The following is a 144179-nucleotide window of genomic DNA, read 5'->3' on the forward strand; positions in this document are numbered from 1 at the left end:
TATCTTTAGCACTTCTGCATTATAACCAAAAATTGCCATACCCACAAACTTTATGGGAATATAGAACTGTGCTGTGACAGTAGTACCTGTTATTGTATAACAATGTGCAGTTTACAGACCTCTATTTTATTCATTATTTTATTCCATTCTTACAATCGCATTGTGAGGTAAGTAGGGTGGGCATTGCTGTCTTTTTTTTTTTTTAACTTTTTATTTCATATTGGAGTATAGCTGATTAACAATGTTGTGTTAGTTTCAGTTGTACAACAAAGTGATTCAGTTATACATATACATGTATCTATTCTTTTTCAAATTCTTTCCCCAATTAGGTTGTTATATAATATTGAGCAGAGTTCCCTGTGCTGTACAGTAGGTCCTTGTTGGTTATCCATTCACACCAGTCAGAATGGCCATCATCAAAAAATCCACAAACAATAAATGCTGGAGAGGGTGTGGAGAGAAGGGAACCCTCTTGCACTGTTGGTGGGAATGTAAATTGGTGCAGCCACTATGGAGAACAGTATGGAGGTTCCTTAAGAAACTAAAAATAGTGTTGTCCTTACTTAAGGCACGAAGAAACCGAACCTCAGGCAGTTTTCCTCCCCTGTAAGTGGTGAACAAAGACTCACTTCCAGGGCCTGTGCTGTTCCATGTCACCAGACTACCTAATGGTTAGAAAGGCCTTCTACCAGGGTTTTCCTGTTTACTTCCAGAAACTTGGTTTTACCTTTTAATCCAATTAATTTACAGTTGGGTCATTTTCTCTTTCTTCCCAATCAGTTCCACCAAGCCCCTGGCACAAAGTTCAAACCAGGGGCCTGGAAACCGTCTGAAACTCCACTCTGCTCAGGGTGGATTTCCCGCCCCGCCCCCAAACATATGTTACCAGTGTCAGTGTCATTTTCTGACCCTACACCAATGTGTGGCACGATGCCTCCACATAAAGGGCCCTCAGCACAGCCTTTGCTGGGAGTTCATGCCAGTTTTCTATCACAAAGTGAACGGGGAGACCATCTACTATCAGAAGGCCCTGTAGAAATATCAGCAAAAAGGGACGTCTGTGACTGAATGACCATCAGAAGGCTCTTGGTGGCTGAATTTCCACTGATCAGTATACACGTTGCCTTTGCAATCCTGTTACTTGTCTGTGTCATGTTACTACGCGTGGACATAGGTGTTACTGAAATACAATGTCTCATGGTTACTTTTTGGTTTCACTTCAATGAACAAGGCTGGGGAGCTGCTGAGGACTGTCATGGTTTGTGAGTATTTAAGTTATTATCGCATCCTCCTTAAGAAATCGCTTTGATAGTCAATTGCTGCTTTACCTGAGCTTGGCTTGGTTAGGACTGACAAATGACTCCAACCCCTTTTGCCTCTACTGAAGGTTCTCCAGGTGCCCTCCTCACTCCCCATGATGATTTTTTACAACCTGTAGCTTCTATGTCCTTTAAATATAGTAGGAGCCCGTGGCAACACAGGATTCATATACAAAGTTCGTCTCTTTCCTGTTGCTTCGTATTCCTATTATGCAGCATATCTGCAATACGTCTTGTTTGCAAAGTAGCTTCTATTGCCTTTTGAAATTAAGGGACTTGGATTGGTCTATAATTTTCTAGCAATTATAGTACAAATTAAACTGGATAAAATAGTTTTAATAACCATTAACATGTTGATTACATTTAATGTATCGTACACATTTATACATTAGAACTCAGAGAGTTAAATGAAACCTGTTCCCTCTCAGTTTTTCATTTGAATATTCACTAATGAAGAATAATCAAAGAAAATGATTTGGCTCCTGAAATGATTGGATATGAAAAGCCAAGTGTGAAGGGAACCAACTTACACTACCTCTGTACTACCTTTGAAAGACCATTATTACTTCTCATGGGCAGTAGAGAAATAAATCAGTGGCTTTATCAGTGCAATGGGGCAGTCACTTTAGTCTTAGTCTTCCCTCTCTTCCATTCTGGGGAAGTACAAATCAACCAAATGATGTGTATTTTTTAGCGGATATCAAAGGAATACTTCTTTGATAATGAACCTCGTGTTTTTCTTGCTTTCACAGTAATAAACGACTGGTGGCCTTAGTGCCCATGCCCAGTGACCCTCCATTTAATACCCGAAGAGCCTACACCAGTGAGGATGAAGCCTGGAAGTCGTATTTGGAGAACCCCCTGACGGCGGCCACCAAGGCCATGATGAGCATCAACGGTGATGAGGACAGCGCTGCCGCCCTTGGCCTGCTGTATGACTACTACAAGGTAGAACCTGAAGCCCCGCCTCCCTCCACTTTCTGCCTCCAGGGCCTCCCCGCTCTAGGGGGCAGAGGGGACAGATTCTTCATCCCAGGCCAGAGAATGAATGGCGTTGCCACACTCGCTCTGGAATTCAGCCTCTTCCTGTTCTCATTATGTCTCTGCTTTCCCATCTATAAAGCACGACTTTACCAGCCCCCCCAGGGAGTTTCCATTTTAGGATAATTATTTCTGTGCCCTCTGTTTACAAGCATACATATTGTCTACCTTTAATTTCGACTTCATATCCTATTGCAAATCCTTCTTTGCTGCCATTTTTACTTTATGATTTTTGGTGAATAAAGAATATTACATTGTGTGGCTGTACCATAATTTAGTCATTGCTCAGTTTTACGGCATTTAGGTTGCTTTTATCTTTTCTTATTTTATTTTTTAATTAAGTAATGAGAACCTTTAAAAAAATTTTTTTTTAATTTAATTTTTTTGGCTGTGCCACACAGCTTGCAGGATCTTAGTTCCCTGACCAGGGATTGAACCGGGCCCATGGCAGTGAAAGCAGAAGTGAAAACACCAAGTCCTAACCACTGGACCACCAGGGAACTCCCTAGGTTGCTTTTAGATTTTCTATTTTATAAGAAACATCAGGGTTTCTAGATTTTTCAGTTTTGTAAGGAATACGCCAATGAATACTTTAGTGGTAGGCTTTTGTAGCAATTCCAAAATCTAACTGTCTCCATTTGTTTCAATGAGTACTCAATATTTATTTTGAAAAACCCTTAAAACAAAGTGAATGTAATTCGCTTGCATTACAAAAATACCTGCCATAGTTACTTTCAAAATAGGAGTATTTCAGGAAATCGAACAACAAACAATGGTCGGCCTCAACTATAAAGGACTATATCTGGTATGACCTGCTTCCTTAGAACCAATGAAGTGTAAAAAATCAACAGGTATTTACTGAATGAGGATATTTATTGCCTGACTTGATTGTAAACACTGTGGGCTTATGCTGGTGTTGGCACAAAGGTGAGAATGGCCGTGTTTATTGTGCTGGTTGGGCACAGTGAACTCTAGTTTTAGAATAAGAACTAAATCCCCCTCTTCCCCGCTCCCTCCATCATGAGAAAATCACCCAAGAGGAATCATTTTTCCTTTGGTAAGCACCAGTCTCAGCTTCCTGTTTCCTTCCTGCTTCCCAGTTCCTGTTTCCTCCCAGTGGTCTCACTTCTGCAAGTTGTGTTGTCCCCTGGGTCTCTCCTAAACCAGGGTTTTTGTGCTTTACAACGATCTCCCACCACCATTGACTCTGGCACGGCCCCCGGGCCTATTTCTTTCACCAAAGTTCTCTAAAATTACTCATTCCTTTTCCGGCTTCTTCCCATTTTCTCTATTAAAACACTCAGGAGGGCTCCCTCCATGGGGAGAAGAGTGAAAGCCAAGCCAAGTTGTGCTTATTTAAGATGAAACACAAGGTATGAGTAACTGATAGGCTGGCCCATCCAGGCTACTTTAAATGAGGATATTATTAACTCAAATAAATGCATTTTTTTTTGGTTGGAAAGTGCTGGAGAAATATAGGAAAGGCATTCCACTGGTACCCTTGCCAGTCTAGGCTGATTTTTTTCCCCTTTACCAACGGAGCTGGAGTTGTCTGATTTCGACAGCTCTCCTGTGAAGCTGTACAACTCCCAACACGGCTCCTGACATAGCAAGAAGGGCCTTTAACTTTGGGAACTGGGGTCCAGATGAAAGGATATTTTAGGGTCTAACCTCCATTTCATGTAAGCAGGGCAGTTTCCTACAATGAACAGGAATCGCCTGAAAAAAAATGAGCCTAAAAACAAAGATGGTTTCTTGGCAGGCTTTCCTTTCTTCTTTTCTTTGTTTGTGGTTGTTTTATATATTTTAATCCTTTTTGACTAAGGAGCTTATTTGAAAAACACAAGGATGAATTCTAAACATTTTGGAGTCAAAATTTTCAGAATGTATTGAGGATGGTATAGAAACAGAACTTATCATGTTAGACTGCTTCCTGTTATAGGCTATTTCTTGAGGGTTCAGCGTTATTGGACTTTTGTGTTAATATGTAATGTTCAGAAATGGTCTCATCCCTAGAAAGGAATCACAAAGCAATTTTCCTTTATTATAAAAAATAGTTAAAACTTGACACCTTTTTAAAAAATATCTTTATTGGAGTATAATTGCTTTACAATGTTGTGTTAGTTTCTGCTGTACAACAAAGTGAAGCAGCTATATGTATACTTATATCCCCATGTCCCCTCCCTCTTGAGCCTCCCTCCCACCCTCCCTATCCCACCCCTCAAGGTCGTCACAAAGCATCGAGCTGATCTCCCTGTGCTGTGCAGCAGCTTCCCACTACCCATCCATTTTACATTTGGTAGTGTGTATGTGTCAATGCTACTCTCTCACTTCATCCCCTCTTCTCCTTCCCCTGCTGTGAAAAATCGATACCTTTATCAATCTTTAAAATTTAGTAACATATTAAAGTGACCCTGATTTAATCACTTGGGTCATTACAACATTTTTTGGTAACTTTTATAACTATGTTAAACAAATACAGTAGTTAATGCTTTTATAAGACTTTGAAGAAATACATTAAGATACACTTTGAAAAAATATATTTTTCTTATTTTTTAAAAGTAGATTTTACTCCTGTGAAATGGATATAATTTCAGGTATCTGTATTAGATGGCAATTCTTTTGTATTAATGAAAAAGAGAAACACACCTTGAAACAAAAATCATTAGTAACTTAGGAAAGCAACATATTTTATTTCCCACAGGTTCAGAGGATAAAGTATTAGTAAATATGGTACCTGGATTACCTCTCCTCTTGCACATTTTTAATATTTAGAGGAAAGTTGAAATACTGCTTTCTGTAAATATTTTGAAATGCAGAGTAGAGAGTTTACATAAAACTCAATTTGAGGATGTGGAGAAAAAGGAACCCTTGTATACTGTTGACGGGAATGCAAATTGGTGCATCCACTATGGAAGACAGTATGGCAGTTTCTCAAAAAACTAAAAATAGAACCACCAAATGACCCAGAGGTTCCACTCCTGGATATATATCTGGAAAAAATGAAAACACTAATTTGAAAAGATACATCCACCCCAGTGTACATAGCAGCACTATTTACAATAGCCAAGATATGGAAGCAACCCAAGTGTCCATCAGCTGACAAATGGATAAAGATGAGGTATATAAATACAATAGAGTACTACTCAGCCATAAAAAAGAATGAAATTTTGTCACCTGCAACATCATGGATGGACTTGGAGGGTATTATGCTAAGTGAAATGTCAGAGAAAGACAAACACTGTATGATATCACTTATATGTGCAATCTAAAAAATGAAAACAAACTAGTCAATATAACAAAACAGAAACAGACTTAAATATGTAGAGAACAGGGCTTCCCTGGTGGCGCAGTGGTTGAGAGTCCGCCTGCCGATGCAGGGGACATGGGTTCGTGCCCCAGTCCGGGAAGATTCCACATGCCGCGGAGCGGCTGGGCCCGTGAGCCATGGCCGCTGAGCCTGCGCGTCCGGAGCCTGTGCTCCGCAACGGGAGAGGCCACAACAGTGAGAGGCCCGCGTACCGCAAAAAAAAAAAAAAAAAAAAAAAAAAAAGTAGAGAACAAACTAGTGGTTACCAGTGGGGAGAGGGGAGGGGAGGGGGGAGGGGGGAGGGGGAGGGGGGAGGGGGGAGGGGGGCAAGATAGGGGGAGGGGGGAGGGGAGGGGGGAGGGGGGAGGGGGGAGGGGGGAGGGGAGGGGAGGGGGGAGGGGCAAGATAGGGGGAGGGGATTAAGAGGTACAAGCTGCTCGGTATAAAATAAATAAGTTACAAGGATATATTGTACAATGCAGGGAATATAGCCAATATTTTATAATAACTATAAATGGAATATAACCTTTTAAAATTGGGAATGTCTATGTTGGACACCTGAAATTTATATAACATTGTACATCAACCATACCTCAATTTATTTATTTATTCATTTATTTATTTTTTGGCTGCGTTGGGTCTTCGTTGCTGCGCAAAGGCTTTCTCTAGTTGCGGTGAGCGGGGGCTACTCTTCGTTGCAGTGTGTGGGCTTCTCATTGCTGTGGCTTCTCTTGTTGTGGAGCACGGGCTCTAGGAGCATGGGCTTCAGTAGTTGTGGCATGCAGGCTCAGCAGTTGTGGTTCACGGGCTCTAGAGCGCAGGCTCAGTAGTTGTGGTGCACGGGCTTAGTTGCTCTGAGGCATGCAGGATCTTCCTGGACCAGGGCTTGAACTCATGTCCCCTGCACTGGCAGATGGATTCCTAACCACTGCACCACCAGGGAAGTCCTGGTTTTTAAGTATTTTAATGATTTAAATTCACATTATCTAGATGAATGAGTGAATAAGTGATTTAATAAATATTCATAAGCTGTTGAAATATTCATAAGCTGTTGAAATCGGCTTTTTATTTTTGGCTTATACATATAAATGCAGGGAAGCTTAAAGAAGAAAGTGAAATTTCCTGTAATTTTTCTATCATATTATTTGGCATCATTTTCTCCATCGCTGAAGGATTTTGAACATAAGCCTGGTAGATTGGAGAAATGATTTATACATATTACAGCAACAGCAGCAGCAGCAGGGAGGTGGGTTATGAGCAGAGAATCCAGTGAACAGTTCGTTGCAATAGTCCAGATAAAAAATGATGAAGCCCTAAAGTAAGACATGATGGTAGCTGTTCCCTGGGTCAGCATTTGTGAGGTTCTCCCTAAATCAGCCACTCTGTTTAGTCAGCCATACTGCATAGAGACAAAGCAGTATGTTCAAGAAATCACTGAGTATTTGTTTGAATAAAAGCTGGCAACTGGGGCTTCCCTGGTGGCGCAGTGGTTGAGAGTCCACCTGCCGATGCAGGGGACATGGGTTCGTGCCCTGGTCCGGGAAGATCCCACATGCCGCGGAACAGCTGGGCCCGTGAGCCATGGCCGCTGAGCCTGCACGTCCGGAGCCTGTGCTCCACAACGGGAGAGGCCACAGCAGTGAGAGGCCCACATACCGCAAAAAAAAAAAAGCTGGCAACTGATTGTGTGTGTGTGTGTGTGTGTGTTTGTGTGTGTGTGTGTATGTGTGTGAGATTTGGCGGGAGAACCCTATAATTAGGATCATAGAATCTAAGCTGATTCTCAGATTAACGAAGGCGGAGTACAGAAGAAGGGCTTTGGGGAAAAGGATAATTGTATGTTGAGTTTGATGTGCTTGTAGGATGTCTAGGTAGGGATGTCTGATAGACAGTATTGTGGGTCTAGACTTGAGAAAGGGGCCTGAGTTCAGAGGTCCCAGTTTCTCTAAGAAGGACAGTCTTTGGGAAGCCAAAGGTAAAAATGGTTCACGGTGGCCCAGATGGGAGCAAACCCAAAGTTTTCCCTTTGTCACATTGTGACGAATACTATAGACGGAGCAAGGGGCTCAGAGCTGGCATCAGTGCATCTTAGCAACACTAATGTTCCCTTCCAGGAGTCTTTGGGAGTTACTAATATGTTTTAGTGTTTGGAATCCCTATTTCTTCTATTTCTTTGATTCTGCTTTTTGCAGGCCATTTTGATTGATTCAGTCATTCTTTCAACAAGAATTTAGTGAGGGCCTGCTACATTCCAGGCGCTTGGGACATAACCATGCACAAGGTGGACACTCATGGAGACTGTAGTCTAATCTTGGATATGGACATTTAGATGGTTCTCGAAGTAAGCTCACAAGTTAGCTTAGAGAAGGCATGGGTAGGGTGGGGCAGGGGACTGGGGTACGTTGCAGGCAGAGAGGACTGTGTGATGGCTCTGCTGCAAGAAGGAGCATTGCATGGTCAGAGATGCAGTGTGGCTGTACACACAGCAGTGATGGGGGTGGCCCAAGTTGAGGCAGAAGAGTTTTTGGAGGCCATGTTCCTGAGAATAACGGGAAGCATTGAAGAGTTTTAAGTAAGAGCGTAGTGGGGTCAGACTTAAAGATCACTCTGGATCTTCTTAATGGATCCCAAATGGATTTGCAGGGGTTAAGTGAAGGAGAGGAGAGACCAGTTAGGCTGATGCCGTAGCTCAGGTAAGAGATGTCGGGGGCTGAACCAGGAGGCAGGCATCCACAGGGAAGTTGATGGATTTGAGTCACATGGGATTTAGTGTAATGTCTTCAAGCTTCATCCATATTATAGCATGTATCAAAATTTCATCTTTAAGGCTGAATAATATCCCATTGTATGTATATATCACATTTTGTTTATCCATTCATCTGTAGATGGATGGACATTTGGGTCATTTCCACTTTTTGGCTATTGTGAATAATGCTGCTATGAACATGGGTGTGCTGGGTATTAAAATTTTATGTTTATCTGTCATTTTCAGTAGATGATAGGAGCTATGTTTTATTCATTTCATTTCTTTCTAGCACTTAGTAATGCCTGCTACATTGTAGACCCTCATCATTGACATGTGAGTGAAGGACAATTGATTTACTTTATTTTTATTAAACAAATGCTTATAAATTCCCAGACACTCCAAGTGGCTTTAAAAAAATTAACTCATTTAATTTTACTAAACACCCTGTGAGGTATAGGACTACCATTATGCCTGTTTTACAGCTGAGGAAACTGAGGCAGAATTAGTAAGTGGTAGAGCTGAGATTTGAACCCAAACAGTCAGGTCTAGGCCTGGACTCTTAGCCACCCTGCTATGTTGCCTCCCTTGCCCAGCTAGCTGGGCTTGCATACATATTCAGGTGAGTGGAAACTATCCATGAGGATTGCTAGTCCGGAATCCAGAAGAGAGATGCTTCTCATAAACGCTCTCTTATGTCAAAATAGTGAAGGCTGTGTTTTGAGTGCAAAGGTGTTTGGCTAGAAGAAAGATCTGGAGATTTAGGAAAAAACAAAATCAAAAACAAAAACAAAAAAACCCAAAACATCCAACCAGCCAAACAAATCTAAACCCACTATTTGTGTGTTTGAGAACTATGGTAGAGATAGATAAATGATCCTTAATGCGGTAGGGCAGTCAGATGATGTTCAGAAACACAGCTGGTAGGGGTATCCCTTCTCTCAAGTAGCACTTTTTTTTTTTTTTTTTTTTTTTTTTTTGCGGTACGCACGCCTCTCACTGTTGTGGCCTCTCCTGTCGCGGAGCACAGGCTCCGCGACGTGCAGGCTCAGTGGCCATGGCTCATGGGCCCAGCCGCTCCGTGGCACGTGGGATCTTCCCGGACTGGGGCACGAACCCATGTCCCCTGCATCGGCAGGCGGACTTTCAACCACTGTGCCACCAGGGAAGCCCTCAAGTAGCACTTTTTCAATAATCTTTCAGGTAATATGTTGGCATTGTGGTTGTGAAGTCAATAATAAAAGTGCATTAGAAGAAGAAGGGTGGAAGCCAGTTCGAGAGCTAGGGAGGGTAGGTAAAGGCTGGCCCAGGTATTAGATGTTGCTCCCTCACTGGACAGTGCAGCCCCCTACCCAGTTTGCCCCCCTGCATGTCAGCACCTGGAGTCTCTCATCAGAGTGGAGGGTCAGTCCCTGTTCCTTAACGGGATACCTGTTGTAGCTCCAAGATGTTTTCTGTCTGCTGCAGAGCACAGATCCTCTTACCCTTTCCCTTCATCCACTCCCAACCAAGGCGGGAAGGGCTCAGAAGGTGCTCAGGTCCAGCGAGAGAGAGTTGCCAGTGTCAGCAGAATCAGGATTGCTGTGGCCCTACATTGATCATCATCTTTTGTGTCTGGTCTACTGTCATTGCCAATCAGCCTACTTACCTTTAATCATCTCCTGGCCATTGCAAATTTGCCACCATTCTCTGGAGAATGTTCCATTTCCTTTTCTTTGCTTATGCTGGTGTCAAGCTCTGCACAAGGTCACAGTTGCATCTATGTAAGTCTGACTGATGGTTGGTGATGTTTTCAGGTTCCTCGAGACAAGAGGCTGCTGTCTGTAAGCAAAGCAAGTGACAGCCAAGAAGACCAGGATAAAAGGTATGATAATATATACAGGAATATGCCTGACTCCCCAAATAACTCTTTTTCTATGTTTTTTTAAAACAATAGTATTAAACTATAACTTTTGTTCTTGAGAGGATATGGGAGTCAAGAAGCTTAATATCTGCTACCTGTTTTTGGAGTCTGGATCAAAACTGGATCTCTCAGGCAGGAGAGAAAATTGTATTTTTTGGTTTTGCAATTCTGCAAAGGGCCATCAGTATCTTCCGAGGAGGCTGCAAATCCCAAGAGTTAGAGGTGATATACAGGCAAGATAGCCTACTGCTGGCGTGAACTTTTCTGTCCGTCCAATGGCTGTATGACTGCGATGAGGCCCTTGAGGGAGTGAGACATTTGAGGATCATCTTTGGTAAGGAGGAGAGAAAGGAGGCCAGGCTGATCTCAGTCCAGGGAGGAGCTGGTAGGGAGCCATGGGTGGCAGAGGACACTGTTGGGGTGCAGGGTCAGGAAAGATGTTAGCAGACCATAGGTCATACTCCTTTCCTTCAATCCTGAATTAAGAACCAGTTGAAAAACAAGAAACAGACAGATTGAAATTAAAAAGGAAAAAAAATCAATCTTACTTCTGATGAAGCAAATTAGAGAAGTGATTTTGAACCAGCAATTTGTAACATTTCAGTCCTGACTTAGATATGGCTATTCATCCAGTCCCAAGCAGGACTTCAGGCCTCCCTGGAGGGACAGGCCACTGATGGCATGGCCGCGGTGCCTGGAGTGTCCCCTTTCTTTGGCCAAGATGATCCAGGCATAAAGAGGGAACCACAAGGGTCTGAACCACCGTGCTCTGCTACTTCTCCCAAACTCACCAATCAAATACATCTCTTCCCCTGCAGAGGGACGGAGAAGCCACAGTGCTTTTCTGTTGGGGGTTTTTCCACTTGGAAACATGAAGCCAGGAGAAATGAAGTCTCCTGCTAAAACACATGTCAGAATCTTTCCTGGCCTTGATAGGAGCTGCTTGTGACACTGTGATCTTGTCATACGACTAACAGTGAGGGTCACCCCGCCAATCAGTGGCCCTGTGCTGTGTATCACCTCTAAGGCACATCCCCAGCAGAAGATCAAGGCTGTCTGCATCTGATTTGTGGTTCCACAGGGATCTTCTGATGCTCTATGCTGCTTTGGGGCCCTGGGCACTAGTGAGTAGCAGTGATGACAGGGAGAAAGAGGCTGATGCTCTTCAGGTCCTATAACTTTTCCTCCATTCAGCCAGCATTTATTAGGCTAAGCGAGTGCTGTCTCCTAAGTCCTATACCAGTAATCACAGAAAAGTTGTCTATCATAATAGACAAAAGAGCCCATGTTTTGGTAAAGTATCTTTTAGAACAACATTAAAGACTGACAGTCACTCATTGTATTTTAAAGGCCATTTTTGAGATATCAGTGGAGTGCCTTAAAAAAAAAAACTGGCAGTGAGGTATAGACAAACCACCTTGTATGGACTGATTATGACTTAGTAGACTTCCGGTTGAATGTAATTTGGAAGGATATCATTTGGTCTGCAATGTACTCATTAAGGTGCCATGTGCTGACATGATATCATTACAAATGTTCGTATACAGAAGTCGCCACTTTGAAAAGTAATCTCAATGTCATGACCCCAATTTTTTAAAAAGTATATTTCAATGAACCATTCTTAGCCTTGCATTTTTTCTCACATTATAATGTTTGGTTCAATTTTAAATTCTATTGCAGGTGAGTCAGTATATCTCACAATAATTCTTACTTTGTTCTGATCACCCATTTTTTGGATGACTTCCAGAGTTCTCCGACATCAGCTTTTAAAGTCGGTGCTATTCTATAGAGGCACAGTTACACATTATAGGATGGTGCCGAGTCTGTTGTTCCCTCGTCTCATGGTAGTGACGATTCAACTAGATTTGCACAACTCTATTAGTTTGTTTATAAGCACACCAAAAATATTTTGACGTGTGTTTCTTGTTTAGAATCCAAGTGTTTTGCATGAAGTAAAGACTTAAGAAATTTGGACTGAAGTGGACTCTAACTGTAGAGGAGTTGATTAATTTTGAATATTTTGGCAAAGCCAGTAAGACCGTGCTTGTGCAAAGCCCAGAATTGCCGAAAGTGGATAATTGCTTTGGTAGCTAATGAACGTAGACCAACCGTCCTACACCCAACTAGCAGGACGTTACCCACAAGTATTAGTAGTTACTCCTCCACAGAAGGGTCCCGGATAAAATGAGTTTGAGAAATTCTGGGTTACAATTAAACAAGTGGAGGAACCCTTGGGGGCCTTTACTGTGTTCATGACTGTGACCCACCAGGGTGGTCTTGTTTAGGCAATTTTTTTTTTAATACTGATTTTATCATGGTCTCCTTTCTTTGAGGAACATGTATTAACATTCTATGCAATGTTCTCAACAACAAGGTTTAGGAAATACTGATATAAATGGGTGGTCTGGGTTTTGGCATCATCAGCTTACTGGATTCAGATTGAACATAATTTCTGAATTTTCACTGTGTCTTAGATACAGATTCATTGTATTGATATAGCCATGAAAGCAGGTTATTACTTAAAGCCAGAATGTTTATAGACTCATGATTTTATTCTTTAAAGGGTTTGTTTCTAGAATGATTTCTACAGGTCTGTGACTGACTCAGAGAGGTCCAGGTATTTTTCTGTTGGCTTTGTTCATGTGGAGCCATTCTTTCCTCAAGCTTCACTTTGAAGTTTTATCTGAAAAATCAAAGCTGAAAATACCGAGTCCTGTTAGAGAGGCAAGCTCAGAGGCGAGTGGATTTCCTTTACAGAGAGGAGCCACGAGAGCTCAATTCTTGGAAGAACCAATTTTATTCAAATATTTCTCTCGATGAGAGATGGCTGTAAGCCCCAGAAAGCACATGCTAGTTTTAAAAAAAAAACAGACACTGGGGACGGGGCTCCATGCAAAACATGCATTTTGTCTCTGTGTCATTTAGAATAATCTATAAATAAGTAAGAGGTGGCCTCAAATCTTACTGACCACAAGGACTTTTCTATCCATAATGCTCTTTTCATAAGAAGTTTCTCTTTGCTTCTGCTCTCTCCCAGAATCCTATAGTATAGATGAAAGTATTTCATCTTATCCTGGCAAGAATTAATCTTCTAAATCCTTTCCTTTCTCTTTGTAGCACGGGAGGTCTGAGATCTGAGAGATCTTGTCTTACGTAAGCCCAGTTACACCACTTCCTTAAGCCCTGAAAGTAATTCCGTGCTAAGGACATCAATGAGCTGATGTTATTTCTCAATTTAGTGAAAATATTCTAATGATAAATTCTCATTATATTATTTTTGCTGCAAGGAGTTTAGCCTGCAGAAGAGTGAAAAATATTCTTCCCACTCTCTTCCTTTAACTTATTGTCCTGCTCTCACCTTTTTTAAAAAAAGCTACCTAAAATGTTTTCTTTTGAAAGCTTTCAAACATACCCATAAATAAAAACGATGGTATAATGAACCCCCAGATACCCGTCCCATCCCCCAGGTTCAGCACTGATAACTTTGTGTTACACCTACTTAAACTTGACCTTTTCTTTCTTTCTTTCTTTTTTTAAAATTTTTATTGCAATAGTACTCAAAATAAGTTCCTGGCTTACTTTATGTCATTTCACCTCTAACAACTTTTGATTTATATCTCTAAATAAACAAAGACATTTTATTACCTAATCTCAAAATCATTATCACATCTAGGTGAGTTAACAGTACTTCCTTAACATCAGCTACCTCTCAGTTCATATTCAGTTGTCTCAAAAATCCCACTGCCTCATAAGTGCCTTTTTGGTTTTTTAGATCAGGATCCAGACAAGATCTGCTAATCCTATTTGATTATGTCTTTTAAGTTTCTTAACCTAGAACAAGTCTCCCACTTTTCTTTCTTTTTTCATGCCTCTGACTTATTGAAGAAACCAGGTCAGTAAGATGTGTGACATTCTGATTTGTATGATTGTTTCTTTTCAGTGTTATTTAAATGATTCTTCCAGCTCCCATATATCCTAAGAACGGGAAGCTAGATGTAAAGGTTTGCTTGATTTAGAGTCAGCTGTTTCGGGGGGGGTGGGCAATAGCACTTTCTAGGTGGGGCTCATTGCACGATACCAGGAGGCACATATGGGTAGTTGTCCTCCTTCTAGTGATACAAAGATTCGTTGCATTCCATTGTAAAGTTTGCCATCAGCTTTCCCCCTAATGCATTAGCATCCACTGATTCTTGCTTACCTCAGTTATTAGGAGTTGCAGAAGGGTGATGTTTCTAATTGTGTTCTGTTGCGGGGTGTGGGTTTAAACACACAGAAACTGTCTTGGCACCAGTGGAGCCCAGAGTAGTTTGAGTGGAGGAGAAAACCGAGTGCAGGTCCTAAAGACTGTTCCAGTGAACCTTTCCCTAAATCAAGACCACCTGGAGAATTCAAAACGGGAACAGTATAGCACGAACGTCTCTGACAGCCCAGCCGTCATCCCCATGGCGGGAATCACAGTGGTGAAGGCCGAAGATTTCACACCGGTTTTCACGGCCCCACCTGTGCACTATCCCCGGGGAGATGGTGACGAGCAACGCGTGGTTATCTTTGAACAGACTCAGTATGGCGTGCCATCCGTGGCCAGCCATAGCACCTACCTCAAGGATGATCAGCGCAGCACCCCGGACAGTACTTACAGCGAGAGCTTCAAAGACGGAAACACAGAGGTGAGTCCCTGGCTCTTACATCAGCAGCTGGAACTGAAACCCCAAACCACCTAACTTGTTTTCTCTGTTTGCTTTTTAAGTGGGATGAGTGAATTCAACTGTGAGTTTAAGGTTTTGTTTGTTTTTTTTTAAACATGTCTGCATCTTTCTTCATAAACGGGTTTTATTAGACCATTGGCCTAGGTGTGTGGAGGAATATTTCCTGCCTCTTAGATGACAGATTCCTTGACTGGTTTTAGTTTTAGTCTTAAAATTAAATAGTTTTGAAGAACAAAGGGCTGTTTGCGTGGAAATTTCCTAGTTTGTAAAGTTTTCAGTTTGACCTCTTCTAGTTTGTAACTTTCCAAATGGTAGCCAGAGATGTTGCCTGTCCATCATTTTTTAAAACAATATAACTCTTTAAAGACCTTGGCTGATTGAATACTCAAGAAAGAATTGGTATTATCAATAATCAAGTGTGTACATGTATGTGTACTTTGTACCTTACAAATAGATTCTATGTATTCTTCTCGTGTGCCCAAAGAACTTACAGAAGCAATGATCTTTGCTTGCTTGTTTGTTTTAAATTCACACGTTTGAAAATTTTGGTAATTGTTTACAATGGTGTAACCAACGTCAGGATCAGTGGAAAGTCTCCTCATCCTAAAAGTTTGAATTGGAAGCCCTCCCGTCTCCTCTTGCTCACGGCAGACACTAATCTGCCTTCTGTCACTATACTTTTGCTTTTGCTAAAATTTCATATAAATGGAATGGTAGAGTATAGAGTCTTGTATGTCGTCTTCTTTCAGTTAGCAGAATCTTTTTGAGATTCATCTGTTATTGCTTGTATTAATAATTTGTTTCTAAAATTGCTGAGTAGTATTCCATGGTAAGCATGTATCAGAATTTATTCAGCAGTTGGTGGACATTTGGTTGCTTCTAGGTTTTGGCTTCTAGGTTTTGGCTATTATGAATAACGCTGCTGTGGACATATGCTTTCATTTGTCTTGTGTAAATACCTAGAACTACACTTGCTGGGTCATGTGGTAAATGTATGTGAAACACTGCTGACAGTGTTTCAAGGTGGCTGGAACATTTTCATTCTCACCAGCAATACATGAGGGTTCCCCTTTTCCATATCCTTGCCCAAACTTGATATTGTCCGTCTTTTTAACTGTAGTCGTCTTAGTGCGTATGTGATTGTGTCTCATTGTGGTTTAAAATTGCATTTCTCTGGTGTCTAGTGATGTTGAATATTATTCCGTGTGTTTATTTGACCATTCCTATAACTTCTTTTGTGAAATGTCTGTTCAAATAATTTGCCCAGTTTTTAAATTGGGTTATTTGTCTTCCTTTTATTAAGTTGTAAGAGATCCTTAAATAGTGTAGCCCTTTATCAGTTTTGCAGTTTGATAGCCGCTTTATTTTCTTAACTATGTTTTTCAAACAGCAACAATATTTAATCTTGATGAAGTCCAGTTAATCAATATTTTCCTCTTAGAGTTTATGCTTTTGATGTACAGTTTAAGAAGTCTTGGCCTAACCTAATGTCACAAAGATTTCTCTTGTTTTTTTCCTAGACATTTAATAGTTTTACATCTCACGTATAGGTTTATGATCCACTTGGAGATTTTTTTTTTTTTTTTTTTTGGGATACGCTGGCCTCTCACTGTTGTGGCCTCTCCCGCTGCGGACACACAGGCTGCGGGCCCAGCCGTCCGCGGCATGTGGGATCTTCCCGGACCGGGGCACGAACCCGTGTCCCCTGCATCAGCAGGCGGACTCGCAACCACTGCACCACCAGGGAAGCCCTGGAGATAATTTTTATATCTGGTGTTAGAGAAGGGTTGAGTCCCATTTTTTCCCCACATTGCTATCCAGTGTTCCAGCATCATTTGTTGGAAAGACAATATTCTTTCCATTTAATTGCCTTGGGATCTTTGTAGAACAACAATTGCTGATATAATTGTGGATCACCGCTCCAATTTTTGACCCAGAATATGTAATGCTTTTTTTCTTGTCTTTAGTTCAGGTCAGCTGCTTCAGCATTTAGGAGCAGTGCCTTTACATTTGAGTTGATGGTCAATGACATCTCATTTTGCACTCCACCTGGGCCAATAAAAGACAATGGCGGAAGGAGAAAACTTGTGGTTTCTTATTTCTTAAAGAGGAGTGACTGTGGTGGCAGTATACCAAATACTTGCAGCCCGATACCCATTTAGTTGCCAATGGGACAAAATTCAGCCACCTGAGGCTGAAATTGTAACCCTAAATAATCATATTTTAAAATAATAAGCATTTGATGAGCACTTACTTTGTGCTGGGCCTCTTTCTAAGTGATATATACTCATTTAATCCTCACAGAAACCCTATGAGGTACTATTATTGTCATCTGTGTTTTCCAAATGAGGATACTAAGGCACAGAAAGCATAAGAACGCCCATGGTCACACCGTAGTAAGTGGCAGAGATGGGACTTGCCACAAACTGTCGGGCTCCAGGGCCAATGTCCTTAGCCGTTACCTCTACACTCAGAGACACTGTGGGACCTTCCAGTTCTTAGGAGCTCCATAACTGAACATAGTGCCTTGCTTAAATGTGTGTAAATGAGGATTCTTTGTCTACGTCATTAGCTATTTCTCATCTTTCATATGAGAATAAGAGGAACAGAAGGAACCAGCTCTCTGCAGCGTTGGGAGGGCCTCACAGTAGACAAGTCACACCAGCTGCCCTTCTTTTCCTGGCCTGTCATTCCTGAGTGCCTGCTGTATTCTATGAAATTGGAGAATGAGCAGAGTGAGACACAATAAATTCCCTGCCCTTACCAGGCTTCCGTATTTCTTGGGTTCTGGTAGCTTTATATCAAACCTTCAGTGTTTGATATAATATTGTATATTATATTTATATTATATCAAATATACTATTTGATATAATATAAATATTATCTTAAAGTTTGCTTCTTTAGCTTCCTGTGTGGTGTGGCTTAAAAGAGTCAACAACCTGCTGCTGCTGCTCCTTTTTTTTTTCAAACTGAGCAAGGGATCTCGTAGGGTTTTTGGTATTGTTGAATATTTGATTTGCCCTCAAGCAGTCAGGGGCGCTTCTGTAGAGAAAAGCAAATCATTCCACATAGGAATGTGAGGCGCATACTTTTTCACTAAAGGGTTGCTACTAATGTTCTTCTCACACAGTGCAGAAATATTCCATTAGCCACAGAAGAGTCCGTGGATGTGGTCCAATGTCAACGGAACCATCACGCTCTTTGGAGGATGTGTTATGAGTTGTGTTTGTGTTGTAGGTAAAGAGGCTTATGAAAGGATGCAATTGTATTTGGGGTTTTATTTTGAAGTGGATGAGAAAGCAACTTACCAAAAACTAAATGTGAAAATTATTTCCACCGAGTTTGGTTTAGCTGCTCTCCTAGTCTTGGAAATCAGTGTTTACATTGCATATTATGTTTCAATCTGATGTAAATTAAATGGAATGATCTATCATGGTCTTTAGCCATAGCACTGTCAACTGGTTATAAGATCAGGTGAGCTCAGAGTGATTTCACCAAGTAGATTTCACTAAGGAAAATTTGTCTAAAACCTAGCACTTCCTTTAGGCAAACTACTAAAATGTCTACTACTTGTTGAATTAGCAAGTTTCATTTGCTATTAGAGATGGCTTCTTCTCTCTCTCTGTGTGTGTGTGTGTGTGTGTGTGTGTGTGTGTATAGTGATAGCAGGGAAGGGAGCAGTTTGGTTCAACTGAGGCTAGTAGCATTAAAAAGTTCTTTAATGAACTACCATATGACCCAGCAATCCCACTACTAGGCATATACCCTGAGAAAACCATAATTCAAAAAGAGACATGTACCAAAATGTTCATTGCAGCTCTATTCACAATAGCCCAGAGCTGGAAACAACCTAAGTGTCCATCATCGGATGAATGGATAAAGAAGATGTGGCACATATATACAATGGAATATTACTCAGCCATAAAAAGAAACGAAACTGAGCTATTTGTAATGAGGTGGATAGACCTAGAGTCTGTCATACAGAGTGAAGTAAGTCAGAAAGAGAAAGACAAATACCGTATGCTAACACATATATATGGAATTTAAAAAAAAAAAAATGTCATGAAGAACCTAGGGGTAAAACGGGAATAAAGACACAGACCTACTTGAGAATGGACTTGAGGATATGGGGAAGGGGAAGGGTAAGCTGTGACAAAGGGAAAGAGAGGCATGGACATATATACACTACCAAACGTAAGGTAGATAGATAGTGGGAAGCAGCCGCAGAGCACAGGGAGATCAGCTCGGTGCTTTGTGACCGCCTGGAGGGGTGGGATGGGGAGGGTGGGAGGGAGGGAGATGCATGAGGGAGGGGATGGGGGAACAGATGTATATGTATGACTGATTCACTTTGTTATAAAGCAGAAACTAATTAAAAAAAAAAACAAAAAAAACCACACAACGCTCTAAAAAAAAAAAAAAAAAAAGTTCTTTAATGAATTTATTTTAGCTAATTTGATTTATATTTTATTTTGTATCCTCTTCGTAGTAACATTTGGTAAATATTTGTTTATACTGGGTGTTAGGCATTGTGCTAGATGTGGGAGTAGAGGGCAGGAGGTGTGCCTTGGTTTCTGCGCTCTAGAAGGTTACTATCTATATAGCTGCTATTTACTGAGTACTACTGTGTGCCAGGCACTGTGGCTTACACACTTTATTTCTGATATTTACTATGCCACAATTCTGCAAGGAAGGTATTACTCTTCCCACTTTACAGATGAAAAAACAGAGATTCAGAGAGGTTATGAACGTGCCAAAGGTCACAAAGCTAATAAGCAAAGAGTATAGTTGATAAATATAAAACAGGGTAGTATTAACACCTAGAATGTTTTTAGGAAACATGTAAACCTTGAGAGATGCAAGAAAGAGTTGTTATAGAAAAATCATATGTATTGTCATCATAAGAATCAAAGTAGAAGAAAGAATTTGCTATTCTAAACTACAATTTTGTATGTCAGTTAACATAAGTCTAACTGTATGAATAAAGGAACACCAGACCTCAGTGATTTGATACACTAAATGTTTATTTCTTGCTAATAATAATCTTGATAGATGTCTGCAGACCTGTCTTTTGATCAGGAATCCAGGTTCCCTCCATCTTGTGACATTACCATCTCTATATGTGGCTTCAGGGTCATCCCAGCTGGGGAAGAGAGACCATGGAGATGGCACACTGAGTTGTAAATACTTTGACCTGGAAGTAATGCTATTACCCCTGTTCACATTTCATTGGCTAGAACCAGTCACATGGTCTTAACTAACTGCAAGAGGTTAAGAGAAGTCTAGTTTTCCCATTTAGTCCTCCCATGTGCTCAGGAATGAGAATGATTTATGAGTGAGCACCAGGTATCTCTACCATGTATTTCATTATTTAGTACCTGGTATTTTATTTGTCAAATTAACGTAGTTTGCAGAGAATCCTGAAATAAAATCAAAGAATTATTATTTGTTATACCCAACAGACATATGATGGTTATATCCATTGATGTTATATTCATCTGTAGACTGATACTGAAAGTTACCGTGGATCTAAACCCTCTCCAACATGACTAATTTTTAACTGATAGTTCATTTCCCACCACAAACTTAAAGAGTAAAATCTTAAAAATGTTGATTCAAGTACTGAAATGGAACATGGCTTCACTTTTTGATTAGTGCAACCAATTTTGTTATTTTTATTTTAAATACATGATATAGTGCATGTGGTACCACTAAAACTTCTATTATTTTATTAGTTTGTTTTTGCACCAAGCAAAATTATGGAAAATCCTTAGCATACACATTTTATACTTGGGAAGGATTTAGGTTTCTGTATACATAGTCGAATTTTACGAGATTGGATAGCCTATTATTAGGTTCCTAGGGGCCATCTACCCAGCTCTTGAATAGAACGGCTCTGGAAATCCCCGTTCTGTTAAAGCTGTTACTTTGCAGCACCATTTGATGCTTTGATCACTGTTATCTCTTGAAATTGCTCTTAGCTTTATGTCCGCAGCTTCAGTTATCATCTATGTCCTGAATACTTTTCACATTATTTTTCTCCAGCCCAGTTCTCCTCTCTGAGCTCCAGCCCTTTATGTTCAACTGCCTGTTTGACTCTCCACCAGCTCAAAATCTGACTTACAATCTTCCCTCATGTTCTCTGCTCTAGTGGAGTGGCACCACCGTCCTTCTGGTTTCCCAGGCAACGAGGATTTTTTTCTTGAAACTTTGCTCTCTGATAATCCCCATCTAAGTCATTATCAGTTCTATCAACTTCATTTTCTTAAATCTCTCTGAAATCATTTATCTCCATTCTACTTCCACCATACTGACCCAAGCTATCATTATCTCTGGCCTATAATACTGTTCACTTTTGTGCACTGTACCTGGGATGGTCTTTTCAGAATGCTAATCTGATCATGACACCCTCTCACTGAAATCCCATTGTTTTTAGGATTAAGATCTAAATCTTTAAGGGGTTTACAAGGCCTTGCACATTCTGTTTCTCCTCTGCCTTTCCCACTTCATCTTGCACATCCTTCCCCCTGGTGCTCTCTGCTCTGAGCATCATTCAGTTCTGTGAACCTGATATGCTCCCTCCTGCCTCAGGACCCATGTGCCTGCTACTCCATGTTTTAGGACTGTGCTGTGCAATACTGCAGTCACTAGCCACCTGTGGCTATTAAAATTGAATAAAATTAAAAATTCAATTCCTCAGTCCCACTATCTCCATTTTAAGTGCTCCAAAGGTACATGTGGCTAGTGACTACCATGTTAGTGAAGATATAGAACACTTCCATCTTTGCATAAAGTTCTATTGGACAATGCTATTCTAGAATATTCTTTACTACCTTCCACACCCTTCCTCCTGTGTGACTTCCTCAAGGAAGCCTTCCCTGTCCTCCCCTTTCAGTTCCTAGTAAAGTCAGTTTTCTTTGTAACTAAGTCCACCAGCCATAGACAACCGTGAACACATCTGTAGTCAAAGTAACATTGATTTAGCCTGCTTCTGCAAGGGACCTGTTGCTCTTCTCAGAGTGCTTGCACACAGTTTGTAAATTTTTAAATTAATGATTATTTGACCAATATTTTTCATCTACTAGATCGGAAGCTTCATGACAGCAGGGACCACTTCTCTTTTTGTTCACTGTGGTATCCGTAGCACCTAGCATGGTGTCTGATGCAAAGTAGATGCTCAGCAAATATTTATTGAAAGAGTGGATGAATGAATAAATGAATCATAAGACCTAAAAAATTAGTGGCTGATTAAACACATGGAATTATTTCGCTATATCTGATTTTACCACTGTTAAGGAATCATTGTCTTTTCGTAGTAGATTCTTTTTTTCTTTTTTTTTTTTGCGGTACGCGGGCCTCTCACTGTTGTGGCCTCTCCCGTTGCGGAGCACAGGCTCTGGATGCGCAGGCTCAGCAGCCATGGCTCACGGGCCCAGCTGCTCCATGGCATGTGGTATCTTCCCGGACCGGAGCATGAACCCGTGTCCCCTGTATCGGCAGGCAGGCTCTCAACCACTGCGCCACCAGGGAAGCCCAGTAGTAGATTTTTAGTAGATGGCTCTTTCCTCCCACCCAAGAAAAAAACTAGAATTCTAATATTCAAAATTTAAATATAACGTTCTAATATTCCTTGATGTCTAAAGTCCTTTAAGGATAATCTAGAAGATATATGTTACCATACTTCCTTTACTACCATTTTTCTCAGGCCAAATGATTAAGAAATGTATAGATGCACTGCATCAAATCACAGCAAGGTATGGTGATGTTGGCTGTCTGCCTGCCTTTTGGTATCCTACAAATTATATTAAAATGTTTCCAAACAGTTGTGGAAACTTGGTAATTGTAGTCAGAATGGCCTGAGTGTTTTGGTTCTAATTCTTTTTTTTTTTTGACCAAAATTTTTTATTTGACTAAATTCTATTTCATGCATAAGCATGACAGTCTCTCCTGTTTATTAGACTTCGGCAACAACAAAAAAAACCAAGCAGCCTTGTACAGAAACAGTGAAAATGCCAAGGGTGAGGGTAGCCTACAGTTTTACTGTAGGATAAATATATATATATATTTTTAAAAGGCCTCTCTCCCTTTGGCCATATCAACAATCATTTAGGGCCATCATAAAGGATTGTGATGTTTTCCAGGTAGACTATACATTTAATTTTTTTTAATTATAAAGATAATGTAACTGAATTAAGGATAAATGTTTAAACTCGGAAAAAGTAATATCCATGTCAGTAATATGTCAACTATTTAAATTTTTTCATAGTTCTTGTTTACATGCTCATATTATTGGATTAAGAGTTTTTATTTGTTAGCCCATAGTTGACAGTCCCTTTGAGTCTGAATAGTTGTAGTATATCACATCTTCTTACATCCCCTGGGAAATTAGAACCCTAGAATTTATGAGTCCAGTATGTTTTAGTAAGCAAGCCTATCCTCAGGCTGCAGAGTGCTATGGCATAGACAATGAACTCATTCAGGGCCATGCTTATGAATACTGGTTCACCATGTCTTGTTACGGGTTACCACATATTCCTTCAAAGAAGACCTTGGAAATGCATCTTCTCTGTCTTGGAGTCACTTCCTTAAATGCTCTTTTCATCATGCTACCCTCCTACTCCGAAATTTCCTAATTCTTAAATATATTAAGGGTCAAAGCAAAGTTCACAACAGCCATAAAATCCTTCCAGAATTTTGCTGATCTTCCTTTCCTGGTAATGTTCATTCTGTACTTTTCCAGTCAGGACACCTGAATAAATGAATGGATGAATGCTTTAACATAGACCTTCATATCTAGTCATTTGCTGTATTTCAGTTTCTTTTGTTCTTGTCATTTTTCGTATGAATTTACTCACCTCCTCAACCAACTTTTATATATTTGAGGCAAAGAAAATGCCTTATGTATTTTCTCTGTGTCTCTTGGCACCAGTCAGATGCTGAAGCCCCAGAATATTTCCATTTAATGTCTTGTTGATTGGTTGACTGATTGCAAAAGAAACACAAATCTGTATCTTTGAGTCTCTGTCATGATTAATAAACTAGTTAACAAACATTTGTCAAATGCTCCTGGGCTGCATTTGGGTAAACTTTGAAAGGCAAACTGTCTTCTCGGATCCACGGAATTTATAAGACTGGATATAAAGAAAGATCCTATGTATGTACATATAAAGTGTGATGTGAGGGCACACTGCGTTCAAGTGATGGTGGTTAGAGATTGTGAAGGAAATTTGGAAAATAGCTGTGAGTAAACCTTTCCTGAGAAGGAAATCTTTGAATTACTTGTCAAAGAATGGAAGTTTATGGCAGAGAAATGAAAGGCAAGGCGGTTGTTTCTTAGAAAGAGACACTAGAAAAAAGGCCACAGTGGAAGGTCCAGATCTGTGTGGTCCACCAAGTGCTTTTTCATCAATATTCTATTATATTCACTTTAGGATCAAGAGTTAGGGCTTTTGGTGCATCTACTTTTGAGAAGGTTCTAAAATGTAGCAAAGTGCATCCTACTTGCACTAAATATACAACTGAATGTCTGTGGACCCAAGCCTTTTCACATGTAATACTAAGACAGAATTTCCTTCGCAGAATTACTTTTAACACTGTTGTGATAATGAAGATCTTAGAGAAGGGCATTGAATACGATCAAGTGATTACTATAGAACAGAATTTTTGTTGTTGTTGTTGTTGTTGGAAGAAAAAAATGTCCGTGTGAACTTCAGTTTCATAATTTTGCCTGAGTATGGAACAGAATTTAATACACACAGATAGAGCTCACCACGTTCCAGGAACTGTTTGTAGTACTTTATCTCTGCTAATGCATTTAATTCTTCTCATCACTATAAGTAGGCATTTTACAGCTGAAGAAAATATGGCACTTGCCTCAGTCTACATAGGCAGCAGGTAAAAGAGCTAAAACTTGACCCTAGAACTTGACTCTAGACAGTCTTGCTCCAAAAACTATGCCCCAAAACTCTAAATACTGCTTTATGATATGCTGTGTGCCTTCTCTGTAATGAGTATTCCATTAATTCAGAATGTGTGGCTTTTGGAATAAGTGTTGGAGATAAGAAAATGGAAGAGATGATTACATGTTTGAGGAAACAGTTTCTAGTACCTGGAGACAATTTAGGAACACCTGTGGACATGTCAATGTGGACATGTGAATAAAAGCACAAATGCATTTTCTGTTGAATGTAATTCTCAGTGTGCAGGTGGTATGCAAGTTCTATACACAAATGGTAACTATTTTCACTGTAGTTGAAAACATAATACCAAAAAAATGTATAATTTTCCTTTCTAAAATGAGGATAAAACAGTTTGGATACATTTGTCACTTTTTTTTCTGCATAATGACTCACCTATTTGTTTTAATTTTGATGACTTTTAAATTTTGCAGAAATTTCGGAGTGCTTCAGTTGGGGCTGAGGAGTACATGTATGACCAGACATCAAGGTAGGTTACAGGAGATGTGCCTAGAAACTAATGAACTGATAACTGTTTAAATGTATCGTCAAGTTATACTTTTACACCTTTAAAAGAAAATTCTTTTCTCTACACCATGAGTTCTAAATTACTATTTCCAGTCTTGATCAATTTTCTAAGACCTACCTGTACCCTTCCTTTGTCCTTTTGCTGCTAGACATCCCTTCTTAGGTGTTCCTCTAAACCTCAGACACTTGGGCCTCCAGCACAGCATGTACATGTCTTTTCCTCTTCTTTCCTTCCTTCTGCACTTCTTTCACATCTGTTCTTCCACTTTTATTTCTTGTTGTGTCTAATGGTGCCATCCTCCCAGCCACACACTCCAGAGGTGCAAGGTGCTTGCCTTCCTGCTACACGTTCATGGCATTTGCCAAGTGCTGAATGTCCTATTCTACCTGCCCTGTCTCTTCCAATTTACTCTTGTGCGTCTGCTCCTGAGCTGTTGCAACATAACAGGTTGCCCTGCCAGCACTTTCTTTTCCCTTCCGTTCCACTTTGGACATTTCTACCTACTAGCTCTCACAGACTTTGGTGCCTTCCATCTTCCAGCAATGAGATAGGGATTGAGGATAAGTTATAACCTGTCCTTAAAAGAGGCCCATAGACTTTTGCAGGAGACCTGTGTGATGTCATACAAATTTGCAATACATTTGCAAAATGATGAGTCTTACTACAGAGATACATGAATAGACAGCTGAGATGACCTGCAGGCCTGGGTGTATGTGGGGTGTGAGTGGGATGGGACCAGAGGAAAGCTTTACAAGAAGTAGCATTTGAGCTGGATCTCGATGGATTATCAGGAGTTTCCCAGGGAAAGAAGGAGGATTAAAAACATTCTAGGTAGAGGGGCCACATGTTCAAAGTCCTTGGTCGTGATCATGCCTGTAGACAGGAGAGAATGGCAAGGATGAATTAATCCATCCCATTTACAAAACTTAGCAGTGATTTCACCATTTCAGACAGAATAAGACACAAATTCCTTATGAAGGTAGTTGGGGCTCGCTGTGTGCTGGTCCCTTTTTACTGTAAACCTTGTCCCCCACTGTATTTCTTTTTTTTTTTTTTTTTTTTTTTGCGGTATATGGGCCTCTCACTGTTGTGGCCTCTCCCGTTGCGGAGCACAGGCTCCAGACACGCAGGCTCAGCGGCCATGGCTCACGGGCCCAGCCGCTCCGTGGCATGTGGGATCTTCCTGGACCAGGGCATGAACCCGTGTCCTCTGCATTGGCAGGCGGACTCTCAACCACTGCGCCACCCGGGAAGCCCCCCGCTGTATTTCTTGGCCCGTTACCTTTACCTGTATGGCCCTCTTCTCCTCTCTCTGTTTCTGCTTGAAGTCCTCCTGCCCCTTCAGGGTCTTGCTCCAGCCTCAGACTCCCCAGTCACCCTCTCTAGATTCTCCCAGGCAGAATTTGGGTGTGCACTGGTGGTGAAGGGTAGGGGAGAGGCAGAGAAGATAAAGTTTCAAATCACCTTCTAAAACGTGGAAATACATGTATACTTTGCATGCTGTCAATCCAGATAACTATGCAGCCAGCTCTCGGGCCAGTGAAAAGAGCAATGACCTACCAGTCACGTGACCTGGTGTCTCTTTCTGCTGCTGTCATTGTCTCCAGGAGTGAGCAAGTTTCTCAGTCTCTCCTCAGCTGTGAAATGAGGAAACTGGTTCTTACCTTGTGTTGTGGATGAGCTTGGGGGACGTGAATCCCTTGAAATTATATTAAAATTCATTAGTGTTCATATGTGCTTTTATCTGGGAAGAGGGTTCACGCTTTCTTCATGTTTTTCAAGCAGTCTGTGCCCTAGACAAGTTGCAAGCCCCTGGTCTACGTGATTCCTAATATCCTGTCCAGGTCTCAAACTTTATGATTCAGTGGGTTATCTTGAAATTGCTTTTTTTAGGCAAAATGACAGTGGAATTGGTTCTGTCTTGAGTGATTTATTTCCCATCTTATTCTAAGACACATATTCTGGAATTTGCTTTGTTTATCAGCTTAAGCCTAAGATTCTTATCATGTAAGAGGAATATTATTTTGCCCTTCAAATTTCTTTCTCATTATAAAAGTTAAAAAAAATCAAACATTGCAGAAATATTCAGCATAGAAAGCAAGAGTCCCCCATAATCTTGTAAGTAGATTATTTTAAGAGTCAAACTTGAGTCATTTTTTGCACACAGCCTTTCACAGACTGAAATTAAAGAGCTAAAAAAATAGATAGACCCAGTGAAGAGCCTCTGATGATTCTCAGAAAACACACAAAGCACTTGTAATTGGATCATCACTGTGTGCCATCCTGCAGTGTGACAGAAATAAATATTCTGAATGAGCATCTTAAATAAAAAGATTGTGATTCATATCCGTTGCTCATTTTAAACAATGGGTATATTCTTCAAAGTTGGGAACATCGGTGTTTTTATTTTATAAGTTAAATTATATTTGTAAAATATTAGGGAAATTATTAAAATCAGGGATCTGCAAACTTTTTTTCTGTAATGGGCTAGATACTAAGTATTTTAGGTTTGGCATACTACACAGTCTCTGTCACAGCTACTTAACCCTGCTGTGGCAGCACGAAAGCAACCATAGATAAGACATAAACAAACAAGTGTAGCTGTGTTCCAGTAAAACTTTATTTACAAAAAACAGGCAGCTAGCTGGCTTTGGCCGACAGACCATTGTTTGCAAGCTCCTGATTTAGAGCAGTGACCCTGTCATGAGTTCTTTTGCAGGCTTAAAAAGCAAAACCCCCAAATCAAAAAATGCTCCCTGTTATAGAACTAGATTCCATATAGATTTCAATAATGAATGAGTTCTCGATTTTTACATTTTGAAATATTTTAAAGTGGGATGTAGCTATTTGCAACACCTTGGCTAGACAAAAGAAGGTTGGTATACGGATGAATTGAACAAAAGCATTCACATATTTGGCTTGTTGCTAGGATGAAAGTGGCAAATTTTAGCAATTCTGAAGTTCAGGCATTACCAAGGACCAACTAAAACCTAACAGAGGCTCCCCCGGCTCCGCCTGGCACAAGTGGACGGGCACATTGTGGACTTTCTCCCCTTCTAAACCATCTGGTTTATGGGCCACTATTAGAAATGTTGTGTGCAATGTACTAACAGTGATCTTTGGTATGGTCTCATCTCTTTTGCCATGTTCTGTGTTTTGTCTCTGAAATGGAGTAAACGTTGGTTAATATTCATACAAAATGCTATTGATGTGAAATTGATCCAGAAGGCAGAAATGTCCAAGTGAATGAATCTGACCACTGTTTGTTTTCTGTTCACAGTGGCACATTTCAGTACACCCTGGAAGCCACCAAATCTCTCCGTCAGAAGCAGGGGGAGGGCCCCATGACCTACCTCAACAAGGGACAGTTCTATGCCATCACGCTCAGTGAGACGGGGGACAACAAGTGCTTCCGACACCCCATCAGCAAAGTCAGGGTAAGGGCCTCATTTCTCCAATAAAGCACAGAAGGATCAGGTGAAAGCAGTTACTACCTGCCAGCCTTGTGGAAGGGCATGGAAAAAATTCCAAAATAAATAATTCTAGAACAAATGTCAGAGAGTTGGGGCAAGAGACCTTATTGGCTTGCAGTTTATCATTTTAATCAGTAACTAATAAACCCCAGGGAAGGGACATGGTTGGAACATGCTTTCTGACTGTATCCAAGGAATTTCCCCAGCTTCATTCATTGCCTATGTGCTACCTAGTTGTTGCCGTCGTTGTTTTCAATCAAATGATGTGCAGTTTTCAAGTAAGCAGCTGTAAGTCAGAGCGTATGTGTGGGCAGGAAAGAGCTGGGCTTTCTTCTGAAAAGGAGGGTGCAATTCATTCTGCGTCCCTGGGCCCTCGGCAGCTGTGCTTAAAAGCCTTCTGCAGCCTGGCGCTTACTCAGGAGTCAAGAGGCGGGCATGATATGATCCTTACCAGGAGTGACTTGGAGGAATTTTCACATTCACTAGTATTAGTTCTATTTGTGGGACATGAAACTGCCTTGGAAGCCTGCCAGCTTCTGGCATTCTCGCTACTGCTAAGAAGGGATGGAACTGGTAATCCCTGTCGACCGAAAAGGAAAATTATAGCAGAGCTCTCAAAAGAGGTTGAAGGAGTTTCCTGCCCTGTTGTAAAATGATTTATGCTGCTGTGTGCGTGGTGTGCACCCCACCTTATTTTATCCATAGCTGCCTCCTCCTAAGCTCTTTCTTCTGCATACTGAGAAAGGAACACCGTGCTGTGCCGAGCCCAGTGAGTTTACCCCAACCCAGATTCCCAGGCAAAGGTAACACCTGAGGTAGAAGAGAAGAGTGTCCAGGCACCTGCTGGCCGGTTTGCCCGTTACTAGCTTTTAGGTAAAATCATTGCAGTGCTGCTCTCTTGAATCAACCCGGTTTTACGGCTTTGTTTCCATGAGAAAGACAAGGAAGAATTGCTGCTCATTTGTCCAGCAGGGCTTTCTCCCTCCAAGGCCATCCCAGTTCCAGATCGGAGCAGCAGGATGCAGGAGGCAGGGCAGTTGAGAGTGAGGGGGAAGACAGGGAGGATGTGGGGCTAACGACCCACCGGAGGCTGAACCCGTGGCAGGTGGAAAAGTGCTTAGTGTGCCCTCCAGAGGAGTTGGTATGTTCCAACCCTGAGGTCAAGGCTACGGTGGAGGTATGCTGTCAGCCGCAGCAGCATCATCGTCATCATCAATCATCATCATCCCCGTCATCACAACAACCAGAGCCACAATATAACAGCTAAGTTTTATTGAGTGTATCTTCTATGTGCTGGGTACTGTGTTAAGCAATGTACATCTAGTAACTCGTTGAAACTAACAATAGCCCTATGAAATAGGCATTCCTTTTATAATGTTACAGATGAGGAAACTTGGCCTTTTAGAAGCTAGCAACTGACCAAGGTTACATAGCTCAAATGTGAGGGAACTGGGTTATATCCCAAGCAGTCAGACCCCTGAACCTACTCTCTTAACCACTAAGTGTACTGTGTTGAGTAGCATGGAGGCCTGAAAGGCAGACGGATTTTAGCATGGGATCCACCTCTGGAAATATATCCTAGAATTTGTATCCTAAACCCTCACATGTGGATGCCTGGTAAGAAGACACTGGATACATATTCTTTTTTTTTTTTTTTTTTTTTTTTTTTTGCGGTACGTGGGCCTCTCACTGTTGTGGCCTCTCCCATTGCGGAGCACAGGCTCCGGACGCGCAGGCTCAGCAGCCGTGGCTCACGGGCCCAGCCGCTCCGCGGCATGTGGGATCTTCCCGAACTGGGGCACGAACCCGTGTCCCTTGCATCGGCAGGTGGACTCCCAACCACTGCGCCACCAGGGAAGCCCCTGGATACATATTCTTTAAAAAAAAAATCTTGTAAATTACAAGTGTATAACTCATGTATACACCTTGGTAACAACACTTTTATCATCACCCTGAAAAGATGACGCATGGTTAGTAATCTGAGGCCATGACAACAGTTTGTAGTGCAGGGACTTTTCCAAGAATTTTCTTTCATTGAAATCATGGAAATGATTTAATATAGAAATTTTATTTCCTTCTGTTGCATTTTGCCTAAAACCAAGAGGCTTCCTTCTCTTAAGGACTTCAGTCTAACAGCCTTGGAAAGTAGGATGGCCCTTCTCAGAATGAATCTTTCTTACTCCTAGGCTCTGGTAGAGCCAGCAGTGTGGCGAAATGAGGGATGCACTTGGAACCTCCTAGCACTGATTTCTGAGAACCGTGTTGCATCCCGAGTCGAAGCTTAGCTGTGGTAATAGCAGTTTCAAATGGCCTTTTTCCTTACCACTGGAAAAATACATTTCCATCCCAAGAATATGCCATTTTAGTCATGTGCTAGAAAAAATTACCTGAAATGTTATTTTTATTTTGGAACAGACAGAGAAAAACACCAGGAGGCTGGGCAGTAAACTCTTACATATAAATGGAAAAGCCTGTGGAAGGGGGCGGGAGGATGGAGAGAGGCTGAGCCCCGAGTTCCACCAGCCCAGCCAGTGGATCCCTCTCTTGTCAGCTCTCCTCCGTGCCTTGGAGGGTCATGCCGCTTGTGAATGCAAATAGTATGGATGCATATTTCTAAACCATCTTTTCTAACAAACGTCTGCTTTCCTGTGTAACAAACGTTTACATACCACTGGGAATAAGCCAGGTTTTGACTTGACAGTACAGTCACAAACATGTATTTGGTATCTCTTATTTGTCGGACACCAGGGCTCCCGTGGTGAGTGACACTGTCCCAGCCCTCACTGAGATAGGCATCAGTGGGAAGACATTGCCATGGACTGAATAATTGTAAATAATTAGGTAGATGACTACAAGTATGTGAAATGCTACAAAGGAGAAGTTATTAAAGAATGAGACATTCTTGAAACATCTTGAAACAGACATCATTGAAACATTCTTCTGGAATAGTGGGAAAATGTCTAAGAAGTATTTTGCATATGGAATGAGGGGGGGAGTATATTCCTGGATATGGTATTCCTCATGCTGTAATTAAAGGGTTTTTGCGGTTTGTTTATTTGTTTGTTTTTAGTACCTCCTCCATCTCATAAATGACAATGAATTAACATATATTTAGTTGAACAAGGCTGTAACTTAGAAGTGAACGCAGTTTGGGGTTCTTATTTCTATAAGATATTATTAGTTTCTCATGCTCATTTTAAAAGTACATCCACATATTTTTATAAATAACATAGTTGACCTTGTAGCTTTTGGTCTATGAGATATCTGTAGCTTAGGTCTTCGTTCATCAATATGAGCTCATCTTTTAGTATTTCTCTCATTATTCCCACTAATCCAGCCAGAGACACTTAATTAGGCCAGAAACAGATGTTTGCTCCTTTACAAAAGCACCAAATTCTATGTTTAAGGATATGAAATTTCAAAAATGTTCTTGTTTCCAATACAAGAAAAAAAATCTTTTTTGGTATGCCCGCTCAGCTCACACAATAATCAATTTGCTGGTAAATTGGATAATCTGTTTGTTTACGATTCATGGTAAAAATGATGTAACGTTCTTTTTCACTATGTGCTGTCCTCATTTCCCATTCATTTTTTTAAAGTAGGCCCATTTTTTTTTTTTTTTTTTTTTTTTTTTTTTTTTTTTTTTTTTTTTGCGGTACGCGGGCCTCTCACCGCTGCGGCCTCTCCCACTGCGGAGCACAGGCTCCGGACGCGCAGGCCCAGCGGCCACGGCTCACGGGCCCAGCCGCTCCGCGGCACGTGGGATCCTCCCAGACCGGGGCACGAACCCGCGTCCCCTGCATTGGCAGGCGGACTCTCAACCACTGCGCCACCAGGGAAGCCCTAAAGTAGGCCCATTTTAAAACAAGACAAACCACACACCTGAGCTTATTGGGCTTTCCTAAAGCAAGAAAAACAAATTTATAGAAATTATAGCAACCCACCTCTGATAGAACTTCTAGAACTGGAGACTGTGTGAAGCAGGAGATGCTGAACAGAAAGTAAGTTCCGTGGTTCTCCCCCTCTGCAGAGCGTGGTAATGGTGGTCTTCAGTGAAGACAAAAACCGCGACGAGCAGCTGAAATACTGGAAGTACTGGCACTCTCGACAGCACACGGCCAAGCAGAGGGTCCTCGACATCGGTAAGTTGACCTTGACCTCCCTGCATAGTCTTCGGTAAACTGCCATGTTGTCATGATACAAAGGAGAGCCCAGCCCAGAAATCACAGCTGGGACCCACATTACTCTCATGATGTGCCAGGCACTAGTCTGTGCACTTTTCCTATGTTTTAGTACATTTAGTACAAATCAGGCTGAGAAGTCAAAATCAGGCTAAGCTGAGAGCAAAACACTTTTCGTTCCATAAAAGTCAACTGTGTCTCCTATAATAAGAGATTTAGATTTGCAACGGCTGTGCCAGTTTCTAAAACATATTTCCATGCCCTCTTGTGTTTGAGCCTAATAATTGGCAGGCAGGCCAGAGGAACTGATATCCCCTTGTGACGCGAATAACCTCAGCTCATTTGGTTCTAAGGTACTTGCGAAGGTCACGTGACTAGATACAGCATTCTCATTCTCTCGTTCTCCATCCCATGTTCCTTCCATCCAAACACGTGTCTAGTGCAAATAGTCCTAGGTGATCAGACAAAGGCAATGTTTGAGAGAGCTTTCCCGGCAGCAGAGAAGGAATGGACCTGCCCAGTGCATTTTCTGGAATCTGTACATTCCCACACGTGATGTCTGTTCTTCAGAGACCTCGAGCCCTCTGGACAAGTCTCAGAGTCCCGTCAGGAAAGCAGAGCCCACACCAGGTGGTTCCATGGAGAGAATTCATTGCCAAAGTGGGGAGGGCTGAAGGCACCGTGAGACAATGCAGAGAGGAGCAACAGCAGGAGTCTGCTGCTCTTAGCTGGAGGGCCAGAGGATCAGAGGGAGAGGTGCTGGGTGTTGTGAGAGCTGCCCAGCAGGAACAGGCACCAGCTGGAGCTGGGACCACAGAGGGAGCAGCTTTCCAAGAGTAGGCAGAACCTCAGAGGATTTGCTGCCGGAGACGCCCCTCAGTGCCAAGAGGGCAGGGGAGAGGGGCTGCCTTGGCTTCACTCTGCCTCCCAGTCTCCCCCAGTGCTTCCCGGTGGCCACATTACCCTGAAGCAGAGGGCACGTGACCCTGGCACATGCACTTTGAAGGAATCAACCTCTGAGACACAGAGCAAAGCAGGGGAAGTCAGCAATTGGATCTCAAAGTACCTAGAAATTACTTTAAAATGCAGTAATAGGGCTTCCCTGGTGGCGCAGTGGTTGAGAGTCTGCCTGCCGATGCAGGGGACACGGGTTCGTGCCCCGGTCTGGGAAGATCCCACATGCCGCGGAGCGGCTGGGCCCATGAGCCATGGCCACTGAGCCTGTGTGTCCGGAGCCTGTGCTCCGCAACATGAGAGGCCACAACAGTGAGAGGCCCGCATACTGCAAAAACAAACAAACAAACAAAATGCAGTAATACAGTAAGTCCCCTACCAACGAACGAGGTCCCTTCCAAGAGCGCGTTTGCAAGTCCAATTTGTTCGTAAGTCCACCAAAGTTAGCCTAGGTACCCAACTAGCACAATTGGCTATATAGTACAGTACTGTAATAGGTTTATAATACTTTTCACACAAATAATACATAAAAACAAACACAAAAAAATGAAGAAAACATTTTTAATCTTACAGTACGGCACCTTGAAAAGTACAGTAGTACAGTACAACAGCTGGCCTACAGGGGCTGGCATCGAGTGACCAGGCAAGAAGAGTTACTGACTGGAGGAGGGAGAGGAGGTGGGAGATGGTAGAGCTGAAGGATCCTCAGCAATGGGAGACGGAGGGCAGGCTGCAATTTCACTCACGCCTGATGTTGATGGAACAGGTTCTGCTTCCTTGCTGGATTCAATTCTATCTACCTTCTTGAAAAAATGATCCAGTGATGCTGTACTCTGTACAGTACTGTACAGTAAAGTACACAAAAGCACCACCACTTGTAGAGGACACACACAGGTGACAATGTACACCAGACACGTGAGCTAACTTACGTGATTGGACACGTGAACACAGGTTCGAATCTTTGAAAGTTCACAACTTGAAGGCAGGGGACTTAATGTATATGTGTTTCTAAGTAATTTTAACACTTTATCTACATGCTGCTTCCATAGGAAATAAATCATTTCTCATTTATAGGCTTTATTTTCACGTTTTGTGGACCAAGAGCATACAGCCCCAGTGAGGATAGGCCAAACGAAAGTTTCCACTGTGTTGGATACCAGAGGTGTTAGTGAGCCATTAAAAGGATGTTTACTTTGATTTCTTTCGCATTGTAATGAAGGATTGTTCAGACCTTCCATCTCACACTTGCTAGGGCCCCTTGACCAATGGCAGAGAAGTTAGTAACTAGGTTAGGGTTAGAGACTCACTGTAGAACATAGTGAAACTAACTCGCTGGTTTTTCTTGCAAAATGGCTACACCACTCCTCCCTCTCCCCCCTGCCACACATACACATCTGTAAACTCGTCAAACTTATTTATCTAATAAACTAGGAAGCCAAGGTCTAGAGAGGCTCACTGACCCACCTTTCCAAGTGACTTGTCCTCAGATAATTAGGGCAGGAATTAGTGCAAGAGCTGGGATAGAAACAATCTTCCTCCCCCAGGTCATACCCTGAACCCCCAAAACTGACTGGCTAGGACGAAGGATTTGGGGATACTTGCCGTAACCTGCTTTGCAGCCAATCTGCACAGAGCAGAGGAACAATTTTATTTTATTTGAAAAGTTTAGCCTTATAATTATTGCCCAAGAAAATGAGAGGAGCAGTTAACTAGAAATATGGACTAGGTCCAAATACGGCAAATGATAAAAGCATTTTACTGGCATACCTGTTGGTTTAAATTTGATGTCGTTACAAGGTTTACTTTTCTTAGACCAGAATGATCTCTCAGGTCTCATACGATTTCAGATCTTACCTCTTTTCTTTATCACCTCTTGCCTGCCTTTTCTCCCTCATGTAACCCTTTACACATGCGTGTGTGTGCACATGTACATACACGATTCATCATTGAGATTTGTGACTCTTACTAAATAGCTTCACGGCTACTTGGGCTACTTGCTCTGAATCTGAGATCAAGACACTGAATCAGCCCCTTAGCTTCAAATGGAAAATCAATTTTCAGACCACAGTCTCTACCCCTAATCTCAACCTGACAGAATTAGGAAATACGCAAAACATCTCACCTAATTCATTCTTGTACTAGATTTAAAAAAAATCAAGCCCTTTGTTCCTCTACCAGTGGGTGGTTAACCCCATTTCCAATAGAACGGGGGAGCTGATGCTGCCACAGCACATATGTTGTGTGTGTAGTGTGCTGTCACCAGTAGTAACTATGCAGGGTAGTGTAGAGAATGTTCGTGTGGCTGCACCTTGACTGCTGAGGGGGTAGGGAGGCCCAAGAGTGTGTATGCTATACTGTTGTCATTTTGGGTTGAGAACCTTCTAGAAGCCTGCAAAAGAAAAGGAAGAATCCAAAATTATGTAATGTGTTATCTTTCTTTTTTTTTTTTTTTTTTTTTTTTGCGGTATGTGGGCCTCTCACTGTTGTGGCCTCTCCTGTGGCGGAGCACACGCTCCGGATGCGCAGGCTCAGCGGCCATGGCTCACGGGCCCAGCCGCTCCGCAGCATGTGGGATCCTCCCGGACCGGGGCACGAACCCGTGTCCCCTGCATCGGCAGGCGGACTCTCAACCACTGTGCCACCAGGGAAGCCCTGTGTTATCTTTCTTAACCTCCATGAACTGGAGGTTAACGTCAGGGCTCCAAAGTTGCAGTTCCCACGCCTTCACCAGCCACTGTGGTCAGCAAGTTCTACTGAGCCCTGCAGGCAGTGAACTTGAAGCTCATGTCAGAGACTGAGATGAGGCCCCTTTTGCTAAAACAAGCATTCATAACCTTGGCCCTTGGGGTCTGTAGGTGTGGGCTCTAGGGGAACCTCAAACTCCTCAAATTACGCGTAACACAATTTTGTGTGTGTGGGTGTGCACATCCTTTCCTCTCCTTTCCAGGGGTGCCTGGGACAACCAGCCTGTCTCTGGCACGCGGCCTCCCTCCCTCCATTCCAGGAGAAGCCCGATGGAGCTCTTACCTCTCTTTGTATCTTTCCTTCTTCAACATCCCCTCAGCACTCGCACTCAAGGGTTCTCTTGTCATCTCTTGCACCCTGAAATAATCATGCCTGGAGAACATTCTGCATCTTTCCTGACATAAATCTGTCTCCCTTGGATAAGACTGTTGGCTGTTCTTTGTGGCTACTCCTCATCTCCCACATACTCTTGATGCTCTGAGTAGCCCCTGTGTGCTGGCTGCCTGACGGGAGAGGACCCTCAGCGTCCCCGATGGAGCCCTGTCTGTGGATCCATGGAAAGGAGAGTGAGAGCCCGAGGGCCAGGGAAGGAGGCTGCCCCTCAGAGCACATGGCGCCTCAGCTCCCAACTTCCTGTGGGCTGAGTGGAGTTCCCGGTGAGTCCATCCCTGCCTCACACCAGTCACATCCCTCCTTGGGTGGATACTCATATGTTGCCCAGCTTGTTCCCTCAGTTCTTGGAGGCCTTTGCTTGTTGTCACCTTATCAGAGAGACCTTCCCTGTCACCTTACCCAAAGTCACACCCTCATCGCTCTTGAGCTCCCTTAACTTTAGTTTACTGCAGAATGCTTATAATCACCTAACATGTTATTATGAATATATGTTTCTATTTCTTATTGTGTGCCCCCTCCTACTAGAATAAGCCCCATAAGAGCAGGCACTTGTCTGATTTGGTCTCTGCTCCAGCCCCAATGCTTAGCACAGAGCCCAAGTCATTATGAGTGTTCAATAAATATTTCCTGAATGAATGAATGAATGAATGAATGAACAAATGTATGGATGAAACTCTTATTACAGTGACAGGAGGCAGGCTGTCGAAGGAGTGAACTATGTCTTAATAAAAGCTCCTATGTGTCTATTGCCTTCTGTGTACTGGGCTCTTTCTGTGCATCAGACATAAACATTTTGTCCTTCCTCCTGAAAACAACTTACTTTGTTGTTTAAAAACTGAGATGGTGAGGGGCTAAGAATTTTACCCAAGGTCAAATCCCTGGTAAGTGAGGATGGAAACCCAGGAATGCTGGAGTTTGCATCCCTTGTTTTATTTTTTGTTATTCTATGTCTTTACTCCACTGTCTATCGTCTTTTTATCCTGACCTCTAGATAGTTCTTGGCCCCCGTCAGCCCTGATTACATGCAGAGTGACTGCACACATTCGTGAACTGACCCTGCACTGAGGTCCTGCTTCTCCCCTCTACGCCTTTCTCTCCAGACATTGAGAACATCTTGCACTCTGGGTGGTAGGACTCTTGGCTGCTACTAGTTCTGATATTTCTAAAAGCCAGTTCAGAGATGTGGTTCTTGTACATTAGGCTGTAAACTATGTCGGTGGGGAAGGAAACATTAGCAATTAGCTCTTACTGGATGTAAGTACAACAAACCAACCCCAGCCCAAGTACGTTCTGCTGCTTGGCAAAGCGCACAAGCAGAGTTCTCCAAGTTTCACAAGTTCTTTCTTGTGAGCTCATCGGATAACGGAATTATTCCAGGTCATAAATATGTTTACATTCTGCAGCCCAGAGATTGTCCCTGTGCCAGCTGTACCTACTGTACGGAATCGCCGCTTTGATGATATCTGTTGTTTGCTCCTCTCTGAGTGTGAAAGCCCCTTTCTAAGGGGACATGGAGTTAGTGTTGGTCCCATCTTAGTTACCACCAGCTTGTAGAAAGGCAGAGTGATTCCACATTCGCTCAGCAAATGGACCCTCTGTTAGGAACTGGCAATTCAGAGATAAATAAATAAGATGGAGCCCCCTCCTCGAACTGCTCAAGTCTGGAGGCAAGAAGATGACCAGCTCTGAGGGGCACATGAGAGGAACACTTCCCTGAGATGTTTCTAAGACCCTCTGAAAAGATAACAAGAGTGGCTGAGGTCGAAAAGGTGGTGGAGATTTCTGTGAGCCAAGGAAGCAGCCCATGCAGAGGTACAGGAATCCAGACAGAAAAACCAGAATGAGATTGGCACATAATTTTATAAAATCTGGTAAAATTGTTGGCAAAGATGGGAGGGGTGGAAACTCTCGTGCATGCTGGTGGGAGTGTCATCGATTCAACTTACACAGGGAGCGGGGAGAAGGAAGTCCCGAGTAAACTGGGTTGAGAAAATGAGATTGAAGGCTGTGGTAGCCGTGGAGAGGCTTGCTTTTTTAAGGGGAATCTTAGAGCACCAGGGATATGAAGTATAGATGGAATTTGCTGGTCTCAAGCTCTAAGAGGAGCTCCATTTAAAGCTGTTTCCATGAGGTACGGGCTGAAGCTCCAGGTCTACCGTGGAGGCTGAACGAGCCCAGCTGGGTGTTTAAGGGTCCAGGGCCCAGAAGGTTCCAGGTATTAGAAGGCCATTGACAAATACCACATGTGTCCTGGTGGTAACCCCCAGAGCTGCAGGTGGAACGTTGGGGAAATGCTATCTCTCAGACCGTGGGGTGGGTCTTTGCAGAGGAACATCACCACACCAGATGCTGAGGGGAATTAAGCTCAGGGTTTCTCGTCCTCTGCTGGTTTGACATTAGCTTGGCTCCAGCGTCTTGTTTTGCAGTTTTGTTGGGGAGCTATTGAAAAGTATGTGTTTATACTTTTTTATATTGAGGTGTAACATGCATACTTTGTGACATGCATATTTTGCTAATTCAGTTTGTCTACTGTTGAACAGAATGGGCTTTAGAGATCCAGGAATACGTAAGTGAGGGTTCATAAAAGTTGTCACTCATCCAGGTGGATGTGTCGCATTCACTTTTCAGTCCTTCCAGAACTCTGACAAAGAGGAGACTGGGAATAAATAAAAGCAAATGGAATATGGTGATGAGGCGGTATTTCTCTTTAATGAGTTGCAGTATTTGATTTTGGAGGCTTTGGATAACCACTGAGGATTTTTAGCAGGACTGTCATGCAGTGATATCTGTATTTCAGAGAGAGAGTTCTGGGCCAGCATGGGGGTGGGATGAAGTGAGGGAGAGACGGTTATGGCTGGGAAAGGAGAGATGCAAAGTTAACCCAGGAATGAGAGATGAATTCTAGAACTGGTGGACTCTCCAGGACTGACTGGCTGTGGGAATAAGGGAGAAGATAAAAATCACAGAAGAAAAGCTCAGCTTTGTTAGCGAGGCAAGGCGGGTGTCCCGCCCTGAGGCAGGGAGTTGGGTGGGGCAGCGTGGCCAGCTGCGCGGGAGTGGAGGCCAGTGCTGAGTCCAGCCAGGGGCACGATGACTTGGAGGCACCGTGTACACATGGAGCAGTCTGGGAGTTACCCGGGACTCATTTGCATGGTGCAGAGATCCAGTTTTGCACAATGTAAGCCATTTTAAAAACATTTGAAATGAACCACAAATCACGAAATGAACCAGACTGCATACCAAGTCTACTCAAACCATGAATAATTCCAAAACCACTTTCCTGGGAGGGGATATTTTTCTCTTTGTTTCCTTTCAAACAGGGAAGGAAAATTATAAGACGTTCAACAACTAATATTGATTTATAAAATGAAAAATCAGAAGCTACAGCAGATATATTGAAACTCATTCAAATATAATTTCTCTACTGAACAGAATTACTTACTTTTTTTTTTTTTTTTTTGGCGGTACGCGGGCCTCTCACTGTTGTGGCCTCTCCCGTTGCGGAGCACAGGCTCCGGACGCGCAGGCTCAGCAGCCATGGCTTACGGGCCCAGCCGCTCCGCGGCATGCGAGATCTTCCCGGACCAGGGCACGAACCCGTGTCCCCTGCATCGGCAGGCGGACTCTCAACCACTGCGCCACCAGGGAAGCCCCAGAATTACTTTCTTGCTTTACAATGCAGATGTTTCAAAATAATGAACATCGCAGTTTTTGCACTTTCAGAACGGGTGGTATGGATTGTCATGTAATGAGACATTCCACAAGCACGTCCAAATACGCATCATTACGTTAGAGTCACATCCAATGTGACCAGTATTGACATAATTTTGTAGTTAATTGTGAAACTAACCATTTGCTCTTTATTCATTCTGTCTTTAATTTTGGTTCCCAGTAAGTAATCTTTCCCTGTACCAGGATATATTAGTTATATTGTTAATATTAATCCCATAGTTTTCCATGGTAATTAGCAGGCATTTATAGTACATCTTGGGTTATTAGCATGTGATTATAGGATTTTCGTCTGTGCCCTAACGCAAATCTATATCTTTATTTTTAAATCGTGAGGTTAATAGCAATCTTATATTAAGATAAAGCTTTCAGGAACACTTAAGTTCCAATGAAATCAAAATATTTCTTCACGTTTAGTTCTAAATTGTTTTCTTTGAGAGTCAAAGAGAAGCCTTTCAGAAGACTTTCGAATTCAGAACTTCATTGACCACTGGGACTTATTCAGCTTGGCTGTCTGTCCAGGCCGGGGAGCTCTCTTCTGTCTGAAATCCTACTCCGCTTTCAAATAGGAATTGCGAATAAAGTTGTCACACCTTTCCTTCCTTCCTTCCTTCCTTCCTTCCTTCCTTCCTTCCTTCCTTCCTTCCTTCGTTTCTCCCTCCCTCCCTCCCTCCCTCCCTCCCCCCCCTCTTTTTCTTTCTTTCTTTTTCTCTCTCTTTCTTTCTTTCTTTCTTTCCTTCCTCCTTCCTCCCTTCCTTTTTGCTTTGAGCTTTCTAGAGGAGGCTGGCTTTGGATGTGCCCTACAAGTGTGCTTTCTTGCAGTTTTTATAGTCAAACCTGGGTTGGGCTACTCAGAGCTGTGCAGAGAAGTGGGAGGGTAGAGACTGGTGGGTTGGGCGAGGCAGCTGCTGCCTTTCAAGAGGTCAGGTAGCCCAATAGTCAGTGAATCTGTGGCCCACATAGGCCTGGGAGACAAGTGTGCCCTGCCACTCTCTCCTCTTCCTCTGGGTTTCCCACTCCGCCGCTGAGTTGTGTTCTGTGGAGAGCCCTCCTCCCTGAGAACTGTATAAACTCGCTCCCTCCTGCAGTCGGGAAAGTGCGGGACTTCCCTCCTTTCAAAATAACTCAAGGAAATGGAATTTTGATTTTTGATGTTTCCTAGACTCTTTCCACACTTCTGAATAGATATGAAAAGGAAATTTGATTCGAAATAAAACACCACCTCTTGAGAGCCCTCAACTTAAAAAAAAAAAAAAAGCAAAGAAACAACAAAAACCAACCAGGGCTGCCTGGAGAGAGTCAAGGCAGTGAGTCAGAGCTAAACTAGAGGAGCAACCTTGAACCTGCCCCCTGCACAGGAGGGAACAGGCTGGGGTACGAGCCAGGCTCTGCCCGACCCGCTGCTCGCGTGGCGTCATGCTTTGGCTGTTGCCACAGGTACAGACAGTGTAGGGCGCCTCTGTTTATATTATAGAGAAGTACCGTAGCCACAGCTCCTGGAAAACTTTTTTCATCTTCTACTTTGGTTATACAATATTTACGTGATAAAAATGGTAGGCTATTAATGTTATGTATTTAAAAGATTACAAACGGCAAATATTTTTAAAAATTTAATCTTAGTTCAGGCGGAACGAATTAGTTTTCAATAAAAATTGAGCCACCGTGGGTTTTTATTTATTGCATGCATGTCTCTGTATGAGTCCTAGAAGCTCATTCTGTTGGGGACAAACCCCTCTGGGGAGAATTATTTCCTCCTTGGCATGTGTGCCGAGGGTGATCCGGGGCTCCCCCAGCCTTCCCCCAGGGAATGGACCAGGACAGGGCCAGAGTTCAGACCGCCCACACTTACAGGCCCTGATCCTGGCAGACTCCCTTGCAAAAAACTATTGCTGGGTCTTCCTCTTTCCTTCCAATCCATGTTTCTCCCCATCCTCAACTACTACTCCTGTCTGAATCCAGCATAACCTGCCTTTTAATAAAATTTCTTCATGCCGAATCTACAGGTATATTTTCACCCCTCACTAGTCTTCCTAGTTACTTCCACCCTCTCCTTTATTCCTCCTCTAGGGCTCTTCTCCTTCACCTGGCTGACATGGCACCCCTAGGACCTTTTCCCCCGACCCCACTGAGGTGAGCTCTTCCTAATCTTTCAGGCATAGTCAGCTGCTTCCTCCACGAGTTTCAGGTTATGTCAAGACAAACACTTCTGCTGTGTTTCACTTGGTTTATCAGTTTACATTCTGTCCATTCCACTAGATGCCAAGCTTCTTGAGGGGAGAGAAGATCTTTTTTTTAACTTTTGTATAACCAGCACCTGGCATAGAAAAGATGCTCAACCAGTGCTGACTAGTTGATGAACAAACTTCCATGTATGGTTCTGTGTATGTAGGTAATACCATGGTAAGTGGGCCTGTGTCTTGTTAAGAGGGAAATCAGGGTGCGGTCGGGCTCTGTCGTCTTCCATGATGAAAGGATCAATTTTGGTAGTATTTTTCTGGATGCCAGCTAAATGTGCATTTGGTACTTTAATTTCTCATATTTTATGTATTATTGTGTTATGCTATAGACTTTTTGATGAAACTTGGTTAACAACTCCAAGACTTAATTGCTAACGTAGAAATATAATACCTACACTAATAAACCAAGGGGAAATTTCTCCTTTTTAACTTAACTAGAAATTATTGTTGTTTCCCTGAAGCAAACAAATAGAAAGTGGTTTTAAAGCAAACTTTCCCAAGAAAAGATAGCTAGATTTGGAAATTAAAAATTATACTTAATGTGGTCTTTCATTTGGGTTCATCTTTCTTCACTGCTTCCAGGAAGTGTGTTTGTCTGGCTCTAGGCATTACTGTTTAATAAACCTTTTCTGGAGAAGTTCTTCCCTACTGCTGGCAATTTGAAGCCCTTAGTGGTTAACCAGAAGGAATGTTACGCAGAGGATTAAAGCAGGGAATGGGTACTTGAAGAGCATCCACCGAATGGATGCTCTGAGAATCTGTTTTAACGAAAGGTTAAAGCTGTCCCATAAAGAGATACTGGTTTAGATTATGAGCTTTCAGAATTAACATGTGCACATGCGCTCGCGCGCGCACACACACACACACACACACATATACACAGAGATAACTAAAACCTCTTAATAGACCCACTGTGCTTAATACCATAAAATACTTTAATTTCCTGTCTCGCATCTTTTTCTTTTTCACGTTTACCAGGTACCACCACATTGTTTACACCTACTTAGTGGGCCGTTTTCTATCTCTTTACTGATGTAATAAGACCATGTGTTCATCTCAGACATGTAATCTATGCTTTTTATTTGAGTTTATGTTTTTTGCTTAGGGCCTATTATTTTCTTTCTTTAGAGATGCATTTAATGACACCTCAGGTAACCTGATAGTCTCACATTTTTTCATATTATTTGGTTGGCTTAAAAATTTTTTTAAAACAAACAAAAAACCCCTGGCAATAGAGTCTGATAGTTTCACGAGACTCATCTATTTACTGAGCAAAACTATAGAGCTGGTCTTTTCAGCTGTCCTCCAGTGATGGCTGGAAGCCTCTCTCTCCCCCTGCCTTTCAGCAGGAACAAATGTATGTCTTCGTTGTTTCTGCAGTACCCGCAAGTGTGGAATTAGGCAAATCTAAAGGGTTTTTTTTCCCTGTTTACAAAACCTAAAACTTGCCAAGAGAAAGTTTTTCCCAAAATTTAATTAAGCTCTTTGAGGTTGGAGAAGCCAAAATAAGGATTCAATCTTAAGAAAACTCTTTGAACTGGCTCCAGGAACGCAGAGCTGCCACTAGTGTTTCTGCTCTTGAAAAGGCAAGTACTGAAAAAACCGAGAGCCAAATAAATGAGCATCTCATCATTGTTCAGAGATGCTGTGAGGCCAGCACTGTATTATCTCCGTTTCACAGATTGGAAAGCCAGCTTTTCTAAGGTGGCTGCTGATCCTGCTGTGCTCACACCTACAGTCCCCAGATGCTGTGGTTCAGCATCACCAAGGAAAATAGTAAGAGCGGGAATTGCTTCCCTCCTTTGAAGGACACATTTACCTTCTTGAAGAAATATATTAAAGAGAATTGGAATTTCAATTTTGAAATAACATCTAAATCCTCTAATAATTGTTGGAAAATAAGTCAACAGGAATAGCAACATGAGTAATTCAAATAGCAGTTCATGCAAAAATCCCTCATATAAAAAACACCTCCCAACCCTATCATCTACATAACAAACTTCCCTTCCTTTATCTGTGGACCAATTTGGTAAGTGATTGGGCAGCCACGGGCTATCGGGGAGGTTGAAAATGGAGGTTAATTTTAATGGATCTTGAGCCACTGAAGGAATTGGGTTTATAATTCCCAATTTATCAAAAGGTAATCCATCTGAGGATTTATACTTCTTTTAGTGTGTCTGTGTCCTGCACCACCAATTACCAAAAAGTTATTTCTTTTGTTTGAATCTATTCAGTCTGCAACTCAAAAGGACAATTATAGGAGCTGGAAAATTATTTCTGATACTAAGGGCTGCTAGACACTAGAATGAGTCTTTGAGAGAGACTGTGTAATGTGTTATGACAGAACAGCAATTCTCAAGACTCTTGCTAATAATAAAGTATCATCATTTGAGAAAGAGTTCAATTTTCTTTTATAAATTAGAGTTGGTTTAACTGGGAAGTGTTACAGTTTCTGGAAATATCAGCTGGAGTGGGGAAAGTTTGGGGACTTGTGCTGGAGGGAGGGAGCCCTGTTTGTAGGTCTGAGATGATTTGGGCTGATTAACTTCTAATCCCATGTGCCTATAACGTCTTGTCCCCTTCCTCACCCTAAGACTGTTAGCATATTAAGTAATGAAATGAAGAATAGAAAACTGGAATAAAACATGAGTAGTTCACGCAGTGTACAAGAATAAATTATTTACTGAAGCACCACCCATGTCTTCATTCAGGAAATTGTCAGAATATGTCAGGCACTTTTGTGTTGTTCACAAATTTAAGAGACAAATAGTTTGGAAAGACAAAATAGGTAAATTGAAGTTAAATCTCACTGAATAACAGACTGATGAGAAGAGTTAAATTTTAAGCCCATCCAAGTTGATTTAAATTCAGAGCTAGAAGCCATGGTGTGTGTATAGGCACATATGCATGTGTGTATATGTGTCTACACACAGACTATGACCTACTTTCAATTTGAAATAAAGTTCATGGGTCAAGATCAGCATTCTTTTTTTTCCCCCTTTTCCATTATGGTGTATTACAGGATACTGAATATAGTTCCCTGTGCTATACAGTAGGACATTGTTGTTTATCCATCCTATATATAATAGTTTGCATCTGCTAGTCCCAAACTCCCAATCCATCTCTCCCCCAATCCCCGGCCCCCTTGACAACCACAAGTCTGTTCTCTATGTCTGTGAGTCTGTTTCTGTTTTGTAGATAAGTTCATTTGTGTCAAGTTTTAGATTCCACATATGTGATATCATATGGTATTTGTCTTTCTCTTTCTGACTTACTTCACTTAGTAGGATAATCTCTAGATCCATCCATGTAGCTGCAAATGGCATTATTTCATTCTTTCTTATAGCTGAGTAGTATTCCATTGTGTGTGTGTGTGTATGTGTGTGTGTGTGCATATATATCTATATATCTATATATATATATCTCACATCTTCTTTATCCATTCATCTGTTTATGAACATTTAGGTTGTTTCCATGTCTTGGCTATTGTAAATACTGATGCAATGAACATAAGGGTGCATGTATCTTTTCGAGTTATAGTTTTGTCCGGATACATGCCCAGGAGTGGGATTGGTGGATCATATGGCCCTTTTCTCCACACCCTCTCCAACGTTTGTTATTTGTAGACTTTTTAATGATGACCATTCAGACTGGTGCGAGGTGGTACCTCATTGTAGTTTTGATTTGCATTTCTCTAATAATTAGCGATGTCGAGCAGCTTTTCATGTACCTATTGGCCATCTGTGTATCTTCTTTGAAGAAACATCTATTTAGGTCTTCAAGACCAGCATTTACACAATGAAGTCAAATAGAGTAAAAATACTAGCATATCTGAATGCAGTAATGGGTTACAATGTAAAATGCTTTTCTTCCTCTAAGTTTATGGTCAGTGCAATTGAAAGCTATCTCACGGGCCTATATAATTCCTTCTCAAGAAATAGAAGGGTGAGTCAAACACAAAGAAAATATTAGGTTTAGCCTACTGGGAAAATTCCAAGAAAGAGTTCATCTTAAATGATGTATGGAGAGTAAATATCAATAATATTATTAATAACTCCAGCTTTAATAGTGCCAAAGAGTCGTTCTATGCCAGTCTCATTCTATGAGTCACAACTTATGTTTTCATAGCGTCAGCCCCCTTTGTTCTGGATTATGTATGGAAAGGTGCTCGTTGGAAACGTTACATATCACAGAAAGCAAAAGGCTCTGCTTTGTATGTAGACAGAACTTCTTAGGCTTCAATCCCAGCTTGGCCCTTTCAAAACTAAGTGACTTCTGGGGAGGAGAGGTACTTGACACTTTGCCTGTTATACCAAGTAGGAATCATAAAAAAAGCTACTGATCAGAATTGCCTGAGGTTGTGTTTGTGAAGTATGTGTATTTAGCACACACTAAGCTCTCAAAAACTGGTGGCTGTTCCTACTATTTGCTCAGGGCCCAGGACCCAGTGATGGAAATACATTTAGTGCCTCTAAAAATCAGCTCAAGTGTCGACACACTTAAGGAAACCCAGATTACCTCTGGCTTGGTAAAAGTATTATAAAGGAAATCATGGACTCATTAGTGTTCTTATGAGTCATTCAGATTTTAAGAAGCTGCTTCTCTGATTTTGAAAACAGAAAAAAAAAAAAATCTCAGTACCTACTTGGACTAAGGTTTATTTATTTTACCTATTTCAAGTCAGAGCGAATACTCCTAGAATGACCCTCAACTGTTTCCTGAATTTGAGCTGATCCCATTTGGCCGTTGCAGACAGAGAAAAGCAGATGTTTGAGGACAGGAGGGATGGGGGAAAGTGGGGAGCAACGTTGTTTCTGTCACTGACTACAGGACTAGCAGGGTCTGTTCCCTTAGACATCGCCTCTCTTTTGTGGCTGAGGAAATACAAGTGCAGAGAGGTTCAGTAACTTTTCACTGGAGGTCTTAGGGCTTGTGAGAGGAGGAGAGAAATTAAATTCAGGTCTGGGCATCTCCCCCACCAGTGTCCTTTCTCTCTGTGCTTTGGGCACCACTCTATAAATGGACTCCTTGTAGCATGCTGACCCCAAATACATGAACTACCCCAAGTTCTTGGCTTTTCAAAATAAACATCTTCTTAGGCTGTGGTGTATTGCACACTGAGTTGGCAGTAGTGCCCTGAGCCATTTTCAGCATTCCAGCTTCATTATTACACTAGTCCAGGCAGAATCCACACCTTTCAAAAGAGAAGCAATTTTTACTTTAATTACAGCACTTCTTTTTATCTCCAACAATACATACGAAAAATAATTGAAAGGGGTATTTATAATTTACCAAGCATATGAAGCTTAATTAAGGTGAAGGAATTAATAGTTCCTTTGACCACATTCCAGAATCACACTTACACATACAATCAGTCTGAAGAAAACTCAATCTACAAAAGTCTGAATTTAAAGACCTTTTAACAGACCACTGATTACATGCAAAAAAATTTTTAAAGACAACAAAGGATTCACCGTCCTGCTTTCCATAACAATTAAAATAGAACTGAATCCCGTAATTTCAGCATAGAATATAACTTGCCAAAAACATACAGAAAGTATTGCACATCCACGTGTGCCTAGCAGCCCTTTGCTGAAACACTGTCAAGTTTATCATCTTTGCCCCGACATCCCTTGCCTTCTCAGAGGGACTAGTTTGTGAGCTCCATCGTCCTGGGGTCTGCAGGACACATCCCTGACTTTGCCCTCCTTTGTCAAGGCATTTGCAGTGGTCCAAAAATGTCCAGTCTCTCCACATCATCAAACTTATATTCCCCAGCACTTCTCTACCAGTTAGTTGCCACGTAGGCTATGCTATGATTTTTCTTTGTAAGATATTACTATCTGGTGGCCATTTAGTGTTTAATTTGCAAGATAAATATAGGCAGTGGTTAAAAGTATGGCCTTTGGCCTTAAACAGACCTAGATTCAAATCACAGGTTGGTCTGTTACCAGCCACGTTATTTTTCACGAGCAGCTTAACTTCTCTGTAGGAGGATGCTGATACCTACCTCCCAGAGCGGTGGTGAGGATTAGATGAGATAACGTCGGTGGAAGCCTTGGCACTCAGTAAGCTCTCAGTCTGTGGCAGTTACTACTGTCCCAGGAGCATTTGCCTTTTCATGTCAGGAGATGACAGTGTCTTCCTAAAGGAAAGTGAGTTCTAGGATGGGATTCCAGGCAAGAGAATAGCAAATGTTTTGGAGCAGGTGGTACCCACGTCTCACCACGTAGGTAACTGCCTGGTCTTCCTGTATGTGGTGTTGATGTCCACCCAAGAGGGGAGACCTTTGAGGAAGAAGAACAATCTGTCTCATGGACGTCATGGGTAGTTGATGTGGGACATCAAGGCATACTTAGTGCTTTCTAAGACTATATGTGGGATAAATCAAATGCACACAAAGGATTCAGTCATTTCAATTTGCCATAGATCCATGCTACCCAGGATGGTTTCCAGAACAGCAGCAATAGCCCTGCCTGGGCGCTGATTAGAAAGGCAGATTCTTTGCACATCCCAGACCTGCTGAATCAAAATCTCTGGGAGTGGGCTCAGACATCTGCATTTTACCAAAGCCCTACAGTGATTCTGATGCACCCCAGCATTTGATTATCACTGTTATAGAACATCCACACAAGCCTATAAACTACGAGAATCCAGAAACTATCAGTTTGCGTCTTTGGAGGTCATCCTAACAGGCCCTAGAGTATCTCTATGGCTGTGCATTCCCATATGCCTCACTCTGACATGCCAAGGACACACCCAGCCTGAGAACAGACCCTGGAAAGTTTGACTCTATCACCAGCAACATGACATTAACGGTGAGATCAACTTCACTCTTATTTCATTAGACGAACTCTCATTTCTTCTTCCCAGGGATTCGTTGTTTTGGATGGTTTGAGCTGGTTGTGTACTTTAGGGTTATTCCTTTGTGTGAATGACTAAGATTAATAAGAACCTTCGTAACTCAGATTCAGTTGACATACATTTTTTTAGAAACTTGTTTTAGCCAATTGTAGTTTTGTTCCATCATGTCACTTTTTGGAAACATCTAAGCCATATTTCTATTTATATCCCCATGCTCACCAAGTAGATGCTAGTATTCTATAGACATTTACAAACCAGTGTACAAAACGTGTAGTTTTTGTGTTGCCTCATCATTTTTTTAAAGAAATAAGAGTCCATTCGAAATGTAATATGAAGCGTTTTATTGGGCTTCACTTTATGGTGCTTAACAGATACTGCTTTTTAAAAAATTGGATGTTTGGGGCAACCCTGCATGGAGCAAGTCTATTGGCACCATTTTCCCAACAGCATTTTCTCACTGCACGTCTCTGTGTCTCATTTTGGTAATTTTCTCAATGTTTCAAACTTTTTTATTATTACTGAATTTGTTATAGTAATCTGTGATTAGTGATCTTTGATGTTATTATTGTAATTGTTTTGGGACACCACAAACCACACCTATACAAGACAACAAACTTAATTGATAAATGTATGTGTTCTGACTGCTCCACCGACAGGCCATTCCCCCATCTCTCTCCGTCTCCTCAGACCTCACTGTTCCCTGAGACACAATATTGAAATTAGACCAATTAATAACCCTACAGTGACCTCTAAGTGTTCAAGTGAAAGGACAAGTCTCACATCTCTCACTTTAAATCAAAAGCTAGGCATGATTAAGCTCAGTGAGGAAAGCATATCAAAAGCCAAGACAGGCCAGCAGCTAGACCTCTTGCTCCAAACAGTAAGCCAAGTTGTGACTGCAAAGGAAAAGTTCTTGAAGGAAATTAAAAGTGCTACTCCAGTGAACACACATATGATAAAAAAGCAAAACGGTCTTATTGCTGACATGGAGAAAGTTTTACTGGTCTGGATAGAAGATCAAACCAGCCACAAGATTCCCATAAACCAAAGCCTAATCCAGAGCAAGGTCCTAACTCTCTTGCATTCTGTTAAGGCTGAGAGAGGTGAGAAAGCTAGAGAATAAGAGTTTGAAGCTAACCAAGCTTGGTGTATGAGGTTTAAGGAAAGATGCCGTCTCCGTAACATCAAAGTGCAAGGTGAAGCGGCAAGTGCTGATGTAGAAGCTGCAGCAAGTTACTCAAAAGATCTAGCTGAGATAATTAATAAAGGTGACTACACTTAACAACAGATGTTCAGTGTAGACGAAACAGCCTTATACTGGAAGAAGATGCCATCTAGGACTTGCATAGCTAGAGAGGAGAAGTCAATGCTTGGCTTCAAAGCTTCAAAGGACAGGTTGACTCTCTTGTTAGGGGCTAATACAGCTGGTGACTTGAAGTTGAAGCCAATGCTCATCTACCATTCTGAAAATCCTAGGTTTCTTAAGAAATATGCTAAATCTACTCTGACTGTGCTCTATAAGTGGAACAACAGAGCCTGGATGACTGCACATGTGTTTACTGAATATTTTAAGCCCACTGTTGAGACCTACTGCTCAGAAAAAAAGATTCCTTTCAAAATATTACTATTGCCCATTGACAATGCACCTGGTCACCCAAGAGCTCTGATGGAGAGGTACTATGACATTACTGTTGTTTTCATGCCTGCTAACACACATCCATTCTGCAGCCCATGGACCAAAGAGTAATTTCAACTTTCAAGTTTTATTATTTAAGAAATACATTTTGTAAGGCTATAGTTGCCATAGATGGTGATCTTTTGATGGATCTGGGCAAGGTAAATTGAAAACCTTCTGGAAAGGATTCACCATTCTAGATACCATTAAGAACGTTTGTGGTTCATGGAAAGATGTCAAAATATCAACATTAACAGGAGTTTGAAAGAAGTTGATTCCAACCTTCACAGATGACTTCGAGGGGTTCAAGATTCAGTGGAGGAAGTAACTGCAGATGTGGTGGAAATAACAACAGAACTAGAGTTAGCAACTCAGTCTGAAGATGTGACTGAATTGCTGCAATCTGATGATAAAACTTTCATGTATGCGGAGTTGCTTCTTATGGTTGAGCAAAGAAAAAAACTTAGTTGATAAAGCAGCGGCAGCATTTGAGAGGTTTGACTCCAGTTTTGGAAGAAGTTCTGTTGTGGGTAAAATGCTATCAAACAGCATTGCATGCTACAGAGAAATCATTCTTGAAAAGAAGAGTCAATCAATTCGGCAAAATTCATTGTTGTCGTATTTTAAGAAATTCCCACAGCCACCCCAGCCTTCAGTAACCACCACCCTGATCAGCCAGCAGCCGCCAACATCCAGGCAAGACCCTCCACCTGCAAAAAGATTATGACTCACTGAAGGCCAAGATGATGGTTAGCATTTTTAGCAGTAATGTATTTTTAAATTAAGGTTTTTACATTGTTTTTTTAGACATAATGCTATTGCATACTTAATAGCCTACAATACAGACTAAACATAACTCTTATATGCACTAGGAAACCAAAAAAATTGTGTGACTCACTTTATTTCAATATTGGCATTATTGGGGTGGTCTGGAATGAAACCCACAATATATCGGAGGCATGCCTGTATGTTCACAATTAAATGCTTTAAAATTCTTTTAAAGTAGGGTGATTACTTTTTAGCTAAGCCATATACTCAAATCACATGACTTCCAATCATAGGAGGGAATCTCAGATGCGGGGGTTGGTGGTAACTCTCAAAAATTGTATGTTCATATTCTAAGTCGCAGAACCTGTAAATATGACCTTATTTGGGAGAAAGGTCTTTGCAGATGTAATAAGTTAAGCGTCTCAAGATGAGATCATCCTGGTTTAGGGTGGGCCCTGAATCCAATGACAAGTCCTTAGAAGAGAAGAAAAAGGGGGAAGAGACACACAAGAGTACATCATGTGCAGGCAGAGGCAGAGATTAGAGTGATATGTCTGCAAGTCCAGGGGTGTCAAGCATTGCCAGCCACCAGCAGAAGCTAGGAGAGGCATGGAACCTCCAAAAGGAACCAATACTGCCAACGCCTTGATTTGGAACATCTGGCTCCAGAACAATGAGAAAATAAATTTCTGTGGTTTTAAACTTCCAAGTTTGTGGTATTTGTTATGGCAGCTCTAGGAAACTAAGCTCATTACACCAGCTCATTACAATACCTTTTTTCTTCTTTTGGCTGCGTTGGGTCTTCGTTGCTGCGCACAGGCTTTCTTTAGTTGTGGTGAGCGGGGGCTACTCTTCGTTGAAGTGCATAGGCTTCTCATTGTGGTGGCTTCTCGTTGCGGAGCACTGGCTCTAGGCACGTGGGCTTCAGTAGTTGCAGCATGCGAGCTCAGTAGTTGCGGCACGCAGACCCTAAAGCATGCGGGCTTCAGTAGTTGCGGTGTGTGGGCTCAGTAGTTGCAGCGCACGGGCTCTAGGGTGCGTGGGCTTCAGTAGTTGTTGTGCTCGAGCTCAGTAGTTGTGGCTCTTGGGCTCTAGAGCGCAGGCTTGGTAGTTGTGGCGCACGGGCTTAGTTGCTGTGCAGCATGTGGAATCTTCCTGGACCAGGGCTCAAACCCGTGTCCCCTGCATTGGCAGGTGGATTCTTACCACTGCACCACTGGGGAAGTCCTACAATACTTTTACTGGTTGCAGCTATCAACATTTACAAAATTTGGGTTTGAGAAGCTTTCTTGAGGAAATAAATTCAGGAAGAATTAACAACAGGCTGTGGAGGTTTTATTCCTATACCAAGGGTCATGAACCCTTAAGCAAACAACAATTATCAAAGGACATTAAGACAGTTTTCAGAAACAGGAGACACATCTATTAGCATTTTGTTTATTAGACTAAAATGCATGTGGACAAAGCAATATCAATGTGTGTAAGTCGTGTACAAAACTTTGACAGTCACCACATGATAGCAGAGCTGTTTTACCATCTATAGGTGAGTGACTTAGAGACTAAAAACAAAGGGGTAGAGAAGAACAGATAATGTCTTTTATAAGGTTAAAGAGGAATGTGTGACGTTAGTCTCTTAGTTATATTTTTGTTTAGACTGCTCATGGATCCATTATTCATTCATTTACTCAACAAATTTATGGAATGCATCTTATCTGGATAATGTTAAACACTGAGAAAGTAGCAGTATTTAAGTTAAGTTCCTTGCCTTTACATAGCATGTATAGCTAATGGGAAATGGCAGTGTTAAATAAATAAACAAATAAATAAAACATTGATATGTGGTATGAAGGAAATAAGCAAGGTAATATAGCCACCCAATAAAAAGTAGCCTTGCCAGTCTTGTTTTTGGCATAAAAAGCGTATTAAACATAATATGTTTTTCATTTATTTATTTGTCTACTTATTTGTATTCTGTCTCCTTCTAAACTGTAAGCGCCGTTAGACCAGGGACCTAGTTTTATTTTCTGCTGTTTCTTAAGTGTGAGCATGCTACCCGGTATATAGGGAACACACAGTAAATATTTGTTCAATACCTTTGTTGACTGAGTAAGTGAACATGATAGAGAGAAACTGACAGAGACCCTGTGCAAGACCCAGAAAGCACTTATTTGTGTTTATATTGCATTTGTTTTTAAAATTCTTTACTTTTCTAAGCTAACACATTTATTTTTTTTGCGGTACGCGGGCCTCTCACTGTTGTGGCCTCTCCCGTTGCGGAGCACAGGCTCCGGACGCGCAGGCCCAGCGGCCATGGCCCACGGGCCCAGCCGCTCCGCGGCACACGGGATCCTCCCGGACCGGGGCACGAACCCGTGTCCCCTGCATCGGCAGGCGGACTCCCAACCACTGCGCCACCAGGGAAGCCCCCAAAGCTAGCACATTTTTTTAGGGGAGGAATTTTTCAGGTAGAGAAGGTGTGGAAAAATAAAAACTTTAAAAGATCTAGGTTAAGTGTTGGACTAAACCATTTTGATTTCTCTTTATTGCTAGATATGGCATTTGCTTTTTAAATTTATGATTGATTTATGATTTTTAAAATGCTTATTAAAAATTGCAAAACAAAATTGTAAGACTATCTTTTAAAACAAATAGCTATGAAGAATCAGGGAACTCAGTTCCTTTAAGTTCAGTGATCTATTTTCTTTTCAAAATTTTAAGAAACTGGCTGGCCTGCTGAAAGCACAGGCTTGCATTTAAAATCATCTGAAATATAGTCATAAAGCCTTTTTTTAAACTTGTAGGATATAAAATCATTTTCCTTTGCTTTCTGTTTTATCTCTTAGCTTTAAATATTTACTTTAAATCGATAAGAAAACTTGAATTCCCTAAGAGAAAAATGAGCAAAAGACAGAACAATAAACTGTTACAATAAATGAATAAATTTTAAAAACAAAGAGAAAGAATATAAAGAAACACAAAGAACCAGAAAGCAAATAGAAGACTGTTCTATTCTTTAGCAATCAAGGAATTGCAAATAAAATAATGTTAGCATGCTTTGCATACCAACTTGGAAAGAGAAAGTTTGAGGAAACAGGAAGTCACACACTGTTATTGTGAATATAAACTATTTTAACCTTTCTAGGATCAATCTGACAAAGTGAATTAGAAGCCTCAAAAATATATTTGCCTTTGACCTATTAATTTCACTTCTGAGAATATATGTTAATGAAATAATGAAGTATATATGACTATTTTGCCATAAGATAATTAGATGAAGCGCTATTTAAGGTAGCAAAGTATTATACATCATTTAAGGGTCCAATAGGAGCAAAATAAGGTTATAGCATTTTATTTTAATCCAATATAATAGTATTTGGACATTAAAACTATTTTCCACAATTTTATTTAGTGACATGGAAAGATGCTGAAGATGTATTAAAGGGAAAAGAAGCAAATTAAAAAATAATTGTTACAATATTGTGTAAAAATATTTACATATTTTGGAGAAAGGGAGACAGAGACTGAGATAGGAAAAATGAAGTCTACACAGATGTGTTTGTAGTGGGTGAGTAGATTGTGCCTGCTTTTAAATATTTTTCTTATTTGTTCATGGTATACGACTTTCCTATGGTGAACACACAAGCTTCTATGTTAAAGTGTGTGTGCTTTATTTAAAATGTAAAGATCTATAGTTTTGCTTTAAAGTTTCCCTGAGGAAACCAATAAAACTATAGACAAAGGGCATGAATAGGCAGTTTGTATAAGGAGACACCTCGTTGGCTATCCTGGATGTGAAGAGATGCTTGAACTCATAGGTGACAGAAGAAATTCAACTATAATATCATTAACATACCACTTTGTACCCACTGGATTGGCCACAAAAGTAGAAATTTGGTGGGAAAGAGGGGAAATAGAATTCTGGTCATAGTATAGATTGACATGACTCATTATAGGAAGTGAGTCTGAGGGCCATTCTGGAGAGTACATCCCAGTAGGTTTTTCTGAAGTTAACCAGCAATCCAGGTCCCAGTAATAAGGAGTTATTTTAAAAAACACAAAATCAAACTGACTTTGTTTTATTATGGATTATTATGAACTTATTATTATTATTATTTTATTATTATTATTGGCCATGCCACGTGGCTTACAGGATATTGGTTCCTCAACCAGGGATCCACCAGGGCCCCAGCAGTGAAAGTGCTGAGTCCTAACCACTGGACCGCCAGGGAATTCCCCTAAACTTATTGATATTATTATTATGGACTTTGTTTTATTATTATTTGTGTTATGGATAGAAAAATCAAATAGGAGTCCTGCTTCTCCCAACCTAATTCACACGAACAAAATGAGTTGTATTAGTAAGAGAGGGTAATTAAAATCTTGGTAAAGGATCACATGAATTTAGATTTTGTGATAAATGAGGAGGAAATGATCTAAAAACGAACAGATATGTGAATTTTAGGAAAGCAGACTTCAAAATTTTACAGCATTAATATAGAGAACTTGCTGAAGCCTCAAGAAGCCACCAGCCGTGGAGTGATAGGGCCACTTAGAACACAGGATGAGGAAATGACCATTTGGCCAGAAACATGTCAAATTTTGTAGACAATGAACACTTTATACTTTATACTGGAAGTCAATCATAATAACTCATCCTAACTCAGAGAGAAACATATTCAAAAAGATTTTATAAACAAAAAGACCTCCAATATCATTAGTATTGAACCTTCCTCTGGCCCCCATTGTGGGGCTGGAGTGTGATGACACAGAGAAGTGTGCAGGGTCTAATTGTAAAGCATATGATAGGTCATGGTGTAAGTTTTAGCCTTAAAAAAATTATTAAAAGCACATGATTAGAGTTTTCATTTTAGAAAAATAACTATGGAAGTTTAGAAAGGAAGGACATATGTGATTAGGTGATCAAGTTGTGAGTGAACCAGACCTCAAAGAAAAGCAGATGGGCCTTACCGTCATGCCAGCCAAGCAGCACATGGCCAATGTTTACTTAGTACACAAGGGATGGAGTGAAGGTAGGATGTCATATCCAAGGAGGCCAAGAGTAGGGGGGAAATCTAGATGGTAAGCATAAGCTAAAAACCTTAGGAAGTAGGAATAAGACTAGGAATGTCGTGTCTAGACCTGAAGACCAACTAAGGCAATGACAGTGGAGACAGAGGAATATCACAGTGTTGTCTGTGGTACCAGAGAGCTGGAGACCACTGAAGGGTCCATCTCTGGGGAGAGGGGATAAGTCATTTGTAGTTGGTGGTCACCACTGAATTCTATGCAGCCACGGCTAGGATTCGGCGTACAACCAGCAATGTGGATACGTCTGAAAAGGTCCATAGCGAGGGTTGCCAGATAAAATACAGGGTGCCCAGTTAAATTTGAATATCTGTTAAACAACAAATACTTTTTTAGAGTATGATCCAAATATTTGCTAAATCTGGCAACCCTAGTCACAGTACGGCACAATTTGTGAAAATGAAAACTGTGTACACAGGCAAATCAACCCAACTTATTTCATAAGGATACAGAGCAAACATGTTGATAGCTATTGTGTTTGGGGGTGGGGGATAGAGAGAATAAAAAGGAATAAATAAATATTACATAAATAAAGAAATAAGAGAGGGCCTTGAGGGGACAGGTGGTGGTAATGAGCTGAGTACGATTGACTCACTTCTCTGTACCTAAATCCAAAAAGAAGTAAAAAATAAGTTTTTCTGCACTCTTGGATTTCTTCACTGAAGCCCCAGAGACCCTGCCCAGCTGATAAAGAGAATATTCTGTCCTATGAAATGATCCCTATGGAATACTCTGGCACTGCTGGCAAAATTAAGTGGCAGAAAAGTGAATAGGAGAGGGACTAGGTAGGTGACAGGGCGCTCAGGAGGAAGAAATTTATAAACCGAGTTAAAAATGAAACTAATGAACAAATCAGTTAGGAACATTGCTTCACCTAGGTTTACCCTTTTAATAGAGGAACATGCTTACATTCTGATAGAGTAAATATTAGTAAAAGATTATCAGCAAGCACAAATCCTTAACTGTTGCCATGGAGACAGACAGAAGAATAGGCAAAGTTGCAATTTCCCCACTGGAAAAATGATCATTCAATACATGTCGCCCAGTAATGCTGATTCTCTTAATACCCTTTTCTTTTTTTCATGTCACAGCTGATTACAAGGAGAGCTTTAATACGATTGGCAACATTGAAGAGATTGCATATAATGCTGTTTCCTTCACCTGGGACGTGAATGAAGAAGCTAAGGTGAGTGAAAAAGTAGCACTGATTCATTGGTCGTACCTTTTAAATACCGTGTCCTTTCTCTGCAGAGGATTCTTTTACAAAAGCCTCTGAGTAGGGAAAGATCTGTTAACTTGAGCCAGAAAAAAAGGGAAATGAACCTATGATCTTTCTCTTGAAGTCACACACATTCAATTATGCGCAGCTAAATTGCCTTTTGTGGAGCAAGGAGAACGGGGGTGTACCTATTCCCCTGTGGCCCCCCGCTGAACGGGCCAGGCCCCTTGTCCCTCCCAAATCCTCCAGGCCCCCAAGCTCCACTTGGGGCTGACAGGACTGGGCCAGAAAAATCTTTTCTACCTGCACTGCAGTTTCCCTAAACACCTCTCCAACCGCTGCCTTCTTCAGAGGCAGGAAGGTGCTCAGAGCTACTGTCTGCAGAGGTAAGCAGCTGGGCAAGCCTCCCGACCCCCGGCCCCTTTGAGGCTTAATCTGGTCGAGGGAGGGTGCAAGAAGCAGGGCTGCAGGTCTCTGAACTTGACTCCCTGCGGAAGAGCCACCACCGTGACCTTGAGCCATTTCTTTCCTGTTAACCTCAAGCTTAAGCTTTTCTTATTTCTGTCTGGTGCCAGCATGGTTAAGAAGAACAACAGTAAAATCTCTGGCCAGGTGCATCCTGAGGATAGGTGTCCACCGTTGCATGGATTCGGGTAAAAAAGTAAGACTTGATGATACTCAGATTTGCTTTCCAGCCATGAGTCTCTGAGTTTCTGAAAACTGAACTTTGCTGCGATGCCCACTCTTCTTCCTGTGTTCTGTACCTTCTGATTCTCGATCCTTATTTTGCACCAAAGGGAAGGTTCCAGATGAACCCTAAGCTTGTTTTCTGCTTCAGTTATGTACCATCTAGGAGGGCGTTAGAAGACTTTGTCTTCGAATTAATGAAAAGGTCAATGCAAACAACTACTTTCAATGCTTCATTGTCTGCAAGCAGGGGAAGGCCAGGTGAGAAAGGAAACTGGATGGGAGTTTGTGGGCATGACTTAGAGAAGAAGATGAATTGCTCAGTGTCTCATTTCACTCAGGTATAAAACAAAGTAAATGAAATTGGCTTTAGGCCCAAGAAAGGTGACCTAAATGGGCAAGCAGAAACAGAGCTCCATAGTAGCTGGGAGAATGTTCCAGTGGGTCAGTGCATCTGAGGGAAGGCAGGAGGCCTTGTGATGTGATGGGCACAGATGTGCAGGAAAAGCTTCTCCTCGAGGCCCCACTCCAGCTCCGTTTAAAGTTCCTCACCCAAGCCCCAGGCTTTCTCCTCGTGCCCAAGCCCCAGCCTTTCTCCTCATGCCCCCTTCTCTTCTCCCAGAGGCTAGATTACTGGGCTGGGTAAGGAAAAGGCAGTGTGTGCAATGGTATCAGGGCCCAGGGTTGGAATCCTGGCAAGTCAGCTGACCCCTCTGGGCCTCAGTTCGCTCATGTAAAGCAAAACAAAACAAAACAAACTTTTCCGATTGTCCCTGCTGTACCAAGCATGTGCTGGGAGTACGATGTGTGAAAATCCAGTCTCTGAGGGAGGTAAGGGAATCATTAGCTGGACAGCAGTGTGTGTGAGGAGTGAGAGGCAGGCCCAAGCAGAGCCATCCATTGGGAAGACAATGGGATCCTATACTTGGAAGTGCCTTGTCAAGGTAAAGCAAGCTGTAAACGTGAGCTGTAACTGCAGCCCTAAATCTCCTTATCATGCAATCTGATAACACGTGCTAGAAGGTGAATGTGTTAACTGTTACCAGTCAATAAGGACCTTTTAAAGAAAATGCCTAAACCTGAAGGGACATCTTGAATGATGGCGGCTCTATGGTCAACCAGTGAGGTAGTTCATTTGGGGTTGAGCTGACTTTTCTTTCATTTCCCATAGGTAAGGCTCACTTTTCTTGTTGAAATATGTATGTTTGTGCATGTGTATTGTTCCAGGCTGACACATTTAAGGTCACATATGCTTTGACAAATGGCAGTGCTTGCTGGTTGTAGCAAAACTTGTTTCTTTAATACATATTTTCAGTAACTATTATTTGGTAGTTGTAATTGTGTGCAGTTTGGGTTAATCGATGAATAATAAAAATAGCTCCAAATACTTCTGCCAAACTACTGGAAGAGCTTTTAAAGAAAAACCAAAGAAGTTAAATCCATTTCATTAGGTAGGCTGAGAAGATTTTTTTTTTCAACCCGCAGGATGTAAGGTTTTTCTTTAAAATATTGATTTTATAATAAGCAGGCTGCAAAAAACCCCAAAATTACATGATTGGGAAAAAGGTTTTCAACAAAGCAAGGCATAAAATCCTCTCACAGTGGAATTGTTTGTAATTTTCATACTGTGAACTTATTCTCGGGAGCAGTTGCATTTGACTTCAAGTTCCTCTTGGTAACATCCACACAGAAATCTGTTGTAGGCTTTAGGATTGTGACATTCATTCAGTGTCACATGTTGTTTTAGTTCTTGTGGCCAGAGGACACAAATTTGTGACCCGCAGCCTTCATATATTCCACAGAACGTATATGGACGTGCGTATCATGCATTTATGTACTTATATTCCAAGTTTTAAAATATTTTGCCCACATTTAATAATCAGGAGATTCAAGAAACAAACTAACAAAACAAAAACCTAAGTTTCCAGATTCTTTTGGATAATTCGAGATTCTGGCAACAATGAGCCCGAGTGTTTGCAAGGCCACGAGTAGCTCTTGTGAGGTACCAGCTGTTCTCTTTAATGCTTTCCCTAGCCTTCTCCATCGTGGAACTTTCCTTGCCTGGTCCTCATGGCCATTTGAAGTTTCACGCCCCAATCACACCCTCTCAGACAACTGAATATGCCGTTTACATCTTTACTGGTTCTCAGTGTTGGGGAAAGTAGTGACACAAGGGAGTTGACGCCGTGTGGCTGAGAGGAATGGGCCAGTCAGGAACCCCACCAACCTCCCCGGGTTCCTTTGGCAACGGGCCACACAGAGTCTGACTTGTGTTGGTGCCGTTACAGAGAGCTGCTGCGCCTTTCTTTGTTTGAAAGACGGGTAGTAAATCTTGATCTTTGAGGATATTTTCTAAAAAATCAGAAACCACTTGGGTCCAAATGTGAGTGTGTACCAACAAGTTGGATAATATCACTTCAGGGGTAAAGATAATGTATCGTTTTTGGCACAAGACCAGCTTTGAAGTGGGATATATCCCGAGAGACACTATGAATATACTTTGAGCCATGGCAGTATCATTTGAGAGATCTGTGTGTCTTCCCAAGATAGCTTCTATTTGGATATTTGGTTTTGGTGCATTTATTAAAAAAATAAAACAGTCCCGTATTTGTTAGTCTTCCCACATATGCATCATCAAGGCCTGATGACAAAAGTTATGGATTTTCCAGAACACTACTCTTTTCTTTTGCTGCTGACCTATATTCTATTCTTACCTCTCGTTTAGCAGGAACAGAAGAAAGGAAAGAACGTGAAACTCTAATCATTTACTTTAATTTAATTACAGGAAAAGTTTGGCCAGGGAAGGTGTTCATAGAACCTAGGGGCAGGACAGGAATAAAGACGCAGACGTAGAGAATGGACTTGAGGACACAGGGAGGGGGAAGGGCAAGCTGGGACAAAGTGAGAGAGTGGCATGGACATATATACACTACCAAATGTAAAATAGATAGCTAGTGGGAAGCAGCCGCATAGCACAGGGAGATCAGCTCAGTGATTTGTGATCACCTAGAGGGGTGGGATAGGGAGGGTGGGAGGGAGACGCAAGAGGGAAGAGGTATGGGAACATATGTATATGTATAACTGATTCACTTTGTTAGAAAACAGAAACTAACCCACCACTGTAAAGCAATTATATTCCAATAAAGGTGTTAAAAAAGAAAATGAGGTTGCGGGATTAACTGCAGATTGCCAGTCTCAAGGGCAGCACGGTTCTGGCAAAACTACTGCAGACTTCTTCCTCCCAGAACCGGTTTTGCTGGTTGTGCTACTGCGTCTCTGCACAATGACGCCCCGCAGCAGAAAGCGTCTCAGGCAAGACATTCGTTTCCCCTCAGGGTCTGTGCAGTCTGGAAGCTCCTGTAACGTGAACCGGGGTCCCTGGGCCCCTGGGAATGACTCAGGTGGCATCCAGGTGGGTGAGGTTCTGAGCATCCATGCTGGTGGAAGCTTGGAAGTTGATGAGGTTGGGGCACAGGGTGATAGAGAAAACAAAGCGCTGAAATGGGGCTCAGGCAACCAGGTATCCTCCCGGCGCGGGAGTAGCCAGCTTTGTGTCTTCCCCCTTCTGAGCTTCAGTTTCTCAGCTGGAAAATGGCGGGAAGCGGAACAGGAAGGGGCTGACAAAGCATTAAGGTCCCATCCGTATGATTCTAGTGCGAGCACCACAGGGCTGCATTCTTTCACATGACTCCCACTTACAAGGTCATTTCGATCTCTCTTTCTCCCTTCGGCCAAACGCAGGTACCCACAAAGTAGATCTATTGGTCACTAATCCCCGAGATGAGAAGTTCCCAGGCAAGCCCCTATTGAATTATTGAAGGGTGGCGAGCTCAGATTCCTGGCACCGAGCGCCGGTGATGACGTCACCCCCAGGGCGGGAGCGCACAAACCCTAATTATAGGCTCCCCTTTCTCCCCGATTTCTAAGCAGATTCTTGAAACCAGGCCCCTTATTTGTGTCCAGAGCTTTTTTCTCTGTTCACAGTGATTTCAAGATTAAACCAACCTTGACGTGCTACAAAGGCCGCTCTCATGTGACCACAGAGAATTACTTGAGCGTTAAGACACCACTTAGTGCTCTAAGGAATGGGTTTCTTTTTTGTGTCTTTTCACTGGAACACCATACCAATTTCCCCCTATTTCTATGCCTCATCCTTCTCGCGATTTATAAACTACCTGAGATGAAGGAGGCCTATTTCCATGAACTCTCTGCTGCTATGCCTTCCGGAATGATCTTGAGTCAGTGAAATGTTCCTTTTCCCTCACTACCAGCACTGCTAAATCATCAAGCAAACAAGTAGATCCACTCCTAGCCCATTCCCCTGTCTCTATGATTTAAAAAGAAAATGTATTATAATTCAGTAATATGGAGCTCTGTCTGCCCTGTGTTACTCTTTGCTGCGGTCTAGCCCAGCACCTCTGCTTGCGGAAGCGCAGTGACTGCGCTCTGGAGGGATGCCTACCCCGCCCCGCCCCGCCCCGCCCCCCACCTTGAGTTGCAGGAGGGGCTTCCAGAGAGGAGCTGTCAGGCCCTCTGCTTTGCAAGATCAGGTGGGAAACGTTCTTCCTGCGTCTTGGTATTTGGGAGGAACTTTCAGACCAGAAGATGCTGCAGTTTTAGAGAGAGTCAAGGATACAGATAAGGCATATTTTCATCCCTGTTAACAGATTTTTGTGGTGAAACTGAGGGTGGGCAGGGCTGAAAACTGGTTAGGGTGAGGTGGGAAGTAGAGAGGCTGAGAGACACCATGGATCATTTATCTGTGCATCTCAGATTCTGGTTCCACTAAATATCAACTTTCTTCATAACAGGCTCTGCAAGATTGGGCAAGTGGAAAAGGTGGACTTTGAACCATGTTCCTCTGAGTCCAGAGTCCATGTTCTTAAACCATCCCAACAGAGGGATATCTGTAATTTGTTTTAGACCAAAGAATGCTATGACTTTCCTTCTCAAAGAAATGTATAGGGTACAACCTAGAAAGAAAGAAGTCAAATGAATCTCATTTCCTTGAGCAAAGCAATTCTATCAAGTCACCCTGCTTTTGCCACCCATCTCCCCCACTCCCACCAACAAAGATGGGCTCACTGACCCAACACTTCCAGCACAAAGGTCTCTTCCTATCCGTGTCTTTGGTTGCCCTGGTACATTACCGGTTGATGTCATACATATTATTGACCAGAATGCATATGAGAGTGAGGACTGTTTGGATTCCTTGCCCTCTTCAACTGAGTGTGTGTGTATGTGTGTGTATTAGCCTAACATTAGTGATCTCATTTGCCTAATTATGACCTCGCTCTGTGTTAATTGAAGATCAGTGCATGCTTTCTAATAGTGCAGCTCTGAGGCATAGCAAGGTTTTCTTCTCCATACCTTACACATTTATTCTCCATTTCCCCCACTTCTCTCTAGCTCCTTTCCCTGGTATCCTGAATTTCATTTTCACACTCATTTACATTATTTCTGTACACTTTTCTTTTATGTTTTGGTTTTTTCCTGTTATGAACAATGAAGACTGTTCCTTACTCTTTTTTGCAATACCATGTAGGAAGCACAGCATGAAAAAATTTGAAGCAAGGATGACGATTATTATTCGAGAAAATGAAGGTTGCAGAAGGCACACAATGGCTCCCTGCTTTATGTTTGCAACTTAAGAAATACAGTAAATGAAAACCCATATTTACCAAGCTGGTAAATTGGAAGTAAATATTTACACATAAACAATATTTATTTTATATTTAGATTCCTCTCACTTTGGGTCCCTTTGGATGCTATAAATGAATTGCACTTGCAAAAGAGATTTTCATGTAATTTTTTTTTATTGAAATATAGTTGATTTACAGTGTTTTGTTCGTTTCTGGTGTACAGCGCAGTGATTCAGTTTCCATGTAATTTTTTAAATTGAGAGAAAATGCCAGATGAGAGGATGCATGTTGATATTCCCTCTAGGCCCTATTTCCCTTAATATTTTTGCCTTATTTCTTGCCTTTGTGTCTGATTTTGCACTAATACCAAGGAGATGTCATTTGAGAACTGAGACCCAGTCTGAGGAGTGTAAACATGGATGTGCTAAGAGGAATCAGCTGGCTGAGCAGGAAAACAAAAGTGAAAGTTGGGGGCTTCCCTGGTGGCGCAGTGGTTGGGAGTCCGCCTGCCGATGCAGGGGATGCAGGTTCGTGCCCCGGTCCGGGGGGATCCCACATGCCGCGGAGCGGCTGGGCCCGTGAGCCATGGCCGCTGGGCCTGTGCGTCCGGAGCCTGTGCTCCACAACGGGAGAGGCCACAACAGTGAGAGGCCCACGTACTGCAAAAAGGAAAAAAAAAAAAAAGTGAAAGTTGGGAGTAAAAAGTTCTCTTCCAGATTTGCAATTCTATCCTTAAGGAAGAAAATGAAGTTGATTGAATGCCCCAGCACTGCCCTGCAGCTGCCCTGGACATTTTGATGGGGCCCGTGTCATGAATTGCTTCATATTGTGAGACATAAATAAAGCTCTCATATCAGGTGACTTACTTCTGTCATGTTAAGTCCAGGTTTCTTCCTTTTCTTCCTGTGTGGTTCAGCCCATTCTCTTCCCAGTGCTGTCTTTTCAAGGTACAACAAGTGGTCAGGAAGCCAAACCTAGCTCTTTACTCTATCAGCTGCTAAGGGGTAGGAAACAGCCCCTCAGTCCTCAGATCTCAATGTTAGTAGCTTCAAAGACAGGATGGTGCAAATGGCAGTGCTTTGATCACAGCCTATGTAAAGGCAGTAAACTAGAGAAAATGTAAGTGTTCTAACCTTCTTGTACCCTGTAAATTATTCAGTCTCTCTTTGTGGAAAATGTGGTAATGCTCATTCAAAGACTGTTTTGACATTTAGTACCAAATCACAGCAGAACCATTAAAATTGTCCCAAATTTATCTCACCCACCTTCCTTTTCTCTCTCTCTCAACATTTCTTTTTGGTCTAAAAGATTTAATCAGTTTTTATGGGGCTCCACTGTGTGTCAAGCAAAGTGCTTTAGAAAGTTACAGTTTCGATAGTCTTGATGAATCACGCCTTCCAAGGGGATGCTTCTAAATGGACTGTATTCTCTTTCTGCCAAACTCCAGTGCTGGACACCAGGGAGAAGGGGAGATGTGTAAATATTGATTTTCAAGATGAAAAGAGAACCCAAAGGACTGGCCAAAGGAAGCCATACTCCTGAGTGCCCTGTGGGTTCATGACCTAGTTTGTTTCCCTGACCTCCACCTCCCATCAGCAGTCCAGGGGGTCCTCTTTCTGCTTACAAGACAGTCCAGGATGCAGTGGAGCTGATGGATATTACTGATAAAGACAAAGTTATATCCTAATGTTTTGACTAAATAGAGCCCAGGTTTCGGCAGGTCATCATATGGCAGAATAGAGAATATTATAGGGCATCTTCCATGCTCTCCAGAGTAAAGAAGGGGTGGGGAAGGCTCCTGGGAGGGGTCTTGAAAGGTTGAGATACACACTGCAAAGCAGGGCAAATGGCATTTTTATGCGTTTGCTGGGGCGTGGTGTGGGTGAAGGAAGCTTTAAAAGGGAAAGGTAAACATTTGCTGGAGTCTTTGGTATTGAACTTAAAGCCACGCCTTTGTTCCAGTTTTATAAGGTAATGGATGGGAGAAAAGCTATAAAGCTGGAGTTAATTCATATATAGAAGGAATAATCTTTAGAAACCATCTCATCCAAGTTATCTATGGCTTGATCTTTTGTTAGAATGTGGAGTATCCATGGTTTCTGGCCTGAATTCTGCTGAGGGCTCTGTAACTCACATGTGTCAACTGTTGTGTGTATTCAGAGACTGAGATCGCATACTTGGATTTCATAGACTGACGTGTGTGTGTGTGTGTGTGTGTGTGTGTGTACCATGGTTAGTATTTATTCAGTGATTACCATATACCAGGCACTCTGCCAGGTGCTTTATATACCTTATGCAACATTCATACTTTAACTGGAGGTCATTTTTCATTTAAATAGTGAAGAGGCTGAAGTTCAGAGAGCTTGCACAGCAGAGCTGGGATTCCCACCCTGGGAATGTCTGTCTGAAGCATGTGCTCTTTCCAGAGTGCCTTTTCGTCTTGGGCAGAGGTAGTCATAGTATCTTCTATATTATCTGTGGCAAAGGTGCAGTCATCCCCTCCAAGCAGCTTGCCTGCTGTACATCACGTGCTGGGCCAGGCAGTGGGAATTTACAGACACACCAGCCAAGCAGAGTGTCTGCTGCTCTCAGAGGACATTTTGGCTGGGCCGAGAACTCAGACATATCTGTAAATGACTGTAATATGAGGAAGAAAGTGACAAAGACTATAATGAAAACAGAATTAAAGGGCCAGGAGAGTTCTGAAGAGGGAGATAGCCCTGTTTTTTATTTTATTTATTTTTTTTAATCACAAAATAAAAAGATTTATTTTCTTGAGCACAAATAAGCATCCACCTACTAGATTAGTAGCCCGGAGCTTTTCGGTAACTTTATTTTTTTAAACCATTTTTTAAATTGAAGTATAGTTGATTTATAATGTTGTGTTAGTTTCGGGTGTATAGCAAAGTGATTCAGTTATATATATTTTTTGTTTTTTCAGATTCTTTTCCATTATAGGTTATTAGAAGATATATAACTCCCTGCGTTATACAGTAGGTCCTTGTTGGTTATCTGTTTTATATATAGTAGCGTGTATATGTTAACCCCAAACTCCTAATTCATCCCTCCCCTGCCCCGCACCCCACCCCACCCCCGCTCTGCCATCCCCTTTGGTAACCATAAGTTTGTTTTTCATGTCTGTGAGTCTATTTCGGTTTTGTAAATAAGTTCATTTTTTAATTTGTTTTTATTTTTATAAAACATTTCTATTAAGTTTTCTATTTAAAAAATTTTCCCAATTTCTTATGTAAAAAATTACAAATGAAAAGTTGAAAGAATAATACAGTTCTTACCACATACCCTTCACCTAGATTGACTCGTTGTTAGTCTTTTGCCGATTTGCTTTCTCTTCTCTCTCTCTCTCTTCTCTCTCTCTCTCTCTCTCTCTCTCTCTCTCTCTCTCTCTCTCTCACACACACACACACACACACACACACACACACTTTTCTCTACTAAAGACTTCAGCACGTAGAGAGGGCGCCATTCTGTGGGATCAGGGAACACTCGAGGGAGGGTATGGCACGGGAGTTGTGTCTTAAGGGTCGGGTGGAATTTAGACGAGTGTGGGTTGGAAAGGGGAGCCAGGTGGAAGGACGGGGCACTCAAAGGTGCAGAGACTGGCCATAGAAGAAGAGCCGGGAGCGGTGGAGCTCTGGAGAGAATTTCAAGTGGGCTGTAAGGAGGGGACAAGAGACGCCAGGAGAAGGGGTGAGATGCCGCGGAGAGAATTGGAGGGTTTGCGAAAGAGGGTCAAGGTGGGAACTTTAGACCCACCCATTTAGGGGAGGTGGGGGAAGAGGAACCAAAGAAGGAAGGAGAGGACAGGAGGATGGGGGAGAGGAGGAAGTGGCCAGTGAAGTGGGTGTTGTAGGCAGTGGTTTCTCACAGCCTGAGCCTCCACAAACAGCAGCAGCAGCAACTTGGGAAATTGTTAGAAGGGCAGATGCTAGGACCTCCTACCTCAGACCTACTGAATTGGAAACTCCAAGGGGGCAGAGTCTTAACGTGTTGTAACAGGGCCTCCTGGTGCATACCCCTGCTTATAAGGATGCTACTGAGAAGGCTGACCCGGAAGAAAGCAATCTCGGTAGAATAGTGAAGTCCAAAGTCAGATTCAAAATAGTTGGTGACATGGCCTTTACTTACAGCCAGTAAATTATACGTGCTCATGTTGAAAGCATGCATTGCAGCATTGTTTACAAGATGAAAAGACTGGAAACAGCCTCATGTTAAAGAAATTGTTATTCCATAATCATGGTTCTTTTAAAAAAGAAAAAGAAAGAGCTGTCTTCAAAATATCTTGTCAAATGGAAAAAGCAGGCTGCAGAACTGTGTGTTTACTGTGCTACCATTTGTATAGAAAAGGAAAGGATATGAATTTGCATAGCTTGTTTCTAGAAGGATGCGCAAGAAAGTGTGAAGGATACTCAAGAAGCTGTTGGTTGGGGAACAATGCCGGCGGGGGAGGGGGTGTGGTTTCCACATTTGCCCTTTTGAACTTTGTGCTAGATTCAGATATTACAAACTCAAAACAAGTTTTAAGTATTAAACATGAACAGAAAAGGTTTAAAATAATAACAAATGATCAGAAGTTTGAGTGAGTGTCTCTTTCAGTCTCTGCGTAAATTCTTCCTCCCACTGAGAGCTCATTATTTATGAAACAGGCCAAACCATTGTTACACAATGTCCAAATTTTTCCTTGTCCTGAGGTGCTGTTTCACAAGACCTGTTCAGGTGACAGTGCTGAGTGGCAGAGACTGGCCATTGGCAGAGCAGTGACGGTTCTGCCCGGGAGAGTCCGCCCTTACTCTCTCCCCACCAAAGCCTATGACTCTACCCCTTAAAAGTGTCCCACAGAGATTGATTTTATGTTTTAAAAATCAATTCACCTTCATAAGATATCTCTCTATTTGAGTTCTGTGAATCTAACTAATATACTTTGGAATCATTTGGGAAGAACATCACAAAATGCCTTGACAGTTGGGGAGCTAATATGTATGGGGTTTGTGGACTGTGCCATGGGGCTGAGGAGGAGCTTGGAGTCAGAGAGTAGGGCTGGCTGGGTGACGAGGCATCTGAGAAGATGGAGATCATGGTGGGCACAGGAAGCTGCCGTAGATTTTCGTAGCACTTTACAGTTTAAAAACGTGATCTCAGGGGCTTCCCTGGTGGCGCAGTGGTTGAGAGTCCACCTGCCGATGCAGGGGACACGGGTTCGTGCCCCGGTCCAGAAAGATGCCATGGAGCGGCTGGGCCCGTGAGCCATGGCTGTTGAGCCTGCGTGTCCGGAGCCTGTGCTCCGCAACGGGAGAGGCCACGACAGTGAGAGGCCCGTGTACCGCAAAAAAGAAAAAAAAAAAACGTGATCTCATTTTAAAGTGTCATAGTAGCAAGCTAGGGATTGTTATACCTATTTAAAAGATGAAGCAAATGAGGCCCAGAAAGGTTCAATTAGTCCAAGGCCATAGTGTCAGGATTTGCACCAGGGACGTAATGTTGAGTCTCCTGTACCTTTTTTTTCTTGCTGTGCTTCCCTCTCATTCCGCCCTCCAGCTTCACAGAACGCTCTTTCCTCTTAAAAAACGTCTCCTGTGAGTTGATCCCATTTAATCCCTGCTTCCAGGGCTCTTAGCTCCCACAGAGCCTCCTTCCGTAGCCTCATGTTCATCCTCTCTTGCTGTGTGAACACCTTGTCCATCCTGGAAGAACACCTCTGCTTGGCCCCGCTGCCCGTGTTCCTGCCCAGCCTCCTGCCTCTGCCAGACTCCCCAGCCAAGGTGCTCCCTCTCCACCTTGGTGTCCTGGCTCCCTCGCCCCAGCAATCTAGCTTCCTGTCCTTCCCTCCAGGAGTTGGGCCTCCAGAAGGGGCGCAGACCCTCTACTTCTGATCCCGGTGGTCTTTCCTTAGTCCTCACTCTGTCCTCTTGGTAACTTGGATGTTGGATACTGGGGCCACAGTGCTATCTGCCCTTGGCCTCAGTGATACACCCTTGACCTCATCACGTGTTCCTGACCTGATCACAGTGATGCAAGCATCTTGGTTGGCCTCTTCTCTCCCCAACGGCCTTTTTTCAGGCCCCCTCTGAACCTCCCACTAGGCTGGTCTCTTCCCTCTTTTGAGAGCCAGGATGCACTTTCTTCTCCTCCATCTCTTTTTTCTAGCTCAGGACACCTATAGGAAATCTTCCCTTGTTGAGCTCTCTCCTTTTTTTCAAGTTCTTACAGTATGTACAGCCTGAGATATTCAACTTAGTTCCTACTTCTGTACACTCCAACAGTGTATTGAGAGACGTTATGTCTCCCCTCTTCCTTGAGGGCAGGGCCCTACCATAGATTTCTATATCTCCTGTAGCATCTGTATACAACATCTTCAGTAGCATATATACATGTATCAATACATACATGCATATGTACATACATACATTCATACTGATTATATAATTGGTGCTAGACTTGTGTTTGTTGATATACAGATAGATAACATTTTTTTGAGGATAAATGTGGTCAGAGCAGCTAACTCTGCTGTATTATCTTGACAACTTCAGCTATACAGAGCAATCCTGACCCTTAGGATGTTTTGCTTATGAAAGCGAGAACATGGATAAAGAGGGAAATGTGTATTTAGAAAAGTAATTTTCTCTTAATTCGTTGGACAGATATTTGTTGAGTATCTCCCATGGGCCTGGCACTGGGAGTAGAGTGAGCTTGAGGCAGACAGGGCCCTCCTCTTACGTGTTTAGCGTCGCATGGAGCAGACAGATAATTAAGCACTAAACAGAGAAACAAGATAAATCCAAATAATGTTCAGTCCTATGAAGCAACCAGAAAAGAGCAGCACGGTAGGGCGTGCTACTCGTCATGGGCAGAGGTGGGAGAAGGAGGAGGGAGACAGCTCTAGATGGCCAAGGTGGGGATTGCTGAAGAGTTAACATTGGACTGAAACCTGAACGAGAAGAAGGAGCGGGCAGTGATGATCCTGGGGCCAGCCTTGGAGGTAGAGGGCACAGCACATAGCAAAGACTGGCAACGGGGAACAAGCTGGGCATATTCTGGCAATGGAGAATATTGAGTACTAAAGGAATATGGAAAATGTGGTAGACTATGTGCGTAAGCCAAAAGTGTATCTGTGCACACCCACAGTATCCGTAGGAGAAAATGAAGAAATCTATTCTCAGGTTTTAAATCATTCCCTAAAGGAGCTATATCTATATAATGGAGGTGTCAGGAAATCTAGGAGTTTCTTAGATACTCAACAAAATCGCAAACTCTCTGAGGGCAGAGAATCTCAGCCTTCTTGTGTCCCACCTTGTAGCATGATGCCAGGCACAGAGAGAAGATATTTGATAAATATTTGATGAATTAACGCATGGAGAAAATGAATAATTGCCCAAGACTGAGATTTCGTATGTTAATATTATTTACTTTTAGTTTGTCTTTCTGTCTCAATTTAGCTTTGCATTTGTACCAAATGCAATCATATAAACGGGAAAAAATGCTGAAATGTGAGAAAACCATCTATAAGGTCTTTAATAATTCTAAGAACCAGAAAGAAAATAGAGTATGGAAACTGGCAAGAGCACACTTAACGTATTAATATATTGTTTGCATTTTACAGCGAAAATGCTGATTTCTTGCTATATGCCATGTCTGTAATTTGGAGGCTAATGTGTGTGCAATTTCTTGTAAAAGAGCTCTTAAGAGTCTCAACCTGAGGAAATAAGTAGCTTTCTTAGTCTCTAATCAGAGGATCTTCTTGAAAATACAAATTACAATTGTTTAAAGAGGAAAATAAACAATTTCCATCAAATCATGGACCTTATGATTTTTTTAAATCCCAAATTGCTTTGTAAATCAAGATTGGCCTATTTTTTTTTTTTTTTTTTTTTTTTTTTTTTTTTGCGGTACGCGGTCCTCTCACTGCTGTGGCCTCTCCCATTGCGGAGCACAGGCTCCAGACGTGCAGGCTCAGCGGCCATGGCTCACAGGCCCAGCCACTCCGCAGCATGCGGGCTCCTCCCGGACTGGGGCACGAACCCGGGTCCCCTGCATCAGCAGGCGGACTCCCAATCACTGTGCCACCAGGGAAGCCCTGGCCTATGTATTTTAATGGCAAACTCTCAGAAAAACCTTGGGAGTTAATAATCAAGTTAATGCAGCAATTCTAAAGCCCATTAATCTGTATTTGTTTTAATAAATCTTACTACACACATAATGCACAACTGAGAGGTATTATAACCTGGGTAAAGTCACTTTTCTTGTGTAGGAACTACAAAATGGGAATTGCAATTCATGTGTCAAAAAATGATTTTATTAAAAATGATCAGGGGGGCTTCCCTGGTGGCGCAGTGGTTGAGAGTCCGCCTGCCGATGCAGGGGACGCGGGTTCGTGCCCCGGTCCGGGGAGATCCCACATGCCGCGGAGCGGCTGGGCCCGTGGGCCATGGCCGCTGAGCCTGCGCGTCCGGAGCCTGTGCTCCGCAACGGGAGAGGCCACAGCAGTGAGAGGCCCGCGTACCGCAAAAAAAAAAAAAAAAAAAAAAAAAAGATCAGTTTTCATGAGACTGCCTCTATTTCTGGAAAGGTCTTGGTACCTTTACAAATGCCCTTTCTATCTGAATCAATCTTTGGACCAATGACAGAATTAAAATTGTATCTATTATCTGCCTGGATAGACCTGATTCAATTAAAATTTTTCTAAAAAATAAATTATGTGCTGTAAGAATGATAGGAAAATAACATTCATAACTCTTGGTTGGCAGACCAATTGTTCATGGCATTTCTTTACATAATTAGGGCTTCTACTAAAGTTAAAAAGAACTTTCTGTGCTTGACATTTGGATGAACACTGGTGAGGGAAAGCATACCTTTTCCCTAAGTTTCTGTGATACACATTTACAAACAGTGCTTTGTAGATAAACTTCCAAGAAATTTGTTGTCACATTTGCCTGCTGGGTATAGAGCTCAGACATGGTTGGGTTTGCAAGATGAAACAAATTAATGCTTATCAGTCCCAAGCTGAGGTTTTAGTTAATGTCCTTCCATGCCTTCCCAACCCCCGTAATTGCAGTTAAAGTTCAACCATTCAGGTTTTAAGTGCAGCACAGCGAGACTGTGATTGATATCATCAGGCACATAGACTGTGCTTTGCTATTGGGTCAGACAGCCAGGCAAGAAGAAAGCAGTGCCAACCCTATTGTAAAATCCCTGCTTGTTAGGATAAGTCTGGGAGCTGGCAACACAGTGTAGCAGAGAAGGCAGATTCTCATGTTGTTTACTTTTTATGGAATCAGGAGGCCATGAATCAAAGAAGGCCCACTGGGTCTTCTTCTAAGGACCTTTCTGCATTAAGAGGACCTAAGTCTAAGTGTCTCCTAGTGGTAGAGTCCAGTTTGTAGACCTTGTCTACTGGGTGGCTGATTGTTACAGCTCCTCCAAGGAGTATTTCTTGTATGTATTGTAGGATATTGCCAGTAAGCATCTATTATTTCAATGGATCTGTCCTACTCAAGTGGCCCCTATAAAAATACATGTTCCATCAGCTAAGCTTTCTTAATTGAGACTTGGAGCTGACAAGGCCACGATTAATATTGCTTCCTGCCTGTCTGAGTGTATGTCCACTGTGAGTGACGTATGGATATATCAGTAAGCCCAACCATGAATCCTATTAGCTTAGGAAATACAGAACACTTTTCTCTTCTGGTTTCTGCAGGACTAGGCAGGCTTTATGAGGGTGAGGAAAAAAAAACAGTCTGGTTGAGGACCCTGTGGATTACAATCACCAACAGGAAGATTTCTACATGAAATACATAGCCCTAAGTAGGAACAACCACGTCATTTGATCCCAGAGTGATCATTTGATTTGCTGACATAAAGCTGTATTTATTTATAGCTTCTGGCCAAGATAACCCCATTGTCAATAATGACAATAACAATAAAAGAAGTCAAGTGTTCCCAGAAAAGTATGCTTTTATTTTTTGACCTAATGATCGGGGTTTAGTGAAGTTATTGTAATCTTTAGAGCACCATCGTGTTGTCTTTCTTTCCCATCTAGCCTCCAAATTCTGTGATTGCAGGGACCATAATTGGTGCATCTGTGCTAGTAACTAGCACAGTCTCAGGGACGTGGTAGATACTTAAAAATATTTGTGGCATGAATGAATGTTCTCTGCAGTTAGGGCATCTCCAGGAGCAGTAGACAGCATTTTCTGTCTACTTTTACCCTGGAAGTTCGGTAGGAGAAACAGGCATAAGAAACATGGCATATTCTTTCTGAGTGGTCTTCATCACTCAGCCCTCCTAAATCATTTGACATTTGCATCTGTAGTTACTCTTTGTCTTTACCATTCCTAAATAATAAACAGATATTTATGAAATCCCTGGTCTTAGCCCAGTGTCTCTGTGGGTTTTGTATTTCACTTGTGTCCTCCAAGTTCGGTGCTCTGTTCTGTGTTCTCATGGCCTGTGCACTCATCTCTCTTAGGGGAGCCCTGACCATCCTGTGTTGGTCGTTGCTGGATTACTCATTGGCCTTTCCCTTGGACTGTCAGCTTCATGAGGCTGGGATCTACTTTCTTCTGTATCCCCAGTTTCTAATATTGTGTTTGACCTACTGTGGACTTGTGTTAATATTTATAGAAAGAATGAATGAGTGAATGAATAAAAGAAATGAATGAATAAAATGACCATATTCGATGTTAGATCATCTTTAGGCACTCATTTTCAGATGCAGCTGAAGAAGTGAGATCCTGTGGCATGATGTCCATAGTTGTTGTGATTAGCATGTCACTGAAACCTGTATCTGGCCTTGACTGCTATTGATGTGGTGCCTTGCTAGTTTCTCGTCGCCAAGTAAGGGACTCAAAAATTAAATGATTAAAATGATCTTTATATAGATATAGCACTAAAAATGAGAGATCTGGTTGTATAAATTACGAAAGGTCTACAGGCATAGGACTTAAAATGAATTAGGTCGGGCCTCCCTGGTGGCGCAGTGGTTGGGGGTCCGCCTGCTGATGCAGGGGATGCGGGTTCGTGCCCCGGTCTGGGGGGATCCCATGTGCCGCGGAGCGGCTGGGCCCGTGAGCCATGGCCGCTGAGCCTGCGCGTCCGGAGCCTGTGCTCCGCAACGGGAGAGGCCGCAGCAGTGAGAGGCCCGCGTACCGCAAAAAAAAAAAAAAAAAAAAAGAATTAGGTCAAAAATTTGAATGGCCTTTAAAATGCAGCTCATGGCAGTGGCTCTTTGCTTTCTGCAGGGTTCTTCTCTGGGGTGTTGCTGTGATATGAAAGGCTTCAGGTCAAGGGTTTGAAGGTGAATAAAAATTCCAAGGGGATGAAATAAAACAAGAGTCAGATAATACATCCAATGAAATGGTTTTCAGGATAAATAACTGTACAATTTTAAAACAGTGAGTTTAAAGTTTTCTGTTAAATAGAAGTAATACATATGGTATTAAATGGAAATAGTATCAAGGATATAATATAGTGTGCCTGCTTTTTCCCAGAGACTGCCTCTTAGTATTCATGTAGTTACCACATAAATCTCTGTGCTGTCCTCATATCCCTAGTTCGTGATAAATCAACTTTAAATGGTATATATTGACATCTACACACTATAGAAAAGGGGGATAAATTTAGTCGTTTGTACTTTTCCTTCTATTCCTGCCAATATTTCCTAATAAAATTATTATTTTTAGTTCTGTTGGGCAGTGCTATAATCTTTATTTGCTTGAGTTTCCATTTTTTCGGATTCATGTCATTTTTGTTGTCTTTCTTGCTATCTCATGACGTAAGATGAGGATGCTGGTGACTTGACTACCTGTCCTTCCTCCTGTGCCATGTCTTACCTCTGCCAGCCCTTCTTTTACTTTTTCACTAACATGAAAGTATCTTAGTATTTATGTTCTGTTCTTCAGGGAGAGATTTAAAAATGATTTAAAGGGAAAATTGAAAACCAAAGACAAGAAGTGACTTGCCTGAAGTCTGCTTAATGTTAGAGTTGGGACTAAAACCTGGGGCTTTTGACTCCCAATCTAGTGGGCTTTCTAGATAAACTCGTTGACCTCATTCATCAGATGTTTATTGAATGCTTATTCTCTGCCAGGCACTACATCAAGTACCAGTAATACAAAAATAATAAGAAATTGTCTCAAATCTCATACTCTCATACAAATAGGAAAGACAGATGTGTAAACAAATAGCTATGTTTCAGTGCAATAAGGTGCAAAGGAAGGTGTTGCGTAGCTTTCTTTTTTTTTTATCTCGCAGGTCAGAGATTAGAGAAATTGATATAATTATTAGAAGTGACAGCTTTAATACATTGAGGAGACAGCATTTTACCCAGCTAACTTATGCATGTTTGAAAAATAAGTAAGACTTTGCTAATATAGTTAAAGAGAAGTAATTTAAATTGTCTGTTTCAAGATTAAGTATAAAAGAAAATTTTTTATAAATTTATAACTATAAATTATATAATAAATCATGTTATATGTGTTTAATACTTTTTTATGTGAGAATATCCAAATATTCTTCAGTTGTCCTTATAGGTTTATTTAATATTTTGACTTTAAGTCTAAGGCTTATGCATTTTTTTTAAATAGATCTTTTTTATGGTGACTTGTGAACTTTTTCCTTTCTTTCTTCCTCCCTCAGATTTTCATCACTGTGAATTGCCTGAGTACAGATTTCTCCTCCCAAAAAGGAGTGAAAGGACTTCCTTTGATGATTCAGATTGATACATACAGTTATAATAATCGTAGCAATAAACCCATTCATAGAGCTTATTGCCAGATCAAGGTCTTCTGCGACAAAGTGAGTAAAGATGACAGTTTGTCATAAAGGTATTTTTGTTATTAGATATTACTTTAATGACATTTCCCCCCTGTCACCTTCTCTTGTCTAGTGGTGTCAAAATAATCACTTACCAATCACAGTGGGAGTGGTAATCTTTCATTCTCAGTTCCTATTAGACATCTAGGGAGTCATCAATCAACTGTCTTTTTTTTTTTTCAGTAAGTCATTCTACCACTAGTTTAATGACTGATTGACATTGCACTGTGCTATGAGTCTGATTCAGTTAGATAACTGAAATAATAGATTGTTTTTAGTGGATATATAGATCCTATCCCAGAACATATCGATGTAACCACTATTAATTTATGGGTTAAATGGGGTCTCAGCTACAGCCTTTTGGAATGGAAATGGCACCTCTAAAATAAGTTCATTAGCAAACATGCTTCAGCAGAAGATGTAGTTTTTGATTCTTTTTGAAACCCCTCATAAAAGACAGAGCAATTAAAATGGCAAAGATTAAAATCCCGTGATTATGTGACAAGAGACCCTTACAAAATCCCAAATGTGAATGGGACCAAGCATCAACAATTTCAAGACCTGTGTGATGTCGGCATTGTGAAAGAAAGTAGTGGGCCCACTTGATGACCAAAGAACAGGGAACCTACCAAAGTGACCCATGGTACCAGAGAGAGAAGTGGGCCATCAGAGGACAGTATGTGAAACTAGGGTGGGAGGGGATGGATTGTACAGACTTCAATTTACTGGTGGGTGCAAGCAGACAGAACATTGAAGTGTTCTGGGCTCTATAAACTCTAGAAAGTTATAAATTGAAGCTCCCTGGTAGGATAAAACCCTGCACTGAGAAGAGGCTGCTGGGAGTAGAATCCAAGTTGAGTTGAACAAAAATAAAAACAAAGTTTCAAAGGAAAGAGAAGTTCCAAATAAAAAGGAAGAGGGGAAAAGATACAGAGTAGGCAGATCTCAGGAAATACAGGACTATTTTCTTTTATGACTTTGTGAACACAACTGAAGCAGGAGCATGAGAGCCATGAAGCTAGAAGAATTATCCTAGTTCTCTCATTTCACTTAGAAATGACCAGCAGAAAAGAAAAACAGTTGAATCCCATACAATCTCTTGAAAAAAATAATTAAGATCAGACTGACTTCCTGTGGACAATGGATGCATGCCAGAAAGACATGCCCACAAAACAGGTGAAACCTATAGCCTAATGATCCAAAAATGGGCTTAAAATTAACATAATTTTAAAATTTTGAAATTAACAAAATCATGGAAATTATAAAGAGCAACATAAATCACAGTTTGAAAAACTCAGACATGAGGTGTTTGGAGAGCAGAATGATTTGAAAAGAGATATGGTAGAATTCAGGAAAGAATTTAGAAGTAAAAGATTAAAACATTTCAGAAGAAAAGACTACACTACAGGCAACACAGGAGTGAATAAGAAAAGAGAATGCCTTAATAGAAATACAAGTTGGAAAAGAGCAAAATTCTAAAAATCAGAAGAAATGAAGAAACAATTAAGAGAAAATAATAGATATAGAAGAGAGGTAAAGACGATCCAAGAGACATATAATATGTATCTTTCAGGAAGAAAGCCAAAACAATGGAACGGAAGAAATGCTAAAAATGATAAATCAGGAAAACTTAAAATAAAAATTATACATTTTTAAATGGGCTACGATGCATCTGGGAAAGTTGACCCAGGATGACTTTAAAAATATTCTTTGAGGGCTTCCCTGGTGGCTCAGTGGTTGAGAATCTGCCTGCTAATGCAGGGGACACGAGTTCGAGCCCTGGTCTGGGAAGATCTCACATGACGCGGAGCAACTAGGCCCGTGAGCCACAACTACTGAGCCTGCGCTTCTGGAGCCTGTGCTCCACAACAAGAGAGGCCGTGATAGTGAGAGGCCCACGCACCGCGATGAAGAGTGGCCCCCACTTGCCACAACTAGAGAAAGCCCTTGCACAGAAACGAAGACCCAACACAGCCCAAAATAAATAAATAAATAAATAAAAATTTTAAAAGAGTAACAAATGTTCAAGTACAATTGGTGTCTTTTTAAAAAAATATTCTTTAAGCATCTAAGAAAAATAAAATAGACAATGAGTCATTTATTTTTTTAAACTAATTTTTACTGGAGTATATAGTTGATTCACAATGTTGTGTTAGTTCCAGGTGCACAGCAAAGTGAATCAGCCATACACATGCATATATCCACTGTTTTCCAGACTCTCCTCTCATATAGGCTACTACAGAGCACTGAGCAGAGTTCCCTGTGCTACACAGTAGGTCCCTATTAGCCATCTATTTTATAGTACATAAGGAGTCATTTATAAGGAAACTTCTATCATCAAACTTTTCAACAGCAACACCTTGTCAGAAGACAATGATATTTAAAGTAATCAAATAAAGAAAATGTGAGCCAAGGATTTTATATCCAGCCAAGCTGACTTTCAATTATAAAGATGACAGGCAAAAACAAAATAAAACAAAGAAACAAAACCACCAACGAACAAACGAACAATCAAAAAATCCAGGGAATATTTCTTCTTGAGGAATCTATTAAAGAGCAAGCTTTAGACACCAATATGACTGTAAAGACATTGATGAAAGGACTGATGGTGAGCATTATGTGTATATTTACCTTGGATCTAATTCTAAGTGATGGGAAAGACAGTAATGGCAATGTGATATGTTCTGACAGTGTAGACATAGTACAATTATTTAAAAATTGGGTAGGGTGGGGAGAGAATATGAAAAATAGAATAAGCTGGCAACTGCTTATAGGTGTTAACTGGACGTAAAAGGGTGAGTTCAGATAGGTCCCGGGGGGAGGAGAGGAAGGGGAAAAAGAGGTTAATGGCTAATTCAGAATTGCAGCACTCTTAAAGGTGCTACAGTCAAATGTAGATCAAAGATCTACCATGCCATTAAAATGTCTGAGTTGTAGTTTAGCAGAGATAGAGAGTAGGAAGAAGTGGGCATCTGTGAACAGAGGCAGAGATGGTCATGAGAAAAGAGAAGGAAACACATTAACTAGAACTGCACTGAGTTTAGGGACATGTGGCATAGCAGTGTCTCTAAAACCTCGATAGCCTTTCAGGTCACAATGACTTAAGTTAGTGCTACGCGTCAGAGCAGCACAGCCCTCTCGGGGACAGTTAGGCAGCCCCCACGATACAGAGGAGACACAGTTAAATCAGTAAGACACAGTTGTTGTGTAGAAGAGAACACAGTTGTTGTGTACCAGCGAGCACAAGTAACTCGCCAGAGTTACACGGTGAAAAAGTAGAGGAGCTGGATGCAAATCCACATCTGATTCCAAACTCACACTCCTTATATGTTTAATTCAGCATATTAAACATTAAGAAAGCATTTTCAAAGGACGTACAGCATGGAATTTTTAAACTACATGTGGGAGAACGTTTAAACAATTTGAATTCCTTATTTTATTCCAGAAGTTTCAAGGGAGATGGTAGAATCCCCCTCAGTGAATCTCCTTCTTGGAAGGGAGGAGAAAGATTAGGATCAAGGAGAAAGGGAGGGAAGGATTGAATGGAGGCCCTGAGCAATCCATTTACCTTTATGTCAGAGTTGGATTTGAAAGTAGGAAAGAGAGGGCTTAAGGGATACTCGTATAATTATTTTTTTCAAGTGTTGAGGTCATAAATACTAAAAATCAAAACAAAGCAAAAATGCAGAATACATAAAGTTGTATTGTTGTTCACCTATGCCCTAGAATGAGAGGGACTCTAAGAAACTAGTGATGTAAAGAGTTTCTAGTGGGTAGTTTTTAGTTTATGTTTCCCAATGTTGAGTGTTAGGAAACTCATAAGGAAGAAAGCTCATGGGGCAAGCAGGGGGTATTAACCTTAAGTGCTATTAATTTTTCTGACAAGGTAGAAACAAAATTTTTTTGCTATAATTTGTCATCATATTTGTAGCTCTGATTTCAAAATCCAGGCAAAACTCACACCTGGGAAATTAAAAAGAGAAAAAGTTTAATTCTTGCACTTTTCAAATGGGTGTGTAAATGCAAATGATTAATTTGAATCATCCTCTAAAGTAAAAGAATTAAGAGCTATTCCATTTAAAACTGTAAATTTCCCAGTCAGTGTCTAGAGTTTTAAACAGATGGTAGTCTGCACTATTTATAGTTCTCCAGCTTGATTTCTAATTAATGCACCTGTGAGACTGCAGATGAAGATAAAGTCCTTCTCTACCTTTTCTTGATATTATGATACTTCTATTGAAATACATATGTTTACGAATTTAAAAATTCAGGATCTGCTATATGGCTGTACCTATATCAATACTTATGTCTATATCTTTATATCCGTATTTAATTACTTCCATTATCTTTTGAAAGACAAGAATTATATTGCTGAAGACAGTGACTATATATTGTTCAAAACTTGAGAATAAAGCCACATTCTCTTAAGAATTTTTTTCTCTTTATTAATCCTTGTTTGGAATGATCTTGGAGACAATGACTGTTGGAGATTATGAAAAGCTAAAGATATCCCTCCAAACCACCTTCTTAGCCAACTTAAATGGGTTAAGGCCACATTCTTTTTTTTTAAAAAAAACATCTTTATTGCAGTGTAATTGCTTTACAGTGGTGTATTAGTTTCTGCTTTATAACAGAGTGAATCAGCTATACATATACATACATCCCCATATCTCATCCCTCTTGCGGCTCCCTCCCACCCTCCCTATCCCACCCCTCTAGTTGGTCACCTCAGTTATCTCTTATTTTTATTTTATTTATTTATTTATTTATTTTTAACATCTTTATTGGAGTATAATTGCTTTACAATAGTGTGTTTCTGCTTTATAACAAAGTGAATCAGTTATACATATACATATATCCCCATATCTCTTCCCTCTTGCATCTCTCTCCCTCCCACCCTCCCTATCCCACCCCTCTAGGTGGGCACAAACCACCTAGCTGATCTCCCTGTACTATGCGGCTGCTTCCCACTAGCTATCTGCTTTACGTTTGGTAGTGTATATATGTCCATGCCACTCTCTCACTTTGTCCCAGCTTACCCTTCCCCCTCCCCGTATCCTCAAGTCCATTCTCTAGTAGGTCTGCATCTTTATTCCCGTCTTGCCCCTAAGTTCTTCATGACCTTTTTTTTTTTTTTTTTTAGATTCCATATATATGTGTTAGCATATGGTATTTGTTTTTCTCTTTCTGACTTACTTCACTCTGTATGACAGTCTCTAGGTCCATCCACCTCACTACAAATAACTCAGTTTCATTCCTTTTTATGGCTGAGTAATATTCCATTGTATATATGTGCCACATCTTCTTTATCATTCATCTGTTGATGGACACTTAGGTTCCTTCCATGTCCTGGCTATTGTAAATAGAGCTGCAGTGAACATTTTGGTACATGACCCTTTTTGAATTATGGTTTTCTCAGGGTATATGCCCAGTAGTGGGATTGCTGGGTCGTATGGTAGTTCTATTTTTAGTTTTTTAAGGAACCTCCATACTGTTCTCCATAGTGGCTGTATCAATTTCCATTCCCACCAACAGTGCGAGAGGGTTCCCTTTTCTCCACACCCTCTCCAGCATTTATTGTTTGTAGATTTTTTGATGATGGCCATTCTGACTGGTGTGAGATGATATCTCATTGTAGTTTTGATTTGCATTTCTCTAATGATTAATGATGTTGAGCATTCATTCTTGTGTTTGTTGGCAATCTGTATATCTTCTTTGGAGAAATGTCTATTTAGGTCTTCTGCCCATTTTTGGATTGGGTTGTTTGTTTTATTGATGTTGAGCTGCATGAGTTGCTTATATGTTTTGGAGATTAATCCTTTGTCAGTTGCTTCATTGGCAAATATTTTCTCCCATTCTGAGTGTTATCTTTTCATCTTGTTTATGGTTTTCTTTGCTGTGCAAAAGCTTTTAAGTTTCATTAGGCCCAATTTGTTTATTTTTTTTTTTATTCCCATTTGTCTAGGAGGTGGGTCAAAAGGATCTTGCTGTGATTTATGTCATAGAGTGTTCTGCCTATGTTTTCCTCTAAGAGTTTGATGGTGTCTGGCCTTACATTTAGGTCTTTAATCCATTTGGAGTTTATTTTTATGTATGGTGTTAGGGAGTGTTCTAATTTCATTCTTTTACATGTAGCTGTCCAGTTTTCCCAGCACCAGTTATTGAAGAGACTGTGTTTTCTCCACTGTATACTCTTGCCTCCTTTATCAAAAATAAGGTGACCATATGTGCATGGGTTTATCTCTGGGCTTTCTGTCCTGTTCCATTGATCTATATTTCTGTTTTTGTGCCAGTACCATACTGTCTTGATTGCTGTAGCTTTGTAGTATAGTCTGAAGTCAGGGAGCCTGATTCCTCCAGTTCCGTTTTTCTTTCTCAAGAATGCTTTGGCTATTCAGGGTCTTTTGTGTTTCCATACAAATTGTGAAATTTTTTGTTCTAGTTCTGTGAAAAATGCCAGTGGTAGTTTGATAGGGATTGCATTGAATCTGTAGATTGCTTTGGGTAGTAGAGTCATTTTCACAATGTTGATTCTTCCAATCCAAGAACATGGTATATCTCTCCATCTATTTGTATCATCTTTAATTTTTTTCATCAGTGTCATAATTTTCTGCATACAGGTCTTTTGTCTCCTTAGGTAGGTTTATTCCAAGATATTTTATTCTTTTTGTTGCAATGGTACATGGAAGTGTTTTCTTAATTTCACTTTCAGATTTTTCATCATTAGTGTATAGGAATGCAAGAGATTTCTGTGCATTAATTTTGTATCCTGCTACTTTACCAAATTCATTGATTAGCTCTAGTAGTTTTCTGGTAGCATCTTTAGGATTCTCTATGTATAGTATCATGTCATCTGCAAACAATGACAGCTTTACTTCTTCTTTTCCAATTTGGATTCCTTTTATTACTTTTTCATCTCTGATTGCTGTGGCTAAAACTTCCAAAACTATGTTGAATAAGAGTGGTGAGAGTGGGCAACCTTGTCTTGTTCCTGATCTTAGAGGAAATGGTTTGTTTTTCAGCATTGAGGACGATGTTGGCTGTGGGTTTGTCATATATGGCCTTTATTATGTTGAGGAAAGTTCCCTCTATGCCTACTTTCTGGAGGGTTTTTATCATTAATGGGTGTTGAATTTTGTTGAAAGCTTTCTCTGCATCTATTGAGATGATCATATGGTTTTTCTCCTTCAATTTGTTAATATGGTGTATCATGTTGATTGATTTGCATATATTGAAGAATCCTTGCACTCCTGGGATAAACCCCACTTGATCATAGTGTATGATCCTTTTAATGTGTTGTTGGATTCTGTTTGCTAGTATTTTATTGAGGATTTTTGCATCTATGTTCATCAGTGATATTGGCCTGTAGTTTTCTTTTTTGTGACATCTTTGTCTGGTTTTGGTATCACCATGATGGTGGCCTCGTAGAATGAGTTTGGGAGTGTTCCTCCCTCTGCTATATTTTGGAAGAGTTTGAGAAGGATAGGTGTTAGCTCTTCTCTAAATGTTTGATAGAATTCTCCTGCGAAGCCATCTGGTCCTGGGCTTTTTTTTGTTGGAAGATTTTTTTTTTTTTTTTTTTTTTTTTTGCGGTACGCGGGCCTCTCACTGTTGTGGCCTCTCCCGTTGCGGAGCCCAGGCTCCGGACGCGCAGGCTCAGCGGCCATGGCTTACGGGCCCAGCTGCTCCACGGCATGTGGGACCTTCCCAGACCGGGGCACAAACCCGTGTCCCCTGCATCAGCAGGCGGACTCTCAACCACTGCGCCACCAGGGAAGCCCTGTTGGAAGATTTTTAATCACAGTTTCAATTTCAGTGCTTGTGATTGGTCTGTTCATACTTTCTATTTCTTCCTGGTTCAGTCTCGGAAGGTTGTGCATTTCTAAGAATTTGTCCATTTCTTCCAGGTTATCCATTTTATTGAAGGCCACATTCTTAAAATAAATTTAAGAGAAACAATTTAAGTGTCAAATAAAAAAATAAAGATAGCCATCCCCTCTCAAAAGGTGGCAAAAGTGATCACAATATAATCAGGAAATCCTCAGGCATATTGTTTTTTTCAAATTTAACACTCCATAGTGAACATATAAGTGGGGGAAATTATTTTCAAATGATAAATTTGTTGTTTGCAGAAAATATAGTATTCTGGAAGAACTAGACTTTTTTGTGCTTTAATGAGAGTGAAAAGATTATTTTCTAGAAGCTTTGGGTCACAAATTATCAAAGGAAGGAAAGGAATTCTTGGAAGGTCATGTTCAAGAATGCTTTCTCTATGTTAATTGAATGTATCAAAGCTGCCCTGGGTCATTGTGAAGTCAAAGCCTTATTTTAGATATGAGAACTGTGGCTCTCCTAAGTTTGGATACTATCAGAATTGTTTTGGTGTGCTGATAGCTGAGCCTTCTGGGCAGGAAATTTCTTACGTAGATGTGGTACTAGGACTAGGCTCTATGGAGAGCTACTCTATGTTTTATGTTCATCCTTTGGGTTTGGCATATCAAAAAATACCTGTAAAATAATAAGCAGGTGACTTTATTTCCTAATAATTGACATTGAACATATATAAATCCTGAAACATATTAATTTCAGGCCTTTTTCTCATAGCAATTGTACAAAATAAAACACCAATTTAAAAATAAAATTGCTTGACAAACCTTGGGGTGTGTCTTTGGTGAGTTGTAATTTATATAGGTGAATTTCCATATTTCTACTTACATTAAATACCATATTGTACAGACTTTCAAATACAGAGAAAAATGTCTTACTTGGACACAATAAAAATGAATAATAGGGGCCTTTTGCTTATATTTCACACCCATTTGAACAGTCATGTTTGTGCATTTAACACTTAATTTTCTGAAAATATTATACGTTATCTAGACAAAAAACTACAAAACCTTAGTATATCTTGAAGAGACTTGCAAATGAAATACTTCTATATTTTTTCTCCCTCTTTCTATGAATTTCTGTGGTTTATAAACATCAGTGACAATTCAAAACTTGAAGCACTGTGAAATAATTACTCCCTTTTGGTAGTAAGAAGTTTTTTGGCATAAAAATGCGTATTTAAAATATCTGATTAAACTATTATAACTATCCAAATCTTACCTATGTAAAGCTCTTAGAACTCACCTGCCACAGAGGAAGTGCCCCATCAGGGTTAGCTGTAATCACTCATTCTTCAAGAATTAGCTCTAAAGCCATGATGGATACCTTGATTGACCATACATCCCTGTTGTGTCATGGCCTTACTTTGGCCAGAATTGGGAATCAGCTTTTTTTAAAAAGCCAATTTGATAAGCAAACTCTATATTTCAATGTTTTAATTCAAACCATTTGTGTCCTTTTCTGTGAATTGCCTATTTCATGGCTCTTGTCTATTTCTTTATTGGTATATTAGTTGTTTTTTCATTTGAATCATTATTTATGTTAATGATTTAACACTTTATATGATATTTTATTGCAAGTATTTTCACCAATTTGTCCTTTGCCTCTTTTTAAAATAAATTTATTTATTTATTTTCATTTTTGGCTGTGTTGGGCCTTCAGTGCTGCGCATGGGCTTTCTCTAGTTGCGGCAAGTGGGGGCTACTCTTCATTGTGGTGTGTGGGCTTCTCATTGTGGTGGCTTCTCTTGTTGCGGAGCAGAAGCTCTAGGCATGTGGGCTTTAGTAGTTGTGGCACATGGGCTCAGTAGTTGTGGCTCGCGGGCTCTAGAGCGCAGGCTCAGTAGTTGTGGCGCATGGGCTTATTTGCTCTGAAGCATGTGGGATCTTCCCTGACCAGGGCTTGAACCCGTGTCCCCTGCATTGGCAGGCGGATTCTTAACCACTATGCCACCAGGGAAGTCCCCTCGTCCTTCGCTTTTTAATCGACTTGTGTGTGTGTTTAACAGAAGGAGTAAGTTGTATACTCTCAAATCTATCTCTTTTGTGTGTGATAACTTGGGGGCAGTTTCTAGGGGTAGAGGTTGCTGGCCAGTCCTTACTTTACTATTCCTTAAATAGCTGCCACAAAGGGCAGGACCAGTAAATGCAGATCTGAAATCTAGGGGAGGAGTCTAGGCTGGGAGTGTGTACCTGGATGTCACCTTTCTAGGGCATCATGGAAATATGGGTATAGATGAATTCTTCTGTCATAAGAATGGAGAGAGAGACAAGAAAAGGAAACTGTGTTGGAATGTCTGTACTTGGGGAGTGAGAAGAGGAAAGTGAGTTAGCAAAGCTGACCAGAAAGAGAAGATATTCAAAGAATCATGGAAGGCCAAGAAGGCAAGAGACATAAGGTGACGGTCAACTGGTTAAGTCAGATGGATTTGGCGAGAGAAGCCAATGAAGAAGTCACAATACAAGGAACAGAGGAGCAAACAGGAGGCAAACAGACCAGCCTCTGTTCTCGTCGGTCAACTGAGCACCATCTCCAAGAGCATAGGAACATATTAACACAAAACCCCAGATCATACTTGTATGTGCAAAATGATCTTAAATCCTGTGTACTTTACTTATGCCCTCCCTCATTTCCCCTACTGTAATGATTTTTTATAGTTCCATACCAACGAGCAAAGGAAAAATTTTATAGGGAATTCGCACTCAATTTTAATGCCCCCCTCCATGCCCAGGAATCATGTTAATGAGCTAATGCTTCATCCTACAACATTTTATTATAATCAGTAAAATTACTTAACCGGCTTCACTGCAATAGGGAACGGGGGAACTCTGGGAAGAGTGGGATCCCTTGGAGGTCAACAATGGACTGTAAACTAAGGAGCAGTCTCAGCCTTCAGAGTGGGGGCCTGACCTCGCCGGAGGATGGAAACGGGGCTGCCTGGCTCTCATCCCCACGTTTTGTTTCTTATCCCTGTGGCTTGTGTGCAGACAGTTGCTCTGGTAACATGCCTAGCATTGCCTGCATTTGTTTTTCCCTGTCAGGGAGCAGAAAGAAAAATCCGAGACGAAGAGAGGAAGCAGAACAGGAAGAAGGGGAAAGGCCAGGCCTCCCAAGCCCAGTGCAACAACTGTGAGTGTGGCTGCGAAGGGGTAGGCTTTGTCTGGACCAGGTCCACTGGGGAATGGGTGAAAAGAAGTGGGTTGCAGGTAAAATATGGACACGCAAGGGATGGCTTGCTTTTCCCTAGCAGTGGAGAAGGGGTGAACTGTCCCCGTTAAAAGTAAATAGAATCACATGATCACGAGTTCGAACTAGGAGGGATTTTCTAATGTCAAGGAGACCAACATCCTCCTTCTCCAGACAAGGAATCTAGGGCGCAGAGAGGGACAGGAGGACAAGAGGGGACCGGAGCTCCCCCTCAGAAGTGCTCATGCCAAATCCACACTCTTTCTGCTGGTTTGGTGATGGGAGGCTTTTAAAGTGTGTTCACATCTGTGGCGTTTGGGAAGCTTCATAGGAGACAGTCATGAACTTTAGCTAAGATTAGATCTTACAGGTGAGAGTTCTTAGTCATTCACAACCCTCTCACTTATGGGTTTTGTGATTGTGTCCAGCCTCTGATGGGAAGTTGGCGGCGATACCGTTACAGAAGAAGAGCGACATCACCTACTTCAAGACAATGCCTGATCTGCACTCCCAGCCCGTGCTCTTCATACCCGATGTTCACTTTGCAAACCTGCAGAGGACAGGACAGGTATGGCCTCCCTGCTAACATCCGCCTGCCATCCATTCACTGGGCTGGTAGAGCCTTAAGACAGCATCACTTCAGGCACTGTTGATCTTAAACATAAAACCCATGAATTCAACAAAAAGTCAGCTGTTCCCTACAGAAAATGGAATTTTATAGACAGGAATGTCTCAGGAGAGGAAACCAACTTACTAAGGGGAAGGTGAGAGTGAGCTGATAATCTCGAAGTGTTGACAAGGCAATGAAAGAGGAAGAAAGTAAGAAGGCTGATAACCTGTAAGAAAAGTTTTGTTTTGTTAGTTTTGTCATGTGGGATCCACCTGATGCGATGGAGCTCCATCTAATGGTGGGAAATTGAACTGCACACACAACTTTAGAAACTTGCCCAAGAGGAAAAATTCTTTGATTAAATAAAACTCTATCAACAATTTTTCCCTTAGTAAATTAACAGTTTCCATTGAATAGGTAAATAATTTCACACCAAGAGAAAAATGAGATTGTAGACAAGCCTTTTAAAAACAGTTCCTGTCTTCTAGGTATATCTATAAGTGAAATTATAGAAATAATATTATAATATAAAGATACAATAATTAACGCATTATGGTAGCTCCAGTTGATGAAATGTTATGCGGCCACTAAAATTATAATTATGAAAACTATGTAGCAACGTAGGAACTCATTATGAATGTTCAGAGGGGAAAAAAGTACAGTAGCCATTTGTATCTATACTGTGATTCCAAATATATACCTGAATTTGAACAAGACAAAATGTAATACTTGATGAGTAGGGCTATGAGATGGATGATTTTCTCTAATGTCTTTAGTATTATTTATTTTATGTTATGAATTAAAATTGTGTGAGATAATTACTTCCCCAGCATTAGCCAGAATTGTCTTTCACCAAACCAACTGGGTTTAGTGACTCTTGTATTGATTAGTTTTCTTTTAAACTCAGAGTCCTCTGAGGAAAGGTCTGTTGAGAAAGAGGTGCATAATGACACATTCCAGTTTTTCTTCCATTCTAAGTGTTCAGACACTCATTAGAATTGACCTTAGTCTAGGAGCAGAAATCATTATCAGCTTAACTTTCTCTTTCTGGAGAATATTTTGTGTATGAGACAAAGCAGTTGTACAACCAGGGTTTTTTTTTTTTTTAAAAAGTTGCTGTTTTTGACACAACATGGCAACAAAATACCCATAGTTTTTTCTTAGAGTGCATTCCACTAAAATTTAGCACTCCCATCTTGTCTTACTTGTTTGATAGGAAAAGGACACAAAGAAGAAAGAAAGAATATTATGATTTATTAAGCTATGAGAGCCAGCACCTATTTTTATTCTTATTTTTTAATTCCCAAGAACATGATGGTGATTTGTGTATTTACAGTCTTTGTAAATACATGGGAGTTTTTGAAGCTAGGTATCCACACCTTCCAGGAGAGAGGGGAAAATGGAGTTAAATTGCTCTTATTATTTACTGTTGTGATTCTGGCTTCAGCCCGGTGTCAAAACTGACAGCCTGACCTGTTCTCTTGGCAAGATTTCTCTGAAATACACAAAGCTGTAAATGAATCCTAAGAGGAAAAGTGACCAAATCTGACTGCTCGTGACTGTCAGTCCTCTGGCCTCACTTGCTCCCTCCGTGTCCTGAGCTGGGCTCCTAGCCTGTGGCTGAATCAGAAGGAAAGTGTAGCCTTTACCCTTGGTTGGTTGCAGCAATTTGCAAAGCTGCCCAATCAGCGTCCCCTGTGGCCTTGTGAAGTTAAGTCCTGCTGTCTGGGGCTGTTCTTGAGGAGCCTCAGGCTTCCCCTGTGGCCTTGGAGTCAGAGTTAAGGGGCTCAGTTAGGGAGCCTGCCTGGGCTCCAGGCAACAAAGGAACACACTCTTCTGTGCCCTGGAACAATGCGTGAATGTCCTGTGGTTGATCAACTTGCTTGGCCCAAGGAAAGGAGCACCTGCTGTGTAGCTGGCTGGAACTTTAACGGCTGCCTTTTCTTAGAAAAGCTGGGAGCCTTGGGAGATGGGTCCAGAGGCAAGAGGGAAGAGGGCAGTGCCGTGGCGTGAGAAGTGGGTGTGGGACGGGGCTCGGCTGACTTTGACGGGCAAAATGAGAGCTAGCTGTGGCAGATCAAAAGCTGGGCCAGTTTTACCATAAGGGAGCAGGGGCGGGTAGGGGAGGAAGGCCCGTGGTCCCCACTGCAGGCGTGAGCCTGGTAAAATGAGCCACGTGGCGGCCCTGCACAACTGCGGAGCAAGCAGCTGTTTAGCTTGCATGGTCGGTGAGCACTCCGAGCCACGCTGAAGGCACCTCAGCTATGGTCGCGTGGCCTGGGGAGCAGGCTTTTCACTATCAGCCCACATGTCCCCCGCTCCCTCATTATCTCACTGACTCACTTGTGGGTTGGTACATTCACCAGATGGTTATCAAAACCTCATATGAGGGCATGAACCCAATGTGCAGGCACTGTGGAGATTTTCAGTCTCCCTCTCCTCACACTGAAGTCCTGATACGCCCTGTGGCTTCTGTTGGGAATGCCTTTAAAAAGAAGTGACAAGGGGAGCTTGGGAGAAATTGTGGGAGGCAGGGGCATCATCCCACTGGATAACATGTACTTGGCGGGTATGAGCCTCCCTCAACACACCTGAACACAGGGAGGACATCATGCCTCCCTCACACCCTCAAGAACCGTTTCCCCACTTGTGGCTTGTAAACCCTCAACCCCCCAGATCATAGGCGTTCTTGATAAGCATGCAGGTTCCCAAGTTCCATTCCAGGCCTTTCAAATTGAAATCTCTGAAGGGGGACTCTGGGAATTTGCATTTATGAGAAGTTCTCCAGATAGTTTTTATGCACTCTAAAGTTTGAGAAACACTGTCTAAACATTAAATTCGTGCAATAAGCCCTACAGCCAACCAGGAAGAAACAGTGGGTCATTACGTGCAAGGAGGAGAAGTGACAGTGCAAGGAGGTGATAGGGACGGTGCAGCAGAGGCTGCTCAGGAGGCCAGGAGGACACTTAAGAGAAGGCTGCTTCCAGCTTTGGGTCACCAGTCACCTTTGCAGAGAGCTGTCCATTACCCTACCAGGGTGGTGCAGCAGGGTGGATGTGTTATGCCACGTTTAAAGAAACCAGCAAAAGATAAGCCAACATCAGGAACTTTTCCTCCAAATCCAGTTGTGTGTCCAGTGCTATGGCTCAGGCTCCCTTGCTTATGTGGGTCACTCTATATGCATCTAAATAGACAGTCCCATTACTAGCACATCCCAGTGCTCTGATGCCACACTGAAACTTGGGATCTGGGGAGGAAATGTGTTACCTTCATTGCTCTCTGCTTAAGAAGAAACAAAGTATACAATACAACCACAGACATTAAAAAGTGTAAGAGGAAAAAGTTCCCTGTGGAAATCCGAGCTAATGACTAGAATGACTCATTCCCAAAGAGTTCCAGGTAACCAGCTTTGTTATATAACTAAGTGTGGCTTTGGCAGCCTCCCAGGAACTGCCACGGGCCTTTGAGAAAGTTTCCACGGAGAGTGTCAGTCTAGACACAGCTGTTTCTCTCCCAGGTGGCTTCAGCAGGGACAGTGAAGAAATGGACTAGAACCAGAGGTGACTTTTGAAGTTAATGTGTGAATGTTGGATACTAACTTGAGTTTCATTCTTCACCCAAATGGAAATGGTCCTGCAGCACATAGTTAAAGCTCACAAAAGGCCCACAATTAATTGTCATAAATAATTGGATGAAGAGGACTTAACATACACAGCAGATCCCCTCTGGGTTTCCAGAGTTGCATAAAATAAGGATGCTTCATAATGTCTTTAAATCTGATTCTGCCTGCTGCCATGCTGACCACCGAAAGAAGTTTCTTTTCCTTCTGGCCAGAACACCTCCTAGAGCTAAATGACCTTTCCTGGCCTGAGGGTAGTTGACTCCTAGATTTTTGTGGCCTTGGGATGCCAGGGTAACCCAGGTCCCTTTGGGGAAAAAAACAGAGGCCCGGGGTTACTGCCGTGGGGACTTCTTGTTCCCCTCTTTTCTCCAAAGCACTCTATCTGGAGTCAGCTCTCCTGTGGACTGGATGGGGTTGGTTACTCACAGGCCCTGCTTCAAGGCCTTTGTAAACAATGATTTTTAGATCTTGCTAAAATATTTCCTTAATGTCAAAAGCAAGATTTGGCTTAGGGCTATAGGTAATCTGATTTCCAATTTTAGTTCATTAAAATCTAAGAATTAACCCTAGGGAGACTGAAGAGGTTAAATTTGTATTTCCTCAGACACACATGTGCAGCATCATTAAACAGATTTGTCTTTTGTCTTTTTTGAGACAGTGTAATGCCTTAGGAAAGTCTGTGCATCATGTAATATATTTCCATTTCTTGTGTCCAACCTACAGTAAGCCTGTTGTTTTGTTCCACAGGTGTATTACAACACGGACGATGAACGAGAAGGGTAAGGCACTCGGTCTTTTCACTCAAGCACCCAAAGTCAGATCATGTCAGTAGAAATGGGTTTCCAAGCACAGGGTAATGGGGCAGGGAGTGACAATGTCTGCTCAGCCTCCAGACTCAGAGCTAGGAAAGGCTTGACTCTGGGGATTGTCTGGAAGAAGGCTGGGGAATACCATTCTCCTTCCAGGTTTCTCTTTACCCCTTTCTCCTTCCTATGATCTGCCTTTGAAGAACTAGCTGTTTTTTTGAGGTGATACATCTCTTTGATTCCACCCTTTCACTGATAATCCAATTACTGAAATCTTTGGCCCCAATACAACATCAAGCTGAGCTTGAGGCAGGAGCCAAGGACACAGCCTGTCCTACTTTTAGTGCTACCTGGGGCCCCCCTACCACATGCCTCCTGAAGCCCTCACTCTGGGGAGTGAGCTGTGTGGGCCAGTGGTGAGACTCGTTTGGATGGGAGCTGGGCAGGCTGAGAACCTTGTCACTGTCCTTAGGACTGTAGGGACGAGAGGGTTTACATAGGGGCACTGAAGGCTCCCAGTGTCTTGCACATCAACTCTCTGCATAGTGCTTTTCTATTCATTAACTCATTGTATAGAATCCTAGAATTTTAGAGCCCAAAAGGAACCTTCAAGGTCATTTAGCTGACCCTGTCTTCTAGGCAATGTAGCACAATATACTGCATCCTTGAAAGGTGGTCAGCCAGCTTCTACTTGAATGTTCCCAGTGATGGGAATATTCTGAATATTCTCACTGTATGAGATAGCTCATGATACTGTTGGCCAGTTCCAGCTCCAGGAAGTTTGTCTGTTGAACCGATGTCTGTCTTCTTTTGACCCATTAGCTCTATTTCTGCTCTCTGGATAAGTCTCAACCTTTCCTCCTCATTCAAACATAGTTTTACCTCTCAACATCTTAATTCCCCCTCCAGGGGGTACCACCAGATTTGTTAATAGTCTCCTTAAACCTGGCTCTCAGAAATACATATGTTCTGAACCACATGAGTTGGAGATTATATTGGGATAATTTCTTCTTATGACCTGGATGCTGTCTTTCTCTTAAAGCAATCTAGAACTACGTTCATCTTTCATCTACATAACATTACTTATATACAACTAAAGTCTTGGTTTGTATTAATTACATGTGTATAACTAAACTCTCTAGATCACTGGTTTTTCAAACTATAGTCAAACCAGGGCTTCCCTATTCTTCCCTATGCAATGAACATATTTACTTGAAAACATTTCAAAGTGAAGTAAGTGGAGCAGATATTCTTGAGCTCATTTCCTAGAGCAGAGCTCAGGGAACTATAGCCTAAGGGCCAAGTCAAGGCCCAATACTTTTTGTACTGTCTGCAAACATTTTTAAATGCTTGAAAAAATCCCAAAGAAGAATAATATTGCATGACACTTGAAAGTTATGAGACTCAAGTGCCCATAAATGAAGCTTAATTGGAATACAGCTGCCTTAATGCCTTCGTGTCTTGTCTCTGGCTCTCTTGGTGCTACCACAGCAGAGCTGAGTACAGAGACGCAGCTGTAGTTGCAGCAGAGACCGTCCATCTAGCCTGGAAAGCCTAAATATTTACTTTACAGAAAAAGTGTGCCACCCTCTAAGGGACAGAGAATCTCAAAAGAGCCTAATAATTCCCTGGTTGGTTCGGAGCAGAACCTTGTCCAGGATTTGACCTCTAAATTCTGAGTTCCAAATTTTCTAAATACATAATTCGATTGTTCTTTTTGTCTTGGTACAGAGGTAATATATTCCAGTGGGGGGAATGAACAGAAACGCTTAGCACGAGCAGTTGTAATCTGTTGTTCCCATAGTTTACAAAGGTCAGGGTGGCGTCATGGAAAGAATGTTGACCCTGAGCTGAGGAAGCCCGCGTTCTACTCCCGGCCGCCCCGCTCACCAGTGTGAAGCCTGGGGCCACCTCCCTGACCTCTGGGCTTCCGTGTCCTCCATCGTAAAATGGGGATTTTGTATAAGACGATCTGTAAGATCTCTTGTGAGAGAACTGAGTGTTATGAATAAGAAAAGCCTGGGACCTAAATGCTCCTGCACGTGCAGGCTGCGCTTGTGAATCTGCCTCAGCCTGTCCCGCCTTGCACGTCGGCAACATTTAGGTGGCTAATTGACCTACTTTTACCTCTTTGGGCCTGGCCTCTCTGTAACAATTCCCCTCTTTTATTGCAGAATCATAAGGCCTGAGGCCCAAGGCTCTTACTTTTAACCATCTTCTAATTAGAGTTCGATTGCGCAATATGGGCGGCCTTGGAGCCCAGTGTTAACACATAGTAGGTACTTGGCTCGTTACATGTAAAAGTGGTAATCAGCATTCACTGGATACCTTGGCTAGGCACTGTCCTAAGTGCTTTATATGGATTATTTTATTGGATTCTTCCAAAATTCCCATAGGGAAGATGCTATACTTACTTCCACTTTATAATGAGGAAACTGAAACTTCAAAAGATCAGGAAACTTCTAAGCCACACAGCTGGTGGTGCTAGAGGCAGGATTTGAACCTGGGTCTAGCTGCACTCCCATCGCCTGCCTTTAGCCATCACGCCCCATCACCTAACCCTCGTAATTCTTGATCTGTGGCTGCCAAGGAATCATCCAGAGACAGGCCCTCATTGTGATGGCTCTCTGGCCTTGACAAAGGCACACTGTTTGGATTTTCGGACCCAGGTTGTGACAAGCCTAGGAGAGTGTACCTGGCAGAGGGGGTCAGTTCACCGAGCCCTGGGGAGAACCACCTTCATGGGCATTCGCTTAGCCTTCAACAGATCAGAACTGTCTGGCCAGTTCTTCTCTCTCCCTGCCAGGCATAAATCAGTTAGTATTAAAGCATCTAACTGAGTGTTGGAGAGCGTCATTCAGGCAGCCACCAGCTGGAGGACACAGCCTGCCCAGGTGCACCAGGGCCCTCTCCCAACTACTCCAAAGCCAGAGTGGTGGCCAGACACGGACTTGTTCACGAGGAGGAGAGCTTTTTGGCCTGAAGTGCCAGCAAACCTGAGCGCAATTAAAGAGAGAAACTAGAGAAAATTTAGATGAGGTGGGCTGGGGAGCCATCGTCAGCTAAGTACCTAAACTAAACAAAAAGAGGAACACCTATTTGCTCCTGCCTCCCTGTCTAGTGATAAGTATTTGGGGTGACTTCTGGTGCTGAATTCGGGGATCACAGACCCCATGCAGGCTTGTTTCCTAGGCAGGGGCTACAACAGATACAGAGGCTTTTGGACACCATCTCTGAGCAGCAGGTCTCTCGCTGCATATCGGAATCAAGCTGGGGAGTTAAAAAAAATACTCACATACAGGGACCGTCTCCAGGGATTTTGACTTAATTGGCAGATGGGTGCAGCTCAGGCATGGAGACCTTTTTAAAGTCCCCAGGTGATTCTAATGCACGGCAATGTTTGAGAACCACTGCTCTAGAGCCAGTCAGCCATGATTTGTGTCTTGCATTGATCTTACAAGCTGTGTAACTTAAGATAACAACCTTTTGGGGCCTCAGTTCCCTCATCTAAAAATAGCAAATATTGGGCTTCCCTGGTGGCACAGTGGTTGAGAGTCCGCCTGCCGATGCAGGGGATGCGGGTTCGTGCCCCGGTCTGGGAAGATCCCATATGCCGCAGAACGGCTGGGCCCGTGAGCCATGGCTGCTGAGCCTGCGTGTCCGGAGCCTGTGCTTCGCAACGGGAGAGGCCACAACAGTGAGAGGCCCGCGTACAGCACAAAAAAAAAAATAAATAAATTAAAAAAATAAAAATAAATAAAAATAGCAAATATTAATACCTACCTGCTAGAATTATTAGAAGCATTAATACGTAAAATGCATGGAAGATGCTTTCAAAAAAACAGAGCTATTATTATTGCCAAGGTTCCTTTTCAGGCCCTAAATAAATGATACTTCATTGAGAAATGGAAGAGAGGAAGATGAAGAAAAACGGAAAGAAAAACCGGACAAAAAGAATTTTCTATAGAGCTGAGCCCTTAACCGGGGATTCATGAATGGCTCTTATGGGGAAGAGGGAAGGGTCTTACGCTCCCTGAAATAGTATTTAAATTGATATGCAAATATTATGCACGATGAGAAATTCTATTTCCATTATTTCTGGGGACCTGGTATCCATCTCCATGACCTCTAGTTCCTGGAAAACCATTCTTGCCTTAATCCTCTGTCCACACTGGTCCCCACAGAGGTGTCCCCCGTTCCAGTCTATAGTGAGGTCCCCTCAAGTCTAGCAGCTCTGTGGCTTTTGCACTGCATTTGGGGCACAGGGATTCTTGGCACATTTGGGCATCCTCATGTCTGTTTTTAATCAAACCTTTTATTTCAAGATAATTATTGGTTCACATGCACTTGTAAGAAGCCCACCCCCTTTTCTTTCTTTTTTTTTTTTTTTTTGGCCACACTGCTCAGCATGTGGGATCTTAGTTCCCTTACTAGGGATTGAACCCAGGCCCACAGCAGTGAAAGCACTGTTTTAACCACTAGGCCACTGGGGAATTTCCAGGCCCACCCCCTTTTCAATTGATGTATTTTTATTTTTACTGTTAGATATTGCAGTTAAAAAATCCACCCAGTAATACTCAAATCTGCATCAGATATACAGGGAAGATTTTTAGAAAATATTTAAGGAAATGAAAATCATGTTTACCATCCCTCAGAGTAGCAGATTTTTATCAGTTTCTTACATTAGTACCAGTTATTCTTGCTTGTATACTAGTTAGCCATTTTGCAAATTAGAAGATATGAACTAAAGACTCTTAGAACTAAGCTTTGCCTCCTTTTATAAATTTAACCTACATTTGCCCTCTCTGTTGCTGTTCATTCCTTCCTTTATTTCTCTTTGGGATCCTTTTCCTATTTTTTTTTTTTTAATTGAAGTATAGTTGATTTACAATGTGTGTTAGTTCCTGGTGTATAGCAGAGTGATTGTTATACATGGGATCCTTTTCCTATTGCCAGAAGAATTCTGTTTAATAATTCTTTTGTTGTGGAACTTTTGGCAAAGAATTCTTTCATATTTGTTTATTTGTAAATGTTTTTATTTTGTAATCATTTTTCTAGGGTATTTCTGTTAGGTATCAAATTCCAGGTTGGCAGTTACTTTCTTTCAGTTTTGGTTTCCATCATTTTTTGTTGAGAAGTCAGCTGTCTTATTGTTGTTATTTAAAATGTAATCTTTTCTTTCTTCCCTTCCTTCCTTCCTTCCATCCTTCCTTCCTCCCTCCCTTTCTTTTTTCTTTCATTTGGGAAAGACTGCTTTAAAATTTTTCTCTTTCTCTCAGGTTTTCAAATTTTTTATGATGTTTCTACCTGTGGGTTTTCTTTGTACTTTCTTTTTCCCCCTGCTTGGTATTTTATACCACTCATTGAATCTGTGGGTTGATGTCTTTCATCAGTTTTGGAACATTCTTGGCTGTTATCTCTTCAAATAGTGCTCTTCCCTGTTCTCTCCCCAGTCCTTTGAGACTCTAAATGTGTATTAGAGTTTTTTATTCTCTCCCTATGTTTTTTATGTTCTTTTCTAAACTGTCCATCTTCTTTACTCACCATGCTCCAGCCTGGATATTTTCTACTGACCTAACTCTCAAATCCTCTCTTCTGCTAGGTCCAATATACTAAACCCATCTATTGAGTTATTAATTTCAATTATTGCACTTTTTAGTTCTAGGACTTATACTTAATTGTTTTATTTTTATAAACTTCAATTCTAAATGTCTTGTCATTTATTTTCATGAACATAATAATAACTGTGCTATAAGTATGTTATCTGGGTCTGTTTCTATTGTATGTTTTTCCCTTGGTCCTGTTTAATATTTGATAATCATTGAACAATGATTATCAAATGATGAACAATATACATAAAAATTATGTATATACATAAAAATACATTTTTTGTATTTTTTATGTATAACAATATACATAAAAATTATGGAGGCTCTGGATGACCGTATTTTTCCTTATGAAGGTTTTCCCTATCCTATGGTATGTAGCCCTAGTTAACAGATCACCATAACTGAGTCAGGGACAGAACTGACCCAAAGCTGGGTTGCAGTTTATTTTAACCTCAGATGACCTCTAATTCATCCTAACTCCTAGATTGTACCTTTGAGGGACTTTCTATGGGTCTTTTTCCTTCATGGAGCTTGAAGTTCAATTTTTGTCTCCTTAGCATGGGGAGACTACCCAAGCCTCCTCTATGAGTTTCAAGGGCTTTCTGCTTAACTTCTTACTCTTTTATCCTGTGCAGCTTAAAAACTTGGTAAATACCTGGGAAGGAATACTGCAGTGTCTGGCTTACTTCTCTGTGCTTCTCTACTCTCTAGAAGTTTTCCTATTAGTCCTGAATACCTTTGCAGCCCTAAACACCAATTTCTGTTTCTCTAACACCATAAGATTGCCAAAAGCTGTGCAGACTTCTTTGCCCTTAAGTAGGTGCCTCTGCTGAGATCACCATCCTCTACTCCCAGCTGAGAAATGGCAAATGCTTCGAGAGGAAAGTGGCCCACTGACTATCAGCTCACCTCTCGCATTTTTCTCCTCTGAGATCTCAGCTCTCAGGTTCTGGCTGACTCAACAGTAGTGTCCAATACCTTCAATAAGATAAAATAAATAAATAAATATATATATATATATATGTATTTACAGTTACTTACATTGTTCTTGGCTGGAACATTGCTTGGTTTGCCACAAGATACAACATGTTAGCCAGAAACAGAAATATCTGTATTTCCTCTTAAAATGATCCTTCTGGGGCCTACTGACCTAGTTATTTACTACTTTCAATTGTAAGCTCTTAACTACCATAATTGTTACTAAACATATGTGGGGTTTGTTTGTTGATTTTGGTTTGTGTTTACTGAGTGTGTCAGATGAATTCTATCAAGACCCTGAACTAGCATTGATTAAAGTCATTTGGAGATGATAGGTTCTTCCCCAGAGTGATTTATTGTTGAAAATAAACTAATTGAGATTCTACTCCATAATGTGAAAGACTTTGTGAGGACTTGAACATATGAGCACCTCCTCTTTTCTGAGGCTGACAAAGGGTAGGGACGTTCATTTATTTAGGGCAGACGTGGTCATCAGCCTACACAGGCTGTAAGCAGAGTTGTGAACTAGACAAACTATGTCTCCATGGTGCCTGCACCTCCTTTCTGTGCTTTATTTTGGTACCTCCTCACCTAGGTACTGATGCCTAGTGTGGTTCAGCCTGACAGGTAGGGCTCAACATTGCCAAGTATGTCCAGAGACAGGCTTCAGATCCAAACACCTTCCCAGTTTTTCTTCTGATGAAACTTAGCCATCCTTTGTTTACACCTCAGGGACTTGCTTTCCCTGAGACTGACCCCACAAAGCAACAATTTCATATGTTGCTGGACCTGGAGTTCCTCCACGTTAACACGTTGTGCCTACGGGACAGAGATTGATGTCAGAGAAAGCACCTTTTCCTTGTTCTTGTCCTTTTGTGGTACAAGCCAGTGTAATTGAACAGGACATTAGGAGACCTGAAATCCTTACTCTTTCTATCAATTGGGCAGTCATTTCTGCCCTTCTTTTCTCACCTTGCTTTGAAAAGAAATGAAACCATTGAATTCAGACCACACAAGCTTATTGACTCCTACTGGGTTTATAGATTTGAAAGTGTGAAAAAACATTTCTGAACTCCCAAGAGAAATGTGGTTTATCCAAGATGTTATTTTAATGGTGAAGTTTGTCATGCTCAGAATAGGGTGCTTTCAAAAGTCAACAGACCTGGAAAAATGTAAATAAATCTTTCTTGATGAGAGAAAGAAAATCCCTAGTTTAGGAACCCTAACACAGCATGAAAGAGTGTCTGGTGATGTTTCAGGCTATGTACCCATTATTAACCTACTGGTCATCGACAGCAACGTCAATAGATTTTTAATCTTCTGCTCCCAGGGTCGTGGTCAGTCCAGCTCCAAGACATGACAGAACAATATGACCCGCTTTTATGGTTTTAAAGAAAAGTGAGGGAAAGATAGAGGGAACAGTGCTCTAAAAACTTATTACCACCTTCAGCTGGGACTTGAGTTTGAGTTTTTCTTCTGGCTATTTCCATAATTTGACTTACTATGGAATAAAATAGAATGCTGACTCTGAATATCATTTCTCATACCCTCACTCATCATCATCTCAGATTTATGGAGTACTTTAACATGAGGTTGTTCCTCAGAGCTGGGTTCTCTCAACATCCTGTTTCACTTTTTTAGCTGCGTTGCTTGCATAAGACACATAACACCCTGAGCCTTAGTTTGGTCATCACCAAAATAGGGATAAGATTGGTCCTTGTCCTGCTGGCTCACAGTGTGTTCATGAGACTTAATTGACCAAGGAGATGTAAAGCACTTTGATGAAAAGCATGGTCTTATTAAGGGCTAATAAACATAATTTTGGACCACCTAGAGTAGAAGATGGTAATTTAAAGCCTTGTTGGTTTAATACTTTAAACTATTAGAATTAATAGAAGTACTTTTTGGACTGTCCACAGTTTTATACCATGTGTTCTTTCTACCACTGGACCCCACCATTAGCTCCACTTGAGAATTGATAAAAAGAACTTCTTAATGACAATGATGCTAATAGGGACTTGGCTTTGGAGCAGGGTTTTTTTGGTTGGTTTTTTTTTTTTTTTGCGGTACGCAGGCCTCTCACTGTTGTGGCCTCTCCCATTGCGGAGCACAGGCTCCGGATGCGCAGGCTCAGCGGCCATGGCTCACGGACCCAGCCGCTCCACGGCATGTGGGATCCTCCCAGACCGGGGCACGAACCCGCATCCCCTGCATCGGCAGGCGGACTCTCAACCACTGCACCACCAGGGAAGCCCCAGAGCAGGGTTTTATATTATTTTGGAAGCTTGGGATTGATATAATGTCAGTCTCTGATGCAGGAAGCTTTTCCAACTTTAGCCCTTAAATTGGGCCAAAGTGGTAGTTTGGACTGTTTGCTACCTGATAGTAAATGGAAACTCTGAGCTCTTTCAAATTGTCTGCGTTATGTACTCTTCCCCGTATCTCTCTTCCTCAAATCTCTCCAACTTTAATTATCATGATCATCATGACCATCATCATCTCTAACTAACACTTCTATAGTACGTACAATGTATCAGGCAACTTTGTGAGTTTGAATTTACATTATGTTGAATTCATTTAATCCTCTCAACAGCCTCCTTTTAAAGAGGCTGTTGGCTCAGGGCAGTTGAAGAATTTGTCCATGTTTCCGTAGCTAGTAGATTGCAAAGCAGGGGTTTATCTTTAAATTTTTAAATTGAAATATAGTTGGTTTACTGTGTTGTGTTAGTTTCAAGTGTACAGCAAAGTGATTCAGTTATACATATAATTTTTCAGATTCTTTTCCATTATAGGTTATGGGTTATTACAGTGGGTTGTTACAATAAGATATTGAGTATAGTTCTTTGTGCTATACAGTAGGTTCTTTTTGGTTATCTATATTATATAGAGTAGTGCGTATATTTTAATCCCAAACTCCTAATTTATCCCTCCCGCCCTTTCCCCTTTGGTAACCATAAGTTTGTTTTCTATGTCTGTGAGTCTGCAAAGCAGGGGTTTAAACCAAGGTAGTCTGGACCCAGATCTCATGTCTTAACAATTCTGCTGAACTGCCTATCTGGCATTGCTTCATGTGCCTGGTTCCAGGAATCCCCAGAGAGATTAAAGTTTTCTAAAAACCTATACCTGCTCTCTTGAGGGCTTAAAAGACTGTAAGACTCCATGCAGAGGCATTTTCTCAGTGTTTTAGTCAGCTTGGGTTGCTATAACAAAATACCATAAACTGGGTGGCTTAAATAACATAAATGTATTTTTCCAAGTTCTGGAGGCTGGAAGTCTGAGATCAGGGTGCCAGTATGGTCGGTGTCTGGTGAGGACCCTTTTCTGGCCTGTAGATCACCATCCTCTTGCTGTGTCCTCACATGGCAGAAAGAGAGAGGGTGTCCCTTTCTTATAAAGACACTCCCATCATGGAGGCTCCACCCTCACGGCGTAATTACCTCTCAATGCCCGGACCTCTGAATACCATCCTCCTGGGGGTTAGGGTTTCAGCATATGAGTTTGAGTGGCCTCTCAGCGGCAATGACTTCTCTTCAGTGACAATCTGTTCTTCTAATTTCCTTCCTCTGGAACAGCCCTCCCTTCCCTAGAGTGCCCAGAAAGACAGAGACTTTGGGAGGAAATGCACCAGAACTGGCCAGCTGGGGACCCGTGGGCCCTCGGGAAGGGGAACCGAAACCCTCTCCCATGAGGAAGGAGGGGCCGGGTCTAGGGCACCTCAGCCACCGCAGTCTCCTCCGCTCCCAGCTGATGGAGTTGTGGAACAGCAGGAACCGAGGGCAACCTCATAACTTAGAACCAGCGAGGCAGGCCCGTGCCATTTCCAGAGGTCACGCTGTGCCCTCGGGGCTGGCGAGAAAGTGCAGGACACCCAGGCCCTAGCTAGGTGGGACGGGCTGTGTAACTTGCAGACCACACAAACACAGGGCTCAGGCCCACATCCCCAGCCCTGGTCTTCCGAGCAGGAAGGGAGGTTAGGTGCAGAACGGAATGGGTAAAACCCAGAGCTCTCACCTCGGTGGATCCATGTTCAGCAGCAAGGAGGATGTCTCAGGGCCATGCATGAAAGATACTGGCGTGTGTGTTCTGCCCCACATGCAGACTTGGGACCTGTGAGGGGGAGGCGGGAGGTTGGTGCGTGGATCCAGTTGTGATAAGGGATGGCGTAAACAAAGGGAAAAGATAGGGACTGGCACATCCATACACCTTTTTGTTGGCACCCCGGGTGTCTTCCTTAATTGACACTTTCTCCTCATCTTTTCTAGCAGCAGTGTCCTTGTGAAACGGATGTTCAGGCCCATGGAAGAGGAGTTTGGTCCAGCACCTTCTAAGCAGATGAAGGAAGAAGGGATGAAGCGAGGTACCGTTCCCGCTGAGGCCCTCCCCTGGTGTTGCTCCAATTAGGAATGGTGGCGGGGACATTTCACTGAGAAGAGCCCCCGGCCCGGCCCATGTCCCTGTGGATACGTGCTAGCCTGGGGATGCTTTTATTGACATAGGAAGTCCACAGTCTCCTCCTTTGCTTTAAACCTTATCTTTTTAAACACCCTAAGCAAACATTTATTCTTCCTGGGCACTGATTCTTTCCTTTACCTTGAGGGAAATGTAGTGAATATACTGACTCATCCAGCAGTGAGATATAAGGTTAAAAGAAACTCGTGCTGTGTTTGACAATAGCCTCTCATAAGCACCAGCAGCTGAGAATCCTTCAATAGATGCAAACGATTAATCACGGTACAAGTAAGGGAACCTGTTTTCTGTGACATCACAAATTACTCATTTTCTCTCAGTCAGGGATCTTATTCCACTTCACCAAGAGAATAAGAAACAAAGCACAGGCCTGTCAGTGTCTTGCTCAGCATCTGGATGCTGTGCTGACTCACTGTCCCTCCTGGGAGTAAGGGGAAAGGGGAGGTGGTGGCTTTCCTCCCCACATCCTGCTGTAGCCAACACCAAGAGCTTCCAGAGACCTTCTGCTTACAGCACTGGACGTTTAATGAGTCAGGTTACCGTACGTCCACCATCTGCACAGGCTTGAGGTTTTTGTTACTGAGGATTTTCTTTTTTCCTGTTTGTTGAAATGGGATTTGCATAATGGTCAAGAGCATCCCCTGTGTAGCCTCCCTCAGCCACATCGAGTCATGTGACCTTGGGAAGGTCCTCTGCACCTTGGAGTCCTCACTTGTAAAATGGGGTGACAACAGTACCCACCTCACAGAGGGAGGCTTCATGAGTTAATGTGTGTAAAACACTAAACTCAAGTGCCCAGTACATAGTAAGCACTCCATCTTCACTAATATAATTATTAGTTTTATTTTTAGGCCTGGATCTAGTTAAGGAATATTATCATAATTGTGAATGAGTAATGAACATTTCAGAATTCAAAGAGTGTAAATATCTGAGTAGTGTTAATTACAGTAGTAATATTTAAACCTATAAAGGGTTTTCCGACTTCACAGGCTCACCATCAAATATTCGAGTGCATTTTGAGCTCCATTCCTGCATGCCTTTTATATCTCATCCTTTAGAATGAGGGCAATGTTATACGGAAATCAAGGATCACACAGGCCAAAGTAATAGTAGCTTACATCCATATTTAGTACATGCTGGCTGGTCCAAAGCTTGTGTTTTTCAGATATTTTGAGGTTGTGAAGTCTGCACAAAAATTGCCATCAGGAATTGCTGTGACAAAATGCAAAGTTACGGCCTTTGAAACATCTCAGTCATAGGGACACATGAGGGCACTGCAACCTTCCAGCAATAGAGAACTCGTTCTCCCAGGAGTGGCTTTTCTTTGGACAAGGACAGTGGAGTTACTGAGCCCCTCGCCTGGAGCTCCTATGCTGAGCTGGGCTTTGAGGGGCACAAGGAGTCAGGGTCACTGACAGTGCCCGTTGTTTGTTAAAAGTTCTCCAGGACAGAGAATGGCTGTAATTATCACCAATGCCGTTATTTGTTTTGCCTTTGTAGCCACTTCTCAGGGTGGCTCTCTCAAAGTCACGGGAGTCGGTTGCCTTTGTCTGTACAAGCTCTGGGATGTCTGATAATGGTTACTGCTATCCTTAACAGAGTGATTGTTATCCACAGATACACAGTTAATGAGAGCTGCCTCTCTGGGCAGGCCCTGGGGGTGAGCTGTAAGCCCAGCATGCAGGTGTGGCTATCAACAAGCCCAGCAGGAGATGGTGGCACTGCAGCCCATCAACCCGCTGCCATGCCCCCTTTAACCCATTCCAGGGACTCCTGCAGCAGGAGGAGCAGCCACACTATTTCAAAGACAATGGTTTTGCAAGAAGAGGCCTGTAAATCCAATGGAAGCGGCACTCATTTAAATACTGGGCTGGCCAAAAAGTTCGTTCGGGTGGTTCGCACTTTTTGGCTAACCCAATAGAACATAGTTTGAGGGTTCCTTAGGGTCAGCCTGCTGGAAATTACATTTTTCTGTTGGGGGTTACAAGAAGAAGTTACAGAATGTTCATCTGTAACAGCCACTGGTGGGAAGCAGTCTCCTGGGGCAGCTGCGTGGGCTCCACAGTCACGGCTTCCCACCCCTTCTCTTTCAGTGCTTTTGTACGTGAGGAAGGAGACGGACGATGTGTTTGACGCCTTGATGTTGAAATCCCCCACCGTGAGAGGCCTGATGGAAGCGGTAAGCAATGAACCCCCTTCAGCCTCCGAGAAACCGGCGGCATGTAGCCTCCTGAGCTGAAACCCATTTATTAAGATGCAGCCTTCGAGATGGCCCTGGAATGAGCTTTCTCAAGGAAAAAGAAAAAGCAGAGATTTATGGGGATACTGATTTCCACCCTGTCTGGCTTATTATTAGCATCTTAAGGAGAAGGAAACTTTGAAAAACTGCCAATTCCCTGTCAGTTTAAGGCTAATCAGAGTAAGATGCCATAGAGAAAGTTTAAACTGTGAGTTTCCATTTGTCTCTTTGCATGAAACCAAATTAGATACGTTTAACTTTCCAAACCTATACAGAACAAAAACGATTAGGAAGTGTCTTGCCAGCTGCGATAGTGTAATCCAAAATAAAATATGACCTCTTTTGGTTAAGGAAAAAATATAAATTGCAGAGTTATAAAATGATTTAAGTAAGATTCTGAAATCTCTCCCTCCCTTCTCATCCCCTGTTTAGTCTAGCATTACCCAACCTGGGCTCAGGAAGTTATTTTATGTTTTATCCATGTATTATCCATCTGAATGTGACTCTACATTGAATATGATATCTGACTCCCCTGTACAACCATATTGTAGAAGATCCAGGGTTTTTGTGGTGATGAAGACAACAGGACTGCCAAGGGACAGTCTAGAATTTTTGTTGGTCTGGAAAACTGCTACATTGAAACAGCATATTGGGCTATGGAGTAATATGTGAAAATGTGTAGGACAGTGACTCTAAGTGGAATCATACACTATGTTGTCTCTTGTGGATGATTTCTTTCACTTTGCATAATGTTTCTGAGGTTCATCTATGTTGTGGTATAAATCAGTACTTCATTCTTTTCTATGGCTGAATAATATTCCAGTGTATGGATATACCACATTTCGTTTTTCCATTCACCAGTTGATGGACATTTGGATTTTCCCCCCCACCTTTTGGCTATTGTGAATAGTGCTGCAAAGAACATCCAGGTACAGGTGTTTGTTTGAATACGTGTTTTCAATTCTTTGGGGTGTATACTGAGGAGTGGAATTGCTAGCCAGACATGTAAGGTCACATTGTATAATCATACAATTTATAGGAAATATCAAGAACAGGCAAATCCATTGAGACAGAAAGCAGATTAGTTGTTGCCAGGAGTTGGGTGAAAGGTGAATGAGAAACGTCTACTTAGTTTCCTTTTGGGGTGATGAATTGTTCTGGAACTACATAGTCCTGACGTTTGCAGAACATTGTGAATGTACTAAATGCTACTGAATTGTACACTTTAAATGGTTTAAGTGGGGGAATTTATATGATATGTAAAAAAATTATTTATTTGTTCACCTGAAATTTTTTTTAAAAAGCACAAGAATGTTACCAGTGTGGTTGGCATCGTTAGGCAATTCAGAGCAGGGCATGGAGGACCACCCTCTAAGAAACACTTGGCTGGAGGGTTTGGTAATCTCTTCTGTTCTCAGGATTTGTCATTGGCATGGAGTTTGTTGTCACTGAATCTGACCCCCCCATAAGGGGAAAACAAAACCAGAAATGAATACAACAAAAAGTATCAGTCTATCTCTCTTCAAATGAACTAGGATTTTTTTAAATGACCCTAAAATGACTGGAAGATTGATTTATGAGCTACAGAAGCCCTTTGAACAAATTTCATACCTTTAATCTGGCCTTTAAGATCATATTACTGAAACTGACTTACCTAGGATGGTGGTGAAGCTGAAAATTACTTTAGCAGCTGTTTTGAATGCATATTCCCAGTCATCAACCCCAGATTCCCGTTCTGCTGAAGTGGAGGTTGGGGAGGGCGGTGGAGCAGCAGGAATCTGGTTTTTGGGGTTTTTGTGTGTGTGGTATGCGGGCCTCTCACTGTAGTGGCCTCTCCCATTGCGGAGCACAGGCTCCGGACGCGCAGGCTCAGCGGCCATGGCTCACGGGCCCAGGCTCTCCGCGGCATGTGGGATCTTCCCGGACTGGGGCACGAACCCATGTCCCCTGCATTGGCAGGCGGACTCTCAACCACTGCGCCACCAGGGAAGCCCAGGAATCTGTAGTTTTAACAGTTCTTCAGGGTATTCTGAGATCAGCCAGGTGTGAGAACCACTAACCTAAACCAATTCTGAACTGATTCATTACGCCTTTTTCCTTAGTGTCTTCCTTTCCTGTTTGTGACATCTGGCTAGTTCTACAAGTGTTCTGTAGCTGTGGTCTCGCTGGATCACAGTGGGGTTAAATATCACCTTCACTTCCACCCAAACAATCCCTGAGTTAACTCTGCTTTTTTGTTTCTCTCTTCTCCAATAGAATGTAAAGTTCATAAGAACAGGGGCTTTGTCTCTGCTGTTTTCTGTGTATCCCCAGGTGTTTGAGCATATATATTTGTTGACTGAATTGAGCATCCACTGTGTATGTACCACCATGCCAAGTGCTATGGGTGGCATGTATTTCACATGCATTGCTTCACTTGAGCTTCACTATATCTCTGTGAACTTGGCAGGTCAGATGTCATCACCGTCATTTACAGATGTGGGGTTTCCTGAGCTCCACAGAGTGGCAGAGCCAGCTTAAGCCCTTGAGCAACTTAAGTCCACTTAGGGAAACGTCCACACATGAAAAGTTATTACAAGAAGAATAACCATTCCAAGTCACAGCTCACAACAACTAAAGGAAAGAAGCTTAGGCAATAGTAAGCCATCAGGCAAGCAGTAGCGTGTATGATGGTTGATCCCACACAGTCCGGGTTCAGATCCTAGCTCTGACACTTCAGAGTAGTGTGGCCCTGGGCAGGTTACTCAACCTCTCTGTACCCCAGGTTCATCGTTTCTGAAATGAGAGTAATAATAATGTGGGATATTATTATGAAGATAGATACTGATAAAATGAGATGTAGGGTTGTTTCGAGGATTAAATGAGTTTCTATACAAGGTGTTTAAAGTAGCACATAGAAACACTGTATAGGGAGTTCCCTGATGGTGCAGTGGTTGAGAATTTGCCTGCCAATGCAGGGGACACAGGTTTGATCCCTGGTCCGGGAAGATCCCACATGCCACGGAGCAACTAAGCCTGTGCGCCACAACTGCTGAGCCCACGTGCTCTAGGGCCCATGTGCCACAACTACTGAGCCCGTGTGTTGCAACTACTGAAGCCCACACGCCTAGAGCCCGTGCTCCACAACAAGAGAGGCCACCGCAATGAGAAGCCTGCGCACTGCAACAAAGAGTAGCCCCTGCTCGCCGCAACTAGAGAAAGCCCGCGCACAGCAACGAAGACCCAATGCAGCCAGAAAAATAAATAAAATTTTAAATACAGAAACACTGTATAAATGAATATATATATGTAGTAGATGGCTGTAAGTGCTATGGGGTGGAGAGGCAGATTGAGATTCCCTCAAGCCAAAGGGGCTAGAGAAGGGTGTTCTCCCCTGGTGAAGCTGGCTGGGTGCACAGGAAAAAGGTGGCTCATGGCCCCGGTAGCACCCCCTTCTATGCAGCTGAGTCATTCATGCATGGAGGTGCAGGCCTGTCCTCCCCAATTCTATTGACAGGTCAAATGTAGCCACCTAGGAAGTATTTATAAGCAAGAGCCACCCCTTTTTCAAAAGTGCATCTTAGAGCCCACACTGAACAGTTTATAATTCCACATAAAAGTCATCGGCCTCCAGAGCTGGCAGTTGTGTTGAATGCCTCTAGACCAGGCAGACAGAGTCCTACATTGGTGAAAACCAATGGAAATCTCTAGTTCTGCCTGTCACATATCTGAGGTTTCTGGGCAAAGAGAACTCTCCACAAAGTAAAAGTCTAAAAGTTCCAGATCATCAGATAGCCAGTAACACACTGATGAGATATGTCCAAGACCTAGGATCCTCTTGGGTGTCAACGAAGTCTTAGGGGTCCTTAAAAATATTGATCATGAGCTTTTAAAAATGATGGACATATACGAGCAGTTCAGACTACTTGAAAAACACAAAGAAAAAACCAAGCAGTCCTAATGCCCCCGCTCTGAGAACTATCACGAAGCGTGTGCTTGCCACGCACACGGAAGGGGAGTGTTGTGGTGACACCATCCAGCTCCTGGGCAGAAGGATTCCTTCCGTAATCTCCCGACAGATGGCCAGCTTCCTCCACATGCTATCCTGCACAGTCTCACTTCTTTCCAGGCTTCCGGATTTGGCAAAGCCCACTTCCTTGCCTGGCATGGAGGCAGAGGACGCCATGTTAGGGTGGCATTTTATCCAGCTGCCTCTGCCTTTGCCTTTGACAACTGCACAGAGGGCAGGACTTTGTCCTCCTGGAGACCGTTGCCCTCCGCAGCCTGATGCCCGTGTCAACTTTGCCAGTTGCTTCTTGGTACTGGATGGGGTCCATGAGCCCTGCTTCAAACAGGCCCAGCATATGCCCCTTTTCTCTATGAGCTTAGAATCTGAAACCAGACCGCCAGACTGTTACCTTTTAAATCCTGTCTCTGCCACTTCCTAGTTGAGGGACCCTGATTACTTAATGAGTGTTAAGCCTGAGTTTCCTTGCCCAAGAAACAGGTCTCATAAAAACACCTATTCTGTTGCAATGATGTGAGAATTGAGCGAGTTAACAGATGCAGAACTCCCTGTGCTGATATGCTAAACACTTAGTAAGCACTCAGTGAATGCTGGCTGCTGCCGCTACTCCCGGCAGATATGCAGGTTTATGCAAATTTCCTGACTCTTATCAACTGATCTGTGAGCTGAGGTATATGCGTTCATGCTTTGGCAAAAACTGGGAGTCAAACCCCTGAAAAGAGAAGATCCAAGAATCAGGTTCACCTCTCTTTCAGAAAAGGGGGACTAAGAGATATGAACTTGCTGATGTTGAGTCGAAAAAGGAACACACTTTATTTTTCCATTTCGTTTTAAAAAGAAGCTCCAAATGACACCAACCAAAGTTCAAAACCCAACGCTTGCAGGCCAAGCAACTCACAACGATAAATGTTTTGGTTTTTATTTATTTTACTTTGTAGTTTCCTCTTTCTCTTTAGTTTTGCAGTTGGATTAAGTCACTGTTTTTCATCTTTTCTTGAAAGTTATTCTTTACTTTCCCTCAATTGTTTCAGTCTCTTCTCCTTATTGCTCTGTGATTTGAAGATAAATTTCCAGCTGTCTTCCACACTACTACTCTCTAGCTCCCACCACCCTCGGGTGAGAAAAGACCTTTAGAGCCTTCATTTTTCCCCTCTCTTCCCCTCCTCCGCTCACTAGGATGAGTCCGCTGAAATGTTTACCCCACGCTGTTCCCACACACTCCAGGCTTCTTGTTGTTGCTGTTGTTTAGTACTTTCTCTCTAGGACACAATTAGATTTTTCCTTCCATTATGTTCTTTTTACTTCAAGAATCCTTATTTAACACTTATTTCACATTCCCAGTCCATTTAACTATATATAGGTAGTTATACATACCTATAACTCTGTATCTATATATGGACCATATATATCTATATATATACATTATGTATGGATATATAACTATAGATCTATAGTTATACAGAGAGTATATATAGTCTTCATGTGTGTGTTTGTGTGTGTGTATACGTATATATATATTTATGGTACAACACTGGATTGCTTGTTTTCTTCCCCCTTTGCTTTGCTGAAGTCTTTGTTCTGATGCATATTCAGTTTAGCTAGAGTTCTTTTGTGAGTATTTTCCTCAAATGGGATATTTGGGTGAAATGCATTTCTTACATGCCATTCTTTAACCTGTGAGGGAGAGCTTGTTGTACAGAATTCTTGGGGTAAAGTCCCTTCTTTCAGTAGTCTGTAGGGGTTATTCCAGTTTGGTTTCTAGTGCTGCAGATGAGAAGACTGAAGCCAGGTTCATTCTTTTCTTTTTTTGGTAACTTGTACTTTCTGTCTGGGAGGTTCCAGGATGTTTTATTTTCATTACCCTTGGAGATCTGGCACTTTTCAGAATGGCCAGATGCATGGGTCTTTTCTCATTGATCCTTCCAGGGATTCAGGATACCCCTCCTATCTAAAAACCTGGGTCTTTCCTCTATTATTTGTTTGTTTCCTCTTCTCCATTTGCTCCTTTTTCTGTCTGGAACTTTGGATAGTCACATCAGGTATGGCTGTCTCTATTCTTCAAACCTCTTTTTTCCCTTCATGATTTCCATCTATGCTATGTGTCTTTGCTCTGCACTTGAAATGATTTTTCTAATCGATCTTTCCTAACGCGATTGGTTTGCTGGATCGACCACCTGGCCTTCAATTCATTTATTGACCTTTACAGATTTTTTAGTTCAATAATCATATATTTAGATCAGAATTTACACTTGTGTGCTGTACAGCAGTCTTCATAAGTGCTCTTTTATGTTCTGTTCACACGGATGCCGTCCACATAAGTTCTGTCCCATTTTCTTTGCTGCCCACAGGCCGTGTTATTTTATGTGTTGGGCTCATTTGGGCTCCAGTATGGCTGTGAGGCAGTTCCATCAGTGACGGAGCAGTGATGTACGACAGGCAGGCCATTTGTTTCCCAGTCTACCTTTGCTGTCTCAGCCCTCGGCCCACCTGTTCTGCTCCTTTGGGGCTTGGGGGAGGGGGTGGGAGTTCTTCCTGGGCAGTGTAAGGGATGGATGGGTGGGAATCCGATTCTCTGGAGAATAAGCTCTTCCCAGGAGTCAAAGCTATCCCACCTTTGTCCCAGGGCTCTTTGGCTTCTTTTCCTAGCCCCTGCTTGACTGCCCAGTAGTCCAAGTCCCAAACCTCACCTGCGCTGTTTGTAAGCCCTGCCAGCCACTGGGCTCACGAGAGGTGGGTGGCTTGGATTTGGGAGAGAAAAAGCATTTTGGGTAGGCGTCTCCAGAATCCATCTCTAAACTATTATTATATCACTTTATATTTATAGTTTTATATTTATAAAACTGAATCATGGTCACTGTAAAAATAAATAGTACAGAATTGTACAATGTGAAAAGAAAAAGAATCTCCTTGTTTCTGTCCATTCTTCCAGGGTAGCCACTGTTAATAGATTGGTGGGTCTTTCAGATATTTTCTATTTACTTACATATATACTTTTTAAAAAATACAAGTGGGATCACACTATATACAGCGTTTTGCAATTTGTGTTTTTTCACTTAGTATGTTAAGGACATTTTTTTCATATAGGCATCCTGCATTTCTTTTAATGATTGCATGACGGCGTGGTTTTCAACTGTGCAAATATCAAAATGTGCTTAATGAATGTTTGTTATATACAGTTATCTGTGTTATGAACAGTGATGCTTTGAAGAGCTTTGCATACATCTGAGTGTATTTCTGTACACCAAATTACTAGATGTGGACTATATGGGTCAAAAGATATATGCCTTTTAAATTTCAATAGCTTCTATCAAATTTCCCTCCAGAAAGATTGAGCTTGTTGCTCTCCTATCTATGGGTTATCAGAGTTGCTGTTTCTTATTCTTTGGCTGGCACTGTACTATCAATTTTTCAGTTTTTGTTAATCTCATAGATTAAAGGTAGTATCCTGCTGTTGTTTTAATTTGAATTTTTAAATTAATAGTGAGGTGGTGCATTTTCTTATTTGCTTATTGTCCTATTGTATTTTTTCTGTGAATTACTTCTTTATGTTGTTGTCTTCCTTTTCCCATTGAATTGTTAGTCTTTTTCTTTCTTTTAATTGAAGCATGGTTGATTTACAATATTATGTTAGTGTCAGGTGTACAGCAAAGTGATTCAGTCATACATATATATTTTTCAGATTATCTTGCGTTATAGGTTATTATAAGGTGTTGAATATAGTTCCCTGTGCTATACAGTCGGGCCTATTATCTATGTTATATACAGTAGTGTGTATCTGTTGATCCCAAGCTCCTAATTTATCCCTCCGTCCCCTCTTTCCCCTTTGGTAACCGTAAGTTTGTTTTTCTATGTCTGCTTGAGTCTGTTTCTGTTTTGTAAATACATTCATTTGTATTAAAGAATATGGACCGATTCACGAACTTGCACGTTATCCATGTGCAGGGTCCATGCTCATCTTCTCTGTAGCGTTCCAATTTTAGTATATGTGCTGCCAAAGGGAGCATGTTAGTCCTTTTTTTTTAATTTGGAGGTGTTCTTTCTATCTTAAGAAAGTTAGTTCCATGTCTGTCATTTGTGTTGCAAAAATGTTTCCCAGTGTATTGTTTGTCCTCAGCTTTTTGGGTGGTTTTGCCTATACTGGTATTTTTCATTTTATGCTGCTTTATCAACATTTTGGCCTTTTTTCTGCAGGTTTCATAGCTTGCTTGGCATCTTCCTTACTTAAAGATGATATGTATACAAAGAATTGATTCATGGTTTCTTCTTGCATGGTTTCACCTTTTCCCTGTAAATCTTTGGTGATATTTATTTTGATGGACGTCGTGGAGAAGGGATCTGACTTAACTTGTTAATTTTTTCCTATATGGCTACCTATTTAATCCCACATCATGATTAGAGTCCATCTTTTTCTGACTGGCCTGAAATGACACCTTTATCATTGATTAAATTCTCCTGTGGGTGAATTTTTTGTTGACTGATTTATGGTTTGTCCAAAGGGAAAGCCTTGCAAGTGAGCCTTTTTGAGAGCCTGACTCATGAGTGAAGGCCACTGGCACCCAGAAACATTTCCAGGACAGTGAAGTTGGAATTTTCTCTCGTCTCTACTTGGCTCCCCTTCCACACTCACCTGCCTTTTTGTTATTGGTTGCAGATATCTGAGAAATATGGGCTGCCCGTGGAAAAGATAACAAAGCTTTACAAGAAAAGCAAAAAAGGGTAAGAAAGAAACGGAACTTAAATTGATTTCCCAATCAGATATGTCTATACAGTGCCTTAAAAAAAAACAAGACGGTGCCCGTCTTTCGTTAGTTCTGTTGTCTGCCTTTTATAAAAATTTGTCGTCCTTCCAAAGGCGTGCTGAGCAGCTTACATGGGCCACGCATTTTAAAGACCTTTAATGAGAGAGAGCGGGGGGGGGGTGAGAGTGCATTGTTATGACGTCAGCTGAGATGCCACCCTCCAATGACAGGATTAGTGGGTAGAAGAGAGGGGTCTGGAAGTGGTGAGAGTGGCCCTGGGGACAGTGGCAAGGTCGCCCTTCTGCAGAGAGCAGAGTTTATAGGGAATCAAGTGTTGCTCTTGGGGCTGGTTTCAGGGCAGCACAGTAGGAATACAAAGGATTCAGGGCATAGAGGATCCTTCTGAGGTCATTATTAACATAATGATCGAAATGATTACTGGACCTGCTTGTTCTGTTAAGAACAACAGCTCTCATTTATCTGGTGCTCAGTAGGTTCTGGGTCCCCTGCTAAGTGCTTTATGTGAATTGTTCTATTATTCCTCACCACTCAGTGAGGTAGATTCTTATCCATAATTTATTGCTGATGGAGGCTAAGCAACTTGCCCAAAGTCTCATGTTCAGTAGGTGAGGCGCAGATTTAACCCAGGTCCGTGGCCCCAAAGCCCTAGTGTTTATGTTTAGCTCGCACATCTGCTGTCTCCAGCCCTCCCAGGGCCTCCTGTGTATGAGGCGCCAAGTTTAGTTGCCACGGAGCTGGATTTAGTGCCAGGAGAGGGTCTCCATTAGAGTCAGCTTCTGGAGCTATTTTCTTACAAAAAGCAGAAATAGGTCTTTAAACTCTTCTCTGGGCCTCTTTCATAAAGGAAATTGATTATCTGGGATACTCAGGCTTTTTGAGTGATGCGGTCTCTCGGTTAATTTGGAGCCAAGCAGGAAACACTTTCCACTTGAGCCCTGGTTGAAAAGCTCACTAAAATGCATGTTACAGTTCTTTCCAAAGTCAGTGCAAGAGGCTGGGTGTATTCCTTCGCTGGTGAGATTTGAGCGGTGTCTCAAGGTCTCACGTTGAGCAGAAACCCTCAGTGTCGATGCACATGCCGATGGTAACATTTCACTTCCACTGAGCCCTGTCTCAGGCCCTGGGCTAAATACTTTAATCCTAACAACAACTGTCTAAAGCAGGGTTGTTATTCTTATTTTTGTGGAAAGGCTAAACAACTTGCCTGATGACACATAGCTGTAAAATGAGAGTCAGTTCTCAAACCAAAATCTGACTTCAGAGAAGGGGATTGGTTCAAGGACTTCCAAATCACAGACAGGCCCTGGAAGTTGTTGGTTTTCTTAAAACCAAACCCAACACAGATGGTTAACCAAGGAGTAGGTCACATGTGGTAAAAGTATGAACTTCAGAGTGAGGCAAAGCCAGTTTCAAAACCTAGCTCGGCCGTGAACCAGCTGAGTGAACTTGGGGACACGATCTCACCTTGCTGAGCTCAGGTTTCTCATTTGCCACGTGGTGATGACCGCACCTGCCTTCAAGGTTGCCCTGAGGACTGAACACAAGGTCTCCAAAACACTGGAACACACTACATGCTTGAGGAAGGGTACCTGCAGCTCTTGTTTATTTTCCTCTTCTCCTAAGTGTGGAGTACTTTTTTAAAATGCATTTTCAAGAGGCAATATGGTTTAATGAAAATAGTTCGGGGACCTGGCCCTGTCAATAGCTAACTTTGTGATTTCAGGCTCTGTTAACTTCTCGGCAGTACTTTACCAATCTAGAAAGCAAAAGGTTTGGGTTGAATGAGCTCTGAAATCCTGTTTCATAAGGAGCTAGTTCTGAGAAATCGAGGGTTTGCTTTCCTCCAAGTGGCTTCTGGGGGCCAGTTTGGGGGCCGCTGCAGAGTGGGAGCCTCTCTCCCTGTCTCCTCTCCCCTCCAGCCCCCGCCCCCCTTCCTGGCCTCCCTTGCAACAGCATGGCTGAGGGAGCCCCCAGCCTGGAGCCTGCCCTTGCACGAGCGCCTTGGTCACGGCCTCTCTGTCCCCCCATCCCCGGCAGCATCCTGGTGAACATGGACGACAACATCATCGAACACTACTCGAATGAGGACACCTTCATCCTCAACATGGAGAGCACGGTGGAAGGCTTCAAGATCACGCTCACGGAGATCTGAGCCCCGCTCCGGGCAGCAGCCCTCAGGGCCTTTCTCCCCGGGGCAGCCGGAAGCCCGGGCCCTGCAGACCCACCTAGCCCATCTCACGACTGCTGTTACACGACTGCGCTGGGGAGCGGGCCGAGGCCCCAAGCCCCGTGTTTGGTCCGCCCGCCGGCTCCTGCCATGGAGCCGCAGCCCGAGCCCCTCGGGAAAGGGCCTTGCGCCTGTTGGATCCTTATTTATTGTCCACCTTTCTCCGGAAGCCCAGGGCCCAGGCCCGCCAGGGCTCTGCAGGTCACTGCTGGCTCCAGGTGCCACCGTCCAGGGCCCTCCCCTTCAATCCATTCATCCCGAAGGGCCTGAGGATGCTCGCCCCTGCCGTCTCACCGCCTCACGTCTCCTGAGTGGACGGACAGAACGAGCCGTTGCCTTCATCAGAGGTTGGGGGAGAGGTGGAGGCCCCTTCCTGGTTAGAAATCTTCAGGCTGTCGGGGACGGTCATCTCGCCGATACCCCCCAGGGGTTCCCGGCGAGTGGCCAGCAGGCCGTGTACAGGAAGACATTCAGCCACTGTGTAATTAGTAAGTAACCTAGAAGGTGTGCCTGGCTACCCGTGTACATAGTGTTTATAATATGGCAATAATATATTCTACCTGTGCTATGTGGGCATGTTTACTGCCACTGGCCGGGGGAGGCACATACCTGGAGACCCTGCTTTCTCCAAGAGGCTTCTGCCTCTGTGCCGTTCAGGAGACGCGCTGGGCGACGGAAGTGGCCTTCGGGGTGTCGGGTGACTGCAGTGGGCACCGAGACAGCTACTCCCGTGGGCACGCGCGGGGCCTCGGTCCCTGTCCGCAGAGGGCGCCCTGTTCCCTCTCCACGGGCACTGCCTGCCCCGGAGGCCACTGAGTTTATCTCACAGCGATGCGCTTTGCCTGACCCTCCCTCTGAGCTGTCTCGTGGCAAAGGTCATATTGAGGCCCCAGCTCCTCCTGCTTTGGTGTCGGCACCGCCTGAACTTTCTGGAGAGACCGCAGGGGAGTTGCCACCAGGCCCCGTCTCTTGGGCCCGCTGCAGAACTCCTTGGCTATCGTGAGGATCCTGGCCACTGTGAGTGCCTCGCAGTTTACAAGCACGTCCTTCATCACAAGTGGCCCCCTTAAAGCCCAACTGCGGTCCTGAGAGCGAGGCCGACAGTTCAGCTCTGGGTCTCCAGGCCATGGCGGCCTCCCGGGGCTCAGCCGGCACGGGAGAGGCCGGGCTCCGCCACCTCTGCTCCCAGCTGCTGGGTGTGGAGGGAGCGAGCAAGGATGCCCCAAGAGCCCTGGCTCTTCGGAAAGCAGCATCCAGGGGAAGACGGAGAGAGGTGGTTTGCCCTCCTGCTGGGTGCCCTGGCAGATGAAGAGGAAAAGAAACGCTTCCCCAAACGATCACGATGTCATGGACCGTCCAGGCCACAGTTCTCTTTGAGGGAAAAGGAACATGGTCTAGGGGTCTGTGTTCACCTTTGTGGGTTGAAGCACTAGCTTTCTACTAGAGAGCACACCCTCCACCCAAGGTCCCAGGTCTAGGACAGGTTCTCTGTAAGGACCCATTTGTTTGTAAAGCACTTTGATGTCTTACCTGGGGGCTTTCTCTTCAAGGGCTCCCTGCCCTCCCACCCCGTTGCCCCTGAGGCCCAGAGCCTGATGGAAGGGCTGCTTCCAGTCCCGCTGTTTGTCCTGGAGGCTGCAGAGGATTTGAGTCGAATGGCGGGCAGGTGCGGAGCCTAGGAAGATCTCTGGGTGTGGTGAGCAGGCACCTTTCCGTGTCTTCTGGACACATCACTTCTCTCCGTGGTGCCAAAGGTTACATGCTGGATTCACCTCTCCTCCAGTCTGTCGCCTCCTCCTCCACTCTGTGACTGCCATGCTCTGGACTGGCATCTTGGGGACCCTCCTGGGTACTAATGGGGCTCATTGTTGGGAGTGCATGATGTACAATGCGCCTCCCATGCTCCTTGCCTGAGGGCTGGTTTCAGACGTGATCGGCAGACGTAATGGCGAATACTATTGGGCTGGGGCACAGCACTCCAGAGTAGGAAAAAGAGAAAATCTTTCTTTGGCAATCTGACACGGGTTACCTGGCCTTCTCTCTCCAGCCTCTGTGGAAAAAAATGTTGGCTGATCCTGCCCTAGGCAGAAGATGAATCAAAGAGGCTTTTGCCTTTGTCCCAGGTCCCTGGGCAATGATCGCGGTGACCACTGCCAGAACAAAGCATATGAGGTCAGTGCCAGCAAAGGGTGGTGCAGAGTGTCCCCTCTCATTTGATCTGTCCCCATCTTACCATGTCCCCTCTGCGTTCTCGGTGTGCCCATGGCTTAGCTTCGATGTGGCCTTCACTATGTATATGAGCAGAGCTTTGATGAGCAAAATTGTCCAAGAAAAACACTCCAGAGAGATAGGAAAACTTGCCTCCTCTTCTTTTTTTGGTCCCTTAATAAATAAGCTTAAAAAAAAAAAATTCATGTAAGACAAGGGACATGTGAAACAAGTGTTTTTCTTATACTTACCCAAATTGCTTACTTTACGGGTGTTTAGAAATTGGGTCCAACAGAAAAATGCAGTCGGGTGTCATCTTGGAATTGGATCCTAAAAGACTATAAGGCACGTCCCAGCCCAGAAACTTAAGAAGCATGAACTGAATCAAACATTTATTTTCCTTCTTATTTAAAATTACGCGAATGCAACAGAAGCAGAGGGCTTGTGCCAAATGCTATGAACAGCCCTTTCTTAAAGACAAGCAAGGAAGACTGCTAGATGGACAATTTGCTCTCGTGTTAAAAAAAAAAAAAAAAAAACAAAGGCAAATGTAACTTAATAGTTTTGTAAATGGGAGAGGGGGAATCTATAAACTATAAATACAGTTATTTTATTTTTTGTACATTTTTAAGAAGAAGAAAAATAAATATTCCTAACACTCGAAATGTCTGGTGTCTTCGGTGAGGTTGGTATTGGGGCTCTTTGCTTGACTGGAAAGAAGCCTCTGTGTGAGCGGGAAAGGTTCTAGGCTCCCCTTGGGCACCTCAGGTCCTGGGCTCCAACACAGCAGACGTTTCCTCTTCTGGTTGCTTTGTTGTGCCCAACCCCAAGGTTAAATGAGAAGAGAGCTGAAGACATCATGAGGCCTTTGGTATGAGCATGACAGGCCACCAGCGTGGCTATTCTTCCAGTTCCCAGGGCAGGGCGTAGGCTCTGTCCATCTGCATTTGACTTCCTCACTCCCAGCTCCCTCACCGCCACTTAAATGTACCACCAGAGCTTTCCCGTCCCTTAGTTCATCCTCACCCACCTCTCCACAGAGACTAAAACCACGTGGCTGAAACGCCAACCTCATCATGACAGTCTCTTGCCCTGGAACCCACAGCCTCGCTAGTATCTGTCAGCTCAAATCCCAGTATTTCTTTTCTTTTTTCTTTTTTTTTAAGTGTGGTGTGCTAATTCCCATGGAACAAACTTTGATCACTGGGAAACTGAAGATGGGAGGGAGAAAGTAAGAATCCCTGACCCCTTCTTCCTCTTTTCCATGGACAATTCCAACCACACAGCCACATGGCTCATCTGAAGAAGCCCTGTATGGCCAAGCAGATGCTTCTGCTGAAGGATTTTTTTTTTTTTTAACATCTTCATTGGAGTATAATTGCTTTACAGTGGTGTGTTAGTTTCTGCTTTATAACAAAGTGAATCAGTTATACATATACATATGTTCCCATATCTCTTCCCTCTTGTGTCTCCCTCCCTCCCACCCTCCCCATCTCCCCACTTCTAGGTAGTCACAAAGCACCGAGCTGATCTCCCTGTGCTATGCAGCTGCTTCCCACTAGCTATCTATTTTATATTTAGTAGTGTATATATGTCCATGCCACTCTCTCACTTTGTCACAGCTTACCCTTCCCTCTCTCCGTGTCCTCAAGTCCGTGCTCTAGTAGGTCTGTGTCTTTATTCCCATCTTACCCCTAGGTTCTTCATGACCGTTTTTTTTTTTTTTTTCTCTTAGATTCCATATGTATGTGTTAGCATATGGTATTTGTTTTTCTCTTTCTGACTTACTTCACGCTGTATTCAAATCCCAGTACTTCTCGGCATTTCCTCAGTGGCCATGCACTCTCCTTCAGCCGTCCTCCACGATTAGCTCCCGAGAGCCTCTCTGTTCCAAACAAGGAGCGCTTCTATGTTCTTCCACCTGTCTGTCTGTCCATGTCCACAGCTTTCAAATCTTGGCTAAAAATTCGCCTAGGGAAAGCTTTCTCTGACCAACTTTGACCCCCTTGGCATCCTCAGCAGCCTCCGTGCTTGGACCAGTGGGCAGCAAAGAGGAGGTCAGGAGAAGTGCCCATTGAGGAGGCTTCTGGAGAGAACCTGGGATTAGAAATGGGCCAAAGGCCTCTTTGCCACGATCCATCTTCCACAGTCTCAGTAGGAGGTCTGAATGTATTCCCCACAGGCCCGAGCACGTCCTGCCGGGCATGCACTGGTCTCCACATCTCCCCTGAGGCAGTCCTCCCGTGACCCATGGCAGCCATAGTCCTGCTGTGAACTCTGCTCCCCATGTGTGCCACCGCCCCCCACCCCTCCCCGTACTGGGACTCCGGTAGGTAAAGCTGTCAGGGCCACAGGGTCCAGTACCAGCTCTTGCCTTCATCACTATGCCAGCTCAGCTCAGTTACTATGGACCGGGCATCGTGCCCGGTGCTGGGGAATAAGAGGCACATTAGATGCAGTCCATCCTCAGAGGCTGCGATGTGCCCAGTGATAACAACCTGGCATCGTCAGTACCGGGATAGGGGTTCACTCTGGGAGAGCCAGGGCTCAGCAGTCACCCCAGTCCTAAGGCATACAATCCCCTCTTACCCTTAGACTTTCACAATGTGATGAGAGGTCACCAAATGCTAATCTCACTTTAGGAAGGCTGCCAACTCGAGTGTCTGAGCCCCTGTATCTCTGAGGGTCAATGGTACATTAACACCCAGGGTAGCAAATGCCCAGGACCTATCTAAGTCCTGGACATGTGGTCATCATTCAAGTGTAGAGAAATCTATTTGAAATGAATATACCATTGGTTAGACCTTTGGTGTGGACATCTTTTCACTCTGCAACAGTCTTTCTATTTTAGGTGGATCTGACTGATACTCTACTGCCTTGGAAAATACAGGGCTCAATTTTCTTTCTTTTGTTTCTTCAGCCACCTTAAAAAAAAAAAAAAACAGAACATTTCAGGAAAGTGAAAGCATACTCCTGACAAAGATAAGAGAGGCCTGCGTGAAGCATCTCCATTTCTTCCAAAGGGAGCTCTCGTGATCTCCCCCTGCCTTGACTGAGAAAAGAGGCAGGTTCTTCCTCACTTGGCCTATGCCCGCCCCCCCCAACAAATGCCTGAACTAGGCTGTCAGGGGATCCAGAGCTGGGTTGGGACAGTACCCTGAAAATAGGAGCATCAGGCTTGTAAATGTGCTGGAAATTAACAGGTTCACCTCCAACAGGTGTGCGAGTGAAGGCTCCTGATCAGGTTGGAGGGTCCCAGCCACCTCCTTACCATCACTGCCATGAGTAACATGGCATTACTCATGCTCAGTTCTCATGGGCCTCAGGGCCACTGCTGGGCTATAGAGAGAAACTGTGGGGTACAAAAAGACTCCCCTCCAGGCCAACTCAGCTCCTACATGAGGTCTGGTTGGCCCATGAGACACCTACCATAGCTGACATTCAGCCCCTTTTTCCTACATTCATGGCCTCTGTGCTGGAGGCAAGGCCAAGGACAGCAGCAACAAGCACCTTGACCTGAACTGGCTTTGAGGCCATGGGCTCTGTATCATGTCGGTTTTCCTATAGACTCTTCTGCAGCCTGAGAGCCCCCGAGAGGGGAGAGGGGGATGTTAATTTCCCACTGAAGAGGAAGTTGCCTCAGTTTCTCCTTCCGGTGCACCTAATGTTGAGACTAGAATTTATAGCTCCAGTTGTGAGGAAGGAGAGGAGGTAAGAAAGTGAAGGCCATGAGCGGAGGGAAGTAAGTTAGCCCACATGTAGACCAAGGATGCTTTCGGACAGGGCTTTGGGTCCAGCAGACCCTCTCATCCCCGCTTTCACAAACCCTGCTTCCTTGTGCCTGTAGAGCAGAAACCACACCCAGGAAGTGGCCAGCACAGCATCTGGGCCCTCACTCGGGCACAGATTCAGCTGGAGCAGCAGTTTAGGCACAGAAACCTCATGTCCCAGACCATCATATTAAATCAGCAACATTCCTGAATGCCAAGCTAGAGTAACACAAAAGTCAACTGATACAGGACCCACTCCACAGGAAGGGATTCAAAAATTACTAAATTCACTTGTGGAAAGTGCCCCCAGGGCATATCAACAGGATGGGACTGTGCCCTCAACATCCCTTCCCCACCCTAAACAAGGATATGAACAGTCGACCACTCTGTATCATCCTTCACGTCGTAAGCCACTTTATTCCAGTCCCTTGAACATCACAGGCTGGCCTGATTTCAGACAGAACAGACTCCATTTCCAGAGGTCCCTCAACACAGCAATGACAATAAACAGCCCAGCACAGGAGTGACATAAGCTTTTAGGCATTCAGCCTTCTCGGTGCTGCCGAGTCCCTTGGCCACACTCGAGTGCATTGGATCAGACATACAAAGGCCTTCCTGGGAAGGAGGAGAATGAGAAAACAACCCTCAAGAAAATAAAGACAGGGTCAATGGCAGGCAAGGACGAGGACTATTTTCCATCCATCCCGGGCGTGCCGTGTGACTGCTTTGTTTTCTTAACAGCTGGAGACGGTCTCCCCTGCATCTCACTCCAGCTCTAGGTTCTAGGGAACGGAGTGCGTCTGGCTCAGTAAGATGTCATGACTGAGGCCAGAGCCCAGGCGGGCTTTCCCCAACATTAACTGACTCCGCCATCTAAGGAGAACTAAAGGAGGAATTAGGTCTTCAATCAAGAGCGGGAGAAAGAGGGAGGGAGCTCCTGAACATCACCTACAGAGGTGCCGGGTCCCCTTGCCACCGTGCACGCCACGTCTTAGGTTAATTCCCTAGTTTTCAAAACCAGATTTTACCACTTGGCCAATGGAGGCACTCAGCAAGTCTCACGGTATAGAACCACTATAAAAAAAACTGACACTCAGAGGAAGATGAAGATTATTTTACTGAGTCCAGGTCTCAAAATTTCACGCTGCCAAGTTGGTTCGTTTTGGTCAACCATACAAATTCAGATTTTTACTATCAGTTTAAATGGAATCGAGTAATACTCAGGAATCTAGAGGTTAGAATGGGCTCAGCATCATTTTCCTCATGGTTATAAGTTTATATTTCTGTGGTTCATGGTCTACAGGAAGTAGCTTGGCCGCAGCCAAGGAGACCTCTCTGCCTTCTCTTGGGGCAGGATCTCCCCGTTTACATCCTTGAGTGTTTGGACTGCCCCATGCCTACTGCTTGTGAAAATATGACTTACCTGTGACCAGCAACTTGTACTCTTACCTTTCAATTCAAATTAGGATGTATGAGGTCATCAGACCAAACAGCAACTCAAATTTGTACTGTCACTTCTGTAAATAGAAATTTGCATTCAGAGAACACGATGATGCAAGATACTCTTGGATTCCCCAGGGTGGGCCTTGGAAATCACAGACACACTTGCCTGTGCCTTCTTCAAGATGAATCGGATGATGCCCAACCTCTGACTCTTTTCAGGGCCGCTAGAGGCATGGAAAAGCCAACATTCCAGCTATGGCTTCCTAACCATACATGTGGATTAAAGCACTGGGAAGTCCCGAGAAGTTATGCTATTTGGGGTGGGGGTGGGAACAGCTACAGAACATTATCTGCTCAGAAAAACACCGCACCTCTGATCCAGGACTGTCAACGGGCTGCTGGGCTGGGTGGGCAAACCCACATCTCTAATAAATATGAAACTTCTGGTGCTCCAGTTGACACATCCCACTCAAACTTGCCCCACTTCTATTGCCTAGGCACTACCACTGGAAAAGCATTCAACATTAAGGTTGGGCCCTGGCCATGGTTACTTTGTACTTTTCTGGAATATATAAAATATACCTGTTGATTGGTGCATTTGTGCAAAGATGAATATGACTTTAAAATAAGACATAGACATTCATTATAGCTGGCTTACTTCACAACAAGCTACTAAAAACAGTCTCCTGTAATAAGATTGTATTAGTGCTCACTAAACATGCATTTCATTTAAACAAGGCAAAACACTTAATTTCGTCTGTAATACCCAGTATTTTATATACAGAAATCCTTTTTTTTTTTAAACTAAATAGGCAACAAGATGGGTCTGGTTTTGAAATATAAATTACCATTTGTGTTTAATTTCCAGAGAAACTCATCTTAGCTCAACTAGTGTAAACCTGGGAAGAAATAGCTGAGCCATCTTTTTCCTCTCCTCTATGAATTTACCTTGAAATGTTCACAGCTTAGAAACTAAAGCCTGCTGGGGAAGAGGATGGGGTGGGCCTCCAGGCGGGAATCCCCCAGGCCCCTTTAATAGCCTGGCCCCAGAGGATTCCTGGTCCCTGGGAAATCTAGCATCTGGTGCCATCACCCCTAGGGCATGTGTTACTCCAGACCCAGGTGGGGAATTTTGTTTTCCAAGCAGGGCCCTCAAGCTTGCAATAGAATCACTGGACTGGATTGTTTTCTCTTCTCTTGCCTCCCCCAGTCTTCGGTTTTAGAACACAGACTTTCGAATCAAAGGGAAAGTAATAATAATAACGATGAAAAATCGTCAGAACAATGAACACCACAAAGTCTGTGCACGGCAGCACTGTTCATGCTCTCCACAAGCGCGGGGGGCTCTAGACATTCCCATGAAGCGTCCACGACAAAAGAAGCTGCAGGCGGCACGGAGGGAGGTGCATCCAACCACACGGGGAACAGCATCACCGTCAATATTGTTTGGCAAAAAAAAAAAATTTTTTTTTTGTTAAAAAGTAAACTCCAAAGGGAACACAAGCAGCTCTACAGTTGGTGGGGCTTCCGGCTCAGAAGTGGCCGGCGCTGCTGGGGTCGCACTGCAGGAGGCGCACTATGGACGGGTCGCTCTTGGCCCCTCGGATGAACTCTTCCAGGGAGAGTTTTCCTAGAAAGCAAGAGGACCGGTGAGTGGCAGCTGGCGGCCGCTGCACGGATGTAGGCTTCCCGCTGCACCTTGGGGCCGGCGGCGGCGGCCCACCTCTTCCCGGGGTCTCACACCCGCCGTGAGGCCCACCTTCCGTCTCTCCGAGCTGAGACCCCGGGCTCGTGAGCATCGCACAGCGCAGCACGCGGCCTCCTGAGAGCTCTGTGTGCACGGCCCTGGGCTGCGGGGCTGCTGGGTGGCCGCGATGTGGCCCCTGCCTTCGTGGCCCCTCCAGCTGCAGGCGCCCCGGAGGGACTCGGTGTCTGTGGATCAGATGGCGTTCACGCCTTTCAAAGACTGAGCTGGGCTCCTGCAGCGCCAAGGCCGTCCCCACGGGCTCACTGGGCCCTCTGGGCTCCTCAGGGTCACTTGGCTACACCTAGGTTTGCATGTGGGCAGAGGGCCCCTGCTTTGGGCCAAGGTGTGAGGACGGCCGCCCTTCCACCCAGGCGAGGGCTGTGAGCTCCGAGAAGCAGAGAGGTGCCGCGGGGGGTCCCTCCCGTCAATCAGGGCACTTTCCTCCTACCCCAATGGGCTGGACGGGGGAGACTGGCTGCCTGGGATTCCACTCCTCCTCGATGTCTTTCTCCTTCTTGTCCAAGCTAGAGTATGTACTAAATTCCCTTCGAGAAGTTTCCTCGGTCATATTGTTGGCGGGAAGGCAAAGCTTCCCCGCCTTTCTTGTTGCGGCAGGGTAAACCCTGCATTCAGCGTACGTATCCGCTCCCTCGGGCTAACTACCCGCGTGCTCCTGGATTGGCTTCCCAGCTAACCTGCTGGGGGCCCAGACTTTTCTCTTCAAGTCAGCCGCCAGGGGTTAGATGCAAAGAGCTTCTCCAAGAGGAATCTAACAGCGGGAGGGTCTAGATGAGGCCTCGGCTCCGGCGTGGCGTCCCGCCTTGGGGTCCAGAAGCCCTGAGCCAAAGCACCAAGTCTCCTGGCTGGGCGGAGCCTGACCCCTTGCAGACTTAAAGCCCCTCCCGATACGGCTCCCACTCCGCCCCCCGCCCCCCCACCTTTTTTTAAACTCAAGCCTTTCCCTTAGGAAAGCACAGGGCTTTTAGCAACGAAATGCATTTGGGGAATGTTGACCCCATCAGGGCTCTGTGACCCCATTGTGACCGAGGCCCAGAGCACAGGGTCTCATTTCTCGCAGTGAGCGTTCGATCCTGCAGTGTTTGGATCTTCTCCCATCTTTCAGCCCTATTCTGAAGAGGAGGCTGGGCCTCGGGCAGGACACAAGCCCACCTGTGCTCCCCTGGAGCATCAGCAAAATGTGCAGTTTAATGTCAGTGAGTTTATTATTCTATTAAAAGAATCCCGTTTGTTTAGTCTTTGCAAAACAAACTATTCGCTGTGAATCAAGGCACATAGAGAAACAGGATGTAATGGCACCTTTGTGGAGAAACAAAGCAAACAGATTGGCCTGTACCCTGCAAACCCAGATTCTCAGGCAGCTGGTGCCCCAGAGGGCATAGGGATAGAAACTGAGGCCCGCTCTGCGACAAAGCCTTCCGTCGGGGGTATATGACTGCATTTGCTCATCATTGACAAGAATTGCTGGGGATGCCCAGCAGAACAGGCAAGCTGGAAATAAAAGCAAGAGCTATAGATGACTCAGGGCTTATTATGGACCAAGCTCTCTGTGTTAGCACTTTAAACTCAGATATTACATCTAACTAGGGCTGCCAGATTTAGCAAATAAAATACAGGATGCCCAGCTAACTTTCAACTTCAAATAAACAACAATTTTTTAAGTATGTCCCAAATATTTAATAGAGCATACTTATATTGAAAAGTCATTTGTTATTTATCCAAAAATTAAATTTAATTGTGTCTCCTGTATTCTGTCTGGCAATCCAACATCTAAAATCCACTGTTCTTGAGTTTGAAATCCACCTCTCCTTTCATTTTGGTTTGCTTTGCATCCCCTTGTTGGATTTGAATTGTGGGTGGCTCCCTCAGGGTGGAATCTGCTGGCCACCTCACCTGCCAACAGCTGAGGGGTCCCACTTGGCTCCAGGAAACCCAACACCTTGGAGCATGCGCATGAAACCCCAACAAAACCCCCTGGGCAGGCTGGGATGAAAGCTACTAGGGTCTGGGTGGATAACAAGCCCCTCCCCACTTTCTGATTCACTGGCCTGCAGGATCCAGCCTCCATCTTCCCCCTACAGGGAGCAAGCAGGATAAGCCACTTTCACAAAGGGCCTCGAGCCAGGTCCTTATGGCCAATATCTTGACCTCTGGTGGAATTTCCCTACCTGGACACCCCAGCCCCTCCAGCAGCCCCCGCTCTGAGCGAAGCAAAGCAAAGCAAAGCAAAGCAAAGCAGCCATGGTCTCCTACCATCTCTATTGGTGTCCATCTGGCGGAAGATCTTTTCTGTCCTCTTCTCTGGGGTCGACTCATCTTCAGGCATTTTCATTACAGAGGAGACCATCTTATAGATTGCCTGGGGACAGAAGCAACATGGTGTGAGACAGAAACATGGTTTGGTTTCGCACACAATGGCCCTATTATTAAACCTCCCAAATACAGGGTTGAAGGGAATGCCTCCCATCACACAGAGACCCAGCTCTGTTCCTGACCATCTGTCGTCGTAGAAGAGAGACGTGCAGTTGCTGGTGAGAGCAGCCAGGCCAGCAGAGCTTGTCCAGTGGCAAGAACCTTCAGGAGTGACAACTGGCAGGAAGATCCACTAGGCCCCCCGTGTCTCTAACTTTACTGTGCTTATGAGTCCCCTGGGAATCTTGTGAAGACGCAGAAGCTGACTGAGTAGGGTGGGCTGGGGAGATGGGAGGCTTGAGAGTCCGCATTTCTAATGAGGCTCCTGTGGGCTGCTGCTGCTGTTTTGAGGTCCCCACTCTCAGGCTGTAGGTGACATTCCTCAGGCCAGAGACAGGTCAGGGTCTACTGTGGTCTCTCCCTGGGTCCCTCAAGGGTGACAAACACTGATGGTCTGTAAGGGCCTGCCCTGTTCTTCTCCTGGGCAGACATTACCAATCCATCCCAGTGCTCCTTCCCCTTGTATGTGGCAATCATCTCACATTCCTTCTCAGCAAGCTGCCAAGTATCCCCGGGATGGGAACAATCTGCCATCCAAGTTTTGGATGAAATAAGTATACAATCTCAGCTTGAGATCAACTGGGTACATCAGAAATCTGATGGGCAAAAGAGGGTTCTACTGAAAAGGTTTTGTGAACAGTACTGAAACTATCTTCCCTACCACCTGTGGACCCCCCGTGGTACCCAGTAAGCGCCTGGAAGGCCTCAGCTGTCAAATGTTGTTTTTATTTTGGAAGCATAATGTAAAGTCATTGTTTTTATCCCCAGACCATGGTTCTGATACTCAGATTCACTTTGGGAAAATTAGCCCTGGGAAGGAGTTTTAGAAAAAGTAGATTTTGCCAGAGGGTGGGTGGAAAAATCTGCAAAGTTCTGGAACTTGGGATGTAGTGGGAGAAGAGAAAGGAAGGCAGCTGAAGGAAAGTAGTCTCCAAAGGGGAAATGTGGAAACAAAAAGGGTTGCAAAAAGAGATAAAGGCTTAACTTCTCCGCTTTACAGTCTTGTTCAGGATCAACTCTGCCTCAAGTTCCTAAAATATTCTGGAGAAATGGGGGTAAATATTATAATCTCCGTTGATAAAATAGGAGTGAAAAATGGACTCACCCAGTGTGTTGACTCTTGGGCTGATCCCACCCCACAGGGACCCCTCAGGCCAGGCTCCCCGAGTCTGACTTGAACCCACCCAGAGCCCTCGCTGGACTGGAGCTGCCTCCACAGTGATTCTGTCTGGGAGGAAGGGCAAAGTGGGAGTCATGGCTCTTTCTGGGATGATGGGTGTCACTGGGGTAATAAGTAAGCTTGGCCACAGTCAGCTGTCCCAAGAGACGCTCACTGAAGTGTGCTCCAGAGGCGAGAGGTGAGCCATACTCTGTCTTCCTCCAGGATCCCTATTGCTGTCCCCTCCAGCCCAGGACTACACTACCATCTGTGCTGGGGTTATAGTGCCATGTGCCAAGCCGCTGGGGGCACCTGACTCCTCCAGGGAGCTAGAAAAGGCCACAGAGTTAGAGACTTTTTTACAAATGGGAAACAGAGGTGCTGACCTTTCAGGGCCACATGAATATTTAGTAACAAGAGTGGAAATCAGGAGACTCTCCATGCCACCTCTCCATAGCACCCTCTCCTCAGCTTTCTTTGCTCCAACATGGAAGCTTTTCTGTAACTCCTGACTCAGAGGAATCGGTGGCACCAACTGATGAACACACACACACACACACACCCCTCACATGGATTTCAGACTTACACAATCTAAATATTTTGTGAATTCATAAGCCCAGGAATCTTAGAACAACAACAACAAAACAGTATCTAGATATCAGCGTCTCACTAAATCACAAGTACACCTCTTTACAGGTGTAAGAGGTGGTACATTTCAGGAGTTGTAGAAGTGACGTGGGAGGGGCATTTATGGACAAATAATAAGTTTACTTTGGCTAGAAGTCTTAAGGATCCTGTGTAATCAACCTTCTTTGGGGCTGCGTTGTTCCTTCCCCCAATCTGTTCTGGCCTCGGTAAGGTCCCATAGTAGCAAGTAAAACCCACTGGTCTGGAACACTCCTTGGAACTCTCAGCCTCTTAGAGTTGAGGTTCATGAAATTCTCCTTCTTGGGATTCTGAAGGGAAGTCAACTGTGTAATAATCTAGGGATTATTCTCTTAATACTCTGGTTGAACAAATGAACGAAAGACCAAGCAAACAGATGAATGTGTGTTTGAAAACAAGGCTCTTACACCCAACAGAAAGTCTTCAGGGGTTTAGTCTTTAGCTGTTAGGCTAAAGGAATAGGGCTGGGGCAGAGAAATGAGGATAGGTTAGTTCCAAAAACAAACAAACAAACAAACCCATAAATAAAAACAAAACAAAAATGAAGAAAGTCAGGATCCCCTTATATGAGGATATCTGCAAACGAGGCTTCTGGAATTGGGCAAGAGATGTAATGTCTGAGTATACTGAGGGGTTGAGAAGGAAGTGTGGGCACCTTTAACACGCTCACCTTTCCAGATGGCTCTTTCATAGCACTCAGACTAGATTGTTTTTGTTTGTTTGTTTTTAATGTGCATCAGCTCACAGAAAGGGATTAGTGAATTATTCACAAAACCAGGTCTATGAACACGGGTGGTACTAGAGCAGTGAGCAAAGAGATGAGGTGACAAGCCCCAGGGGTCTCAATGTGAGTAAGTGGGTGACAGCCCTGCAAAACCTCAGTGGGGAATCATCTGTCCCTTTGCCCCTCTCTCATGGCCTCAGCAAGCCAGCATTGATTGTATTAGACCTGGGACTCCACAGCACAGGGAGAGAAAAGACACAACTCCAGACAACAATCTGAAACAGATCGTGTCTTTTATTAACCCCAGTTCCCCACACCCCTCCCCCAAATTTAATGGGATTAAACCATGGAGAGGCCAGGCTACTTCCCTACTTTATTTTTAGCAATGTCAATGAGAGGCCCAGCAGGGACATCCTGTTTTTAATTAAACTTGAAGAGGCCTATTCTTGTCTCTGGGTAAATACAATGCTATGGGACACCCAGGAACCCAGCTCTGGTTCTGCCCTAGGCAGGCTCAGGACAGCACCACCTGCGGCCAGGGGAATTACCAGCTTCCTCTTGACATATATATTAGGTGATTTTTCTTTTTCCCTCTGAATGAACCACCTCTCGGAATGCTGGAAAAGAAGGGCTCACGTCTGAACTGATAAAGGTTGTGGGATTAACTAAGGGCAGGCACAATTCCAAGAGCTAAAGTTCACTCTTCTCTCTGAAGGAAACCAGACTGGCTTTTCATCAGAAGATGTAGGGTCTTCCAACAGGACACCCAAGGCCCCATGACAACCCACCAAGGGTAAAAGAAGTTAAGTAGTAAAGGGTTGTTCTTAGATTATCGATAAAGAAAAGCATCCTGCTTAGAAGGATATTACACACCAGGAAAGGAGGGTAGACAGAGGCCATGAGAATCTTTCTTGGAAATACTCTTAAAATGGGATCAATATCTAGGTATCTAGGACAGCATAAGCACTTTCCTGTTTAGAGCTAGAAGAATACAGTAAGTCGGTAAATCCACAATGTTCTCCCAAAGTGCTGTAGATACTTCCACAGGCAGGGAGAGGATGGGGGGAGAATAAGGGCCCTACCCCTTTTTTCAACCAAAGCAGCTCCATTCTTATATTAGTTTTCACATAAGATTTTACTTGAAACTCATTATTGCCCAGGCCCCTGCCCCCACTCATGTTTGTTTGTTTGGTTCTTGGTAAACAGTCCTACCATCCACCATCCTGTAATCAAGTCAAAGACATCTTTAATACGGCACTACCGCCCGTCTCCACGTGCAGGCAGTCAGCTAGACCTATCAAATCTGCCTCCTTCATATTTTTCTAAATTTATTATTCTTGCCCATTCCTCAGCCACTGTCTTGTTTCAGGTAAGTGGTGGTACCCATCATTTTTAGATATGGGCAGTTACTATTTATTTCAATCTTATATAAAGTGCTGTGCAAGGGTTGCTTCAACAGCCCCTTCCAAAGACCCCGTTCACTCTCCTAAAAAGACACTCTGGAGCTGCTGTGGTTTAGGACTCCACATTTTGGGGGGCAATACTGAGTTTGTTTTTGGAATGTTTGACTGTGAGGTACCAGTGCAATGTCTTAGTGGAGATGTCCATTAACAGCTGGACATAGCAGAGGTGAAGATCTGGAGGTACTCTGTTTCTTCATCCATAAAATGGGGCTAATAAGGTTATTGTGAGGATTAAATGAGAAAATGCACAGGTACCAGGTTGACTAATGTCCTGCAAAAGTTCATGTTCACCCAGAACCTGTGAATGTGACCTTATTTGGAAATAGGGTATTTGCAGATGTAATCGAGTTAAAATGAGATCATACTGGATTTGGGCAGGCCCTAATCCAATGATGTGATCATATAAGAAGAAGGAAATTTGGACGCAGTCACACAGGGAAAATGTCACATGATGATAGGAGAGATGTGGGCCCAAAACACCAAGGATCGCCAGCCACCACCAGAAGCTAGGAGACAGGCATGGAGCAGATCCCCCCCAGGAGTCTCTGGAAGGTACCAGCCTTGCCCACACCTTGACTTTGGACTTCTGGCCTCTGGATCTGTGATAGAATAAATTTTTGTTGTTTGAAACTGCCCAGTTTATGGTAATTTGTTATAGCAACCCTAGGAAACTAATACAGTGTGGAAAATACTTAACACTATGCCTGGCCCATACAAGCACTGAGAAGATGACTTCCCAGAACTAATGAAAGGACAAGAGGGCTGAGGCTGGAAAGCTGCTTGGGAATATCCTTGTTTAGGAAACAGGAGAAGGAAGAATAGTCCACAAAGGAGACCTGGAGGGCACAGCCGAGTGGGGGGCCTTTGGGTAGCAGGCACTCACTTGTGTTGCCAGATGCCTAACTTCAACTCTTAAACTATAATGTGGCTTGTCACGATAAGATTAATCCCCTGATAAGAAAGGGATAAAGCCAAACACAACTGATAAACAAACTAACCTGGGCAACCGCTTTAAAGAATTTTCCCCGGGAGAGAAATCCAAGTTGCATTCTAGACTAACATCTGTGGTCCACACTCATAACTGAGAATTAGGCAAGGGTTTGCAGCTGAATTCCCAGGGGCCATATCAAGATGGACTAGAAGGTTTCACCACAACACCATCCACCCCCCGCCTTTTTTTTCACCATCAGAAGAGCACAGTATTTCAGGTCTCCAAGGCACATATTACAAGTGACATAGTGTCTACGACACCAATTTAGAAAGATCTTTGGGAGAAAAAAATGCCACTGAGGAAGTGGTTTTAGAAAGAATGTAACCAAGTCTTTCTGGTCCTGATTTTGATCCCTCATGGCACAAATACTCACAAGCTGGTTGTCTGAACTGGTCACAGTTGGTGCTCTTGAGACCAGGTCAGATTAATTTGTGAGTCTGTCTGGTGTTTGTGGACAAACCTTTGCAATGGCTAACACCATAGTCTCCCTTCCTCTTCATCTGGTTGCTGTATGGTTACACATGCCTTATTCTGATGAGTGAATCAGGAAAAAAAATTCCCATATTGCTAAAAGAAACAAACAAAAAAATAAGTCTTCTGTGATGGGCTGCCAGCATAAGCCCAACCTCCTTCCTTTAGTTTTCATTCATTCAAAGGGTGTGAAAATGTAGACTAAGGGTGTTATGAAGTTCACTCTGCCTTATCAAAAGTGCTAATTAACCTTGAATCACAACTAGGAGGGAGAGTCTGATTCTAAAACAACACGTATTTGAACACCAACTACTTTAAAGCAATCATTACCATCCAAGGAATGAATATGCTAACTAGAAATTATTGCAACCTGGTCATTAAAGTGAGTTCCCTGAGAACTGCTAAAGGTAACACTGTGTTAGCCTATATATTCCTTTCAGAAAGTCTCTAGCAGGACTTGAGAACAAGTCCAGACAGGCTGTGCCCCAAAAGTCCCGATGCATGAAGTGCACCTATGGGCTCAGGGCAACAGCTCGGAGCTGGGGAATTCCTGGTGCCAACCACATTCTCTCCTGGAAAGGTGATCTTTCTGTTACTTAAATCCCGTAAGCATCAGAGCAGCCCGGAAGTTTTAGCTTATTTCCAGCTGGGATGGTGTTTGGTAGGAAAGACAACAGCTGAAGAAGCCTGGGAACTCCTAAAGTCATCTGCACAAGAATATCTCTTCTGTGAGCTCCACCAGTTGGAGGTTTAGCTGGGTTACCTCCCTTTGTGTTGTGAACATACATTTATATGACTAGGTAAACTTAACTTAAAACTTAATGGGAGACTCTATTACTTTGCCCTTTGAATGGGAAATGACCTCCCTTTATTTTGCAGGGAAACATCCTGTCTCAGCTCCAGAAACTTCTATAGAATAATAGTAGTCAACATTTACTGACGGATACCCATTGAGAGGCCCTGTTCTAGGTACTCTACTTGTAATAACTGTTTAACCCTTACGGTTACTCTTGAGGCAGGTGCTATGATTGGCTCCAGTTCACAAATCATGAGAACAATGCACAGAAAGGTTAAATAACTTACCCGAGGAAAAGAAGGAAAAGGAGATTGAAAAAGGAGAGGGGCAAGGCGATATTGACCTGCTTTGCTCGAGACAACCGCTCTCACATGCCAATTCTTCCCTTGACTCCCTCTTCATCTTTGTTTTGGATCCAGGTGATCAAGTTTTGTCTAAGCCTGTGATTTTCATTCAATCATAAGAGTAAAGCAACACAGATTGTGTACTCCTACCCAATGACAGTCTGTGGTTAAAATATGTTCTTTCAAGGGTCCTAGTTACTTTCTGAGAACAGAGGGGTCACTTTCACCCCCTGTTCTCCCTGCATTCTCTCCCCACGGTCCTGTTGACGGATCCCTAAGTTCACGTTCCCTCACCCCCAAGATCCCAGAGAGCATCTGAGCACTCGTGGTTCAATGTGTAACGCTACTCACATGCTCGCGGCCCCCTTCCTGAAACACAGCCTGTCCTGGGCTGGGTGTGGGTGTTCAGACCTGCCTCTGGCTGGGCTCAGGGACAGAGAACTGTGTGGGGCAGGAAGGCTTCTCCTTCCTCTTGCAGCCGGGGGCTGAGACTAGGGCCCTCCCCGCCACCCCAGGAGAGGATCTGCCGTTATGGGAGAAACGTCAGAATTGTGATCTGGCTTAAGACTCATGAGAGGTGGTTTTGATGCAATAATAAAATATTGGACCTAAATCATGTTCCTAAGTTTGTCACTTAAAAAAAACAAACACATGAATGTGAAAATGTTTGTATAAGACTCTAAAAATAAATCTGCATATGGTTTTGCTTTTTCACCCAGATGTTGATATAGCACAAAATTATTTTTTGGAAAAAGGAACATAACTGCGTTTGGACATATGTGGTAGACTGAATAATGGGCCCCCCAAGATGTGCATGTCCTAATCCCTGAAACCTGTGAATATGTTACCTTACACAGTAAAAGGGACTTTGCAGATGTAATTATGTTAAGGATCTTGAGCTAGGGGGGATTATTCTGAATTATCTGGGGTGTCCTAGTGTACTCACAGGGGTCTTTATGAGTGGAAGGGAGAAGCAGAATGAGATACCCAGGGGAATGGCAACGTGAGAAGAACTCAATCCACTGTTGCTGGCTTTGAAGATGGTTATAAAGGGCCACAAGCTAAGGAATGTTTCAAAAAGTAGGAAAGGCAAGGAAACAGATTTTCCCCTAAAACCTCCAGACAGAATGCAAGCTGTGGACACCTTGATTTTAGTCCAGTGAAACCGATTTCAGATCTCTGACCTCCAGAACTGTAAGATAATAAACGTGTGTTGTTTTAAGCCACTAAGTTTATGGCCCTTTGTTACAGCAGCCAATTGGTTTCCAAGAGGAAACCAATACCGTGTATTTCAGTGTTACAGAGTCCACAATAGAAGCCTTCCTACCAATGCCAGGAAAAACAAAAGGATTCCAGTCTGTTACCACCAATATTCTGTGGATACCAAAATTAAACCATAGGAAGCAACAATAAAGAAGAAAAACTAGAGAATTTGTGGAGTTCCACACCCTCCATTCGTTGACAAGCCTCATTATAAACTTGTTTGGACCCCGATCTTCACCCTGACCACTTATTAGTATTTGCAGGTGAACATCATGAATTTGCATTTTACATTAAATGGCTTGAATTTCTGAGTTTTGGAGGGACATTAGTTCAGCAAGGAATTTATGTGCTGACACTTGTAATCAAGCTGCAGTTTCACTTACTTTAACAAACAGAGCCTTAATTTGTATATGATTCTGCCGGCCCACAGCCTGCCTCCATCTTATCACTTTCTAACAGGTATTTTCCCAGACACCTAAAAGACAGTGCCGACTCTGAAGCGATTGTAGCATCTGCAAATATGCATTCTCCTAAATGGTGCAGACCAGCTAGAACCAAACAGTGAGAATCCCCACAAAGGCACACAGCTTCTCGGGACAGTGACAAGGCCTGAGTGTGGACTTTCAAAGAAGAGGGGGTGGTGAAAGGAAAAACGACCCCTTTTCCTGTTCTGTTTGGGCAATTTACTCTGGGTAAGTGATCTGGGGAAATAAAATGGAGCGCTTCCTATTAAAATGATGGAGGCCTTGATTCTGCACTGTTTGTATCTCTGATGAGATAGAAGCTAGATTAGAGATCCCTACTTTTATTCACGTGTCTAATAAACTTGGAAATTAGTGATGGCAGTGATGATGAACTTTTCTGTAAGGCTGGCACTGTGCTAAGCATTGAACACGGAGAGTCAGTCTAATCTTCAAACAATCCCACAGCAGTGGGCACTGCTGATAGTTCCATTTTACAGATAAGGACACTGAGGCTCGCTTGGGTTAAAGTCACAGCGGTAGTGACTGAATGAGGCAGGATTTGAACCCAGGTCAGAGTTTGATCATTAAACATCACTCCAGGCTCTAGGTCCAGGCAGGTCATTGCACTGAATAGATGGAGTGGCCACAGTGAGCATGACCAGCTGAAGAGTGCCATGTCCCTCTGTAGGGAGGAGTCACCACAAAGCCCCAGGGCACCTATGCTAGGCAAGAATGTGGGCCCAGTGTGGCCAGAGCTCCTGAGTTTCCAAGAGATGCTAACCAATCTGCATGTTTATGTGTAATCTCCCTGTTTTGTATATGGGTTCCACATTTTCAAAGACACTGGCTAGGCCAAATCAGTGCCCAGGCGGACCACCCGTTTGCAATCTCTCCACTAAGCTATACTGTGGACTTCCCAATTCTTACTGTGACTCACACTCTTCTCTTTGTAAAGGGCAAGGTCCACGTACCTGCACAATCTCGAGCATTTCTGCCTTGCTGATGTAGCCATTTCCATCCAGGTCATACATGCTGAAGGCCCATTTCAGCTTCTGCTCCAGCTTCCCCCTTGATGTTACGCTCAGGGCTATGATAAATTCTCTAAAGTCTATTGTCCCATCTCCATTGGCATCGAAGGTGCGAAAGACGTGCTCTGCAAATTTGGAAGCATCCCCATAAGGGAAAAAGTTCCCGTAAATTTTCTTAAACTCCTCCATTGACAAATGTCCACTGGGGCAGTCTCTCAAGAAGCCTTTATACCATTCCTGGATCTCATGCTCTGTAAAATCTGTGCTTTCCAGCAAGTCCTGCATGACCTCTGGGCGCAGCTTGCTGTTCTGTTTCCCCATCTTGGCAGCAAGAATTCAGCTGCAGATAAAAAAGAATATAGTATATATAGCTTTTTAAACCTGTTCTTTAGAGGCACATTTTACAATCTGTGATTGTTACTTTGGGAAAAAGAAATAAACTGTTAGTCCAATAACATCGCCTAGGGTTTTCCAACATTGTGGTCAGCCAGACAAAATGCTGAAAGACGGGCAGGCAGAAGATGCACAGCAGAACTATCACGGACCAGAAAACTGATATTTCTTCTACACAGAGCCACCCTAAAAACAGGAGATTTATAATGAAAAAGAGAGAGAAAGAAAGAGAGAGAGAGAGAATTAATTGGTTACTTAGTTCTGCCTTATCTATTTGCAAGAGGTTAAGCCTGGCTTTAAAAAGACTGGGGTTCTAACACCCAATCCAAGTATTAGCAGGGAGAATTAAAGGAAAGGAACAAAAGAAAGTGAGCAAAAGAGATAATTTTGCACGTTTTAGACAACTGCAAATAAAGTGCTTGGGTACCTTCTGAATATTATAAACACAGACATGAGTAAGGAAAATAGAAACCCATCTAATTCCATTAAATGCCACCAAGCTTGGTCAGTTGTTTAAATCCACAAAGTCAAATCACTGTCAACATTGGGTTAGATGGTAAAGATGATGTTTCATAAAGTTGTTTATGCCCTATGATTGTGGCTTATGAAATGGGCCAAATTTTCCTTTTTAAAATACAAATAACTTCATATTTTCTTATCATAATAGTAGCACATCCATAGTAAAATAGTTAAACAACACAGTGATGCATAAAGACAAAGTTAGCATCATTTCAAATCTTAACACTTAAGAGATAACCACCACCAGCATTTTGGTGTGTGTCCTTCTAGATTTTTCGTATGCGCCCTTATCTAAATATGCTATTAATAAATGTTTTAATACATTTACATTTAATATATTTACATTTTAATACATTTACATTTCAAAAAACAAGAATATATACCCTTTGTTACATATTTTAAAACTTAATATAATGTGGGAAATAAAGGCAACTTTTATTAGATGGGGAAAAAACCTGTCATTATCATCTTCCCACTCACAGAGCTATTCAACGTTAACCGAGTGCCATATACCAGGTATGTTTCTAGCCCTGTGAATGCAAAGAGTAAGATGTGTCCCCTCCTCCTTAAGGGGTACCCAGTTGTGTATGTATGGAGGTGGTAGTGGCAGTAAGAGGACAACACAATAAAAATTCAAAACATGGTATCAGGGGAATGGACATGGTGCAGTGAGAGTACATAGAAAGGACACTCAAGCCAAAAGGGGACATGGGTGCTATCAGGGAAGCCTTCTTGGAGGAGGTGATATCTGAGCTTAGTTCCCATGTCCAAAGTCTTATGATTTAAGCATGGTTAAGATAAATCCCTTTTGGGCTTCCCTGGTGGCGCAGTGGTTGAGAGTCCGCCTGCCGAAGCAGGGGACACGGGTTCGTGCCCCGGTCTGGGAAGATCCCATGTGCCGCGGAGCGGCTGGGCCCGTGAGCCATGGCCGCTGAGCCTGCGCGTCCGGAGCCTGTGCTCCGCAACGGGAGAGGCCACAGCGGTGAGAGGCCCGCGTACTGAAAAAAAAAAAAAAAAGATAAATCCCTTTTAATAAAGGGGCTCTGCACTTATATTTTACATCTTTCTTGTATTGGAAACATAGAATATATAAAAGATAACACATCCCCATTTTAATAATGATTCCCAGTTTCTTTGAGATTTTCACTTTGTGGTGTTTGTTTATGTCTGCCTCCCTCCCACTGCAGGGTGAGCTCCTTGAGACAGAGTCTTGTTGAAGTTACTTTGTCTCTCTAGGGCCCATCACAAATAACATTGGGTGAGTTAATGAATGAAGAAATGACTGATAGACAGATAAATAATTACAATGTGGAAATATGCAATAACCTTCTTGGAAAAGGAGTCTTTCTGCCCCAAAGATGAGGCCCTGGCTTTCATACGGTTATTTGAGACACTAAAGGTATTTGGTAGTTAAGACTTGGTCTTAGGGTCTCTTTTGCCTGCTAATTTTATTGAGATCTAATTGTCATAGAGCACTGCATAAGTTTGAGGTATATGACATAAGACCTGATATTTGTACATACTGGGAAATGATCACCACAATAAGTCTAGTTAACGTCCATCACCTCACACAGCTACAGAATTTCTTTCTTCTGATGAGAACTTTTAAGATCTATTCTCTTAGTAACTTTTAAATATACAACACAATATTGTTAACTATAGTCACCATGCATGCTGTACACTGCATCCCCAGAACTTATGTATCTTACACTGTAACTGGAAGTTTGTACTTGCTGACCACCTTCACTCAATTCCCCCTCCCCCCGCCTTGGGATCTCTTAGATTGAATTGCCTGTGTACCTGTCTGTTGCCCCCACTAAAAATAAACTTCTTGAGGGCAGGGTTTGCATCTTACACTGCTCAAATTCTTTGTTATATCCACAGTTCAGGAAATGACAAACATCTTTATTAGTTGCCAAGTTGATTGCTTTTGTTTTCTGAGTTCTCACTGAAGGCAGAACCGGCCCACTCTGGCTCTGAGGCAGGCATCCCCCGATAGTGTGACAGAGCTTCCTCCCTATCAGCAGGACCAACAGTTGCCCGTAAGAACTTATTTACTTTCAAAAGTGCCCCTTTATGCAGAATCAGGCAAATACCATTTTACACAAGAACAAAATTAAACTACAACTCCAAGCAGAGCACAAACAGAATTTATAAATTGAACCTTTCAATAACTTTCACTTCCCTCTTGTGTCTCTTTTTTTTTTTTTCTCCTGGAGGAAAAAAAGCAAAGTTGGAGAGGCTGGTTTGTATTAGAATTTTAAAACTGTCATTTAGTTGCTAAGTTGGCAATTTGCCTGAGGCAAGAATTCAGAAACATGAGGTAATACATAATACATGGATTTACAGAGCTCCGAAACATTTTATGGAATTTACAAGTAATTTTGAGTTTTCCTTTTGGTGAGTTCTTTAGATGATAGCCCTTTGGTGTGGTATTCAATCAAATCACTGTTAGAATACTTTGGTTCTGTGCAAATTACCGAGTGCAAGGCCTTGGGAAAAAAATGCCACTTTGATATTTAAATCCACTCTCTTAAAGAATGATTTATTTCCCAGGATATATAAAAACCTGTTTCTTCAAAACCGAACTTAAGTTCTCTTCCCAACATTTAAAAAGTGCTTCTCATTTATTAGCTGTTTTTGCCCTAGAAACAAATTGCCTCAACAGTTTGGCTAAGACTCCCACTGAGACTGATCTGTGTGCAGCTATTTTTCCGGTAAACAGTAATTAAACCACATTTACAAATTCATTAGCACAGACAGGCCATAACACAAACAAGGCAGAAGAGCATGGAATAAGTTATCTGGGAAGCGGGTGTTTGCAATTTAGTCCAGAACTTGTTTCTGTAGATAACTAAAAACACTTTACTAAGTATGATGTCTGAACTTGAGAAAACCATCTGGACTTGGTTAGGCTGTATGACAGAAATCTCCGGGGACACAGGATAGCATTTCATTCTTTGAGGGAGGAAAGGAAAGATAGAAAAATGCCTGACAATACCTTTTTTTCTTTGGAAGACAGGAATTTCTGCTGTTTGAGTTGAAGAGGGGGAAAAAAATAACATGAAGGGAAATGCTACATTAATTAGCAGTCAAGAAAACAAATCTGGAGACAGAAGTTGCACCTCAGGTCACATCCTTTTAATTACTCCATATTTGGTCATTAAAACATGTATTTTGTGCCAGTAGAACATAATGAGGAAAACTCAGGCCATGGAATAAAAATGCTTTTGGGTTCAAAGCCTGGCTTTACCATTGACTAGCTCTCAGGTAATTCACTTAATTTCTTGGTGCACCTCAGTCTTCTCATCTGTGACATGAGTTCAGTTGTACAAGTTCATGTCTCACTGATTCTATGTGAGAATTAAATGAGACAGTCATATATGTAAAGCTCTGGCGTTGAGTCAAGGCCAGATGCTATGGTCAGTGAAAACTGCATCTTATTCTTGACGGCACTTCATTCGTTATTCTATTGAACCTTCACAGCAACCCTGAGTGATGGCAGGGTAGCTTTTGCCATTTTATAAGCGACAGAAAGGAAGGAAGGGAGGAAGGAAGGAAGGAAACTCTGAGAGGCAAAGTGACTTGTCTCAAGTTACACAGCTTTTGAACGAGAGAGCCAAATGGGAAGCTTGATTTGCATGCGGCTGTCTACTAGCTTCACAGACAAGCACATATAGAAATTAAGATAACAGTTCCATACAAAGTCAGAAAGAAGTAGTTAGAGGGAAGAGACGACCTCCTATTAGAACTCACCCATTCTACAAATATGGGCTAAGTGTCTACCAGGAGGGAGGCATGGCTCAGGACACTGGGAATTCAGCAGGGAACAAACAGGCAAAGCTCCTGTTCTCATGCA

General features: G+C 42.8%; 2 protein-coding genes across 2 annotated transcripts; one reads left to right on the forward strand and one right to left on the reverse strand.

Annotated features, from left to right (window-relative positions):
- Positions 1-2099: 2099 nt before the first annotated feature.
- GRHL2 (grainyhead like transcription factor 2) lies at positions 2100-118306 on the forward strand (the record flags this gene model as incomplete). The annotated part of the gene is made up of 15 exons (XM_079722760.1): positions 2100-2267; positions 10210-10277; positions 14590-14983; positions 25413-25468; positions 28788-28944; positions 33011-33122; positions 58703-58797; positions 77808-77966; positions 88913-89000; positions 89486-89625; positions 94037-94068; positions 104945-105039; positions 107243-107328; positions 116046-116110; positions 118192-118306. 15 exons carry the CDS (start codon positions 2100-2102, stop codon positions 118304-118306), a joined length of 1830 nt encoding a protein of 609 aa, XP_079578886.1.
- Positions 118307-127334: 9028 nt separating this feature from the next.
- On the reverse strand, positions 127335-139729 carry NCALD (neurocalcin delta; the record flags this gene model as incomplete). Its single annotated transcript, XM_079722312.1, has 3 exons — positions 127335-127432; positions 129821-129926; positions 139352-139729. The coding sequence occupies 3 exons, from the start codon at positions 139727-139729 to the stop codon at positions 127335-127337; spliced, it is 582 nt and encodes a 193-aa protein (XP_079578438.1).
- Between the last annotated feature and the right edge of the window lie 4450 nt (positions 139730-144179).

The sequence above is a fragment of the Hyperoodon ampullatus genome (assembly GCF_949752795.1).
Source record: "Hyperoodon ampullatus genome assembly, chromosome: 17".
NCBI classification, from domain to species: domain Eukaryota; kingdom Metazoa; phylum Chordata; class Mammalia; order Artiodactyla; family Ziphiidae; genus Hyperoodon; species Hyperoodon ampullatus.